This window comes from Mixophyes fleayi, chromosome 6, assembly GCF_038048845.1.
Source record: "Mixophyes fleayi isolate aMixFle1 chromosome 6, aMixFle1.hap1, whole genome shotgun sequence".
NCBI classification, from domain to species: domain Eukaryota; kingdom Metazoa; phylum Chordata; class Amphibia; order Anura; family Limnodynastidae; genus Mixophyes; species Mixophyes fleayi.
Window position 1 is genome coordinate 128,861,064 of NC_134407.1, and position 144,179 is coordinate 129,005,242.

General features: G+C 41.9%; 1 protein-coding gene across 1 annotated transcript; it reads left to right on the forward strand.

Moving 5' to 3' along the window:
- The first annotated feature begins 12,193 nt into the window (after nt 1-12,193).
- On the forward strand, nt 12,194-88,497 carry PTGIS (prostaglandin I2 synthase). Its single transcript, XM_075176416.1, has 10 exons — nt 12,194-12,317; nt 16,720-16,843; nt 40,639-40,817; nt 42,805-42,945; nt 43,774-43,910; nt 56,780-56,961; nt 65,302-65,464; nt 74,688-74,869; nt 85,668-85,819; nt 86,477-88,497. The coding sequence occupies exons 1-10, from the start codon at nt 12,247-12,249 to the stop codon at nt 86,631-86,633; spliced, it is 1,488 nt and encodes a 495-aa protein (XP_075032517.1). The 5' UTR covers nt 12,194-12,246; the 3' UTR covers nt 86,634-88,497.
- Nucleotides 88,498-144,179: the final 55,682 nt, after the last annotated feature.

The following is a 144,179-nucleotide window of genomic DNA, read 5'->3' on the forward strand; positions in this document are numbered from 1 at the left end:
TATGATGTAAGCCCCTACAAACTATTAAAACTCTGGTTTGTGGGAATACCAGACCTCAGCCCTCTGCACACATAAAGTTACACACTGGAACAGTGGACACAAATTGCAGACCAACACTGCTTTCTGCTAAGGGGTGTACAAGCCCATTAGACATACTTGGCTACTCTCCTGGAATTTCTGGGAGGCTCCCGGAAGTGTAGTGGAGACGGTGCTTAATTATGTAATTTTGTGTCATTAAGCCCCACCCTCTGCTATAAATTGCTGTGAATTTTGGCATTTCCCAGAATGGAGCGGGGCCAGGGTGATGCATCACCATGTCCCCTCCTACCCCTATCACATGACCTTCCCTTTGTGATATCCTGGAGGGAAGTTCGGAAAAGTTGGCAAGTATGCCATTAGATCGCAGGGTTATATAGCTTGCTCAAGCACTTCTGCTTGCTGCTCTCATTTTATTTTATGCATAAAATTCCACTTTCTGTATAAGTGTTTGTGAGGCAATGGGAATTTTCAAAACAAACTTTGGTTTGATAATGAACTCAGAGTTCTTATTAAAAGGTGCAACCACCGGTAAAATTAAATGTCTGTTTCTTTAACATAAATTACTCTGATTACTTTAAGAAAACACATGGCAGTTGCTCATTTTTGCTAAAACCTGCTATTAATTATTTACAGTTTAAGTGTTATGTGTTTATCATGGCATATATTGTAGTAAATAGAGAGGTGTTGAAACATTCATAGCTTAAAACCCTGCCCCCTTCTTCCTCTGCCACCATGTGACGACTGAGGAGCTTGGTATTTGTATGGCTCATACTATGAGAACAGGTGACACTCTACTGGGTAAAAGCAAAAAACAAATTGTGACAGGAAGGACCTCCTATGCCACCCTATCCGTGTGTTGCTGGGGACCGGCTGGGTTTGCCTTGCCACCATCCCCTTTCTTTCTCCCAAATGCGCCCTCTAACTGCAGTCGGAGGGGCTTTTGCTCCTGCCACCACTAGGCTTCTTAGCGGCACCTAGAACCGCGTCCTTCTAGGTAACTCGCTGCTAGTGCACCCTCTTTCTGGTACACCAGGGCTGGTACCCCTGACCTCTTGCCTTCAGATCAGGGTTGCTGTGGATGGTTCCCCCTGGCCTATCACACTGGCCAGAGCTGCATGGTAGCGGGCAAAGTGTTGGTAATGGAATGCTGGGTCCCAGCCTCAGAACAGATGGATAATGGATTAGATTGGGTCTAATCTGTAGGTCACAGGATTACAGCAGGTAAGTAGGCATCAAAGTGGGTTCCTTAAGCAGTGATGTTTATTAGCTCAGAAAGTCCTAAAAAAGGACAGTTACACACTCACTAGTTTGAGCTACTAGTGATATCCAGAAAGTACAGATATTATAATACTTATACATGGTCAAACAGTGCACTTTTTATACAGATTTACACAGATACCTTAGCAGGAGTTAATCCAGCCTGCTGCCCCTCTAACCAATCCAGCCACTTCATGCAGCCGGCTTATAAATCACCCTGGAGGGGTTTAACACATTTTTACATCGCTGCTAGCCGCACCACTACTTCTGAGGTTTTCTATTGAATGTTTAAAATTAGGATATAATGTAGGTGGAGGAGCGTGGGTGGTGGGGAGCGAGGAATGTGCTCAAAAGCATTGGTGGTCAGTGGACAGCAACAGGCAGGGGTGGCTGCCTATAATAAACTATATATAGGTGGCTTTATTAAACCATAGGGGGGGGTGACTATACTAAATGATAGGGAGGTCTGCCTATACTAAACTATAGGGAGGAAGGGGGCTATACTAAACTATAGGGAGGGCTGCCTATACTAAACTAGATGGAGGGAGGGGGGCTACATTAAACCATAGGGGGGCTGCCTATATTAAACTACAGGGAAGGGGGAATGACTATAATAAACTATAGGGAGGGAGGTGACTATAATTAACTATAGGGAGTGGGGGCTGTCTATGCTAAACTATAGAGAGGGGGCTGCACAGAGAAAACTATTGGAAGGGTAGGTGCTACACAGAGAAAGCTATAGGGAGGGGGGCCTGCACAGAGAAAGCTATAGGGCGGGCTACACCGAAAAAACTATAGGGAGGAGGAGCTGTCTTAATAGTACATGAGTGGAAGGTATGCTATTTATTAATGGTGCAGTTTAGGTGGAGGCTAATTATTTAATGAATGCTATTTTTATGTTATTTGTGGGGTGATAATGGGGCAATTTAATTTATTGGTGGGGCCTAGTAAAAGTTAAGATGGGGTGACAAGACCTTTAATTTAATGCTGGGGTGGTTTGGGTCTATAATTGAATGTGGGGCTGAGTTTGCGGAGGAGGGCAATTTATTAAATGTTAATATCAATTATTTAATGCCGGGAATGGTTGTGGGAAATACTTGTATTAAACATAAATGCTATTAGTTTATTGCTGGGGATGTTTGGGGGAGGGTAATTGGTTTATTTATTAAATGGGAATACTATTAATTTAATTAATTTAATGCTGGTTTTGGTTGGAGGGAAATAAATTTATTTTATCAAATGTGAGTACTATTACTTTAATGTTGGGGCTGGAGGGAGGCCTAATTATTAAATGTGGGTGTTGTTGATTTAATGCCGGGGATGGTTGGAGTTTTCTAAATTTCATTTTACCATTTTTTTTTCCAATAAGGCCTCCAAGGACCCAGACAAGCAGCAACTGATCTAAAGACACCTGCAACCACAGGTGGTGAAAGTGACAAGACAGGTAGGAGAGAGCAGGACAATCTGCCAACTGTCCTGAATGTGTTGGGGCAAACCCAAATTTGGCTGACTGTCTCGCTTAGTCAGGACTTGGTCCAACTGCAAGAACAGTTGGGAGGTATGTCCCGCTTCACACTGTACTGCTCGCGAAGGCAGAACTGCGTGCACCTAACAGTAGTGCACACAGTCTTGCCTGTGTATTTGTCTAAAATTTGTCTAAAAGGATAAGCCCCTGACTTAAGAGCACCAGGCTCCCCAACACCCCCTTTGCAGCGCTGCATGCTATTAAGTGGGCTCAGTCATCGGTTTCCACGGTGCGCCCTTCATGCTCCAGTCCGACAATGAATGTATCTTAAATTGATTTTAATGCTTAACTTTATTAAAAAGTGCAAATAAATACTTTATACATATAGTGATGTACTGGATTACTGAAGATTTTATATAACATGCAGCAATCAATTTGAAAAATCCAACTTTCGTGCTACGTCACAGTTAATATTGAGCATGACCAGCCCATTCGCTATTGCCCCATAGTTAAGCGATGATAGTTTTTTAAGTTCTACAGCACACTGAATGTTCTTTCCCCAGAAGCAACAGATGCTAGCAAGAAAAATGCACTGTTGCTCACGTAAAAAAGTGATAACATGTATTAATAAAAATGAAACCTGTTGGATCTATACAAGTATGAGCATTGCAATAATAAAAAAAATGATAAAATTAACTTACCTAACACAACAATTCTGCAATTTCTCGAGTAAACGTTGACCATCAAACTGTCCAGTCCAGTTTGCTAATTATAAACAAACTATTCCCTTGCGAAGGTGCGAGTTACTCACCCAGGCAAATGTCAAGGACAAGTGGGGTGCTCAAGTGTCAAGTGAGGTGCAATAAGTGCATGTACCGCTGCGTGTTATGCCAATTTAACCAATTAACATGTTTACACTAGGTTTGAACTTTTATTTCTTGGAAATTGCCAAATTAGGAAATGGATAAAGATAAAAAAAATAAAACTCGGAACACAAAAACAGTAAGTCGAAAAATTTAGAGGCCCCCTGCTAGTCGGAGGCCCTGGGAAATTTCCATCCTAACCCCCCTATCTGGAAGGCTCTTATTGGCAGCCATATAAATGTACCCCACATGGTGCTTTTCTAAATGGAAACACTAAATATAGGAGAAGGTTCTGGAAAAAATATTCCCCAGCTTCATGTTAGAAAGATACAAGATTTGCTGTTAAAAAAAGTCCATATGGGATTGTACCTTTAAGAAATGTTCAATGAACAGGAACTCTTTTGGTATTTTTGGCTCTGTCCATAAATCGGAGAACAGATCATACAGCTTTGGTTTGCTCTTCACGGCACTAACTTCCTAAGCAACTTCCTTATCTGAGCCATACACAGGCACTCAGCTTCTTATATTATTATCATTCTTTACTTATACAGTGTCAACATATTACACAGTGCTTTACATATAATGTTTATTTATTCACATCAGTTCCAGGGGAGTTTACAGATTAAATTCTCTAACACACAGACATATTAAGGTCAATTTTGTATAAACCCAGTTAACCTACCAGTATGTTTTTAAATTGGGAGAGGAAACTGGAATATCCGAAGGAAACCAGATAGTGCCATAATAAGAATAGAGCCCATGGCCCCAGTGCTGCAAGGCAACAATGCTAATTACTGTACAGAAGTTCACACAGTGTCTCACTGCCCCCAGGATAAAATTTGCCAGACAGCCCCTGTCCCTAATAACTCCCACAATACAATCCGGGTTTCAGTAAATTCTGCTGACATGAGTGTTATGAGAATTATACATTTTAAACCAGTACTGTCTAACTTCTTAGTTACAGATGGTCGCATTTATTGAGACCTATGTGGTAGAGGACTGTATGACATGTTGGAGCAGACCAGTGTTCTACATATAAAACCTTATGTCCAGTATAACAGTTTAATGTCCACATATACAGCCATGTGCCTTACTTAGTCAACCCTCATGCCAACCACAGTACTATGCACATCATAGGAAAGAAAATCAGCTTCATGTCCGCCACTTACATACCTCTGCGCAGATTTCCAGCTCATAACCCCCAAAGCCCCCTACCCACCATAATAACTCTGTAATGAATAAAAGCCTTTTGCCAAACACAGCATGATGCTTATCATTGCAGATCTGTGAGCAGCAAAACAGTCTTATGTCATCTACTTACCTCTGTGTGCAAAAATTACCAGCTTAATAACCCATAGATACCACTATATCCCAATGAAAGAGCATCCTGCCTACTAGCCACATGTCCTCCACATACCAGCCTCTGGGCCCCTATACTATTTGCTACAATCTTAGTTCCTTAAATACAAAATACAGCCCCCCGCCCTCTTCCCCTACTTTTTCCTTACCCATTGTCCAACCTTGGGTGTTCTCTCCATACTAGCCAGGATGATAATGCCCTGCCAGTGTAGAGCCAATGGAGAGTAAGTCCCGCTATTTCATTCAGTGATGTTTCAGGGCTTCTCTCCAATGAAATGGCAGGTGGTTTAGCTGTGAAGGGAGAGAAAACCCAAAGCGGTCTGTGAGACGCTCATGGTCAGAGTGGGTGTAGTGTCAATACTTTCTGTTATTCCAAAGGTTGTCTGTGGGGCTCCAGCTGGAATATCCTGTTTTAACCCAAATAATATATTTTAAGCTAATGACTTCCATAGTTTAATACATTAATTACAAAGTAAGCCATTTCTCCACAATATCACTGTGCTCTGTAATAACTGAGGACTGATGCGCAAATAAAAAATGGATGTTCAGAGGTTTGGCAGGTCTTGTAATAATTTCCCCCAAATTGCTGAATGTAGGGGTAAATGGACAAAAATGTATTGTACACATATTTCACATATTGAGCTGTCAATGTCTCACATTACATTGTGGGAGAACGGCTGCAGCATTACCCTATACCTCATCATCATCAATTTTTATAGCACCACTAATTCCGAAGCACTGTACAGAGAACTCATTCACATCAGTCCCTGCACCTGTTGGAGCTTACAGTCTAAATTCTCTACTATAGACACACACTCACACACAGAGAGGGAGAGACTAGGGTCAATTATTTGATTGCAGCCAATTAACCTATCAGTATGTTTTTGGAGTGTGGTAGAACACCGTAGCACCCGGAGGAAACCCACGCAAACACAGGGAGAACATACAAACTCCACACGGATAAGGCCATGGTCAGGAATCAAACTCATGACCTTATTGCTGTGAGGCAGACATGCTAACCACTAGGCCACTCAGCAGGATGTAAAGAGGAACTCACTAGTACTGTGTAAATAACTGCACAAGCAGCGTTACATGAGTCAAGAATATTCCAAGACACAGTTTCCTCCAGATTACAAAATCAATCGTGAATGTGGAATGCATGGGAGGATAGGGTCCTCTGATTTCTAAATATGTACGTATTCATTCTATTTTAATTGCTAAACTGAGACACTCAGAGCTTTCAGCTAGATAAATCATCATATTTATAATTCAACTCAAAATCCTGCTGCATAGTCAACTAAACAAAGCTTACATACCTTGTAACAACCAAACCACACTCCTGAATCTCAAAATTGTGGAGTATAACCATTGAATCTAGCTGCAGTACCTAGAAATTGTGCTGTATAACCACTAAGCCAAGTCCCTTGTGACAGGATAGACTTACTTTGCCAAACAGTGGAGTAGAGATATGATTACAGATTGACTGTGGTTTTGATAATCAGAAGTAACTTGTTATTACTGACAATCCAGCCACTCACCCACTGTGTCAAGTGTGCATCAATGTGCCCCCAGTTGTAGGATTATAGTCACTTTAACGACCAAGATCCTTCACCAACACCAGGAACCACTTGGTTTGGATGTTGTGTGTAACTGCTGCAGCGCTTGTTTGCTGGGTGTCCTGGCTGGATACCTCTGACTGCTTACTTTGTATCAGGACTGCTGAACAGAGGGCAGAGAAAGCCATGGAATCGATATAATTCTTAGCTATTATCTGTAGGTTCCAGGCATACAGTAGCTACAGGCATCTTGCTGGAATAGACTAGGATCTTTAGGACTAGTGATGTGTATTGCTCATCAATAGCTCTTAAAAGAGCTGTTAAACACTACATCCACTTAAAAGTAGTGAAGATATTATACCTTACTTTTTTACAGTTATCATGCCCCATGTCCTTTTAAACCAATTAATAATCTATATCATAAAGAGGATCAGTTGAGCTCATGTTCTCAATTTACTGAGCAACAGGTGGGTGTATTATCACGCTTTGTTTATAAAGAGCCAACATATTACGTTGCTTATATTGAGGGGATCATAATAAAAATAAATATACTATATTCATACTATATGAAACAAAAGTAAAGATAGCCTTGCTTAAAATCTAAGAGGTGGGGGAACAATTAAAACATAAGATAGTGGACTAACAATTTTAGATAGTGGTAGAGAAAGTGCGCACGTGGCTTCCTGTGAGAGGCTTTAAAAGACACCAATGTTGAGTGACATTTCTGTGCAGCTACCGGTAGTGTGGCATAGTGGAATGAAAAGAAACAATGAAAAAATGTCAAGACAATCAGCTGGCAAACATGGCTGTCCTTTATTATTTTTCTCATCTGAACCTAGCTCCTCTTCTGGTTCTGGAAAGGCATTCACTCTTGACCTGCAGGGGCACTCTATGGTCATCCGCCAGCTTGGAATAACTGTGTGCCTGATATTTTGCTTTGGCATCATGGGGCAGAGACTGATGTGAGTGAGTTCTCTGTACAGCGCTGCGGAATCAGTGGCACTATATAAATAAATGGTGATGATGATGCTTACTATTGGACACAGAGCCAGGACTCGTGTTCACAGAAGTTGTTGTAGTAGCTGCTGTAACCAAAGAGCTCATAGAGGTCACCAAAAGAGGATGTGGCTGGATCACTTATAAATAACTTATGGTATAAATTTATTTAAAGGAAATAGCGCAGGGTGCTTATTTATATCATTGCAATGTACTGATTTTACTATATCCTGTGGCACTTGGTATAGGAAATGAATTTATGTCTGAGGTTTTGATTTCTGATGCAATAAGCATTTGTTGAGAAAGTCTGTTATGTAGCTTCGAGTGGAAGTCCTCATTAAGGCTAATTAAGTCTATTCATGTGAGTAACCAACATGTCCTTTTTAGTCTAAATGCACCACAGGAGGTCATTACTGGTGTTCCGGAGTGGCATGTTGTCCAGTGTGTTAGAACCTGTCTGAACTTTGTAAACAGCACGTGATGTAGGATATCATAGGTAAGTGTAAATTTTGTTAATTATAAATTGCATTTAAATCCATGTTTGGGGAAACATATTGCATCCTGATACTAAAAATAACTCAGACTAACCAGCAAAGAGTTCAGGGGGCTAATCCATTTCTGGCTGTTCTGGTGTTAGGACCCAGCCCCTAGTACCACCACTCTGCCTGCTACAAAGCTGGCCAGTGTAATAGGCCATGGGAGAATCCAACCACAGCAACCCTGATCTATAGGAAAATGTCAGGGATACCAGCCGAGGTGCACCAGCAAGGGTGTACACTAGCAGCGTCAGTCACCCGGAAGGAACTCGGTTCTGGATGCCGTTAAGGAGTCCAATGGTGGCAGGATTGTAAGCCACTACTGCTACGGTGAGGGCACAATTGGGATACCGAAAGGGAACGGTGGCAAAGTAAGCCCAGCTGGTTCCCAGCAAGAACAGACAGGGTGGCGTAGGCGGTCCATCCTGTCACAAAGGAACAGACAGTAAATTTGTTGAACACTGTCAATGACAGATTAACTGAGATATATTCCAATATATGTTAGTTGTGCCACCTTGTAATTACAACTGCCTTCACAAATTTTGAAAAGTTTTATATTTGTGAGAAGATGTTTATGTGAGAGATAGGGCATAGAGCTGATCTAAAGTATTGTCATATATGACTGCTGTCGGCATGCCATCCAAACATGGGTGTGTTTTTCCCCCTATGCAAGCACTGCCAGAGTAAGGCAGTTTAGCCCGGTCTCTGCCATGGCTCCACTAAGTATTGGCTGATCTCAGCAATGCTGTGTCACCTGACCAATGCCCCACTATGCTCTTAAAGGATTAGAATATTATTACTATTTTGAACACAATTTACAACGTGCATGCTGAGAATTGCAGAGCAGAGGCCTCATCTCTTCTTCTGAGAGCAGAGTGGGGTCCCAGGAGGCTGGAGCGACAAAGGAGTTTGGCACTGCTACTATTCGACGTGGGGAACCCTTCTATATAACGACTAAATCACACTCTGAAATTTTAAAACCCTACACTGCGACCAGAAAGCCACACTTCCAAACCTTAATATCATTCCCTTACTGTTAGATATGCAGTAAATACAAAGAAGTATAAAAATGCTGATTCCAAATGGCGACTCAGTTTACTGTGAGGTTGAGTACCAGAATGTCTAAAGAATGAGTCCTGATTACAGAATTACCCATGAATAAGCCAATGCTTATTCATCGGCGATGATGGATGCACTTTGTTAGAAAGTATAACCCAAGATCCTCTGCCTAAACTATAGAGTTTTCAGCGCGGGCAATAGATTCAGGTGGCCCCCTCTCCCTCTCCAGAATTTGGGCCCTACTTGGGAAAAAAAAGGTTAGGATATCTGGGCCCTAGGTGGAGCTTAGGTCACGTAACAGGTAATCTGGCCCTGCCTCAATTAACTGATGTGTGGCCTTACTACTATGGTAGTATGCCAATAATGATAAAATAGGTAATATGGGTAGAGCCACCTAAACAAAGCTATAAATGGACTGTCAGAGCACTGCTGTACATACATGGAGAAGTCCAGTCTCTCACAATTCGAATAGAATAAAAAGTGGATGCTATTTCATTCCTCGATCCGTCAAAAAAAATCACAATGACATTTCTAGTATGTATGAGCCCACAATTGCAGTCTAGATGTGCGATTTCACCTACGTTTGACATCACATAATTGCTAGATGCGTGCAGGGCCACCATCAGGAGGGTATGACCGGACAGACTAGTGAGCCCAGACAGACCCCTCTGCCTGTTCGAGCCCCTGGTCTGTCTGGGTCACTTAGTCCGTCCTCCTGTCTTCTGTCCACCTCTGCAATGCGGCAGCTCCCATTAATAGGCTGACAGCACGCGGCGAGGTGTGGTAATGTCATCGCTGTTTGGCATGCTCTCAGACTATCAGTGACTGAGAACCGCCGCATCGTGGAGGGGGACAGAAGACAGGTGGCCAGGCAACAACATAAGTGATTTAGAGCATTTATATGGGAAGGTGGCCGGACCATGGACTGTAATGAGAGAGGGGGAGGTAATTACTCTGATAAGGGAGGGAGGGAGTGGAGGCATGTACTGTGATGAGGGAAGAAGGGGGAGGCATGTACTGTGATGAGGGTGGCATGTACTGTAATGAGGGGCAGAGGGTAGCGGAGCATGTACTGTGATGAAGGAGAGGTGAAGGCATGTACTGTGAGGAGAAAAGGGGGCATATATGGCAAAGAGGGAGGGGGGCATGTACAGCAAATTGGGAGGGGGGGCTGTCAGATTAATTAATACTGGGCCCCACAGTTTTTGATGGCAGCCCTGGATGTGCGCTTTCTCCATGTTTTGGTGCTACCAAAGCATGAGCACAAAGTCCCTGAGACTCCAGCAGATAAAGATGTCATATAAGTAATAAGTAGATTAGAGAGGCAAATTTACAAGGCCACAAGAGGACCAAGAATCACTATCCAAATACATAGTCAGCAAATCAGCCAAAGGTCAGACCATACTACATTAAAAATGGATAATTTAATATACAAATTTAAAATATATATGTATACTTTGCTTTATTATGTATTGATCATTACATTCTTTATTTTATATTTGGGGATATTATAGTCATTTGGCAGTTGTAATGTTTAACATTTCATGGGGTGGGGACAGGGCCAGCGTAACGCGATAAGTGGGGTAAGCAAGGCCAGGGGAGGGGGGGCGCCAAAAATGAGGAGCGCTCCCCACTGCCTGCCATCTCCGCTTGTCAGCCAGCATCCTCCTCCCTTCCGCTCCCTTCTCACTGACAGTGTCAGGCATGATGTCATCACGTTCCGACACTTTCAGTGAGGAGCAGCGCAAAGGGGAGCCGCACACCGAGACAGAAAGAAGAGAAGAAGAAAAGAATGAAGACAGGAAGACAGAAGAAGAAAAGAGAAGGAAAGAAGGTCTTGAATTCATAAGTAAATAACGGAGGGGACGGCAATGTGGTGAAAAAGGAGAGGGGGCAGCAATGTGGATGATCAGATGGGGCAATGTGTGGTGTAGGAAAGGTGGGCAGTGTGTGGTGGAGGAGAGGGGGGCAGTGTGTGATGGAGTAGAGGGGGCAGTGTGTGGTGGAGGAGAGGGGGGGCAGCATGTGGTGGAGGAGAGGGGTGCAGCGTGTGACGGAGGAGAGGGGGCAGCTTGCGATGGAGGGGGGGGCAGTGTGTGGTGGAGGAGAGGGGTGCAGTGTGTGGTACAGGAGAGGGGGCAGCAGTGTGTGTTGGAGGAGAATGGGGCAGCATGTGGTGTAGGATAGGAGGGCAGTGTGTGTTGGAGAAGAGGGAGGCAGCATGTGATGGAGGAGAGGGAGGCAGTGTGTGGTGGAGGCGGGAGGGCAGCGTGTGTTGGAGGAGAGGGGGCAGTGTGTGATGGAGGAGAGGGGGCAATGTGTGGTGGAGGAGAGGGGGCTGGGTGTGGTGGAGAGGGGGGCAGCATGTGATGAAAGAAAGGAGGCAGCGTGTGGTGAAGGAGAAGGGGGCAGCGTGTGAAGGAGGAAGGGGTAGCAGTGTGTGGTGGAGAAGAGGGGGGCAGCATGTGGTGAAGGAGAGGGGGCAGTGTGCGATGGAGGAGAAGAGGGTAGCATGTGATGGAGGAGAGGGAGGCAGCGTGTGGTGGAGGAGAGGGGTACAGTGTGTGGTGGAGGAGAGGGGGGCAGCATGTGATAAGGGGGCAGCGTGTGATAAGGGGGCAGTGTGTGATGAAGAGGGTGCACCGTGTGATGAAGGATGGGGCACAGTGTTATGAATGAGGGGGCACAGTGTGATAAAGGAGGGGGCACAAACAAACTAATTTGCCAAAAATGTTAAATCTTATTGCAAAGAATACATATTGTTAATTTATATTGTTCATATAGCAATTCAGTTTTGCTGTTTAATGTATTTATTTGTATTACTCTCTTTATTAAAGTGTATTATATGATTTGTATTAAAAGAAAGAGCATTACTGAATGAACAAATAATTTCTAAAAGAGGAGGGTGCAAATTTGTTTTTTGCAGGGGGCACCTGACATGCTGGCACCGAGCAATGTGAAAATACCTTTTGGAAGCAAGTGTGACTTAGACAATGTTGAAATGTGTACAGATATAGAGATATGTGTACAGATATGTCCCACCCCTCTCCCAATCCAGTATATACAGAGGATGTAACTCTTCCCACTCACACATCCATCCTCACTCTTCCAGCACAATGATAGCGCCTCTACTACTCTGCATTACCATAACAATCCTCGTCTGGGCAGCCTTTCTCAGGAGGTGCAGGTGAGTCCACAGGTTTTATCCCTGTATCCCAGTCAGGAGATACAATATTTAGAGATGCATCGCTCACACACAGAGAGAAAGGGAAGTTCCTGCGTTGCACTTTCCTGCTTCTCCTCTCTAAATGCAGTTTCACATAGGAGAGGTAAAGCATCTCATTCCTAGAGCTATAGTAACTGCAGGAATACCACTACTTCAAACAACTGAAAAGATAATTTTGTAGTTGTGTATTGTTAATGAATACAATTATATTATTCTTTGCACAGAAATATGTACAGTAATGGTCTGCATATTGTTTATATATTGTGGCATAGCATTTCTGTATTATTGTTTCTGTGTATGCAATAAGATTGTGTGCATAGAGCTATATATAGACAGGCTTCCCACATATGTTTATAAATTGTCGGATAACATTTCTGTATTATTGTTACTGTGTATGCAATATAATTGTGTGCATAGAGATATATATATATATATATATATATATATAGACAGCTTTCCCACATATGTTTATATATTGTCTGATAACATTTCTGTATTATTGTTACTTTATATTAAATGATATAATTCAATGCATCTATCTATCTATCTATCTATCTATCTATCTATCTATCTATCTATCTATCTATCTATCTATCTATCTATATATACACAGACAGGTCTATATAGTATGTATATTGTGGGACAAAATTTCTGTTTTGGTATATGTTAATTGAATTGGACGATTCTTATATTTGACCAAATTTCAGTGGTTTGCAATTCACAAATCAATACGCGCACCAGATTCATCCAAAATGTGTGGAATAATTTTTGTCCCCAGGAAAATCCGTTCAATTGCAGTGCATGAAATGTAAACAAAACAATCAGCGAGCATCAATAAATGTCACATGCTGTATTGGGAAGTCCCAGTGTATTGTATTGACTATCAGATACTTTATAGAAAATGATGACTTATGTGAAGAAAAAAAAGAACCTCTCAAAAAGTGACAATCTTCCTTTAAGCTAAGGCTGTGGTTTTATAGATGAGTCAAATACATGAAATGATGACCTTGCTGCCCATGTTGTGAGTTTTCGCTGGCAATGGTGCTTAGTTCATTTTGCCCTATACACCAAAGGCTAACTTACTGCCCCAGGCCAATATCACCAAGGCAACTCTATTTTTTTTTTTGTTAAATTGCAATGATAAGTGATTTACCATGGCTACAAGGCATTTTTTTCTGCAGAAATAAACCACTTATTGATAAATAGACCCCTGACTGAGAAAATGAATAACAATTTGAGGTTCTGCTGTCTGTTAGGGCCTCTCTCTATACTGTCCTGTCTTGATTAATCCTGCATTTAGTACATTTATGTTGGTTTTAAGTATAAGTGGAGAGATGCAGACTGATTGACTCCACGTCTACCATTGCATAACACCCTACAGGCATCCAGTAAGTGGAACACACAGAGATGTTATAAAGTTCCATGTAGAAATAAAGTTTGTGACTATGACCACCTCTCTATTGCTGGGTTATTAAGATTTTATTAATAGAAAGGGAGAAGTACACAGAAAATCAGATATACCTGGGGGCGGTACTTTTGCCACTTGCTGCTCTACCGAGAGCTTTTATTAAACTGATTCTTCCTAGACATTATTCTGTTTGCTTTGGTAAACATTACAAAATATATATTTGTGTACACAATGTTATTGTCCCACTAAATATCCAAAATAATGGTATACATAAAACTCCCAGTCACCTGTTTTGAGATCTTCTCCCATTTAGTAAATGGAATTTTTCTGCTCACCATGCGCCCTTAGATCCCAGTGTATGTGAACCACACAGCAAATAACAGTGATTGACTCTGTTGCCCCGGCTGTCACCATCGAGCTTCTTTGGTCCCCGCCTCAACTGTGGCACTTAAAACTTACCTGTTATCTTCAAAAATTCTCCCACTGTGTAGAACGGCTCTGGAGAAAGTCACGCACTCATGCTGACTTCCTCCACTTCAAGTTCTTACATGCCTCTTACAGTTCAGCCCTATAACTCTCTAAACAATCCTTCTTTAAGGTTCTCATTTCCTCCCAATTCTCCAAGCCCTGTCGTCTTTTTGCCACCTTCAACTCCCTTATCTCCCCTCCCCCACTCTCTCCTTGCTCTCTGCTATCGACTTTGCTACCCACTTTACCACCAAAATTGAATCAATACGTTATGACATCTCCTACCAGCAGTCCCTTCTTGACCCACCCACTGTGTCCTCCCTCCTCTGTGGATGCTATCTTCTTCCCCTCCTCTCCACCTCTTCTTCACTCCGGTATCTGCAGATGAAGTTCACATCCTTGTCTCCTCCTCACCCCCCCTCCACATACCCACTTTACCTCATTCCCTCCCACCTTCTTCACTCCCTCTCTCTTGAGGCTTGCTCCCACCATGCCCACCTCCTCAACATATCCCTCTACTCTGGAATCTTCTTCTCCTTTAAACATGCTTTTGTTTCCCTCATACTCTAGAAACCATCCCTTAACCCTACCTCTCTCTCTAATTAGCGCCCGATTGCCCGTCTTCCTTTTGCCTCCAAGCTTCTCGAACGTGTCATCTACAACCGTCTCACCTCCTTTATTTCTTTTCACTTACGCCTTGACCCACTCCAATCCGGTTTTCATCAACCTCTCCTTCTCAGTCTCTAAACATGACTCCACATTCCCCTGTCTTACCTTACCTGTCGGAGTTCCCCAAGGTTCCACTCTTTTTCCCCTGCTCTTCTCTCTTTACACCTCCTCCCTAGGTGCCCTCATTCGCTCCTTTGGACTCCAGTACCACCTCTATGCTGATGATACCCAAATCTATCTTTCATCCCATGACCTCTCCTCTTCCCTTATGTCTCATGTCTCTTGTTGTCTCTCGGACATCTTATTTTGGATGTCCCAGCACTTTCTTAAACTCAATATTTCCAAGACTGATCTAATCGTCTTCCAGCCTGCCATTGCCCTCTCACCTCCCCACCTCTCTATTTCTGTTAATAACACTACCCTTCTTTCTATCTCTCAAGTTCATTGCCTTTGGGGTCATTCTCAACTCCTCCCTCTCCTTCAAACCTCACATTCTGTTCCTCTCAAAATTCTGATATATATATCCAAGATTCTTCCCTTTCCGACCATGGAGGCCACCAAAATTCTTATTCTTGTAATCTCTCGCCTTGACTACTGTAACCTCCTTCTTTTTCCCCTTCCTGGCTCTCAGTTTGCCCCTTTTAAGTCTATCCTCAATGCTGATGTCTGCCTCGTTTTTCTCTACTTCCACTCTGTCTTTGCCTACAGAATAAAATTTAAAGTCCTTGCCCTCCCCTTCAAAGCTCTCAATCAACCCTCACCCATCCTAGAAAGATGGAAATAGCTCATGTGTTTTTCTGCTGTATACAGTCACATTTCACAGAGTACACAACTTTACAAAAAGGGACAAAATGTTCCTTAGTGCAGTCATCAGTTCGTACTCCCTTACTAAAAATATCAAATTGAATGTAGAATGATCAGTCCCTGATGTGTGAAAACAATTTGGCAGAGGATCCTAATAACAAGCATATGTGCAATATGCATTTCTATTCTCTAAGTCAGGGGTGCATAAGCTGTGGGTTAGTACTCTATGTTGGGTCCTAGAAAAAGCTTTTGGGGTTTCTTGATTGTTAGATAAGCAATGAATTTATTGGGATCCACCTGTATTGGAATCCTGGAACACTGGCACACAAACACTTTAGGTCCAAGCTAAGAAGAAACCTACTACTGCCTGGTGCTCAGTTACTAGGATATGGCATAATAAGGGGTGGAGAAATTTACAGTGATGGCTGGGCTGGGGGCTGACAGCACAGCACAGTAATAAAAAACATGTAATGCCAAGGGGTGTTTCATTGACACTAATTTAATTTATGCTGTTCAATATTAGGGCATTTCAATATTAGAGTTTTCCTCGTTTGTATTTCTTAACTGACAGTCTGGTAAAATAAGTAACAGTGAATTTTCATCCCCTAAACACAACATCTGAATAGTTTACATCCCTGTGTCTGACAGATCCAGATGTAACGCTCATTATTTGTGTAATTATTTATTTTCATAATTGTTCCATATTGTATTTAGCAGCATGTCACATGTTTGTATGTTAGATGGTAGAACCTCTTCTGTACCCTTGAACATGAGCTAGAAGGCTTGATTTAGAAGTGAGTTGAAGTGCAACATAGAACACTGGGTTCCAAGATAAATTTCTGATATATTGCTCTTAAAATACTCCGTATCATATCTCACACAATGATCCCAGATGAGATAAACAGTGATGTCACAGTAAGAAATTAAAACAAAAAAATTCTGAAACGTTATCACATTTTAGTAAGATATACATTTTGAATGTAGTTACTAAACAGTGTTTTTGTATCACTGTAGACAACAGGATGAGCCCCCCCTGGACTGTGGAATTATTCCGTGGCTAGGCCATGCACTGGAGTTTGGTAAAGACGCAGCCACGTTCCTATCACGTATGAAAGCAAAATACGGCAACATATTCACAGTATGTAACACTTGGATGACCAGCATTATATGTTTTGTATTGGAAGGGGATGTATGAGCTCAATGTTTTCACATGGAAGACAATACAATCTGAATGTACTTTGCAACTTCTTAATTTCATTAATTTAGAGTTAGCAGAGCATATGGCACTACCTACAGGATGTTCATGAAATTGAAGCTGTGACATTTGATGCAACAATGAATAATATTATTTTAATAACACTATTTGTGACTGGATCACGTATAAATAACTTATGGTATAAATTTATTTAAAGGAAATAGCGCAGGGTGCTTAGTTATATAATTGCACATGCACTTATTTTTGATATAAAATGGTATATTTTGGTATGGGAAATCTTTATTTCTGAGACATGGGGAAGAAATTTATTTCTTGTTTAACCTTGCTGGAGGGGATGCATTATTTCTTAAGGTATATATCTAATACAACAAGCCTTTGTGGATGGAAGTCTTTTGTGTGTTGTGATGTGGGGAAGTGGCTTGTTTGGGGTTTGTACCTTTCTTTGGGAATGTGTATTCTGGACTATCTGAAGGGAGGCCCCATGCTAATTAGATCTTTAGATGTGTGAAGGTCCAACATTGAAGGCAGGAAATTTTAATTAAGACTGGCTCCTAGATTCTCTGCATCTGAAAACCAGATACAGGACATCACAGCATCTCTAGAATTTCATAGATAAGTGTAAATATTGTTGACTTTGCAATGCATGTAAATCTATGTTTGTGTAAACACGTTGCATCCTGATTCTAAAAAGAGCCTGTGTCCAAATAAGTATAAAAAGCACTGTCTTGTACACTGGAATGTTCGTCTTGTTTCATCTGACCTGATCACTGGTACCTTCAACCAGTGTGAGAGCAAATAAACATCACTTGCTTCAAAGACCTGCTTGAAAATATCTTCAATATTGCTGTATTCCTGTGACCTGCAGATTAGACCCGAAATCTAATCCGTCTGTTTCTGAGGTTGGACCCAGCTTTTCCGGTACCACCGCTCTGCCTGCTACCCTGCAGCTCTGGTCAGTGTGATAGGCCAGGGGGGATCCATCCACAGCACCTCTGATCCATAGTAAGAGGTCAAGAGTACCAGCCCAGGTACGCCATTAAAGGGGTACACTTGCAGCGTCAGTTACCCAGAAGAAATCCGGTACCGGATGCCGGTAAGGAGTCCAGTGGTGGCAGCATTTGTAAGCCCCTCCTACTGCGGCAAGAGGGTTCCCAGCAGTAACAAGCAGGGTGACATAGGAGGTCCATCCTGTGACACTATTAAATAATTACTTCTCTATAATTTGTGGAGAAAATACAGAGGCAGCTCTACAGTTACACAATTCAGTTCTCTGGTAAGAAGTGAGCGATGACGGAATGTGAATAATCATGTGAATAATCTCTCCCGAAACATACCTCTAAGGGGATGATTCAGTTCCCTGTTTTAGTATCACATTATTGTGGGAACATTTTTTAACTTCAGCAGTTTCAATTCCTCCTTTTTTGTTTCACAAACTATAGGGAAGATGATGATGATGTGGCTCAATGAACTGCTCTCACCTGAATCTGCATTCCTGTTCAGTGGAACTCATGAGCATGGGGTCCACCTGTTATATTGGAAACCAGTCCAACCTTGGTCAGCCCAGGGCTTGAGTGTCTATGAGAAGGGGAGGGGGTGAAAACAGCATGGGGGGGCAAAATAGCATGGCTTCTCCTCCACTAAAGGTTACCTGCCTCAGTTCTTCCCAACCCATCTGGGTTGTGAGGGCTGAGGTAATAATAAAAGATTGTATATAGCAAGATGTGGTGGATGCAAATCAGGCAGTGCAATAGTGGTGTTGTACGAGCAGCTGTGTGAGTAGGAGTTAACCACACTCCTAGATAGTTTATGATAAATCAGATAGATCACTAAGCACTCAAAGTACAATTAATATTCACAAAAGAAGTGTAGTATGGTGGTAACTGGTGGTATATGGATGAAATGCAAATTGTGCTGGATACTGCTTTATTCAGCACAATTTGCACTTCATCCATATACCACCAGTTACCACCATACTACACTTCCTCTGCTAATATTAATTGTACTTTGAGTGCTAAGTGAACTAACTGATTTACTAATAATAAAAGATTGGAACCCACTCACTGGCAAGGAAGACCACTGTCCATTATGATAATATAGTATAATGATGTAAAAAAACAAACACACATTTTTAAAATAAGTTTTATTTGAAATAAAAACTCTTCCTTGTTCTCCGCTTTATTGAAGGAAAAAATGTATATTTTCTTTTTGTAATAGTCCAATCATAAATTCTTCTTCACTGAGAGTATTAGCCGGATTATAAAAAAAGAATTCCTCATTGGCCTACTAGTGTTTTATTCATTTAAACTTATTTTAGAATATGTTTGTGTGTTTTTTACTGTGTTGTATAAGTGGTTAGGGACCTGTGTCCATTATACTCGAACGAAAGTGATTGTGAAACTACATTTTCCACCACATACTGACAGCCACTGACTGGAAGGGCAGTTAGTTCCGATGAGTAGCCTCTTTCATTGAATTAAAGGATTTTCTGGGTACAACAGTTGGAACTTTAGATCTCGCATCCAGAAAAATCTCTAATTATTGTTTTAAATTAAATAGTCCTCTAATTCTACTCACCAGTCTGACAAATGCCCAAAAACATGTCACAAACCAGTATCTTCATCCTTGCCACTAGTAATCATGCAACCCGTTTAAATTATATACCATCAGCAAATACTCCAGACGCAAAAGCAACTGTCTCAATTTAATCTATTCAACAAGGAGGAGCTCTCAAAAAAAAAATCTGAGAAGAAATATATTTTATCCAAGGTTTAAAACGCATTCAAAAAAAGAGAAATTCGCTACCCAGGTACAAAAATGCAAAACATGACTTCCTACCATTCAGTACAGAGCTCTGAAACCCTTCAGTCAAATCCATCATACAGAAATACTGGCACATCCTCCTTAAAGTTGAAACATTCTCCCCACCATTCTCCCTACTTAACAGAAAGTTATATACAGAAAAACACATACATAGATCTTCATCTTCAGCTTTTCTTAGACTTAGGCAGTGTCATAGATTTTGGAAGTAGTCCCAGGCTCATAAGTGATTAAGAGATAGTGAGAAAGTTGCAAAAGTATGATGTATGTCTATATTTTAATGATACTGAAATAACAATAACAATGTACAATACAGAGTCATTTCTGGCCAGAAAAAATACATAAAATTTGTAAGCAATAAAAGAAAACAACTTAGTAAAAAAAATTCATCATGGATGGTAAACCAAAATAGAGTTCAATAACTTTGTAGAATGTAAAGGCCACACACTAAGATGTATGGGCTCTGGTAAACCAGTCTTGTTGTAATACTGTTAAATGTGGAGATATGGACTGTAATATCGATGTTGATACGACAAGGTTGAACTTAGAAAATTGGTCAAAATGATAAATAAAAAAAGAAAAATGAAAAGATTGTCACAAATAAAAAGTAGAAAAAATAAGCAGTGTCACGTCTAACTTTCAAGGATATGGGCCAAATGTTGGTATGGGCCCACCACCACCAGGATTAATTTGGAAAGGTAAATTGACCCTGGAAAATATTTTGAAAGTTGCCTCTTGTTATAGGCAGGGTAAAAGTTTGTGTGGCGTGCATGCAAGAGGCATGGTTATCTCTTTAGGCAGTGGCAGGCCACCTCCCAATCTCTTTCCTTACCATTCAAACACTTCAGTGATGCTGAGAGCACCACTGTTTGGTGTATACGGCTCCTCCTTCTTGAGCAGAGTAGCTTGAAGTAGAACATACCCCCAATTTGTCAGAACAATTTTAGTGTGAACACTCTAGGCTTCCCTTGACCCAACTAACCCAAACATTAGCTCAGAAGCACTCATGTTTAATAATTTATCCTTTTTACCTGAAAACAGTATTAAATAACACCCACATCTAATAAATAGGCCAACCTTCCTGCCAACTAGCTCAGACATTAAATCAATAACATCCACGTTTAACAAATAGGCCTACTTGCCCCAATGAGCATCAACATTGTGCAATTCCATCTAAACCTACCATCCTCCATTAGTAGGTTTAAGGAAACTTCACCAAATGGTTAGCCCATTGGTAGAATAGCCTTCAAACAGATGTGGTAGAGACTATTAATATAAGGGAATATAAACATGCTTGAGATAGACATAAGGTTATCCTAAAACTTAAAAAAAAGCTAAGAATAAATAGCATACCACCCAACCATTGGATTATTCAAATGGGGACTTTGTGCTTGTGCAATTGAATTGGGCACTGGGACCCCCAACAGCCTTCTCCGCCCCTCAATGCCATATGCAACTACAGCAGGTGCACATGGTACCTGTTAGCGGTACACATTTCCCAAGTGCCCTAGAATTGGAAGAAAAGTCGTGATTTGCAGGACAGTCACATCAAACCAGTACTGTCCCACCTAAATCTGTACTTTTGGGAGGTATGATATGGGGGTCTGATATTATCATTGATAAAAATTGTACTGACAATATGGACCAAATTGTTCTTATTTGTCGTCAAATTCTATGTTTCTATGTAATTTAAGTGTATTACTACAACATAAAACAGGAGCAGTTTTCTTCCTTCTACTGCCACTGCACCCATAAACTTATTATCATCATAGAGCACTTGTTTTTACCACTGTAACAACAGCACAGGCTATAGGATATTTTCCCATATATAAAATCCATTCAACAATTCTTGTAAGATACATGCAATTCAATATACTGCGTAAGTATGCGGCCGTATCAAGATGTGCCAGATTTAAGTGTATCTTGATGTGGCCACATTCAATTGATATGATGAAGTATGTCATTTGATTTAAATGAATAAATAATTGCTAAAATCTGTAATCAGCACCAGTGCTCACAGCCTTGGATGGTTTCTGCTAAAACATAGGGAACAAAGAGCATGAGGTACCCCTGTAAAAGCAACAACCATGACCAGGCTATGCCAGGATGGGTTGGTCAACCTATAACAGGGAGACCCATAGCATGGCGTCTCCCTGTAATAGTTTGAACCAGACCCAGCATGAAATGCAATTCTGAATACCACTGGAGTTCTTCCTAATCCCCCTAATTCCGGTCTGAGGGAGTTGGGGTAATGTGTAAAATATAGATAAACACTGATTAAGGTTGCAAAACTACAAGACACAAAAAACCATGGCAGCTATTAACTTTTTGGGCATGCTGGGGCTTACAGAATGTATTCTGACCACAGACCACATCACTGCAAATTTTATTTACTTTAATATCTGCCACCATCCCACCCCAAAGAAATGTAAGGTACAAAATAGGCCTAGATATGAAGGGGTTAAAGCCATCGGTGCTCTATTATTGGGTGTTGATAATCATCTATTATTTTCTGTTCTCATTTAAGTGAATTTAGGTGATTTTCACTGTGCCAAGCTGTCAATTTCAAAACACACCAGAATTTAACAACATGTAAATTGGACACGTCATCCCAAAGAGATTTCAGTTAGGCCATCCGAATATGTTTCTAGTTAATTGTTCTTTGACTTAATCTGTTTCACATACAGGAAAAACCCATGACGTCTTAAATTCAAAAAGGCAACAAAGGCGTAAAAAGAAATACAACTCATTTCCAAAATATGTGTAGCTTAAAGAGAAGATTTAATAATGATTATAAAGCTTTTAGCTGTGAAAACAAACAACGCCTACAAAGTGAGGGTAGGGGCAATATAGTTTATTTTCTGGCACTGCACAGATTTTCTTGTTGCAAGCAGTGATGTCACGCAGGGTACACACTGGAGTACACACTGTACAGGTATTCTATGAACCATAGAAAGCGGGATTGTGGATCTGGGTGGAAATGGCTTAAAATAGCTTAAACAGTGAACACACCACTGCAACTTTCAGCCTGCTACCAAAAGTAGTACTGCTTCGAGTAGCCTTATTTATGGGTCTGACTTAGATTAATCATGAGAGTGCAGTACATCGGCTCTGTCTTTACTATATACAGTATGTCACTCACACTTGCCTACTTATCATACCTCTTTTCTGGAGGTATGAAAAAAATGTGGGTGTGACTTAGTGACGCCATCCATATCATGTATGGGTGGGGAACGGAATTTGAAGATGGAATTTGTGTCATCACACCTGGTTCTACAACTACCTTCCAGGCAGATGAACACCCTTCCAAAAGAGTTGGCTAGTCTCTCTGGAAGGTCTCGGAGGCTAATCCCGGAGACTGAACAACTATGGATTCACTATTGTACATTTTGATGTTTTTATTTAAATTATCTTGCAGATATAAAGTGTGCCTTGAAGGTGGAAGAGGCATTCCATTTAATGTATAGACTAGAGATGCTCACTGACCCCCGTGTTTTGGTTTTGGTTTTGGTTTTGGATCTGGATTACCTTCGTGTTTTGGTTTTGGCTTTGGTTTTGCAAAACCACCCTTGCGTGTTTTGGTTTTGGTTTTGTTTGGTTTTGTTTTGCTATTTTGATTTAAAATCAATGTTTTTGGGCCTAAAATAACCAAATTTAGTGCTCCACCTGTTTCTATGATAAGTAATGTAATTGTAAAGCTAATAAATTATCCAAAAAACAGTTTGATTCCTGGTAGGCAATCATTAATTCTACACACAAACCAGATTGTCTTCCTCTCCATCTATGAATATTGGCAATGCAGCCATCGTCTTTGGATGTATATTACACCCTACACTTATACTTAAATATGTAAAGAAATGGCAAAGGCAGTTTGGTTTCTGTCTCTCTAGGCCCCCCTCCAGTTGTTGTAAATACAAAAAAATTCAGCCATTTAGACTGTACAATATTAATAGAAATGGACAAAAGCAGATTGGTTTCGGTCTCTCTAGGTCCCCCTCCACTTGTATAAAATACCAAAAAATTCAGCCGTTATAGACTGTACAATATTAATTGAAATGGAGAAAGCCAGTTTGGTTTCTGTCTCTCTAGGCCCCCCTCCACTTGTACAAAATACAAAAAAATTCAGCCGTTATAGACTGTACAATATTAAGAGAAATGGACAAAGCCAGTTTGGGGTCACTCTGTGTATGACACCCAACCCTTAAGGAGAAATTGTCCAAACAGCAGCCTTTCAAGACGGTACGTGATATGGAAATGCCCCAAGTCCCTTTCCACTCTGGGGGTAGATTGCACCCTACACTTACATAAAAAGTTTTAAAAAGATGTCATTGTCATCATCTTCAGCTTCATCCTCACCCTCATCAGTTTGTACGTCATCATCATAGACTATCAATTCATTGTCGCTTGAATCCGCCATTAGAGAACAGTCAGTGCTTGGATGTCTTGGATGGTGAAGGCCTTCCTCGTGGAAGATGTAGTTCATTTTTATAAACATAATTTTCTCCACATTTTTGGGAAATAACCATCTACGGCGATCACTGACTAAGTTTCCTGCTGTGCTGAACACTCGTTCAGTGTACACACTGGAGGGTGGACAGCAAGTTTGTACATGGGTTTCCAAATGGCCTGCTTTTCTTCCCAGTAAGGAAAGGGACTGTCTGACATTTCCATATCAATTACCTCTTGAAAGTAATCCTCCACCATCCTTTGCATGTTAATAGTCATATTGGATGGAGTTATGGGCGAGGTCACACATTTTTTTGAAAAATCGTTTAAACCAGCCCAGATGTTAAACTGTTCTGGTCTGCCCTCTGCGTCCTCCCTGCTTGTTTTGGGAAAATTCAATTTTTTACGAGCAGCAGCTGCTTGAGAAACTGAAGGAGGACATGTCGTCAAACCAAGGCCCAGATCAGCAGACAACTTGCTGAGCAATAGCTCCTTGCAAAAGTTCACATCTCGTTCATTTTGAAGCAAAGACTCAATGTAGGTCTTAAACCTTGGATCAAGCACAGTGGCCAAAACGTATTGATCCGAGCTCAAGATCTTAATAACTCGAGGATCATTGTGAAGCAAATTAGGTACTTTATCGACAAGGCCAACATACTTTGCGGAATTGCTTGCTTTCATCTCCTCCCACAGTTTCTCAAGCTGCTTTTCCAATAGTTTAATTAAAGGAATGACTTGGCTCAAACTAGCAGAATCTGCACTCACTTCACACGTCACAACTTCAAATGGTTTCAGCACCTTGCACAGCACTGAAAGGATTCCCCACTGTGCAAGACTGAAATACATGCCCCCTCCTTTCCCAATATCATGGCTTGTGCAATACGCTTGGATGGCTTTGCGCTGTTCCTCCATCCTCTGCAGCATGTACAGGGTGGAATTACCACCTCCTGCTTTGGTGGCAGGGCAAGTTAAACTGCTCTTGGAGCTGCTGCAATCTCCTACATGCTGTGGCCGAATGCCTGAAATGGCCTGAAATCTTACGGGCCACCGAAGCATCTCCTGCACCTCACGGTTATTTCGTAGGAAGCTCTGCAACACCAAGTTGATGGTGTAAGCAAAACAGGGAATGTGATATAAATCACCCAGCTGTAATGCTCGCACTATATTGTTGGCGTTATCAGAAATGACATATCCTGGGGAGAGTCCAAGTGGTATAAGCCATGTATCAATCACATCTCTTAGTTTGCGTAACAAATTGTCAGCTGTATGCCTGTTAGTGAAGCCGGTGATACAAAGAGTGGCCTGCCTGTGACAAATGTTACGTAGTGGTGTACATGCTGCTGCTGTTCCTGCTGGTGAAGGTGAATGACCAACCCAGTGGGCTGTCACAGTCATATAGTCTTTGGTTTGACCACTTCCACTTGTCCACATATCTGTGGTTAAGTGGACAGTGGGCAGAATGGCATTTTTCAGCGCAATCTCTACATTTGTACACACTTTTTGGTATAGTTGTGGAATAGCTTTACGGGAAAAATGGTGTCGCGATGGAATTCTGTAACGCGGACACAAAATCTCAATTAACTGTGAAAAACCAGCTGCGTTTATTGTGGATATTGGACGCAGATCTAACACTAACATGGCAGCCATGGCGTCTGTGATTTGCTTGGCAACTGGTGACTGCAGTCATATTTGCTTCCCCTAGCAAATGATTGTTTCACAGTTAATTGTTGAAATGTAGGACTGCTCTTTTTCTTGGCCTTTCTCTGGGCTGATGATTCACCCCCAGCAGCAGCAACAGCAGCAGCAGTGGGACTAACGCTTTCTTCAGAGGAATCAATAAGAGTGCAGGAGTCATCCAGCCTTAATAATTGGGATGCAGGGCTAACTCCGAACGCTACTGAGGATATTGATGAGGACGGTGTGGTGGGTGTATTTTGTAGCTGTCGGGATGTCGGTGAGTGGAGGGTCCTAGCTGATGATGGAGTGCTTGTAATTTTTTTGGAAGAACTTTCAGCTTTTCCCAACACTTTGCCATGAACTCTCGTCAAATATCGTAACATAGACGAGGTTCCAAGATGGTTAAGGTCCCTCCCTCGACTGACTGTGGCTTGACATGCACTACAAATGGCTATACAGTTGTTGTCTGGATTGGGGTAGAAATAATTCCACACATAAGAAGGGGATTTTTTGGTTTTATGGCCTTTTTCTTGTAACGTGCCAGAACTGCTGCCACCGGTGCAGGACTGACACAAACAACCTCATCCTCATCAACATCCTCATTAGCGCTCTCGTCACCTCCACAAATCTCCCCCTCATCCTCTTCTATTTCCAAAGTGGCATCCTCAATTTGTGTATCACCGGCTACACTTGGGCTGTTCAGGCACACATCAGCAGAACTGCTGAAAGGGTCCCTCTTTATGGGTACAGTAACAGAATGCTCACGATTAGACATCCCACTGTTGGATGGACTCTCCACAGGGATTGGTGTCATTTGGGATTCAGACCAAACATTATCCTCTAATGCCTTACTGTTATCTTGCAGCTCAGCTTTGACACGTAACAGTAGTTGTGCACCACTTGTAGGCTTGGTAACATTTTTTGATCTGCCACTAATAAACAAAGGTGAAGGCCTCATTCTCTCTTTGCCACTGCGTGTGTAGAATGGCATGTTGGCAATTTTTTTTTTATCGGCACTTAACTTTTCCTCAGTTACACTTCCTTTGCTCTTCAACACGGTAAAAAAATTTTGGGTGTGTGTTTTTTTGACTGATTTCAAAAGACTGTGTAGTTTGACATCGCCTTTCCCAGATGACGTACTGGGAACACTACCATCAGGACTGGTGACAGAACCTGGTTGCTGATTCTGCTCATATGTGGACTGCTTAGAATCCATTATGAACCCAACGCACTTGTAGTGCTACAAATTGTTTTAGATACTGCTGACAAATATGACTTTTGACTAGAGATGAGCGGGCTCGGATGCCGCTAATCCGAGCCCAACCGAACAGAGCGGATCCGAATGGGATCCGAGCACTGTTCGGATATTTCCGGCGGGCAAAAAAATTAAAACGAGGCTCTGTCGTCCAAGTCTCGTGTCGAATCTCGCGAGGGGTGGGAGGGAGGGCCCAGAACAATTCCATTTTGTACCTCTTTTTTTGGCATTATGTGCTCAAGCTACCTCGGTGCAACCTTTTGGCCTAAAAACAATATTGTGAGGTGTTCAGAATAGACTGACAATTAGTGGAAATGATTGTTATTGAATGTTATTGAGGTTAATAATAGCGTAGGAGTGAAAAGAAAAACACAAAACTGGTTTTTAGCACTTTTTATGTTTTTTTCAAAATAAATCCGAACCAAAACCTTTCGTCAGGTGTTTTGCGAAACAAATCCGAACCCAAAACCTCAAGCAAATCCAAATCCAAAACACAAAACACGAGACATCAAAAGTGGCCGGTGCACATCCCTACTTTTGACAGCCAGAAATATTAATGCAAAAGAATGGGGGACACCCCAAAAGCACTTGGGAGTGCTAAATATTACATTTTAAGTCTGCTGACAGATAGGACTTTTGACAGCCAGAAATATTAATGCAAAAGAATGGGGGACACCCCAAAAGCACTTGGGAATGCTAAATATTATATTTTAAGTCTGCTGACAGATAGTACTTTTGACAGCCAGACATATTAATGCAAAAGAATGGTGGACACCCAAAAAGCACTTGGGAGTGCTAAAAACTATTTTTCAGATTGCTGACAAACAGGACTGTTGACAGCCAGAAATATTAATGAATCCATTATGAGCCCAACACACTTGTAGTGCTACAAATTGTTTTAGATACTGCTGACAAATATGACTTTTGACAGCCAGAAATATTAATGCAAAAGAATGGGGGACACCCCAAAAGCACTTGGGAGTGCTAAATATTATATTTTAAGTCTGCTGACAGATAGGAGTTTTGACAGCCAGAAAAATTAATGCAAAAGAATGGGGGACACCCCAAAAGCACTTGAGAGTGCTAAAAAATTATTTTTAAGATTGCTGACAAACAGGACTTTTGACAGCCAGAAATATTAATGCAAAAGAATGGGGGACACCCCAAAAGCACTTGGGAGTGCTAAATATTATATTTTTAGTCTGCTGACATATAGGACTTTTGACAGCCAGAAATATTAATGCAAAAGAATGGGGGACACCCCAAAAGCACTTGGGAGTGCTAAATATTATATTTTAAGTCTGCTGACAGATAGGACTTTTGACAGCCAGAAATATTAATGCAAAATAATGGTGGACACCCCAAAAGCACTTGGGACTGCTAAATATTATATTTTAAGTCTGCTGAAAGATAGTACTTTTGACAGCCAGACATATTAATGCAAAAGAATGGTGGACACCCAAAAAGCACTTGGGAGTGCTAAAAACTATTTTTCAGATTGCTGACAAACAGGACTGTTGACAGCCAGAAATATTAATGAATCCATTATGAGCCCAACACACTTGTAGTGCTACAAATTGTTTTAGATACTGCTGACAAATATGACTTTTGACAGCCAGAAATAATAATGCAAAAGAATGGGGGACACCCCAAAAGCACTTGGGAGTGCTAAATATTATATTTTAAGTCTGCTGACATATAGGACTTTTGACAGCCAGAATTATTAATGCAAAAGAATGGGGGACACCCCAAAAGTACTTGGGAGTGCTAAATATTATATTTTAAGTCTGCTGACAGATAGGAGTTTTGACAGCCAGAAATATTAATGCAAAAGAATGGGGGACACCCCAAAAGCACTTGAGAGTGCTAAAAAAATATTTTTAAGATTGCTGACAAACAGGACTTTTTACAGCCAGAAATATTAATGCAAAAGAATGGGGGACACCCCAAAAGCACTTGGGAGTGCTATATATTATATTTTAAGTCTGCTGACATATAGGAATTTTGACAGCCAGAAATATTAATGCAAAAGAATGGGGGACACCCCAAAAGCACTTGGGAATGCTAAAAACTATTTTTCAGATTGCTGTCAAACAGGACTGTTGACAGCCAGAAATATTAATGAATCCATTATGAGCCCAACACACTTGTAGTGCTACAAATTGTTTTAGATACTGCTGACAAATATGACTTTTGACAGCCAGAAATGTTAATGCAAAAGAATGGGGGACACCCCAAAAGCACTTGGGAATGCTAAATATTATATTTTAAGTCTGCTGACAGATAGTACTTTTGACAGCCAGACATATTAATGCAAAAGAATGGTGGACACCCAAAAAGCACTTGGGAGTGCTAAAAACTATTTTTCAGATTGCTGACAAACAGGACTGTTGACAGCCAGAAATATTAATGAATCCATTATGAGCCCAACACACTTGTAGTGCTACAAATTGTTTTAGATACTGCTGACAAATATGACTTTTGACAGCCAGAAATATTAATGCAAAAGAATGGGGGACACCCCAAAAGCACTTGAGAGTGCTAAAAAATTATTTTTAAGATTGCTGACAAACAGGACTGTTGACAGCCAGAAATATTAATACAAAAGAATGGGGGACACCCCAAAGCACTTGTGCCATATATTGAAAAAAAAGACTCCTCTATCCTCCTCTCTTCTCTATCAATTGTTATCAGAATTGTAATCAGAATTGTATTCTCTGTCCCTGCTCTAATCAGCCTGTGACTACACCCTGCTCTCTCCCTCTGTCAAATGGCGATGGATTGCTATGGAGGCGGGTATTTATCATTTTCAATTATCGTGAGAACCAAGCCCCTAGATCCGACGACGTCACGATGTCGTTCGGCCTCGATTTGGATTCCGAGCGGGCGGGAGAGTACCGAGCCTGCTCGGCTCGGTTCTCAGATAGGCAAAGTTCGGGTGGGTTCGGTTCTCGGGGAACCGAGCCCGCCCATCTCTAGTATAGACCAAGGTCTGATCTCTACCACCTGTAATGATCTGTTATAATGCTTACGTGGGGATTAACATACTCTGAGGCTCCCTGCTAAAGAGATATATAGACACATTCTCTAACCCTTGTGCAAATAATCTCTTCTTGCAAAACAAAATATTATTTACACAGCCTATATTCAGCAAGAAACACTCAGCTCCTCCCATCAGCAGATGCAAACCTGTATACCCTTTGCAATTTCTGCTATCATATAGCTGTCATCATTTCAGCTTTTAGAGTTAGCAGAGGATCCTCTTATGGGTTCTATGGGTTCCAAGCTTGACTGGGACCATGTAGAATATTTGATAGAAGGAATCATGAGAAATGTAACTTTATATTACAAAATCATTAACCAAACATGTCCAGGGGGTAAATGTATCAAGCTGAGAGTTTTCCGGTGGGTTTGCAAAGTGAACATGTTGCCTATAGCATCCAATCAGATTCTAGGTGTCATTTTGTAAAATGTACTAAATAAATGATAGCTAGAATCTGATTAGTTTTTCAAACCTGCCATAAAACTCTCAGCTTGATACATTTACCTCCAGGTAACCTTATGTATATATAGTACAAAATACCTCACATCCTAACCTGTACACCTTTGTAATTTCAATCAATACAAGGAATATCATCAACAGGGCTGGACAAACATGGTAAGCCTGGCTTGGTAAGCCCACATGATCATGTGCCTCCTTACCATCTGAATCCCCTCTCTGAACAGAGCAATAAATGTCAGTATATGTGGGAGCTGCGCAAACTCCTCTCCTTGTAAAATCAATCCGCACCCACTTTTCCAGGTTTGCTGGTCCTTCTGGAAATGCACATAGTGGAAACTGTAAAAACACCACTTTATATGCATTCTGACACCACTTTATATATCACCAATCTCCATTAATTTTTTTCATTTCCTCCTGAGATATAGCTAGAAGAAGCCTTATTTTATATTTTATCTAAGTTTTTGCAATAAATAAAAGTGATACTCAGCTGCCACGGCGATACTGGCCCAGAATGGTAAAGATTACAGTTTTGCAGGGCCGGACTGGGACTAAAAATCAGCCCTGGCATTTAAAGTACACAGGCCCACCCCAAAGTGGGCATGACCAACATGGGGCATTGATACATACATTATAATAAAATATTACATTTATGAGACAGTCACTCAAATTCAGGACTGCCCCACCAGATTCAGGACAGTTGGCAGACTGTCCTGCTCTCCTACCGGTCTTGGTCACTATCACCACTTGTAGCATCTGGTTTCTTTAGCTCAGTTCTTTCTTGTCTTGATCCTGGAATATTGGATGCCCTATTTTGAAAAAAAAATGGGTACATGAGATTTAGAAAACTCCAACCAGCCCCGGTGTTAAAACAATAGCACTCACGTTTTATAATTAGGCCTCCCTCCAGTCCCCACAATAATAATATTCACATTTAATAAGTAGACCTATTCCCCTCCAACCAGCTCCAACATTAAATTAACAGTATACCCATTTACTCAAAACCCATTTCCCTCCCTCCAAACAGTCCCAGCAATAAACTAAATAGCATTAAAGTTTAATAAATATAGCTATTTTCCACAACCATCCCTGGCAATAACTCATATTCACATTTAATAAATAGCCCTCCTCCCCAAAATCAGCCCCATATTCAATTGATAGCCCTAAACCACCCCAGCATTAAATTAAAGGTTCCTTCACATCACCGTAAATAAATAGCCCCACCTACACTCCACCATTAAATAGCCTACCTCCCACACTATATTAAGATCCTCCCTTTCCTCACATATTATATTAAAAAACTGCGTGCACACACACATGCACACTATATGAACATGGGGCCACACACGCGCACTATAGCCACATGGGGCCACACATGCACACTATAGCCACACAGACACACACTGTAGCCACACACACACACTAAGTAAAATGGTTCCGCGCTACCTTACCTAGTGTACATTGCTGCCTTTGGGAATGGTGATGAAGTGCGTCCCAATCCCCAAGAATAATAAATGGTAGATAAAACATTATTTCCCAGGCGCAGAAGTAAATTGCCGAAATGTTGCATAATATAAATTTATTTTGAACCAGTGCACTGGATTTGTTGAAACTAATCCGCATAAGCATATAAACACAATCCAATTGGAAGTGTGTGTTCAGCCACAATGTAGTATAAACCAAGAGAGTTGCTCCATTAAATAATAAAATACAGCAAACAATCTCTAAGCTGATTAGTGGAATGGATTAAACTCAGACTAGTACACTTTGAAAAAGTCATCCAATGCTGTGAATGTCCGATATCCACGCACACAAAAAATAGTCAATAAACTGGTGCATAAGCAATACCGGTTGTGAGTGCCCGGGACTGTTCAAATTTGGAAAATCCTGAAAAAATGCAAGTTACTGGTGTGCACATTACCATAAAGCTTGCAATGATGAATGGTGTATAGAGTTTTTATTGGCAAGTTCATACTAGAGGGTAATTTCCAAAAATTAGTCTTAAGGTAGAGGATACCATTCATCATTGCAAGCTTTATAATAATGTGCACACATTACACATCAGGTACAATCAATCTTTTATAAGTACTATAGATTGTCTCCCGCACAAGAAGTTATCTTCAAAATTTTCTATCATATTACATGTTGTGGAATACACAAAGGTAATATCGAGGTGGTTAAGATACAGAAAGTGGTTATGGTAGGTGCTACTTCCAGTAGTAATGACTTACAGTAAAGAAAAAGGAAAAGTACTACTAATGCGGAAGGCACAGTAGATTAATAGTTATTGGGTCTAATAATGAAGGAACATTCTACGTAAATTCAAGAATTTGTAAAGGTGGAAACAAATAATAAATGGACACCACAAATAAAATAAATATTTTATTGGTATGTATTAAAAAAAGATTAATTAAAAAGCGAAATATTAAAATTTCGTAGTCTGGGACAGGCTGATATATTCAAAATAAGTGAATGGATTGATATGATGAGGGAGTTTTTGATGTTCAGATAGAATAAAGGTATATCTTTCCATCCAAAGTTAATGCTATGTTATCTTCAGATGTCAAATTCAGTAGAAGCTCGATAATTTATGTTTATAATTAGAACTCCGTTATAATTTTTCGAATATTGTTTACAGGACATAATTTGTCCATTTGTCAGTCATAGATGTACAATGAAGCCCCAGGATATTTTTTACAAGTACTCAAATTTTTGCCATTCATATGAGTACAGATAGTAGGTATCAAGTGGATTCCTAGCGCTAAAGAAATAAATATATGGATTTTCGTGATAAACACATATTAAGAAATTCCAAAAGCCAATAGTCTTAAAATATGTTGACAAAATAAATTCCTAATAGCGGGTTATTAGTGTCAATAGTAGTCCTGATATTATCACTAAAGTGGGGACCGTAAAATGCATGCACTTGTTAAGCTGGAATAATGTGAGGTGAATGTATTTTCTCTTGGTAGAGATAACTGGTCAAAGAAATAGCATTTGTATATTTCAGAGACTTTACTCAGTAAATGCCAATGACAGGTGTATATATTGGTAAAGAATAGATAATTATTTATTGTATAAATTATGCTAAATGTTTCTTCGGCTATCTGCCGGCTTAGTGTTTCTTGGCTGTTATTCAATTATCATGTGTGAATCATTCCATGTTCAGACATCGTTCTAATATATAAAGCCCCTTCTAAATATTAGTTGACTATTGTCAGATAAATAGTATAAGTAGAAATTTCAGGTCACTGTTTATCCTTGATGAGCTTGCAATGATGAATGGTGTATACACACACTGTAGCCACACACACTGTAGCCACACACACTGTAGCCACACACACACACTCACTGTAGGCACACAGACATACACTACAACACTTACCTTGTTACATCCTTCCTGCGCGCTGCTCGGCGGATGGAGTCAATGACAGCCGCCTATGCAAGTAATCACATGGGACGGCACCTGTCACGTGATGCCGCCCATGTGACTACTTGCGTCTGTCACTGACTGCTGCTCGGCGGGCATGTTGAGGACCGGCCCATCTGACCATCGACCCTTCTGGCATTTGCCAGAAGTGCCAGATGGCCAGTCCGGCCCTGCAGTTTTGCCTGTAGTCTCAGGGGATCTGCACATATTTAAAAACCTTTCAACATTGAAAAAATTCTTTATTCAAACATTTTATCATTGATTTTTCCTTTGTTGTATTTGATATGTCACCCGCAAAGGAATGCAAATCTTACTTCTCCTTATATCTACTTGGATCCTTTAACGGACTCCCAGCCTGCCACCAAGACTAGCTAATTACCTTAAATGCCAATACAAGTGATTCTTCCTCAGTGAGGTGCACACCATCAGGCCTGAACAGGTGCTTTTATTCTATGGCAATCCTTGGGTGGGTGATCACTATACTTCCATAAGAAACTATGATTCGCCCTGTGGCTCTGTTGAAGTTCCGTAAGAGTGTCCGCAAGATGAGAGGAGATATGTGGACCCTCCAGGATAATCTGGGAATCATGCTCAAGAAAATAGTTTTTTCCACACACACTAACACACGCCGCTACACATGTGTGTTCATGAGGTAAAATTACCTCACGAAAATGAGTTTGAGCCTCAACTCGTAAATTTAGCCTTTACTACCCCTCCCACGGGGGGAAGGGGGGATGATGGAAGTTAACTGACTTCACTATTCTAATTTTTTTGTCAAATAATGTCAGTATACCAAATTTCAGGTCAATTGGATGAGCCCTTTCTGAGAAAATAGTTTTTTCCACACACACACACACTAACACATGCCGCTAGGCTTTTACTTTTATATATTAGATAATGCTAAGAATTTAGTAGGTCAGTGTAGTATATAACTCCACCCAGCAGGTGGCGCTGCAGCTTGAGCACTCTGTCACCCGGTAGTTTTTTCCACACACAGACTAACACACACCGCTAGGTTTTTATATTATATTACATAAATCATCCCTGATAACGACAATCAAATCCAAGGACTTACCCCTGCCTACATCATTACCCCTGAGATGCAGAACTAGCATGTCGGGAAGGGGGAGGGTAACTTAGCTATTTTGGCTTCCAATAAAGGAATAAGGGTGGGCCTACAGGGCCACTCTTTCCCACCCACCTGATGTCCAGTGGGCTTAGGAAAGATGACCAGTCGAGGGCTAGATGGTGATTGGAGGCCCAGAATACATATGAGTGGCCCATAACCCATATGTTAATCCTCTGTCTGGATATAGCTGCTAGTTACTTTTCTCGGGGAGTGAGCCTTTGTTAAAACAGAAGTCCACACAGTGGGAACCGACTCCTGCACACAACAGAGGGTTGTAATATTAGGTATGCCCTTGCCAGAACAGTCGACAGCAAACCAATCAGACCCCTGCCATCACAAAGGGTCGCCTTAATTTAAACGGCCCCTGCCATAGCAGCAAGTCGTACACGTTTAAAGCATACCCCTGCTTGAACAGAGGGCAGCGCACCAAGCATACCCTTGCCATAACAAAGGGTTGCCTTAACTTATCATACATGTGCAAGCAGGGCACACCTCGGGAGAAGTAGCCACCACCATACAAACGGGGTGAATGAGTGAGGGGGGGGAGGGGTAGGAGAGTGGGAAACGCTAACCCATATGAAGGCCAAAAACCTAAAAAACCCCAGAAACCAATAGCAAATCAGGCCTTTTTTCCAAGGAAATACAGGAAGAATCCTGTCATGCCTTCACTAAAAGCAACAAGCAGCTGAGCCCTGAGTTACCGAAAGGGTTATGCCGTGGGTAAGTTAATAATTGCAAGGAAAGGGACTAAAATGTACTACACATCCAATCCAATGGAATCTAAGATAGTTCTATTTCCGCTTTTTAAAGACAAAGGGGTATATTTACTAAACTGCGGGTTTGGAAAAGTGGGGGTGTTGCCTATAGCAACCAATCAGATTCTAGCTTCATTTTGTAGAATGCACTAAATAAATGAAAGCTAAAATCTGATTGGTTGCTATAGGCAACATCTGCACTTTTTCAAACCAACAGTTTAGTAAATATACTCCAAAGTGTATAGAAAATGTCCCAAAATGGCCATAATGAAACAGTGTGCCAGGGGAAAACACCCGACCGTCCGCAAGTGTCAAGAGACACTGGGAGAAAATACACGACACCACAGGTGCATCAGGTAGCCGACAATGAGTTAGACTCTGCTGATAGTAATAGGAAAGAAAACGATTTAAGCTGCCTAAAGGTGTAGACCATTACAGCAAAAGAGTGCCAAGTGATCTGGGTCAGTATAGAATTATATTGCAAATAAAGTTAGATACAGGCTCTGCTTTGTCAGTGATAAATGTAAGTGATTACAAACACCTGTTTGCAAAGATTGAATTAAAGAAACATTGGTAAAGCTCAGGCCCGGTGCTCCCATTAGGCAAGGTTAGGCACTTGCCTAGGGCGCCGGGCTCTGGAGGGCGCCTGGAAGGCGCCACAGAACTGGAAATTAATTTTAAAACTGTGCGGCGACCGCTGACCATACCTGTCACGGCCGCCGCACAGCATTCAGATGCATGGGGAGGGGGGGAAGAGGCTATTGCTCACCACCGCCGCCTCTCTGCTCCGTCTCCTCCCCTCCACTCTCTAGTGTCAGTGAGTGGAGGGGAGGAGACGGAGCAGAGAGGCGGCGGTGGTGAGACAAGGTAAGAAAAGACGGGGTGAGGAGGGAGGACGGAGGAGGGCGCGAATTTTGCGGGGGGGGGGGGGAGAGGGCGCCGATTTTGCCTAGGGCGCCATAGACCCTAGCACCGGCCCTGGTAAAGCTCTGCACATTAACTGGCGTAACGATGTCCCCATTGGGAAAAAATAAACGTGCTGGTGAAATACAAAGACAATACACATAAACTGTATTTATACGTACTCCCACAGGGTGGACCTGCACTATCGGGCCGCGAATGGATATGGAAAATTCAACTTGATTAGCTGTCCATTCACATTAAGCCGACCACATCTAATGTGTTCAATAATGACTCAGCTACTAAAGGACTTTCGAAATTGCTAGCTGCCACACATACCATTTTTAAAAAAGGGACAGGCGCATTAAAGGGCACTAAGGCTAGTATAGAGTTGGATCCAAATGCTGTTTCAAAGTTTCATAAAGCGTTATGGAAACTGGAAGACTCTGACATACTCTCCCCTGTAGAATGGAGTGAATGGGCTATGCTTATAGTCCCAGTGGTCAGGGCTGCCAAGAGGAATTCAGGGCCCCGGTACAACAAATTCATGGGCCCCCCCCTCCCTTATAGTTGAGTAAGCAAAACAATTGTGGTGTGGTCACACAATTGGTCACACAATTGGGGGCGTGGCAATGCGCCATTGGGGCGTGACTAGCACAACAAAATCACTAGGTCCTGAATTCCCCGGAACGTGACATTTGTCCAAGCACTCCTGACTTTCAGGACATCTAGCACCCTTGTGTAGTATACGAAGAATGTAGTGTGTACAGAAAGAGTTCAGTCTTGGCCTGCGCCCACTGGGCTCACCAAACACTCACCAAACATTGGCATTGTCCCTACTAGAATCACAACATTTCACACACTATGCTGCTCTGTCCTACCTGTTCTTCTCACTTTTACCATGTTTGGCTGCTGGTTTCTTTCCTGTGCCATGCTGCTTGTCCCTCTTTTCTTTAACCCCCTGTGCTATGCTGCTTGTCCCTTTCTTTAACCGCCTGTGCCATGCTGCTTGTCCCTCTTTTCTTTAACCCCCCTGTGCCATGCTGCTTGTCCCTCTTTTCTTTAACCCCCTGTGCTATGCTGCTTGTCCCTTTCTTTAACCCCCTGTGCCATGCTGCTTGTCCCTCTTTTCTTTAACCCCCTGTGCTATGCTGCTTGTCCCTTTTTTTAAACCCCGTGCCATGCTGCTTGTCTCTCTTTTCTTTAACCCCCTGTGCCATGCTGCTTGTCCCTCTTTTCTTTAACCCCCTGTGCCTCTTTGCATTTCTCCTCTGTCACTTACCTCTGTACTGCTTTCTTTCATCTTTATTTTCTCTTCTTCTCTCTTCTGTCTTCTCTCTTCTTCTGTGCGCGGGTCTTCACTGGATGTCGGGCGTGACGTGATGACGTCACGCCAATTCATTGCAAGCAGAGAGGGAAAGAGGGACGCCGGCGCCGCGATCATGTGAGTATTTCTATACACCCATGATCGCGGTGCCACCGCCGCAGCACCCCCCTTCCCCCTCCTCCCTGGAAAAAAATATACATTTGAAAAAAAAAAGTTTAAAGAAAAAAGTAAAAAAAAAATAAAAAAAAAATTCTGTGTGAGGGCCCGGGTCGGGCCCCCTGGCGGGCCCGAGTAATTAGTACCCCCTCTCCCCCCTCTCGGCGGCCCTGCCCGTGGTAAAGAAGGACAAAGCGGGAAGTAACCGTATCTGCGGAGATTTCAAAATAAGTCCAATGTTGCACACTGAACAGTATCCTTTGCCTATAATAGAGGACATATTTGCTGCTCTCTCAGAAGTTTTTCCAAAACTGACCTAACTCAAGCGTACTTACAGATGGAAATAGAGGAAATGTCCAAGAAATACCTAACTATCAATAGACACAAAGGCTTACTCCAATATAACCGCCTTCTGTTTTGAATAGCTTCTGCCCCAGTGCTATGGCAGAGAGCAATGGATCTAGTCCTACAAGGAATACAAGGTACACAATGCTACCTGGATGACATAATAGTGACAGGCAAAGATAATAAAGACCCTCTAAAAAATTTGGAAAGAGTGTTAGCCCGACTAAAGGAATAGACAAATGTGAATGTTTCCAAAAAAGAATTAATGAAGGAAAATGGCATTAAAAATTTCACGTTTTCACCTCAGCTCCACACCATCCAGCCACCAACAGTCTGGCTGAGAGATTTGCACAAATTTTCAAAGGCTATCAAGTCCATACATCTTGCACATGTGCCACTACAACACGAAATTGACAACTTCCTGTTTATATTCTGTAGAACTGAGCACTCCACTACCAGTCAACTACCCGATGAGCCCTTTATGCAAAGGAATTTGGGGTCTAAATTGGACTTGATAAAACCGGATGTGAGATGAAAGGTACTTAAGAAACCGTTTCAAACTGTTTATCAAAAACCTACTGGGAACTTCAACACCTGGACATAGCCAAGCAAGTGATGTGGGGTTTCTGAACAGCCTCTTTAGGACGTTATGGAGACTGTATACCTATTTGAGTTTGCTGCAGAGACTGTTCCTGAACCTCCTAGTGTGATTCCGGTTGAGCATCCTGTTGCTGTGGAATTTTACCCAGAGTTCATAAGGCACCCCACAGCCTTCTGTGGTAACATATACATTGCATTGTGATAGCATTTTCCTATGTCTGCATTTATTTATGTTGGGAGGAGTGTGGTGTATGTACTTCCTGTTACTGTTTGTGTATTCGGTGGAAGGGTACATCGGATCTATATTTGTGCTTTATATAGTTGGTGTATGAATCTATCTTCTATGTGTTTCTTGCAGTTCTATAGTAAAGAGGCATGCAATAACCACTGTGTCTTGGTCACTAAAAACTCTTATTGAATTAGAAATCACAGACTTAACAGCTACAGTCGCCAATAGCAGTACTATCGTCAACGGTAATCCCTTAATGTAATGTTTTATGAGGTGACCTGGATTTCCCAGCCATAGGGCTTTCCTTTATATAAATGCCCCTCAATGAGCTAGTACCTGTGGCAGAGGTTCTCCATGCTTTTAAGTCAAAACTTCAACAGAAGACCAACCAAAGGGGCTGTGAGCAACACCTGGTATCTCATTATCAGTACTCAACTATTACAATCTTCCAAAGTTACCTTATTTTATCTATGCTCCCTTTGAATCCGAGGAACTGAGAACGTGTTTGTGGCGACATAGCATGACTGGCTGCATTCACAGGTGATGTGCAAACTGCGTGCTTTACTAATAGCAGGACATTCGAAACCTAATTATGTTTGCTTTGACATTGATTTTACCACGATATACGAGAATGTGATATTGATTATAACACTAATAAAATCGAATGTGGAATTAATTATACAACTAATATAGTAGAATGTGGTATTGATTATACAACTAATATAATAGAATGGGGTGTTGATTAAAACACTAATATACTAGAATGTGGTATTAATTGTACAACTAATATAATAGAATGTGGTATGGATTATAAAACTAATATAATAGAATGTGGTATTAATTATACAACTAATAGAATGAGGTATTGATTACAACACTAATATAATAAAACAAGTCTACATGTATTGCATTGACGATTTGATTTCAAGTGATTTGTTATTCTTTATGCTGAGTACCTTTAAAAATGTAAATATATTTTGAGATAACAGCTGCTGTAGCACATTATCATGTCATAGGATATGTCCAATACTCGAGGGTGTTTTGCTTCAAGCACTTGTTTAGAGTACAATAAGTTACAGCTGATAGGCAGGTCTACCTCCCCCTCCATTCTCATATGTCAATATAGCAATCTTTTCTGTTTGTTCCTGCCAGGTCCAGGTGGCTGGGAGATTTATTACCGTGCTGTTGGACCCCCATTCCTATGACAATGTTGTCCTGGAATCGAAAGACAAACTGGATTTTGGGAAATATGCAAAGATTTTAATGGAAAGAATGTTTGACGTCAGACTTCCTGACTATGATATGTCTACAGAAAAGGCAATGTTCAGATTGTAAGTATTATGTAACCAAGAAAGAGGAAAAAAACAACGTTTAAAATGTGGATTATTCAGAAGCTGTGACAGATCCAGTATTTACAGAGCATTGATCGTGAAATGGGCACATATGTCTTCCCCATTGTTTGTGTTCTGGCCCAGTGATGCCCATAGAATCTTCCAGCTGTGTATTATATGAATACTTTCTTATCAGGGTTACTTTCTGTCTCTGAGGACCAGTTCCATGAGCGTCAGGGGACCCTGACAGGAGGTCATAGCTGAAGACCCTTCTCCCTAGTCACAAATATGACATATCTAAATATCTAAAAATTGACCAAACATGAAATTCACAAAGACTGGACATAACTCAGAGTATAAGCAGCCATTTTACCATAGACATTACTGACCATAAATAATAATTTAAGCAGCTATTTTCTCTTAAGCATTATGTCTAACATTCAAAATGCCTCATTTATAATCATGAGGCACTAATTTCTAGCAAACTGTTAGACTGCCCGCTTGTGAATACTACCAATTTGGCTACCTCCACTGTGCATAGGTGACAGCTGCACTATAATGTCATAAATACAATTCATGTGCTAAATCTGATAAGTTTGGCCATGCTCACGTCTAACATCACTTGTATCTGTTTGTGAATATAATTGAAGGTTTTGCCATTAGAAGCAACGCTAGTATCCCCATTTATGTTCATCACTGATTTGTAACTAATGGGTCTATTTAACAAAACCTAGTGATATGGAACATTTTCTATCGCTGCTAATCGCAGTGATAGAATATCTTCTCTCAGTGCTATTTACCATTTGAATTTCACCAGAGCAATTGAGCGATGCTTAGATTCCCGACGATACTTACTGGCAGCGGTAATAGGACAGGCTGGCCATTCAATCTTGGTCCATTTGCGCATACATTAGCCACCTTACCCATGCTTTTAATGGGGAAGTATTGCCGGAGACCTCCGGGGCAATAGTTTACACTGTACCAGGGGCTTTGTTCAATAAGGAGGATTTCCTCTACTGTTAAATAAACCACTAGTCTTAAAGTGTCCACTACAGAGACAAATCACTGAAAAGCACAAAACTTTCTACATTTTTTTCAGCTTCTTTATCACACTTTTTATTTAATTATTTTTAGTAAAACTTACTAGGATTACCAAATAAGGATTATGGATAATGGAGTCATCTCTTTATAATATTTTGCACTTGTTTTATACAGAGTATATGTATAATAGCTGGAAGCTATGATGTCACTTCTTGCTACAAAACCTCACATTCAAACACAGAATTATTGTGCCAGCTGTTAAAATGTCATACTTAATGTGGATATGTTTTTTGTTTACACGGTAGAGATGAAAGACATTGTTGTGGGTATTGTGGCAGAATAAGTTGTTTCGCTGAGGTGCAGCACTCTAGTGATACGATTTTTTAGTTCTACTTTTGCTTTGCCATCTCGCACTGTATATATAAATGCGCATTTTGCAGAAATTTAACTCTATGAATAGAACTGGGGATTAATTTCTGTCTGCGGTGGGTGAAGTTGGGGTAGGACTGAGAACACTTAAGGCCAACTTTTGCCAGCATAAGTTGCAAAATTATGCAGCCAAATGAATAATATATATAAAAATTCAACATCTTCAAAACACTTCAAAATCCACCAATCTTTCATTTGCTCTACCTAAAATCTCATTTATTTTACATGAATGTAGAGTCGAAATAAAGTCTATTGCACTAGTAAACATTGCACAAAATGAATCTTAATGCTTATCTGCATCCCAATGGTAAGACATATCATACAACCTGGATGTGTCATTGCTGAGATTTAGGCCATGATAGACAGCATTAAATACCTATAGTTAATGTGTTATATATCATCAAGAAAGTCTTCATTGGTTGTGCCCTCCTATTAGTTAACAAGGACTGCAAATAAATAATTCATGTGTGTTATTTTTAGTTTTTCATTCCTCTTCATGTGCCTTATTTATATTTAGACACCTGCAAAACAAAAGTCTGCCGCACCTGACAAGCTCTATGCTGTACAATCTTTCTACAATACTGAATGACAGCACCGTGTCAGGGACAACATGGAGGGAAGATGGATTATTCAACTTCACCTATGGTGTTATGTTAAGGTACATTTTATTTGTTAGACTGCCGGTCTCGTAATAAACTTACAGAACTAGCCGTAGAGGTCTTCGCCTATAGCAGCCACCTAGAGCTTGATGTGCTCACAGGTACTCGGATGCCCCAGGACTTAACTATTATTGTAGCGCAAGTTTATTAACAACACCGCAGCGGCAGGGCCAGAGGAGGCAGTTCAGATGGTAACGGATGGTCAGACTTAAGCCGAGGTCAGGGGTCCAAAGCAAGCAGAGTAGTCAAATAACAGACCAAAAGGTCAGGGTCACAAGCATGAAAGCAGAATCCAGAAACAGAGCAAAGGGTCAACAACAGGAGGTCCAATAACAGAGGAACAGAGTATCCAGAGGAACACTGGAACAAGACAGGAACAGGACAGGAGCAGGTCAGACAGAATTCACGCTATAACCGGCAGGGAGGCTAAGCCCTCCCTGCCTTAAATACTAAATGCAGCCAATCAGAAGCAGGAGTAGGGTCATATGACAGCCGCCCCTCAGGCATAATTAATCTCATTAGGGTAAATTAGCCCATAGGTTATTTTGACAGGTGCGCACGTGCCCGGCTGCTTTGAATTGCCGGGACGCGGCAAACTAATGCACCAGCGTATGACCGTTGCCCTAGTAACGGTCGGGCCGGAAGTGACATCCCGGTCATCAAGGAGACGGCGGGGACGCAGGAAACAGAAGGAAGCGAGTAGCGGCGGCACCGCCGCGGCTCGTAACATTATTAAGTATATTTTATGCAGTTTGTTTATTCAAAGTTTACAAATAAAATTTTCCATTAACTGATCTCTCTGGGAAATTATGTTTACTGTGTTTCAGAGCTGGCTATTTAACCCTCTTTGGCTCAGAGTCATCGTCTCACGTAAAGGATGTCAGTCACTCTCTGGAAGTATACAATGAATTCAGAAAACTTGATCTGCTGCTAATGAAGAGCGCACGAGGCATATTATCTGCAGGTAGCACCATTTAGTCATTAATTACATTATCCTGGGGAGAGGGGAGGATACAAGTTACATGTATGAATAACCATGTATCCATTATCATCAAATTACTGAGTGAAAAGAAAAAAAAATCCCACTTCAAACTCCACCTAAAACTTATATTATTATTGTGTCCAGCATGTGTCAGATAAATGCAGTATGCGATCAGTGTCTGTCAAATAACATACTTTCCATTTTAAATGTGTTCAGAGGGGCATATCTCTGTGACATTTCATAATGCATTTATCAAAGAAAATATTTCTAATGGCATAAAATACACTATCTTGATTTATAAAAGCAGTGAACTGTTTTTCATCATCTAGAGCAGAACAAAGGTCACTTTTTTGCTGGTATATTGGTCACTATAATGCTTTCTTTATTGTATATTGCTCACTAGAATGCTCTCTACATTGTGAAGCATTCACTAGAATGCCATGTGAATCGTACAATGAGCAGTTATTGGCATCCCATAATAGATTAGAGTTCCACAATAGTTAGACATTCACCCTTTGCTTAAGCTTACTCTAGCACCAGGAAATTGTGTCCACACAGGACCAACATCCTGTGCTGGGAATTGTTTTTATTATAAGTGCACAATAGTAGTAGAGTGTGGAAGACTGCCCATCCATGACTACAGATTAGTAAACTTCTAGTACCAAAGGTGGAACTAGAGAGCTGTGGGCCCCAGTGCAGGGAGGCAAGGAGAAAGGAACCAAGGCCCCCGACCCTCTGCATCTGCCATGCAGCAGGCCCAATTTTCTCCCTGGGCCCCGGTACACTGCACCTGCTGCACCAATGGTAGTTCCACCACTGTCTACTACTTCCATCCCCTAATTTAGGTCTCCTTATCTTCCCTAGAGATAGACAAGTGAGTCCTGCGCTGAGCTCACTCTCTCCAACTTGATTGGCAAATCACAGCTGCAAACAAAGCGATACTGTTGAATCCCACAAAAAAAACAAATAACTACAGTGGAAAATATACAGCGCTGAATTGCAACTTGGAGAGAGTGTAATAGAAAGTATAATCAAAATAAAACAGACTAACTATGGCAGAATCCAAACAATAATACTCATCCGGAACAGTTTGTTGCAAAAATCATTCGCATTTATTAAAAACCTAACTAAACATAAGTAACTGAATATACAACAGAAATAGTATTAAACAAATTAGTAAGTAACCGGTAATTATGGCATAGCATACAGATATATGACCCATTAAAGCAATATAAAGTGGTAAAGTCCACTTTAGTAAATGACAATGAGGGTATTATAGTCCTCCTTAAGCATATATTGCAATGTTAGCTGGTTCCAGTCAATTAGCCGCATTGCTCTTTAGAACTGTTAGGAACTCCCAAGTCAGTACAGTGAAACTCGGGAACTACTCTGAAGGCCAGGTGTTCGCTGGAGCCCCTAGTGGTGGGGACAGACTGGGCTGCGGGTCGACCGAGGGTCGAGTAATGTATACTGACTTAAAGGAGTTCCCAGAAGTGGAGTGATTGGTGGACTGTAGTATAAGAAGAATCCTAGGTCAAAAGGTCACAGGCACAGATGCAATATCCAAGGGCAAGCGAAGGGTCAAACTCACAGGGAGAGAAGCAAAATCCGAATTCCAGGCAAAAGGTCAAGGTCAGAAGAGAAGGGTCACAGGTCCAATAACAAGCAGGGGTCAAAACACAGGTAGTCAAATCCAAGGTAGCAGGAACCAAAACGGATAGCACAAGCAGGCAGCAGGACTGAGGACAGAACGCTATAACCGGCAGTGAGGCTGCAGACCTCACTGCCTTAAGTACCAGTAGTGGCCAATCAGAGCCTAGCTCTGAAATCACATGGGCAGGCTCAATCCTGCCATATTAATCAGCCCACAGGCCTGTGGGCGCTTCTCGCATGCGCCCGGCTGTTCCCAGCTGCCGGGACGCAGCGCCCCTGTAATTAGCGTCCGACCGTTGCCCTGGCTGCCGCGACTGCTAACAAGAACATCGCAAGCAAAAATCAACAGAGACAATAGTAACGGTAATAATGCGTATCCTTTACTGTATAACAGTAATAATGCGCAGTCATTACCGTAGTAATAGTAATAATGCGCAACCATTACCGTAGAAATGGAAATAATGCACAACCATTACCGTAGTAACAGTAATAATGCGCAGAAAGTGACTCACAATACAACACATTGTTTCACCGCAAATAACTGTCCCTTCAATTTAAAACACGCTGAGGATTGATTGAAATAATTAGTTTACTGCACGGTGGCCACCATAGGACTGGAAAGTAGACAGCAATCTTGTTAATCATTCGGGTATCCACAACAGTCAAAAGTAGAATCTGGTATACACAGCTCCCTCTGGCGTGTTTCGTTTGTGATTGAATTTATCAGCTGACACTGATCTAAACCGTCTAACTTACTACTAGATTGGAATTAGGCAGGAGATCATTTTGTAGTTGCACACATGATTGTCTCAGACCTATAATGTCATTAGAGGGCTACTACACAGTAGTATATCAGAACCTGATTCAATCCTGCTGATAGATTACTATGAGCCAAAACTTATCCATTTACTATATTAGAGAAATTAATTTTGATATATTCCTTGGAAGTTATATTGGCTACAAATTAGGAGGTTCCATTTTTCAGCATGTATATAATTGTGGAATTAATTCTAACATTTATCCTAATTTATTGACTGAATGTTGCAACATTGGGTTTATCATCACATCATGTTATCTATATGAGATTACATCCCTACTACTATTCTATATCCCAATAAAGTTTGATTATAGGGATGGTTATCATAAAATTCAGACATACTTTTGACCACACAGCTATTGCAGTTGATCTTCAATTTTTAAAATCACAATTGTTCATGGTATCCCCTTGTTTTAATTATTTCACTAGCTTTTCCTAATTAGTATGACTTAATATTTTAACTAGTTCCAATAACGTATATACATTTTAATTTTATTTCTGTATATATCCTCCAGTGCCCCTTTGAGACACCTCTTTTTCTCCTTTTGTTTTGACTAATACTAGGTGGTTGGGTGAACCCTGAGAGATAGGTGTCACATTTATGAACCTATTTTGTATATATAGATATTAACATACCTAGTGCAGTTGTGATTTTTCTCCTTTTAAAACAATACTTAACAACCTTACATTATAAAGGCGCCTGCATAATACGGACTTATAGAGATACTGCAAAAAGTGGTACAACATGCTCCTGTACACAACACACATAAACAAATGGAAAATTGTTGTTCCTATTTAAGTAAGAGTGCCAGTAATTTCAATGATTTTATAGAATCTTATTCAGAATCCTCATCGTTATCTGATTGTTTTATTTTGGTTGTATTTTCTATAGGGATGAGCGCACTCGGATTTCTGAAATCCGAGCCCACCCGAACGTTGCGGATCCGAGTCGGATCCGAGACAGATCCGGGTATTGGCGCCAAATTCAAAAGTGAAACTGAGGCTCTGACTCATAATCCCGTTGTCGGATCTCGCGATACTCGGATCCTATAAATTCCCCGCTAGTCGCCGCCATCTTCACTCGGGCATTGATCAGGGTAGAGGGAGGGTGTGTTAGGTGGTCCTCTGTGCTGTTTAGTTCTGTGCTGTTTAGTTCTGTGCTGTTTAGTTCTGTGCTGTTTAGTTCTGTGCTGTTTAGTTCTGTGCTGTTTAGTTCTGTGCTGTGCTGTGCTGTGCTGTGCTGTGCTGTGCTGTGCTGTGTTCTGCAGTATCAGTCCAGTGGTGCTGTGTGCTGTGCTCTGTCCTTCTGAGGTCAGTGGTGCTGCTGGGTCCTGTGCTGTGTCCTGTTCAGTCCAGTGGTGCTGTGTCCTGTGCTCTGTGCTTCTAAGGGCATAGTTATTTCCCCAATATTCCCCTGTGTTTAAAAAAATAAAAAAAAGTTTTTTTAAAAAATACCAAAAACTACTTTAATATTTTTTAATTACCACAAAATTTTCACAACCAATCCTGCAGTATAAGCCCATTGGTACTGCAATATTACCAAGTTCACACATTCAGCAGTAAAAGTCCAGTGGTACTGCAATATTACAAAGTTTACACATTCTGCAGTATCAGTCCAGTGGTGCTGTGTCCTGTGCTCTGTCCTGCTGAGTTCCGTAGTGCTGCTGGGTCCTGTGCCGTGTCCTGTTCAGTCCAGTGGTGCTGTGTCCTGTGCTCTGTGCTTCTAAGGGCATAGTTATTTCCCCAATATTCCCCTGTGTTTAAAAAAATAAAAAAAAGTTTTTTTAAAAAATACCAAAAACTACTTTAATATTTTTTAATTACCACAAAATTTTCACAACCAATCCTGCAGTATAAGCCCATTGGTACTGCAATATTACCAAGTTCACACATTCAGCAGTAAAAGTCCAGTGGTACTGCAATATTACAAAGTTTACACATTCTGCAGTATCAGTCCAGTGGTGCTGTGTCCTGTGCTCTGTCCTGCTGAGTTCCGTAGTGCTGCTGGGTCCTGTGCCGTGTCCTGTTCAGTCCAGTGGTGCTGTGTCCTGTGCTCTGTGCTTCTAAGGGCATAGTTATTTCCCCATTATTCCCAAGTTTTTAAAAAATAAAAAAAAAGTAAAAAATAATAAAAAATTTAAAAAAAAAAAAATATATAATAATTATAACCAAATTTGCAAAACCAATCCAGCATTATAAGTCCATTGGTACTGCAATATTACCAAGTTCACACATTCTGCAGTATCAGTCCAGTGGTGCTGTGTCCTGTGCTCTGTCCTGCTGAGTTCCGTAGTGCTGCTGGGTCCTGTGCCGTGTCCTGTTCAGTCCAGTGGTGCTGTGTCCTGTGCTCTGTGCTTCTAAGGGCATAGTTATTTCCCCACTATTCCCAAGTTTTTTAAAAATAAAAAAAAAGTAAAAAAAAATAAAAAATTAAAAAAAAAAAAAATATATAATAATTATAACCAAATTTGCAAAACCAATCCAGCATTATAAGTCCATTGGTACTGCAATATTACCAAGTTCACACATTCTGCAGTATCAGTCCAGTGGTGCTGTGTCCTGTGCTCTGTCCTGCTGAGTTCCGTAGTGCTGCTGGGTCCTGTGCCGTGTCCTGTTCAGTCCAGTGGTGCTGTGTCCTGTGCTCTGTGCTTCTAAGGGCATAGTTATTTCCCCACTATTCCCAAGTTTTTTAAAAATAAAAAAAAAGTAAAAAAAAATAAAAAATTAAAAAAAAAAAAAATATATAATAATTATAACCAAATTTGCAAAACCAATCCAGCAGTATAAGTCCATTGGTACTGCAATATTACCAAGTTCACACATTCTGCAGTATCTTGTGCTACATATAATGGAGACCAAAAATTTGGAGGATAAAGTAGGGAAAGATCAAGACCCACTTCCTCCTAATGCTGAAGCTGCTGCCACTAGTCATGACATAGACGATGAAATGCCATCAACGTCGTCTTCCAAGCCCGATGCCCAATCTCGTAGTACCGGGCATGTAAAATCCAAAAAGCCCAAGTTAAGAAAAAGTAGCAAAAAGAGAAACTTAAAATCATCTGAGGAGAAACGTAAAGTTGCCAATATGCCATTTACGACACGGAGTGGCAAGGAACGGCTTAGGCCCTGGCCCGTGTTCATGACTAGTGGTTCAGCTTCACCCACGGATCTTAGCCCTCCTCCTCCTCCCCCCCCCTACAAAAAATTGAAGAGAGTTATGCTGTCAGCAACAAAACAGCAAACAACTCTGCCTTCTAAAGAGAAATTATCACAAATCCCCAAGGCGAGTCCAAGGGTGTTGGTGGTTGTCAAGCCTGACCTTCCCATCACTGTACGGGAAGAGGTGGCTCGGGAGGAGGCTATTGATGATGTAGCTGGCGCTGTGGAGGAACTTGATGATGAGGATGGTGATGTGGTTATTGTAAATGAGGCACCAGGGGGGGAAACAGCTGATGTCCATGGGATGAAAAAGCCCATCGTCATGCCTGGTCAGAAGACCAAAAAATGCACCTCTTCGGTCTGGAGTTATTTTTATCCAAATCCAGACAACCAATGTATGGCAATATGTAGCTTATGTAAAGCTCAAATAAGCAGGGGTAAGGATCTTGCCCACCTAGGAACATCCTCCCTTATACGTCAGCTGAATAACCTTCATAGTTCAGTGGTTAGTTCAGGAACTGGGGCTAGGACCCTCATCGGTACAGGGACACCTAAATCCCGTGGTCCAGTTGGATACACACCAGCAACACCCTCCTCGTCAACTTCCTCCACAATCTCCATCAGATTCAGTCCTGCAGCCCAAGTCAGCAGCCAGACTGAGTCCTCCTCAATACGGGATTCATCCGAGGAATCCTGCAGCGGTACGCCTACTACTGCCACTGCTGCTGTTGCTGCTGTTAGTCGGTCATCTTCCCAGAGGGGAAGTCGTAAGACCGCTAAGTCTTTCACCAAACAATTGACCGTCCAACAGTCGTTTGCCATGACCACCAAATACGATAGTAGTCACCCTATTGCAAAGCGTATAACTGCGGCTGTAACTGCAATGTTGGTGTTAGACGTGCGCCCGGTGTCCGCCATCAGTGGAGTGGGATTTAGAGGGTTGATGGAGGTATTGTGTCCCCGGTACCAAATCCCCTCGAGATTCCACTTCACTAGGCAGGCGATACCAAAAATGTACAGAGAAGTACGATCAAGTGTCCTCAGTGCTCTTAAAAATGCGGTTGTACCCACTGTCCACTTAACCACGGACATGTGGACAAGTGGTTCTGGGCAAACGAAGGACTATATGACTGTGACAGCCCACTGGGTAGATGCATCCCCTTCCGCAGCAACAGCAACAGCTGCATCAGTAGCAGCATCTACAAAATGGCTGCTCATGCAAAGGCAGGCAACATTGTGCATTACAGGCTTTAATAAGAGGCACAACGCTGACAACATATTAGAGAAAATGAGGGAAATTATCTCCCAGTGGCTTACCCCACTTAGACTCTCATGGGGATTTGTGGTGTCAGACAATGCCAGTAACATTGTGCGGGCATTAAATATGGGCAATTTCCAGCACGTCCCATGTTTTGCCCACACCATTAATTTGGTGGTGCAGCATTACCTCAAGAGTGACAGGGGTGTGCAGGAGATGCTTGCGGTGGCCCGCAAAATTGCTGGACACTTTCGGCATTCAGCCAGTGCCTACCGCAGACTAGAGGCACATCAAAAAAGCTTGAACCTGCCCTGCCATCACCTCAAACAAGAGGTTGTGACGCGCTGGAACTCCACCCTCTATATGCTGCAGAGGATGGAGGAGCAGCAAAAGGCCATTCAGGCCTACACAGCCACCTACGACATAGGCAAAGGAGTGGGGATGCGCCTGAGTCAAGCGCAGTGGAGACTGATTTCCGTGTTGTGCAAGGTTCTGCAGCCATTTGAACTTGCCACACGAGAAGTCAGTTCCGACACTGCCAGCTTGAGTCAGGTCATTCCCCTGATCAGGCTGTTGCAGAAGCAGCTGGAGAAAGTGAGGGAGGAGCTGGTAAGCCATTGCGATTACAGCAAGCATGTAGCTCTTGTGGATGTAGCCCTTCGTACGCTTTGCCAGGATCCGAGGGTGGTCACTCTTTTAAAGTCAGAGGAATACATTCTGGCCACCGTGCTCGATCCTCGGTTTAAAGCGTATGTTGTGTCTCTGTTTCCGGCGGACACAAATCTACAGCGGTGCAAAGACCTGCTGGTCAGGAGATTGTCCTCTGAAGAGGACCGTGACATGCCAACAGCTCCACCCTCATTTTCTTCCACATCTATGGCTGCGAGGAAAAAGCTCAGTTTTCCCAAAAGAGGCACTGGCGGGGATGCTGATAACATCTGGTCCGGACTGAAGGACCTGCCAACCATTGCAGACATGTCTACTCTCGCTGCATTGGATGCTGTGACAATAGAAAAAATTGTGGATGATTACTTTGCTGACACCATCCAAGTAGACATGTCAGACAGTCCATATTGTTACTGGCAGGAAAAAAAGGCAGTTTGGAAGCCCCTGTACAAACTGGCTCTATTTTACCTGAGTTGTCCCCCCTCCAGTGTGTACTCGGAAAGAGTTTTTAGTGCAGCGGGGAACCTGGTCAGTGAGCGGCGAAGGAGGTTGCTTCCTCACAACGTTGAAAAAATGATGTTTATAAAAATGAATAATCAATTCCTCAATGAAGTACAGCACTGCCCTCCAGATACTACAGAGGGACCTGTGGTTGTGGAGTCCAGCGGGGACGAATTGATAATGTGTGATGAGGAGGAAGTACACACTGTAGGGGGAGAGGAATCAGAGGTTGAGGATGAGGACGACATCTTGCCTCAGTAGAGCCTGTTTAGTCTGTACAGGGAGAGATGAATAGCTTTTTTGGTGTGGGGGCCCAAACAAACCAATCATTTCAGCCAAAGTTGTTTGGTAGGCCCTGTCGCTGAAATGATTGGTTTGTTAAAGTGTGCATGTCCTATTTCAACAACAGACCTCTCAACTGCAGCTCATCCCTCCTCTGCGGGGATAATGTCTCCTGTGCTCTGACACGTCACTCTGTGTACTCTCAGCCTCAGGATCTGACACTACAGCTACCATGCCTCTTGTAGCAGCCCTCACTCCAGGGCCTCTTCCATGTGCAGTGTCCCCCTCTCTCTTGGGTTCACTATAGTGGCATGGAGTTCTCCCCCTCATCCAGGGCACACATTCCTTGCCCTGGCTCAGTCACCACGCTCAGACTTCCAGGCAATGCTGGGGGAGCCTGGGAGCTTCCACCCCAGGTCCCCAGCTACAACTCTCCTCTCCTGTGTCTTCTCTCTCTTTCTGACACTTTAAAGATCGTGCCTTTAAATGAAAAAGTCAGTCTTCATTGCACGACTATGTGCAAGTGCAACAGGGACATTTTTTTGGGTTTACAAAGTCAAACAATAACACTACGACCCTGTCTGTCTGGGGTCTGTCAATGACGAATTGTCTGGAGCATGTTTGGAGGAGGTATTGTGGCCCCGGTATCAAATTGGGTACCGGGGCCACCCCACTATGCAGTCCAGATACTTGTTTGGTGGAATTCCGACACGTGGAGGGTTTTTAAATTATATTGTGGCCTCGGTACCAAATTGTGTACCGGGGCCACCACACTACGCAGTCAAGATACTTGTTTGGTGGAATTCAGACCAGTTGAGGGTTTTATTATTATATTGTGTGGACCACTCTATCTATACCACACTACAACTCTATACCACTCTATTTCCTACTTTAATTCTATTTAATTCTATTTCCTACTTTAATTCTATTACTAATTAATTACCATAAAGAGGAACAAAAAAAAACAATTTTACCAAAAGTATAATATGACTTAGACTTACAAACACTACACTTTAAAGATCGTGCCTTTAAATGAAAAAGTCAGTCTTCATTGCACGACTATGTGCAACAGGGACATTTTTTTGGGTTTACAAAGTCAAACAATAACACTACGACCCTGTCTGTCTGGGGTCTGTCAATGACGAATTGTCTGGAGCATGTTTGGAGGAGGTATTGTGGCCCCGGTATCAAATTGGGTACCGGGGCCACCCCACTATGCAGTCCAGATACTTGTTTGGTGGAATTCCGACACGTGGAGGGTTTTTAAATTATATTGTGGCCTCGGTACCAAATTGTGTACCGGGGCCACCACACTACGCAGTCAAGATAGATAGATGCGTATTGCGTATCATAGATAAAGTACATTCAGTGGTGTGGGGCAAATTGAAAAATATTCCAAATGCACTGACATTATCAAAAACAAGAGGTTGTCACACGCTAAAACTCCAACATGTATATGATGGAGAGGATGGAGGAGCAGCCGTATATGTAGTGTAATGCAGATCTGTTGAAGGTTTTTTATATATTTTATTGTGGTGCCCAGTGCCCACTCCTCTACGCAGTCCAGATACATTTATTGGTGCGAATCATAAAAGTTCAGGGTTTTTAATATATATTGTGGTGACCCACTCCTCTACGCAGTCCAGGTACATTTATTGGTGCGAATCATAAAAGTTCAGGGTTTTTAATAGATATTGTGGTGACCCACTCCTCTACGCAGTCCAGGTACATTTATTGGTGCGAATCATAAAAGTTCAGGGTTTTTAATAGATATTGTGGTGACCCACTCCTCTACGCAGTCCAGGTACAATTATTGGTGCGAATCATAAAAGTTCAGGGTTTTTAAGATATTGTGGTGACCCACTCCTCTACGCAGTCCAGGTACAATTATTGGTGCGAATCATAAAAGTTCAGGGTTTTTAAGATATTGTGGTGACCCACTCCTCTACGCAGTCCAGGTACAATTATTGGTGCGAATCATAAAAGTTCAGGGTTTTTAATATATATTGTGGTGACCCACTCCTCTACGCAGTCCAGGTACATTTATTGGTGCGATTCATAAAAGTTCAGGGTTTTTAATATATATTGTGGTGACCCACTCCTCTACGCAGTCCAGGTACATTTATTGGTGCGAATCATAAAAGTTCAGGGTTTTTAATAGATATTGTGGTGACCCACTCCTCTACGCAGTCCAGGTACAATTATTGGTGCGAATCATAAAAGTTCAGGGTTTTTAAGATATTGTGGTGACCCACTCCTCTACGCAGTCCAGGTACAATTATTGGTGCGAATCATAAAAGTTCAGGGTTTTTAAGATATTGTGGTGACCCACTCCTCTACGCAGTCCAGGTACAATTATTGGTGCGAATCATAAAAGTTCAGGGTTTTTAAGATATTGTGGTGACCCACTCCTCTACGCAGTCCAGGTACAATTATTGGTGCGAATCATAAAAGTTTAGGGTTTTTAAGATATTGTGGTGACCCACTCCTCTACGCAGTCCAGGTACAATTATTGGTGCGAATCATAAAAGTTCAGGGTTTTTAATATATATTGTGGTGACCCACTCCTCTACGCAGTCCAGAAAGATACCTTGTTGCAACGTTTTGGACTAATAACTATATTGTGAGGTGTTCACAATACACTGTAAATTAGTGGAAATGCTTGTTATTGAATGTTATTGAGGTTAATAATAGCCTAGGAGTGAAAATAAGCCCAAAAACTTGATTTTTAAACTTTTTATGTTTTTTTCAAAAAAAATCCGAATCCAATACCTTAAATCCGAACCGAGACCTTTCGTCAAGTGTTTTGCGAGACAAATCCGAACCTCAAAAATAACGAAAATCCGGATCCAAAACACAAAACACGAGACCTCAAAAGTCGCCGGTGCACATCCCTAATTTTCTATTACACTCTCTAAGTTGCAATTCAGCGGTTTCTATATTCCTCCTGATCTTCCCTGAAATATTCAACTGGAATGTCGCATTCTTTACACAGTTTTTTGTCCAACTTAGACAGGAGCTCCTCTAAATTTTTGACAAATGTTACCATCACTTTCCAAATAACTGACAACTGTAAAAATCAGTAGGATGCCATATTATTTCTATGAAATACTTTCCAGCTTATTGTCCCGCAAGTTCGTTATATAACCTTTAATCACCCAAACCCTGTGTTGTGTAACAATTAAAATGACAAAGTAAAATATTTTTCACATATTCATCTTTTATATTATTGATTCCATTAAACCCCTTTTTATACAACACTTATGCAAAACTATATTTACAATGGATTTGTATATACTACTCAGTATAGTGAAATGTATGAGCAATCCACTAGGGGGCAGCATTGTATTAGATCTTACATTTTTCATACTCCTGATAAAGTGCAGACAGGATTCAGCTTCCTGATTACTTGTGATCTCTGTAAAGTCCCATTTCCTTACAGTACATTTTGTATGCTTCTTGTGAAAAAAAACAGCTTTTTGTAGTTATAAATGATAAATTAATTGTACTCAGAATCCAATTGTTTACGCTTATTTTCTGCCGCAAGTTTTTATTGCTGTACCTCACTTTCTGTAAGTATACCAGAACTCTCCTGTCCAAAACACAAATACATTCAGGAAAAGGATTCGGTTGAATAACATAAACCTGCTATTCTACTATTTTTCTGCCAACTGGTAAGCAAACTAATTAGCAAACAATATATTTAAGTATACTGTGCTCTGCTACCCATAGTTTGACTTAGGGGGATATTTAATAAAAGTGGAAGAAACTGAAAATGTTCTTAAAATGTTGATGGACCCTATATAATTTTACACCATATCCTATTAAAAAAGTGTTTATTTAGGATGTAAACATTTTCTTTATTTTCCTTTAGTTCTTAACAGTAGCTTTTAACTGTACATATGTACAAAACAAAAATATATTTTTATAGTCCTCTATTTCCTACTTTTGCAATATTGCACTAATGTAATCATTAAAAAAATCGATAATGTGGATGTTTCAGTGTGGCATTAACTAAAACACACTCATATTTTTTTATAGTGAGAAGTGGTGGGAAAAATGTAGTATATCATTATAGATATGGTGGTCCTAAATACAAGTTAAGGAAAAATTCGCCCATGGGGCATATTCAATTGTCCACGTTTCCCGTGGCGTTAAAAGTATTACCGGTATTACGGTAATTCTAAGCCGGATTTAAGCTCGCAGCTCCATGAGCTGCGAGCAGAAAGCCGGTGTTAAAGGTACCGTAATAACGGTAATTACGCGCACTATTACCATAATAACGGTAATAGTGCGCAAGTCGTGTCACTTTTGCGAGTAACGATGACAATTGAATATGCCCCTAAATGTTTAACCTGCCACCAGAGCAGAGGATGTTAGTGCATAAAGATCACTCACTAAGATGCATCATCATGAGGACATCTTATTGCTTTCACGTGTAAAACAGCATCTCTTACATAAGCGTTGATGTTTTATTACCACATTAAACACATTTAGAATAATGTCTACTTACAGAGGAAAAGAAGGCGTTGAGCTTAGTTAGAGAGACCCTTTGGCATATCATGAACACTGAGAAACTGAAGAGGAAAGAAATGAAAAGTCATTGGCTGGAAAACTATCAGCGCCACCTAGAGGAAATGCAAGTGCCTGAAGAAGAACAGTCCAAGATTATGGTGCTCCAGCTATGGGCTACTCAAGTAAGAGACAAATAATTGTGCAAGTATTATACAATGTATCACATATAGAACACACGGAGATAAATGGGCACAGAATAATTGATACAATGTATCATATATAGAGCACACAGAGATCAGGCTATGTGATGGGCATGGGTATAATACATACCATGGGGCTTATTTAGAGTTGGAGGCATGTCTTTTTTTTACATACGATACACATTTCCATACTGCACCTGAGCACCAAAAGTGTGTATACATACATCCGCATGTAGATGTTTGCTTGCGTCTCCTTAAGTCCAAGAAACAGAAGAGGGACAGCAGCATCAAGCAAGCATATGTTGAGTAAAGTAAGGGCATGTTCACATAATTGCGACACAATTAGAGGTGGACGCATCCGCAGATACGTCTTTTAGGATGCATACCTCTTGTGGTGCTGGAGGGCTGGTGTAACAAAGCGCATTACTTTATTTACATTTACATTTGGACTACTGCAGGAAAGAAGGTTCCCATTGATTCAGGAGATGTAATGGACACATAATAACAGACACAATGTATCACATATAGAACACACAGAATACCATGATAACGTGCCAGCCAAACTATCATCAGTGACATGGACCACAGGTTCCAGACGGGTTAATTTAAGCTGATCCGTTCATAGAACATGTTGGTATAAATCTATTGCAGAAAAGGAATAACATGCAGAATAATTCACCAGGGAATTGTACGGATATCTCTAAAATGTTTGTGAGCTTTCACTGAGATTATTTAAATACTTATTCATCTTTGAATTTGTGCAATTTATGCTCATATAATATTAAAGCCAGATGAGTAAATCCACTTAACTGCAGTGAATTAGGCTAGTTTGCAATTTAGATTGTGGTGTGAAGCCACATTTCTTTCTGAAACACTATTTCTATAATATTATTCAACAAATGGGACAACACGCATTTCAAAGTGAAACAAGATGTCTAATTAAATGCAATATATATCTGTACACATACGCTGGTAAAAAGTTTTGATTTTGACCACATGGTGGCGATGTGTCACCTGTCATACAGAGACATGTGCCCTTGGTCAAGGTGGCAGTTTCCCAGGAGGAGTAACGCTTACTCTCTGGCTGGGATTGTATGTGACAGTCTGTCTCCGGATATTCTTATGTCCACATTTTATTACTTGTGACTTTGTGTGACTTCAACAAGGAAAAGATCTTATCTGGGTAGTTGCATAATCCACTTCTGTAAAAGATTGATGATCTGTAATACAAATGACCAGACACTAACGCTGCAAATTGTATCCAGTGTATATTATCCAATAATATACCCAAATTACTCGCCTCTGAGATAATCCTAGACTCCACACATTGTAATCAATGTGTATGACCCAGTAATATACCCACATTTACTCTAAGACAATAAGTAATATACCCAAATTTCCCCCACACAACATACAATATATATAGAATTTGTTGCCAGTGCACAGATTTGCATGACAATAGGACATCATTTGGAAAGGAAAACTCTTTACTTTTGATTTTTGTACTTCAGCCATAACTAACTGCTACAATTATGCATTTTATTTCTATACCTACATTAAGCACAGCTGAAATTAACATGAGTTTCAATTGAAAGAGACAGGACCAGATTTTCTTCTCTGGAGGCTGCATACAGACACCATCTGGAGCCCTGAGTCTCACTCATAAATTGACCCACTTTTTAAATATACAACACTTGGTTGTGCAGAATAAAGGTCTGTACCATCTGGGACTGTCTGTAGTGCTCATGGGATGTTCTACTGAACATGTTGGATGCAGGCAGTTAAGTTACCTGTAACAAGTTCAGTCCAGGCAGAATGATAGGTCGCTCACTCACTCAACTCAGGGGATGGACTGACAGTCAGCAACCCATTGTCATAATGTGGATTAATGCAGTTCTGCACTGTGCTTCCATACCCCACAAACATGTACATTGTATCCTAAACTCTGTCCTTCTATGTACCAAATTATTGAAAAATCTTAAAACATAGCAAATGTCCTGGAGGTGCCACCTTAAATTCAGAGACATTTGGCTGCACAGGCTTCATCCCTTATATCCAACATATTAAACAACAAAAATGGCCTGATTTTGAGTTAGGAGCAAAGTAAAGATAAGGAGTAACTTTGCACCTTGGCAAAACCATGTTGCATTAGAGGGTGAGGTAAATATAAAATGTAGGGACAGATTTATAGTTGGGATACAGCATGTCATAGATCAACTTTAATTTCAGTGTAAAAATAATATCTATCAAGTATTTGTGTGCTGCATGAAAAAACAGCCAGTATTTTCCTTGCATTGAAAAAAATAAGTTAGTTTGTGTCCCTTGCAGTGTAACATGGTTTGTCCAGGTGCAAAGTTGCTCCTTTTCTTTGCCCTTAATGGTTCAATACATTTTTTGGGTTTTATATTTGGTGTGGTGTCATCGATGTTGTTAAATTAGTTGTAACTCTTAAACAAAAGCTGGTGTTAAATATATATAAATTAAATTATTAAGAAAAGAACAAAGTGATTTAAAATTGTACTCCCTTTTATTTTGGAATATTACACTTTGTTATTTTTGCAGTAAATAGTGTTCCTAATCTCTCAACAATTTGCTTTTTCAGTGTTATACTGGAGATAGAAAATGTTACTGAAAGCAGATTAAGCGTGTGCTTTATTTAGTAATATTTTATTCCTATTTATTTCTATAGCATCAGCATACCCCACAGCTCTATACCTTTTCCGGTGTACGGTTGGAATGCGTTTTGTGAAGGGGTAATTCTATAAAATATTGCTACAGAAATAAAACATTACAAATGGTTTCTGTTTAAAACCTAGTATTTGTATACATTTTTTGCCTGTTCATTTTTTTTTTTTTTATAAATTTAACTAAACTCCAATCCTATCAAAGCACTACTTTTAATGGTAATCTAAAATATTGCAGCACGGTGGCTAAGTGGTTAGCACTTCTGCCTCACAGCACTGGGGTCATGCGTTCAATTCCTGACTATGGCCTTATCTGTCTGGAGTTTGTATGTTCTCCCCGTGTTTGTGTGGGTTTCCTCCGGGTGCTCCGGTTTCCTCCCACACTCCAAAAACGTACTGATAGGTTAATTGGCTGCTATCAAAATTGACCCTAGTCTCTCTGTCTGTCTGTCTGTGTGTGTGTGTTAGGGAATTTAGACTGTAAGCTCCAATGGGGCAGGGACTGATGTGAGTGAGTTCTCTGTACAGCGCTGCGGAATCATGGGCGCTATATAAATAAATGGTGATGATGATGAAGATTTCCTATAAATTACATATGCTATAAAAATGAGTTTTCCTATAAAATGTGATGCCCAATACACATTACTTTACTCCATTATGGTATTTTCTATTTTGATAGACAGATAGATAGATAGATAGATAGATAGACAGACAGACAGACAGACAGACAGACAGACAGACAGACAGATAGATAGACAGATAGATAGATAGATAGATAGATAGATAGATAGATAGATAGATAGATAGATAGATAATTTGTGTAAATGCTTATTACTTTATGGAAGTCTCTTTATACAACAAGTTGTAGGTCCCACCTTTTATAAATATTAACCATGCAGCTGCTGCAAACTATAACTTATCAATGTTGTGGGGTGCTTTCTGCAATTGGGGTGAGCATAATACATATTTAGTTAGGAACAAATCATCTCATGAAAGCAACAAGAAGCTTTTCTCTGCTGTCATTTAATTAGCGGGAGTGGAGTTCTGGAAATAATGGCTAGTTTTTACTGGAAAGCAGATTCACACTATGCAGAATATGTTGGAAATACATAGAGAGATGAAAGCTGCATTATGAGAGATAATTAAGACACAGAGAGACACAGAAAGCAAGGTGAGATTGTAGCGTCTTGCTTTTCTTATTCTTCACAATTCAGTTCCTATCTGGAGAAGCATGCTGTCAGTGAACAGTACACAACATCGCTCCAGCTCTCTGTGTGAGACTGTACAGCCCACTGGTGCAGAAAAAGCAACAATGCAGGGTTTACTCCTAAGTGGAAGATGTAGAGGGATAAATTAGACAGTGGGATTTATATAAGGTTAAGTATAATAAAGAAAATGCTTTGGGCAGGTACAGGATCTCTAAAATATTGAAAGTTATAGCAGTGTTCTACAGTACAAAAAAACTTCACTTTCTATCTAACATACAATTGCTTGCTATGTATTTTACTTAAAACCCATCGGTGTCCGTGAAATGGACCATTTCTGTTATTTATTTCATCTAGAATCACTGGGTACTGGTCACACGCATCATTCCGGTTACCTATTTCACCTAGATTTATAGGGTGTTCATTACATGCAGGGGCAGGCTGAGCTGGGGGCAGGGGGGCATCTGCCCCCCAGACCAGTCCCATAGTGCACTACCTTGGGCTGAGTCACTGGGCCAGCTGCATTTTTTTCCCTTTAAAATGTTCCTAATAGGCTGCCAAATAGAGTCTTGCCCCCCCGGGCTAAAATTTGCCAGTCCTCCCCTGATCACATGGGGCATTCCGGCTATGTATTTTACCTAAAATCACAGAGTGTTCGTCACATGGACCATTTCTGTTATGTATTTCGCCTAGAGTCACTGGTTGTCCATCACATGGAACATTCCAGCTACATATTTTACCTAGGATTACTGGATCACCTAAAACAGTGTTCTTCAGAAAATTTTGCCAGTTGGGTGGCATTAAAAATTAGCGGGGTGGTCCCTTTACTTAAAGATGGTACAACATCCTTCCTGTGGTATCTCTTTCCCTACTCTTTCTGTTTTCCCTATTGTGGTTATAGCCACACCGCTCCTCACTCTCCCTCTTTCTCTCTCCCAACTTACCCCCCACCATCTATTTGTCCTTCTATTTTTTCTTTCACTTTCAGCTATGTTAAAAATTTGGTCATTTAAAGAAGGCTGCTCTGCCTGACAACTATTCCTCTTTTGATTCTTTTATAAATAAATATATTAAGAAGAAAAAAAAGTAGCCAGTTGGGGTCAGTTTAATATTTTGCAATAATAATAATAATAATAATAATAATAATAATAATAAAAAAGAACAAAAATGTTGGAAGTTATTGCCAACACTTATATTGTTTGTAAAGAGTCAGAAGGCTATTACCCACACTTATATTATTCACATTATTCATAAAATCTCTGGAGGTTATTGCCCACACTTTTATTATTTATAAAGACTCGGGAGGTTATTGTCCATTTGCCGGCTGGAGTGAACACACTTATTTATTTATTTTTTATACTTAATTAATTAATTAATTAATTTTTTGTTTTTTTTTATGCCTGGTAGCTGAACCACTCTGCCAGCCTGGAATGACTGCCTGGACTGGTGAGACTGGTGGTCAGTGGTCTATCACACACTGCTGGCTGCAGTGCTCACCAAGTGCTTATTATAATAGGATAAAAAATGTTTTGTTCTATTATAATAGAACTCCTTCAGACTCCAAGTGCCGGATGGCAAATAAAAACAGCTGGGTGGAGCACCCGGGAAATAGGTGCTGTGTTCGGGGCCCAAGCAGATAATTGGGCCTGCTGCATGGCAGATGCAGAGGGTAGGGGGCCCTGGTTCTCTCCTCCCCACCTCCCTGCACTGGGGCCCACAGCTCGCTAGTTCCGCCTCTGTAACCACCATTGCCCATTTAACCAGTAAGTAAAGCCATCAGAGGCCCTGGTGATTGGTCTGCAGTCTCCAGTAGAAATGCTTTTTTTTAAGGCAAGGTGGCTTTACTCATGGAAATAGCCAATGATATCACTGCCAGTTTGATGAAGATCATCCAGTGTACAGTATTATTATACTTTGTTACTTGACCTTTATGGTCCATCTCAACGGTCTAAAACACTCGTTAACTATACACTGGGGAATGTGTCTTTTTTATGTAATGAAATGACAACATTTCTAATGTTGTAGAAAGTTATAACATTCATTATGCAAGAAACATCATTACTAATTTCTAACGTTCAAAGCAGATTGCTCACCATCTACAATATAAAAAAATGTGCTATCCACGGATGCCGAAAAGGCGTTTGACCGAATTGACTGGTCATTTCTCGGCTGCATGTTATCCCATATGGGCCTAGGACCAATTGCCCTTCATCGGATTTTAGCTCTCTACCGTACCCCTACGGCTCGTATAAAAATTAACGGGTCTCTCTCGGATCCAGTCTTGATTGGAAATGGCACTAGACAGGGGTGTCCACTCTCACCATTGATTTTTGTACTTTGTATGGAAGCCCTGGCTAGGGCCATTAGAGCCAACCCTGATATTTCAGGAGTGGTAGTGGGTAAAGTGGAATATAAATTAGCGCTTTTTGCAGATGATCTTCTAGCTGTGGTTACCAACCCAATCATTTCAATTCCCAATCTGGTTAAAGAATTCCAACGATTTGGTTCTCTATCCAATTTCAAAATCAATTATTCAAAATCGGTGGCTTTGAACTTATCTTTAGCTCCTCGTGTGGTTGAAGGGCTCCAGCAGGCTTTTGCATTCCAGTGGCACCCATCACATATTAAATATCTGGGTATACTTATTTCTAAAGATCTGACGCAACTGTTCGACCTTAACTTTAGTCCTCTCATGGCTAAACTTCTTAAGGATCTGGGAGAGTGGCATAACAAGGCCTTTTCCTGGATAGGTCGTATCAATATTATTAAAATGAACATTCTCCTACGTATCCTTTACCTCCTCCAGACTCTTCCAATTCACATACCAAATAAATGGTTTAATGACCTACAGAAATTGCTGAGAGACTTTGTTTGGAGGGGAAAGAGGTCCCGTTTCAAACATGACATTTTATATCGACGTAAACACATAGGGGGACTCCAACTTCCACACTTCCCCTCATACCATAATGCGGTGATGCTGGGAAGGATCCTGGAGTGGTCAAATGCTAATAGTGAGAAGCAGTGGATCGTTATTGAAGGATCATACCTTCCTTCCTCACCTCTATTTACTCCATGGTTAAGCAAACTACCTATCATCAGACACCCCATAATTGGTCCTACCATTTTAGTATGGTCCAGACTCCGGATCCTTCCACGCCTCTCCTCTATTATTTCACCACTGACCCCCTTATTTGATAATCCTCTTTTCCCCCCAGGCGTACAAACTGGCCCCTTTAAGACATGGGTGCGTGCTGGGATTACACGTGTCGGCCAGCTGATAAATTCCACCGGTGTGTCCTCCTTTCTTGAGATCCAGTCCAAGTGGGAGCTTCCGGGATTGGAGATTTGGAGATACCTCCAGATCAAGCACTTCCTGACCTCGGGATTACCTCGTAATGATATAACTAGAGCCCTCACAGCGTTTGAAACATGGTGTCTAGCAGATGGCTGTCTTACCCACCTGCTCTCCAAAATCTACAAACTACTTATAGAAAACCTTTTTAGCTCCTTACCCAAATTCACCACTGCTTGGCAGCAAGATCTGGGAGAGCAGGTCCGTGAAGCAGACTGGTTAGCCATTTTTGAGACCACACATGCTTGTTCTGCTAGTGTCTCTATAATAGAAACTAATTACAAGGTTCTAACAAGATGGTATAGGAGCCCAGCCCAACTAGCAAACTTTTGCCAGGGTGTTTCTGACTCCTGTTGGAGATGCCAGAATGCCCGGGGCACTACTATGCATATCTGGTGGGATTGTGAGATACTCAGACCTTTCTGGTCCAAGGTCTCTGCTGAAATATTAGGAGATGATGTTCCTGATAGTCCCGCCTTCTGGCTTCTCAACAAGATCGACGTTCCAATTTCCAGGTTTAAAAAAAACATTTTACGTTATCTGATTTCGGCTGCGAAAGCAGTGATTCCAACCCATTGGAGATCTCCTAACCCCCCAACCATCCGGGAGTGGTTCCAGAGATTGGAGTTTTATAGAGTTATGGATGAGCTTTTACTTTCATCTGCTGATAAAGTTACTGAATATTACTCCATTTGGAGCCCATGGATCGAATTCCAGGACTCCGATAAATTTAATCATTTAAACAAACCATTTCTCTCACCTACTCTCCTTGCTAGGACTTGAATTGTTTATTTACATAATCTGTACTAGGAAACATTGCCCCCCCCCCTTACCTATCCCCGTCTCTGTCTTTTCCTTTTTCTCTCTTTCTTCTTCTTCTATTATAACATTTATTTGAATGTGTTATTATGACATTTTGTATTAATGAGGTGGTTTTGTTACCCACTTATCTGTTCTTGTGAATCTCTGTTGAAACTGCCTTAAAACTTCAATAAAGATAAATATTATAAAAAAATGTGCAGTACCCGGCAGAGTGCTGGTGATGAACAATCTCTGATTGTGTCCTATTATTTATTTTTAGGGCAATGCAGGTCCTGCTGCATTTTGGCTTCTCCTCTTTCTACTAAAGCATCCGGAGGCCATGGCAGCTGTTCAAGGTGAATTAGAGAAGGTCTTCAGAGCACGAAATATAAAACAAATGGAGGAAATCAGTCAGGAGCTTCTGGACAGTACAGTTATCTTCAGTGAGTACACAGAACACTTATTACTAAATTAAATGAAAAAATAAATGTTCGATGTGTATCATTTTCCTTCTCTTAGCTCTTCATACTTTAATGATTTAAGAAAAATGTAATACAATGTAATGGAACTTCACAATGTATTTACCCAGAGAAACAATGGAAAATGGTCCTAATGATCACCTTTGAATAGTGTGCCACAGCTGTTTAGAAATATATTTAGATTAAAGGATTTTTATACAACAGAATACCACAAATTTAAAGACACTGCAAAACATGACCCGTAGATTCAAGTAGGACAATTCTCTGTGACTTAGACATAAGTAAGTACAGTAGCGCAAACAGGATACAAGATGACGAGTGTCAAGATTACATGACATATCTAGAGTGTGGTGCATAGTACATCAGAATTCCCTTTTCTCTACAGCTTATTCTTATAACCTATAGCTTAGTGTTTTATAAGCTATAAGTGCACTACACACATATCCTACTATCATTACTCATCTTGCCTTCTTGTGTACATGTCCCTACCTTGCATTACGCTATCTGCCTTCCTATCAGTAGACGTGCCCTGCACCATTACGCTATCTGCCTTCCTATCAGTAGACATGCCCTGCACCAGTACACTACCTGCCTTCCTATCAGTAGACGTGCCCTGCACCAGTACACTACCTGCCTTCCTATCAGTAGACGTGCCCTGCACCAGTACACTACCTGCCTTCCTATCAGTAGAGGCGCCCTGCACCATTACGCTATCTGCCTTCCTATCAGTAGACATGCCCTGCACCATTACACTACCTGCCTTCCTATCAGTATAGGTGCCCTGCACCATTACGCTATCTGCCTTCCTATCAGTAGACGTGCCCTGCACCATTCCACCTACTGCCTTCCTATCAGTAGACGCGTCCTGCGCCATTACAATACCAGCTTTCCCATTGGTACATGCACCCTGCTGTCACTATACTTTCTAACTTCCCAACAGTACACAAACCCTGCTCCCATTACACTATCTGCTTTATTGTCTGTTCATGCACCCTGCCTCCAATATACTATACATCCTCCCATCAGTACACCCACCCTGCCACCATTACACAACCTGCCTTCCTGTCTGTACATGCACCCAGCTTCCATTATGCCAACTGCGTTCAGCTCAGAACACCTCACTCCCGCTACCATTACACTACCTGCCAACCCATTACAGAATAGAGCATTTGCACTATTGATTTAAACATCCATAAATTAACCTTAATAATAAATAAATTAACCTTAATGCTGACCCCCCCGAGGTGCTGGCTGGCAGATAGTACTGGCCCATATGTAGCGGCCCATCCTTAAAGGGTGGTTTTCGGTACAATATATATTTATCAATATAAAAAGAGCCTATTTTAGTGTTGTTTAACCCAGCGATACTTTATTATTATAACTGATAAATCTTAAATAATAGAAACAAATAATGTAACAAATAACAAACCTCACTTTATAATGCATTTTTATTATATGTTCCTTCTCCCTCTTGTTTTTCTTTTTTTACACATACCTGTCTGATTATAATGGGGAATAAATCATATTATAGCAATTGATCATATAATAATGTTTTATTACAGTATTGAACACAGGGGCTGATTTATCAAATTGCAAAAAGTCCTTTTGCTTTAAAAACCTGATATGTTTTCCACCAAAAGGGATTGTTTTTGCATCGCTCTATATACGAATAGGGTTATTATTTGTTTTAGGTTTAACCTAAAACCACCCCAGCATTAAATTAAAGGTCCATTCACCCCATCTTAACTTCATAGACCCCACTATTAAATTAAATTGTCCCACCATCACCCCACAAATAAAATAGCACACATAATTAGCCCCCACCTACACTCCACCATTAAATTAAGATCCCCTTCCCTCACACATTATATTAATATACTGGCCCCTCACTCACACAGAATATACTGTCTCTTCACTCACACATAATATACTGCCCGCTCATACACTATACTGCCCCCTCACTCACACACAATATACTGTCCCCTCACTCACACACAATATACTGCCCTCTCACTCACACACAATATACTGCCCCCTCACTCACACATAATATACTGGCCCCTCACTCACACACAATATACTGCCCCCTAACTCACACACAATATACTGGCCCCTCACTCACACACAATATACTGACCCCTCACTCACACACAATATACTGGCACCGTACTCACACAATATACTGACACACACATACACTCATACATACATACATACATACATACATACATACATACATACATACATACATACACTTATACACTCATACAGACAGACAAGAATAATAAGACTAAAGACATAGAGTGAGAGTCTAGTTGAGGGAGACAAGGTAATAGCAGATCATCTTAATATTTATTTTTGCTCAGTGTTCACTACAGAAAGAGCGGGGAAGGGACCACAGTTAAGTTGCAAGTATACTCATAAAAATGAGGTAGATACAAGTACATTTACAGAGGAGAAGGTCCTAACAGAGCTCTAAAAACTGAAAGTGGATAAATCAATGGGGCCAGATGAAATACATCCAAGGATGCTAAAAGAGCTTAAACAGGTGCTGGTAACACTATTAACAGAATTATTCAATCAGTCACTAGCTACAGGAGGAATTCCTGAGGACTGGAAAAGAGCGAATGTAGTCCCACTACACAAAAGTGGAAGCAAGGAAGAGGCAAGCAACTACAGATAAGTGAGCCTTACAGCAGTAGTAGGAAAATTGATGGAAACACTCTTAAAATAAAGAGTTGTAGAATATCTCAAATCCAGTAACTTACAGGATCCCAAACAGCATGGATTTACTGGGGGGAAATCATGTCAAACAAATCTTATTGACTTTTTTGACTGAGTAACTAAAGTAATAGATCGAGGAGGGGCTGTAGATATAGTTTATCCAGATTTTAGTAAGGCTTTTGACACTGTCCCACATCGCAGACTGTTAAATAAACTTGAAAGCTTGGAATTGGATTCAAAGATGGTGGAATGGATAAGATCTTGGTTGCAGGATAGAAAAGAGAGTTATAGTAAATGGAGTACGTTCACATGAGGGAAAGGTTACCAGTGGAGTACCCCAAGGATCTGTACTTGGACAAGTGCCTTTTAATATCTTTATTGGAGACATTGCAAATAGTATTGAAGTGAAAGTATGCCTTTTTGCAGATGAAGGTATGCAACAGGGTAGACACACCAGGAGGGGTAAAACAAATGATTGATGATCTAGATAGACTAAAGGAATGGTCAAGAAAATGGCAACTACAGTTTAATGCCAAAAAATGCAAAATCATGCAATTGGGTCTCAAAAATCCAAAGGCTAAATTTAGTATTAATGGCACTATAATGGAAACTACTGAGGACTAAAGGGATCTATGAGCCACTATTTCAGGTGGCTTAAAGGCAGGTAAGCAATGAATAAAGCAATGAGGAAGGCAAAGTCAGATGCTTGGTTGCATATGGAGAGGAATCAGTAGCAGAAAGAAAGAAGTAATAATGCAACTGTATAGGTCATTGGTACGGCCTCATCTAGAATACTGTGTTCAATTCTGGAGGCCATATCTTCAGAAGGATATAAATACATTAGAAACTGTACAAAGAAGGGCAACTAAAATGGTGCATGGCCTATAGCACAAAACTTACCCGGAAATACTAAAATAACTTAATATGTATAGTTTGGAGCAGAGAAGGGAAAGGGGGGAAATGATAGAAACTTTCAAATATATCAAGAGTTTGAATCGGTGGTAATCGTATTAACGATTACCACTATTCCGACATTCTTCAGTCCTACAAAACAAAACGATTGCAGAAAAAAGCGAAGACTCTAAAAACAGACTTACCTGAAATGCAAAGATCCAGATGTCCGATGGCACCTGCAGTCTGACAGACAGTGATTCTGAATGGACAGCGCATCGGCACTTTAGTCTAATGTCTGCGCGACTTAGATGAATGTTCATTTAAAGCGGCAATGTCTGGACCCCGCAGGCTAAGTGTTTAAATCTGCCCATTGTTTAATAAAACAATGGGCAGACTAGATGGGCCAAGCGGCTCTTATCTGCCGTCAAATTCTATGTCTCTATGTTACCACCCCCCCTCCCCCCCATAGTTACCTTGTTCAATCCACGTCGCGCGCTCTGCAGACTTCTGACATGGGATGGCACCTATCACACGGTGGGCGTCCCGTGTGACAGTAATAGCTGTCCACAATTAGTGGAAGCTAAGGAGAAAGGGCGGTCAGATCCCGAGGATCTGGGGCCAATGGGAGAAGGTGGCTGGTCCTGGAGAAGGGTCTAGCCACCAATTAATAGAGATTAGGGATCGCATCGGCCCAAAATATTTTTTTTGGGTCCTGCCCAGCCTGTCGCTGGAATACACCCATTCAAGCATATGACAGACTTCAAATGGCTTGCAGGTCCTATAGAAATCTACAATTTGTGGGCCACTCTAACACTCACTCGCTTAGTTATAATTTTACATTCTAATTTCATGCAATTGTTTCCTGATATCAGCAACTTTTACACATTCAGGAGTTAGAATACACCAACCAGATCTAAAGAGATCAGAGATCAGATTAAAAGAGATCCAAAGTGTACGTTTGGATTACAAAACTCATTGCATAAACCAGAATATAAATTGGCAGCAATATTTCCTCTATTAATAAAATCTCTAGAAAAACAGGATGAAAATCCAGTCTCCATCACAGCAGTAATTGAACAAAGTGATGTTGGATAATTAATGTTACTTATCTAGGTTTTTCGAAATGTATAGGATGCCTGGCCTGTTCCCAGACACCAATCACACTAATGAGTAACTGGCTCACTTTTGATGACTGAAACATTATAAACAAATTCTTGACCAGAAGGTGAAAATACTGAAGATTTCAGCAGTTTACAATAAAACATCTGCCCTATTAGAGAGGTTTTTTACATTTTATTAATGCCTAATAACAAATGTGTTTGTTACCTATAAAATAAATGAATAAAACATTGGTGCAAGTAGGATGTAAGTGCTTGTGATATGTGCCTGGCATAAACCTGGTGCATATGCTACTGGTGCAGACTGTATGGATCTTAAGATGCGTAAAACTCAGCCTATGGGCATAAATATTATTACATGCAGGGGTTCTGAATATAAATTACATTCAATGTGCAACCAACTCTGCATCAGGGAAATTGTCTAGGGGGAATAGTGGTGTCTAATGCACAGAACAGCTGAAATCGCCAGCTCACAAGTAAATAGATTATAAACAACTTTAGTACGATTTATGTGGCAATGTCGACTACTTACAGCTTGTTTGGTCTTCTGTAGTTTCTTACCAATATTTCAGGTCAGTATTAGGTAGTGAGTTTCTTTTCGTTGGTGCACAGGTCGTACAGTTTTCCAACATGTGTGCCAATAGATTCACATTCATATTTCCATGGGGAAGGTTTTGCCAGCAAAAGCCGGTGATTATTACTCCTTTATGTATAGAGCAAAACTCTATCTCTGGCTCGTGTAGGGAGTAGCGCAAATTTTTTACAGTTGCAGTGGTTTGCAAGATAATATGCATGTTTTTTTTTGGTGCATATCATTATTTGTAGCTTTTTTATTTAACTATTAGAGCTGGAATATATGTACGGAACAGTATACTGTAGCAAATCATGCATAACAAAGACTGCATTCATCTAGGTGTCTACCATTCATTCTGTTGGCCGGTTGATGAATTGAAGTCCGAGCCATAGTTATTTTGTGGCGGTATTCATAAGTGTCTGGACTGGTAATTTTGTATGGGGATTTTTCAGAGGAGGCAGGTTCCCTGGACTATGTCAAATGAAGAATTTATTTTAAATATATAAATTGGGAAAAAGGGTTTCAATTAGCCTTTTGTGATTAAAGCTTCTCTTAAAACTGTGTATGTTGGTTTTCTTTTTACTCTTTTGCAATATGGATCCTTGTCCATTACACTGCGATAACTAGGGTGGCAAAGCTGCCGCTCTAGCAGTAAAGTAAAATTGATGTTGAAACTGCGCACAGATGCTATAATGCTCCCAACTTGTTCTATTCTCACTGAAAGAACAGTTACACTGACTCTCTCTCTCTCCTTGTGTTTACCTGGTGATATATCACCAGATCCAGCCCCCCACATCTCCCATACACATTGTTCTGAATCAGAATATTACAGAAATCCAGCAAACCTCAAACACATAACCTGTCTCCCATCACTTTTAAATGAGTCCTATTGAATGCACAATCTGCTAATAGCAAACTAGCCTCCATCCATGACATCTTCCTCTCAAAAAACCTCAATCTTCTCAGAACCTGACACCACCTTACCTACAGAATATGGTCTCCACTTCACCACCTCCAGGAATACAGAGGTGGGTTTGGACTACTCCTTTTCCCAAAGTGCACATTCTAATTTCTACGAAATGTCACTTCATTCATGTTATATTCTTTTCAAGTACATGCTATCTGGATTTTCAACCAATTCTCTCTGCTTGTTGCTGTGATCTATTGTCCCCCTGGGTCACCCCAACAATTTCTTGAACATGTCACTGCCTGGCTCCCTAGTTCTTTATCTTTTGACATCTCCACTATCCTCTCAGTAAATTTTTACATCCCCATTGATTATCCACATTCTCCATATGTCTCCAAACTACTCTCTCTATCCTCCTCTTTCTGCCCTTCCCAGTAGACTGACACTTCTTCTCATCAGGATGGCTACTGCCATCATGTTTTCTCAAAACTATGCTCAGTTTCTGGTTTAACACGCTTTTTTCAAATGAGATCATCACTGTATGACCTGCAAGCTACCTCCATTACAGTGGTGCTACAAAGTTTGTGAACTCCTTAGAATTTTTTGCAACCCAATAAATCAACGTTCTTTTAGTTATTAAAATGATCCAATATTAAATTTCTTTGTTGGAGGAGGACTATTGGGAGATAATCAGGGAAAATATGTCAATATTCACCTCAATCTTCACCCTAATTAAAGTAACTGCTTATAAAGTATATTATAGAAGGTTTTTTTACTCCCAATAAACTTTCTAGAATGTACAACTCCTTTACCTCTGATTGCTGGAACAACTACATATCTGGTGGACTTGATCGTCTTTTTTTGGGACACGGTCTCCTCACTTCTGTCATGCCCTGTCCCCTAGGACCCCTGGTCCTTCCTCCAGCATTAATCCCTCCAGGACACTGATTAGTACACAGTAATATCAGTATACCACATTCTACCTGCTGCCTGATGTCTCACTGCCAAATCAAGCAAAAGGGACCCACCCTGCATTTCTTCTTTGAAATCTATATCTGGTTCATAGATGGAAAAAATCACCTGCACGCCAAAGACAAGTTTCCATCAAGTCTGGGCTCCATGATTCTTTCAACAAAGCCAACCCCTACAAACTGTTCTCCCCTTCCACCTAATGACTTTAGTTCCTTCCTCGCTAAGTTAGCTCTTCTCACTTCAACTGCAAATGCCCTGCAGGTAAACAATCCCCCCAAATATTCTATATAACATCACCACATATCAGGACACCAAGGTTGTGACCTAATCCCAGAGCCGTAACAAGGAATGTTAGCGCCTGGGGCAAGAAGGAGATGTGATGCCCCCAAAACCGTCAATTGTACTAAAATATATGTAAAGTATTCATTCCCTGTGCCCTTTCATATTTGCTCCCTGGGCAGCTGCCCCTCTTACACAGACCTATTAACGACTGTGCCTAATCCCCGCCAGTCTCCCAGCCCTGCTCCAGCCACTATTGTCTAATGTTTTATTATATTTATGTTTTCTGATGACTGTTCTTGTATTATATTATAAAGCCTTGGCTCCTGAATGAATGTTTTTTTACATATCCTGTTTCCACTCTGTTAATGTTTGTATCTGAAATTTAATAAATAAACATTAGAAAAAACCCTAGCCCTCAAGCTCACTGCCTAGGTGTTATCCTTTTCCCCACAACCAATCTATATCCAAATCATCTTACATACATCTAAGAAACATTTCTAGAGTACATCATATATCTCACACATGATACTGCAAAACTTTTATCTCATGCACTCCTAATCTCTTGCATTGACTATTGCAATTCTGTACTGGTCTTCTCCAAACCAGACTTTCACCAATACAATCTGTTTGAAAGCAGAGACTAGACTAATTAGACTAATTTTCTTTGCAATACATTCTGCTTCTGCTGCTTCGCTCTGTCAGTCCCTACACTGGTTGCCTGCATTTTACCAAATCCAATATAAACTACTATTACTAACATACAAGGTCATAAACAACACTGCACTAACAGTCATCTCTTCACTTGTTACAAAATATCTCCCTACTTTTCCCTTCTGCTTTGCACAATATTTATGTTCCTAATACACAATAATCACCTGTTCCTACTCTCAGTTACAGGACTTTTTTCATGCTGCACCCAATCAGTGGAATACCCTCCCTCGCACAACAAGACTTCTCTCTAGCCTCCAACCCTCAAACATGCCTTGGAAAGTCACCTCTTGCTTCTTTGTCTGTCGGCTAATTCTTAGTGTCATTTTATTGCTACGTTTGTTCCCAATTGTAAAGGAATATGCTGGCGCTATGTAAATAAATGTTAATAATAACAAGTATAAATTATTGTAGAACTATGCAGTGGAGCCAGTGAGGCTACAGAAAGAGAATAGATTCAAAAAGTGGCCCCAATAACCGTTTGTGTAATTATTAGGTGCTCAGTAAATGAAACTAGTTTATCGGTAGATGAAACGAAGCAGTGTTTGATAGAAGTAAATGCAAAAATGAAAAAGAACATTCTTAAAAGGGTATTGCATTCAACATTTGTAAGACAATATATAATTAAAACATTTATACAACAAAACGTTATGCCATTTTAACCATGCTTTAGAAAACATTGGCGACTATTATTATTATTATTATTATTATCATTTATTTGTTAGGCGCCACAAGATTTCCGCAGCGCCGTTCACAGTACAAACAGTAGACTATACAGGGTGAAACAGTACAGAACAATAAGCAAAAATACCAATACTTCAGAACTCCAGGCAAGCTGCTGCAATAAGCACGGAGCAGAAGAACAGGTTAGGAGACAGGAGGGAAGAGGGCCCTGCTCATGTGAGCTTACATCCTAAAGGAGGGGACTATTACAACATGTGTTACAGATGCCACAATACCTTTATCCACCAAGCACAGCTTTCATGCCCATGTGCTTGATCCTTACAGACAGTGCATTAACGGAGAGTCTGCGCCTGACAGCCGCCCCTTTCATCACACGAGAAGTCCTGAAGGACCAGCCTCTGAAGCTAGCAGATGGCAGAGAGTACGTCTTGAGGAACGGAGACAGACTCTGTCTCTTCCCATATGTAAGTCCACAGATGGATCCGGAAATTCACCAAGAGCCCCAGGTAATTCTTACTTTATCCTTGCTCTTCTGACAGCATTATACATACAGCTTATGCATGCATAAAATGTTGCATACAGTATAATACTCTACAATGGTGTACAAGAGGGTATATGTACAATCCAACAGTGCATCCTCCATATTCATATGGGATAACATTCCCCCCAGCAAAATATAAAGTATAGGACAAGTCACAGAGGAGTGTCACACCCACATAAAATACAGTCATGAAAATCCAATGTGACTTTAATATCCTTATATTTATTTATATTAAATATGGGGTGCATTCTTCTTTATAATTCTCAAGTATTGTTAGTTATATTAATATTTTAATAAATAGTTTTGCTTGGTATACATATATTTTTGTACAGTGTATTTTCTTCTGATGAGAGAAAAGAAAGCTGTTAACCTGTCACATTGTTATGCTTTGCGAGAGAAATATCCCCATCTGCGTGGACTAGGGCTGGAACAGAAATGAGTGCAGGGGCAGGGGCTGGCTGCAAATTTTAGCCCAAGGCGCGAGACTTGGCTCAGTAGCCTATTAGGAACATTTTATAGGGAAAATAATGCAGGTAGCCCAGTGACCCAGACCAAGGTAGCCCACGATGGGACTGGTCTTTGGGGAAGATGCCACCTTCCACCCAGTCCAGCCAACTCCTATGCAGGGGAATGATTACAGCCACTCATAAGTGTATTATGGGCAGTGCAGTCTTTGGCTGAGGAAACTAAGATGGAAAATAAGAAGAATGCTGTAGAAGGTTTAATTCATACTTGATGATTTTTTTACTCCTATCCTGTTGGAGATGAGAGCCCAGGTCAATAAATTCAGGGTAAGTGGAGCATGATGGCGCAAATCTCGATAACGCAGGCCTCCACTGCTTAAATCATCAAGTAGAGGTAGCCAAGATGCAATGATGCAGATCACGTCATTGTGTCCTTATCCCCATCAACTTTTTGGATGAGTTACAGACTCTCTCAGGAGCCAAGAACACTCCCAGAAAATCGTGAACCTCCCAGGCATTTCACGATAGTCGGCATGTATGGTTCAAATTTACCTTAAATTTAATATATAGTTTAAATACAATAAATACCATTTACATTTATACCACTGCAAAATTGTAGGCCCGCAAGGCAAATTATGGCTTCCTTTAAAGAAGGCAGGATCAGTGAGGTTTATGTCTTCTAATGGCGAGAGTTGTGCACCTCAATTGCACCCACTGACAGACAATAGACTTCTTGACGGCACAAGATATTTAAATGAGTATTTTGATTAGTGTGGGAAAGCGATGCCTTTTTCCTGCTGCAAAATAACATTAATTTTAGATGCCATTGGGAGTGGGTTAGATCAGGCACAGCCTGTTCCTTCAATAGGACACCTCGCCTTTCGCCCCTTTAATATGCACGTTATATCTGGAATTACAATTTTTCACCCAATTTGCCTAGTGTCATGAAAACCTTAAAGTGTATAATAGTACCACATGTAATACAGGCACACCTATGTCCCTGCACTCTTATGATTAATTAGAGATATGAAAGATGCTAAACAGAGCAGTATTCTAGGAGGAGAAAGGAATACCTGAAGTTAATGAAGTGCTATGTTCAATTGTTCCACTGTATCAGGCGCTGCCTCTGCACCCCTCATAGGTGCCGGAGACGGATGTCTCTCTCTTCACACTCTCATCCCGTTGCCTAGCAATGGGTCATACTTTCGGTTCTCGGCAGCGCAGTGCTAGGCAATGGGACGCGGTCATTCTCAGCTTGTCAACAGTAAGATGTGGTCAGGCTCCAATCAGGGAACACCTTCCTCTATTTAAACCTTACTCTGGCACCATTAGGGTGCCAGAGTATTGGTTCACCCAGCTCCAGAGTTCCTGTTTGTATTGCTTGCTGCTTGGTTCCTAATTCGGCTTGTCTTTGACTCTCCCTGTGGATTCCATTTGGGACTGCTCTGCTTATTCTGGTTTTGACCCCAGCCTGTTCCTGACTACTCTCCTGATTATCTACGTTTACTGTGCTACCGTTGGTTCTGATCCGGACTGTCGCACTACTCTTCTCTCATCACTGCACTGGTGACTATCTGGGAGAAGCGCGTCCTGCTTACCTCACGCAGCCAAGTCCATACCTCCTTGCGGGGATCACTGGTGAACACCGGCGGTGTGTTAGACTCTGCACCTCCCTGTGTCAGTCAGTGATAATTCCTGTGCTAGTTCCATGATAGTATACTCTGGCCATGAGCAGACCGGAGGAACCCTTGGCCCGTGAACTGCTATTAGGTCTAGCCCAGAGAGTGGAATGGCAAGAATACAACCAGGCCCAGCACCTGCAAGTATCCAAGGGATTGTGTCTTGCTGTATTCTCTGCAAAGTTCTCTACCTGCACATACGGCAGCCCAAGCGTTAACAGTCACTACCTCCGCTCCTACTGCTACCTCCAGCAGAGTCTCCGTCAGAGGTCTAGGTTTTCCTCCACCAGAGAAATACGACGGATATCCCCAGAAGTGTCGTGGCTTTCTCAACCAGTGCGCCATCTAATTTGAATTGGCACTAGAAAATTTCACCTCAGAAAGAGCCAAAATGTCCTACTGATCTCCCTTCTCTACGGGCAAGCCCTAAGCCTGGGCATCTCCTTTATGGGAGAAGGACGATCCCATGCTTCAGAATTCTGTGGTCCTTATTGAGACCTTTCGCAAGGTTTTTGACGAACCCGGACGGGTGTCTTCTGCTGGTTCTGGACTTCTAGGGCTTCGTCAAGGATAGCTCACGGCTGGGCAATACATGGTACAATTCCAGACTTTAGCGCTGAACTTCAGTGGAACAATGAGGCCTTGATAGCAACCTTCTGGCAAGGTGTTAACAAGCGTATTAAGGATGATCTTGCCTCACATGATCTTCTTTCTAGTCTCTCTCTGTATCAAGGCGGATATCCACCATAGAAACCGTGCACTTAAACAAGACCATCCCTGCTGACCTTTCCCTCGGCTGGCAAGTCCTTTCTGCTGCCTACTCCAACCACGATGAGCTGATGCAGATCGGTCGTTCTCGCCTGTCTCCTGAGGAACGAGAAAGACGAATAAGGAACTGCCTGCCTCTATATTGTGGTGATCCGGACATCTTCTCTCTGCTTGTCCTAAGAAACCAGGAAACGCCTCCTCCTAGGTGATAGAGGGAAGGTCAACCTAGGATCCCAGTCCGTTGCTCCCTATTCTCAGAAAGAATCTAAGTTTCTGATGTCTGTTACCCTGCTTTCTCCTGAATGCCCACATTCTATCTTGGATTTCGTGGATTTGGGATCCACAGGGAACTTCATACAGGCCAGACTGGTGTCAGAACTCCGTCTTCCTATGCTTCCTTTATCACAGTCTCTGGCCTTGACCGCAGTAGATGGCAACAGAGTCGCCAATGGTTCCATTTCTCTTGTGACCTGTCCCGTCCAAATGGAGGTAGGAGTCCTTCACTCCGAACATATAAGTTTCTTGGTTCTAGCACAGTCTGTAAAACCTATCATTTTGGGGCTACCATGGTTAAGGACTCATTCTCCACAATTTGACTACGAGCAACAAGCACAGGTTATCTGCTGGAATTCTTCCTGTACCAAGAAATTAATGAGACCGATATTACTAGAGATGGGCGGGCTCGGTTCACCGATAACCGAACCCACCCGAACTTAGGCTATCCGAGTACCGAGCAGAGCAGGCTCGGTACTCTCCCGCCAGCTCGGAATCCAAATCAAGGCCGAACGTCATTGGGACGTCATTGGATCTCGGGGCTCGGTTCTCGCGATACTTGAAAATTATAAATACCCGCCTCCACAGCAATCCATCGCCATTTGACAGAGGGAGAGTCACAGGCTGATTAGAGCAAGGACAGACAATATAATTCTGATTCCAATTCTGCTAACAATCGATAGAGAAGAGAGGAGGATAGAGGATTTGCATTAATATTTCTGGCTGTCAAAAGTAGTATCTGTCAGCAGATTGAAAAAATAATTTGTAGCACTCCAAAGTGCTTTTGGGGTGTCCCCCATTCTTTTGCATTAATATTTCTGGCTGTCAAAAATAGTATCTGTCAGCAGATTTAAAAAATAATTTGTAGCACTCCAAAGTGCTTTTGGGGTGTCCCCCATTCTTTTGCATTAATATTTCTGGCTGTCAAAAGTAGTATCTGTCAGCAGATTTAAAAAACAATTTGTAGCACTACAAGTGCGTTGGGCTCAGAATGGATTCAAAGCAGTCCACCTATGAGCAGAATGAGCAACCAGCTTCTGTCACCAGTCCTGATGGTAGTGTTCCCACATCTGGGAAAGGCGATGTCAAACTACACAGTCTTTTGAAATCAGTCAAAAAAACACACACCAAAAAAAAAATTACAGTGTTGAAGCACAAAAGAAGTGTAACTGAGGAAAAGTTAAGTGCCGATAAAAAAAAATTGCCAACATGCCATTCTATACATGCAGTGGCAAAGAGAGAATGAGGTCTTCACCTTTGTCTATTAGTGGCAGATCAAAAAATGTTGCCGAGCCTACAAGTGGTGCAAAACTACTGTTACGGGTCAAAGCCGAGCTGCAAGATAACAGTAAGGCATTAGAGGATAATGTTTGCTCTGAATCAGAAATGACACCAATCCCTGTGGAGAGTCCATCCAACAGTGGGATGTCTAATCGTGAGCATTCTGTTAGTGTACCCATAAAGAGGGACCCTTTCAGCAGTTCTGCTGATGTGTGCCTGAACAGCCCGAGTGTAGCCAGTGATACACAAATTGAGGATGCCACTTTGGAAATAGAAGAGGATGAGGGGGAGATTTGTGTAGGCGATGAGGGCGCTAATGAGGATGTTGATGATTATGATGCAGACAGATACCAAATTGCCTTTCTCAATTTCTATTTATATTCTAGATTATATAACGGCTGAATAGTTTTCTATTTTACTCCTAGTGGAGACGGGATCTGATACAGACAGATACCAAACTGCCTTTGTCCATTTCTTTGTATATTCAAATTTCTAGTTCTACAGTCTATGCAGGCTGTTTTTGTTCTATTTCACTACAAGTTGATGGGGGGAGGCTGATGCAGACAGAAACAAAACTGCCTTTCTCCATTTCTTTGTATATTTGAATTTCTAGTTCTACAGTCTATGCAGGCTGCTTTTTTTCTCTTTTACTACAAGTGGATGGGGAGGGGCTGATGCAGACAGAAACCAAACAGCCTTTGTTCATTTCTTTAGATCTTTAACTAGAAGTGTAGGGTGTAATATACACCCAAAGACGATGGCTGCATTGCCTATAGGCTAAGATGGAGAGGAAGACAATCTGGTTCGTGTGCAGAAATAAGGACGGCCTACCAGGGATTAAACTGTTTTCTTCCTAATTTATTAGCTTTAGAATTACCTTACTTATCCAAGAAACAGGTGGAGCACTAAATTTGGTTACTTTATGCCAAAAAAAAGTGATTTTCCAACAAAATAGCAAAACAAAACCAACCAAAACCAAAACACGCAATGGCGGTTTTGCAAAACCAAAACACGAAAGTAATCCAGATCCAAAAACAAAACCAAAACACGGGGGTCAGTGAGCATCTCTAGATATTACATTCCAAGCCCAATATCTCTTGCCTCAACATATCCTCCCTGATGTTTTCAGCAAGTCTGCATCGGAGGTCCTCCCTCCCCACCGACCCTGGGATTGCCCTATTGATCGCATCCCGGACAAGAACATTCCCAGAAGCAAGGTGTATCCACTGTCATTACCTGAGACACAAGCAATGTCTGAATACGTTACAGAGAATTTCAAAAGAGGGGTTATCCGTAAGTCTTCCTCACCTTCTGGAGCAGGATTCTTTATCATTAAAAAGAAGGACAGCTCTCTAAGACCTCGCATAGACTATCGGATATTAAACACTTTGACAGTAAAAAAAAGGTTACCCTCTCCCTCTCATCACGGAACTGTTCGACCATATTCTTGGGGCACAAATTTTCACAAAATTAGACCTCAGAGGTTCCTATAACCTGATCAGAATACGAAAAGGAGACGAATGAAAAACCCCATTTAATACCAGAGAAGGGCACTACGAATATCTGGTCATGCTCTTTGGGCTCTGTAATGCCTCAGCGTTTTTTCAGGACTTTGTTAATGACATTTTTAGAGATCTGCTTTATCGGTCGGTGGTTAACTATCTGGATGACATCTTGATCTTTTCTCAAGACCCCTCTTCCCATTGGAGGCATGTTAAGAAGGTTCTCTCCCAGCTACGAAGGAGTCACTTATATTGTAAACTGAACAAGTGTCTCTTTGACTGCTCCCAGGTACCCTTTTTGGGATACATAGTCTCAAGTACAGGCTTACAAATGGACCCAAGCAAAGTAGAAGCCATCCACAACTGGCCCCAACCCGTTGGTCTAAAGGCTACCCAACGCTTCATTGGCTTTACCAACTATTACCGCCAATTCATTAAGGGAATTTCTTCCCTTATCTATTCCATTACACTTCTCACCCATAAGGGTGGACAGAACAAATCTTGGCTTCAAGAGGCTGTACATGCTTTCCAGGCCCTTAAGGAGGCCTTTATAGCTGCACCTGTTTTGAGTCAACCAGACCAGAACAAACCCCTCATTCTGGAAGTGGATGCCTCCTCCATGGGAGTAGGGGCTGTTGTTTCTCAAAAATACCCAGCAGGCATATCTAAACCCTGTGGCTTCCTTTCCAAAAGATTCTGCACCAGTGTGGCCAACTACGGTATTGGCGACAAAGAACTCTTGGCCATCAAAGTCGCTTTAGAAGAATGGTGCTACTTGTTGGAGGGTGCCCACTTTCCAGTTACAGTGCTTACGGACCATAAAAACCTCACCTATTTACAGTCTGCACAGTGTTTGAATCCATGCCAGGCCCGCTGGTCATTATTCTTCAACAGATTCCAATTGATACTGACATTCCAGCCTGGTACTAAAAATATCCATGCTGACGCTCTATCCAGATCTTTTGATTCCTCCGATTCTAGTTCTTCCTCCTCGGCTAAACCTATTATAAACCCCTTCAGAATTCTGGCTCTGACTAGGTCCTCCATCAGGACTCCTCCTACTGCCCGTTCTTTCGTGGACAACCACTTGCGAACAAGGGGCCTGATTCATTAAGGATCTTAAATGAAGAAGCTTCTTATTTAAGTCTCCTGGACAAAACCATGTTACAATGCAAGGGGTGCAAATTAGTTTTCTGCTTTGCACATAAGTTAAATACTGACTGTTTTTTCATGTAGCACACAAATACTTGATAGCTTATTTGTACACTGAAATTTAAAGATGATATTTGTGTGCTACATGAGAAAACAGTCAGTATTTAACTTATGTGCAAAACAGAAAACTAATTTGCACCCCTTGCATTGTAACATGGTTTTGTCCAGGAGACTTAAATAAGAAACTTCTTAATTTAAGATCCTTAATGAATCAGGCCCCAGGTCTTGAGATGGGCTCATAATTCCAGATTCTTCGGACATGCCGTTATCAAGAAGACTGTTGCACTACTCTCCCGCTTATATTGGTGTCCATCTTTGGTCTCCGACGTCCAGAAATACTTTCGAGTATGTGAGCTTTGCACCCGGCATAAAACCCCCAGGAGATCACTGGCAGGCCTTCTCCATCCTCTCCCTGTACCAGAATCCCCATGGGTCAGTATTGGCATGGACTTTAGCACTGACCTTCCCTCTAACCATGGATACAATTCTATCTAGGTGGTGGTTGACCGCTTCTTGAAATTGGCTCACTTCCTTCCTCTCAAAGGACTACCATCTTCTTCCAAACTAGCACTTCTTTTCATCCAAGAGATTTTCCGCCTACATGGCTGCCCGAGCGAAATCGTCTCCGACTGCTGAGTTCACTTTGTCTCCAGATTTTGAAGGTCATTCTGTAATCATCTCGGTATTAGCCTAAAATTCTCCTCTGGGTACCACCCGCTAACAAATGGTCAAACTGAGCAGACTAATAAGGATTTGGAGTCTTACATCAGGTGCTACTGATAGGAACAGTAATCTTCTTGGAGTGAACTCTTGCCTTGGGCGGAGTTTACGCATAATAACCACCAACACAAATCCACTGGCAATTTCCCCTTTTTACCATCTTTGGGAAACATCCCATACTGCCCATCTTTTCCGACTTTTCTCACTCTTCGGTACCAGCCGTGAACAATATGGCTCGCAATTTTTCCCAAATTTGGTCCCAGGTGCAATCTAAGTTACGGAAGGCCACGGATCGTTACAAATGATTTGTAGATCTCCATCGGAGGAATCTTCCAGTACTTCGGGCAGGCGATAAAGTGTGGCTCACCACCCGCAACCTTAGATTATCCATGTTATCAATCCCGTAACCTATAAACTCTAGTTACCAGTCTCTCTTCGGATGCACAACACGTTCCATATTTCTCTGTTAAAACTAGAGATGTTCACTGACCACCGTGGTTTGTTTTTGTTTTTGGATCTGGATTAGCTTCGTATTTTGATTTTGGTTTTGGCAAAACTGCCCTTGCGTGTTTTGGTTTTGGTTTTGGATCTGTATTATTTAGAAAATAGCTAAAATATACTGAAATTACATAATTATGCTCTTTTTTTCGTTCCTACATTATTATTAACCTGAATAACACTAATTTCCAGTAATTTCTAGTCAATTTTGACCACATCACAGGTCACAATATTATTTTCACAAACTTTCGGACAAAGACCCAGCGACTTGGCTGGATGCTAAGTGATAGAGCAACAACACAAACAAATGGCAGTTCATAGCATATCTAGGAAACATTGCCACACATCAGTGACAGAAAAGAAAAGTGGTGCAAGATGGACTTGTCCTTGTCCCACCCACCCACCCTTATGTAAGATATTAAAAAAGGACATGTACAGTTTAACAGAGCAAGCAATCCAGCAACAAGCAGTGCCACTTTTGTGGCTAATGTGCCTGGTTTGTTTGGCCCCCACAAAACAAGCTAACAATGGGCTTAAGGCACCTAAGGCAACAAGGTTGTTGGTGGTCAGCAGCATTCTGACTGCCAAAACCTCAGGCTCCAATTAGGGAGCACCTTACTTTATTTAAACCTCACTCTGGTGCCATTAGCGTGCCAGAGTATTGGTTCACCCTGCTCCAGCGTTCCTGTTTGTAATATTGCTTCTTGGTTCCTGATTGTCTTTGACTCTCCCTGTGGATCCAGTTTGGTACTGCTCTGCTTATTCCCGTTTTGACAGCAGCCCGTGCTTGACTACTCTCCAGATTATCTCTGTTGTACTGTGCTACCGTTGGTTCTGATCTGGACTGTCCGACTATTTTTCTCTCATCACTGCACTGGTGACTATCTGGGAGAACCATGATCTGCACACCTCACGCAGCTAAGTCCATGTCTCCATGCCAGGGTCCCTGGTTAACACCGGTGATGTGTTAACCAGGGACTAATTCTGTGCTAATTCTGTGACATACTGTGCATTTCCAGCTGGACCTACAGAGGTAGCTAGGGCATGTCTTATAGCCAGAATGTGTTTGTGCACCTAATTATGTGCAAGACAAATGAATAGGCGCTGGTGAGTGAGTGAAAGTGTGAAATATATACTAATCTGTCACTGTCTGTCATGGATGAGATATAACCTAATACTGACACCATAATGGGAGATGTTACTCTAATTTTTTATGTCAGAGACAAGTCATCTTTCCAATCTGTTTATATAAATATTTAAACCACTTGTGGACTATACTTTCTCACATTTTCTGATAAATACTAGATTTTATTTTTAGAAACAATTTACTTTAGATAACCAAATGTAAATCGTTTTCCTTCCCAGTTTTACATAGAGATCACTGGCCCAATGGCAGCGACTTAGCCCGCCTTACACTTATGTGTTATCTAAAGCCCCCAATGCTACAATTATCTATAGAAATTCTTGCATTTTTAGAAACTGTTTTCTGAACTAGTTCATCAAATCATATCTGAAATTCGAAAATTTTACGGAAATTATCAGACTAAAAGATTTGAGCTAAATTCGAACAGTGTGAACAGGATTGACAATTTGAATACGTCTTGTAATGTCAACTTTGAATGTAAACAATGAACTTTAACACAGTTGTGTTCTCTGTTCAGAGTAACTCATTGTTAAAAATACAGTACTATTTAATGTAATCTTTTAAGCTTGAACGACAATATTTTATAGTTATAATAACATTTTTAAACCTAAACCGAGAATGCAAACACGAGCCAAAAATTTCAAATTGAATTGGAGTATATCAAACATTGTATAGCAAACATGTTTGAGGCCCTCAAACTGGTTCGACATTTTCGAACAAGTATAATGGAAGATTAGGCTGTAGGGTTTATTTTGAGGGTTTTGAAATTTTTCCTTAAAATGGTTATAAATGATGTTGGTAAATTGATGGACTAAACATTTATTCAAAGCTAAAACACATTTTTTGAATGCAGACACTGAAGCAGGCATTTGCAAACTAAAAAAATAAACACACCATATACAGTTTGGCCACAATAAAACTGCGCAAATGTCTGTATCCCCGTAGACACCTCCTTCTTGGTTTGCCAATCCATGTGCTTAACTATAAAATTAGGGGTATCTGTGCAATGATATGACAAATGAACATTTACAATGCGGGTTTGCCCTTTCCTAAAGGATCCTTAAGGATAAAGAGAGATTTGGAGGAGACAGCGATACTGCCTTAACAAGGGGCGAGAGAGTTGTTTCCTCCACGATGCAATTCCAATTTCTGTAAGTTGTGTTGAAGTATGGAAACACTTTGCATGTGTTAATGGGAGTAACATTATGTTTCCTTTTCATAGGTCTTCCAGTTTAACAGGTTCCTCAATGCTGATGGAACAGAGAAGAATGAATTCTACAAGGAAGGCAGGAGACTGAAGCACTTTACCATGCCATGGGGGGCTGGCAACAACATTTGTGTGGGGAGATTTCATGCAATTAACAGCATCAAGCTGTAAGACAATTTATTTATTCTCAAATATTATACATATCTGTGAATACAATGGAGACAACCACAAGTGGTTTTAACTAATAGTCATTAAAATGCAGCCTGTCGGTGACATACCTCCCAACAGTCCAATTTTTGGAATGGGGACCTGTGAGAAGGGGCTGTGGCCATGCAATAATGGGAGCTTTGTCACCTGGTTTTCTTAAAATGACTGCCATGTTTAATGCATTTCATGTTACATGTTTGCGTCTCCACTGTAGTGTGTTTTCTAACACTGAGACGCATTAGGACGGTTCCATGGATCAAATGTGGGAACCATTTTTTTAGAAATATTGTGTCACTTTTATGTGTCTGAAAAATAAATCCAGTCTGGTCATTACAATTTTTATTTGTTTTCTTATATTGAAACTTGTTTAAAAAAATGCTGTTTTGTGACTGTAAAAAAACATTTTTTGTGTTGAATTTATAACGTAAGACCCATGGCAACACAGGTCAGAAAGAGACAAAAACTGTAGAAATATAAAGCATCTGGTATGTGCTAATTTTTGTGCTTATTAACTTGCAACTGTTTCTGGTGGCGGATCTTACTGCAGCCCTTTGCACAATTAGGTCCTGGAAATAGTAGGAGCTATGTCGTTTTAATACATTGATTTCTTTCTTTAGGTTTGTCTGGTTCCTGCTCCTCAATTTTGAATTTGAACTGAAAGTCCCCCAAGAAAAGTTGCCTGACTTTGACCGAAGCCGATATGGATTTGGGGTGGTACAACCTGTGCACGATATTGTCTTTCGCTACAGGAGGCGGCTACATGTCAGCATATGAACAATCTTTATTATATACTTATTAACAAGACTTGAGAAGTCAGTCATACCAATGCACCAACCTTTACTTCCAGTGAAAGGACCTACACCCAAAATTCACTGTGGCAAAACAATATTACTGACTCCATAGCAGTGAGATTTTGTAACTGATCCAAATGTAGACAATTAATAAAGGGGCAAAGGATTCTTGGAGAATGCCAGCAAAACATAACATGCGTTGAGGATGATCATTTTTAAACTTTATGGATATTTAAACAAGGTCGTTCCAAATGCTGAATAGTTATGAATTAATGTGTAATCGTTTTCACTAACACAGCTGAATACTCTTCTAGTCTCTCAATAGGGTCCCTGCTTCCTTTAAATATTATGAAGATATTTTTAGATGTGTTTGCTGTAAACATTGCCTGCACTCATTTCAGTTATCGATTAATCTGCCCACACCCTATGATTGCTATATTGTGTTATAAGGTATAAAACATGGGTATAAAACATGGAAGTGGTACTTCTCCAATACCCATAATACAGGTGGTCTTGTACAAACTGTGTTTCTTTATAATCCTCATTCTTTATCAACAGCAAATTACTTCCTGTATTTTGTAGTCAATAGGATGCAGATATAGGTCCAAAGGCTCAAATAGCAATCATAGTATATAATTCATGATTGTTGTGACACCATTGGATATATCTCTTTGCATATCTGTGCATTTGGTTACAGAGGCGAATGCAAGTTTATTATTTACACTCTGATTTCTGCACTGCCTCAATACAATACATGGTTGAGAAGCTCTGTACTATATATTTATATACTGTTCACTTATTTCAGGTATATTATTTAACTAAAAATGCACATGTATTCATATATATTAATATCAAACAACCTCTGCCCTTAAAACACCCTTTCAATGCTGCTGCTGGTATACGAGGCATTGAAGGAGCATCACTCAGTGAGACATATCCCAGCTGTCCCCAAATTACAGCAAACTCCTGGTAACCGCGACAAGTCTTGATAATTGGGACAGCAGGACAGCTCTCTGATATTGTGAGGGTCCCGCCTAAATCGGGACATTTGAAAGGTATTAGTGCGTATTACCGACTCACGCGAGTGCAGATGCAGGCACCATCTTTGAAAACGGAAGATGGTGCCTGCATCTGTTGTTCCTGCTCAATGTGCATGCCTAGCTTGGAGTCATTGGCTCTTCTTTCTAATTGTCACAAATTATGTTATGAGAAACTGATGCCAAGTGTGAGAGGTGAAAAGCAGAAGGTGGTCAGGCTGAGGAGGAGAGGGTCATGTGACTGGGCCAGGGTTGCTATGAGAGGGAGGGAGAATGCATGCAAATATAATGTTAGAAAACTGCAGGTTGATATGTGGCCAACTAAAGTCTAAGATTTGTTCTGTCAAAAACTTTGCCTCTTACCCCAATTAGTGTTCAGAAGAATATGTTGTATCAACATTTGCAGTGGAGATTCATTCATTAAAGAATTCAACATTGCATGGGGCAAACATATTATTGCTGTTAAGAATTAAAAATATTAGGAATAAACAAACAGAAAAAAGGACAGACAGTTAATTTCTGCTGTCAAATTCTATTTTACTATGTTTGTAATTAGAAAAAATGCACTTTCATAACAGAATGAATTTTTACTATGTGCTTAATGTAGCCAAATGTAGCCACTAATTTTATTGTGGTGTGAGTAATTGTAGAATAATATGTACACAAAGGATTTTAGGAAACACAGCGGACAATAACCACCAATTTTCAGTTTATAAATAATTACACTTTACCAGTCCAGTATGTCTCTCTTGTATTGTATTCTGTTCTGTGCCTTCTAATAAAACATTTGTATTTTCTGTAATGATTAAATTATATTTTTATATTACTTGGCTGTAAATAGAATACATATATTTTAAACATTAAAGTAAAAATGTGGGCCTGCAGTGCAAATACAATGTTGTGATGTCATTGTGTACCTTTGTGCTATTGCCCCCCTTCCTTCCTGTCTCTATACCTGAACTTCTGCTCCGTCTCTACTGTATTTGCCTGCCTGGAGTTTCTGGAGTACTGGTACTTTGTGTTTATTGTTCTGTACTGTTTTACCCTGTATAGTCTACTGTTCGTACCGTGTATGGCGCTACGGAAACCTTGTGGCGCCTTACAAATAAACGATAATAATAATAATAATAATAATATTGCACCTGTTTTCATGGGAAAACAAATGGCTTAGTACCAAGATGGCCAAGACTGTGGGTGCAGGGCTACATTTTGCTTCGTCTTCTAGGAGGAGAAGGAGGGTAGATCCTTACTCAATGTGTGGTAGCCGCAATTGGGCTCCTGTTAGCCTGTAGAATCTTTTTACTCTTGCAAATTCCTTGATTTTCACATGTCCTCAACAATGGTTGAACTGGCAGATGGGTTATGTTTTTAATGGAATACTTTTCGGTCTTGTTAACGGTAAGTTATCAGGCAAAGCTCCTTTTTAAGTGCAGAACAAAACCCACCGGAGCATGTGTGACATGTGGGTATGAAATGAGTAATTAAAACAAAACTACTTGGTCTGTCTAAAAAAACTAAAATCCTCCTAAAATGTATATCACTATCTACACTCACTATTAAACACAAAATACTGCTGCCACTAAGATTTAGTAGAAGAGCTGACACTCTAAAGAAACCTGCAGTCATTCCCTGGTTTATCCCAAAACTGCAATAACTATCTAATTTAATCAGTGATACTGTAAACCAAATAATTCCCTTCATAGATGTAGCATTTTAAAAACCAAGCCTATTTGACGAATGAATTCTTCAAATGTTCTTAAATGGAGTTTAATAAAAATGTCAGTGCTTATTGAATAAAAATTGTGATAACAACTGGAAAGAAATGTAAATGCAAAATTATTTCTTTAAAAGAAATGAAACATAAAAACTACACTCACATTTCTTTCAATATTTGTAATCAGCTGCCCGGGGGAAGGTTAGAAGAGGGACAGTCCTCAATAGCTGGCTGACCCCCCAAAAAAATATAATTACTTTTACACATTCATCCTTGCCCAGCGCCTATTCTCTATGACATCACAGCAAGAGGTGTGCTGGTAATCTGTTTTACAACAATATTATTGCCGTTTTGTCCAAGAACATTTCTAGTAACAGGTTTTATGAATATATTATAATGCGCTTCTGGAATAAAGCAGAGATATGGCATTAATTCCACTAATCATGGTATAATTTTGTGCACCTATGCATATGAAATATGATTACGTTTTATTGATTCGTTGGGATATATTATCCCTCTAGGTTCCTTATGATTACTGTGTATGTCATGGACACATTTTTCAGATTTATTTATTGCATTACATTTCCCATAAGTATTATACACTGACCCAAATATAGTCCTTTCTAGCCAATGGAATTTAGCTGATCTGCGGAGCTCTTAACTGGGCAATAAACAAAAGGGTTGCCTACCCTTCTGTGACAGGAAACATCTTTGAATATATAATCAAAGCCAGGCAGCATAAAGCAGGCCTCAGAAGCATGTCGGTCTGCTTCGCCAAAATACATTAACTGTGTGTTTGCTTAGACTCAGATGTTAAGATAGATCATGGCCATATTAATATGTTATTTACCTAATCATTTTGATGATGCTATAATGTTGACAAGGCATTTCCTCAAAATTAAATATGCAGCACTTCTGCTATTTGTAAATATCCTTTTTGTGGCCCAAGACAATAGGTGGCTGTATGTATGTTATGGCTGGCTGCAGGCACGCTACTGTTGGAAGAAGGTAATAAACTCTATTAATGATATAAATGTCAGCTACATTTCTAGGAAGCATGTTTACATAGTAATGCAGATTATGTACAGTTGATGAAAACAAGACAACAGCCATGACAGGCAACGCACTGTCTAATGGTGTCATTCTGTACACTACTTGCATGGAAACCTCTGCAGATCTGGTTCTTCTGCTGGATCTATTGTTGTGACTCTACTTGTATCTGACCTGTTTTATTGCCATCCTCCTGACAATTTATACATGAATACAATAAGGGGTGTATCTCACAGTTTACAATTGTAACATCATACATAGATACAGTACACACAGAACTGGCAATTTATAATTGTAACATCATACATATGTGAATGGTGCCCCTGGTGGCCATAGCTGCAGTTACAGGCGGTACTTTCTGCCCCGGCTAGCTGGTAGGTATGGGCAACCAATACCAGGGCCCCCCTAATTGAATACATAGGGGTTTAACACAATCACATGTAGGCAGACTCTAGTGTAGTCGTGTGGTACAATGCAAATGAAATTGGGCACCAGACCATCTCAGTTCATACAGAAGCATCTTTATTTATCTCCTCCAGCACAAAGAGAATAACAGTTGCTGCTAAAGGTTGTATGACCACTTCAACTCCTCCAGTTCGCAGCAATAAAAACTTCTGGTAATTGACACACCCGTTGTTGTAGAGACAGGTACTTCACAGCCTCAGTCAGAGCCAATCAGATGGTAGGCATGGTCCAAATGTTCTTGCACTATGCTCGTGCACACCATCCCCTACATTAGGGACCCTCTATTCCAACTTTAAGCCACATTGCCATCACACAGTGACATCCCCCTCTCAAGGTATGGGGATACTTTTCAAGAGGACTCCTACTGCTGCTGTACAGGGTAATTCCCTACAATCCAGGGACCTCCCTTCATATCTCTGTTGAAGCTGGGAATATACTTAGGAAATACTTTCTTATATTTTACAGTTGTTACTCATCCCATTGTAACGCTTCGGTCCCACAGATAGTATCTGTCTCAATACCTGCAGTCCATTCATCTGGAAACTGCCATGTCCCAGCATCAGACATTCTCCAGTTCATTCATTCAGCTATATTCAGATCTGTGCAGGTGCAAGCCTATTGCACTTCAGGACCTCCTCCCTCTTTTTCATTGGCTTAGCACTTATGGAGCACTATTTAAACCTCCTGGATTCACCTATCTGATGCCTGTTCTTCAAGCTCACTTCCTGCAGCCTGTGGTTCTGGTTCATGTTCCCCTTGTGGTTTGCCTGTGTTCCAGTCTGCTCTCAGTTCATGGTCTGTGCTAAACCATCGCTGTTCCAGTACCTCTCTTACCATCTCCAGTGTACTTCATTCTGACAGCTCTGGTTCTCTCATCGCTACCACTCAGAGCCGCTATTACACCTGTGACTCCTCAGCTGCTATCACGAGTTACCTCCGCTACTCCAGCCAGCTCTCAGTCTCTGGCCGTGTTGAACCTTCGCTGCTCCAGTACCTCTATTACCATCTCCAGTGTACAACATCGTGACAGCTTCAGTTCTCTCATCATTACCACTCAGAGCCGCTACTACATCTGTGACTCATCAGCTGTTACCACGGTTTACCTCCGCTACTCCAGCCTGCTCTCAGTCTCTGGCCGTGCTGAACTATCGCTGCTCCAGTACCTCTATTATCATCTCCAGTGTACATCATTGTGACAGCTTCAGTTCTCTCATCATTACCACTCAGAGCCGCTACTACATCTGTGGCTCATCAGCTGTTACTACGAGTTACCTCCACCACTCCAGTCAGCCTTCAGCCTCTGGCTGTGTTGAACTATTGCTGCTCCAGTACTTCCATTACCATCTCCAGAGTACTTCATAGTGACAGCCTCTGTCCTCTCGTTGTATACCACAGAGCACCTATTCTCCTAGTGACTCATTGGCTGCTGACCATCAGCCTATATTATTGTTGTGCCTGTATTTATACCACTCATCTGTGGACTACATCATCTCCATCCGCTTTACCTGGCTCCCCCACATCGTTTTGCTGTACACTCACTCACGGGACTAGGTGCAGCTAAGACCATACCTCCTTGCGGGGGTTCCTGGTGAAAACCACCTGTCTGTTAGACTCCGCACCCGTGGGTGGGCTTAGCCATGTTCAGCAGAGCCTAGGAATCAATTTCCTGTAAGGCAACCGTGACACCCATTTGTCTGGCATTTCTGTATAACATACTTGTAATCACACACTGATTCACTGACTCACAGTACTTCTCTGACTGCATATGTTGATAAGCTATTGGTAAAGGATCTATGTGTTGTTGAATATTTTCGTGTCAAAAGAAACAAAAGTATTATAGGAGTGATACCTTTATTGGCTAACCAAAATACATTTTTATATTTGCTAGCAGATACACAATCAGGAAGACTCTGGACACCCCTTTTGGTAAACACTTCTCTGTACCAGGACACAGTATGGCAGATTTAAAAGTCTTAATACTGAAAGTTTTTTTAAAAAAATGTCAGGGAGAGGAAAGTCTGGGAATTCAAGTTGATAAGAACATTGCAGTCATTAACTCAAGGACTCAATCTAACACCTGGATTTATAACCCACTGCATGGACACACTTCACACCCCGCAGCAAAGTGACTTCAGGGGGTAGATGTATCAAGCTGAGAGTTTTCCGGCGGGTTTGAAAAACCAATCCGATTCTAGCTATCATTTATTTAGTACATTCTACAAAATGATAGCTAGAATCTGATTGGTTGCTATAGGCAACATCTCCACTTTTCAAACCCGCCGGAAAACACTCAGCTTGATACATTTACCCCCAGATCTCTGAACTCTCAGGACTTTCACTCTTCCATCCATAACGAAAACCTCTGTTTTATTGCTTATCTTTATGATGTTACATCAAGCAATTTGTACAGGGGAAAAATACATCTCTTAAATATTGTGCCCTTTTCTCAGTCATTCATTTGTAAACTTGCCTGATGAAGGGGCCTCTGTGCTCTGAAAGCTAGTAAACATAAACATTTTGTTTGGTTAGCCAATAAAGGTATCACTCCTATAATACTTTTCTGACACGAAAGTATTCAACATCACATAGATTTTTCTGGCTGACACGGTACTGGAAAAAGTTTTTTTTTTTATTTTGCTACACATTCTGGTGATGGATCTAGTAAGATAATAATCCCACAAAGTGCAGTGAATGCTCAGTGGGATGGATCTTGTATTTCTCCTCTAGGTTACAGTTTGTGATTCTTATTTTCTAAACTTTGTTGTTTTGCATTAATAGGTAAATTAAATATCATCTAATCAATGCAAATAAATGTACATTTACACTACAAACAGCAACAGTGGACAAATGTCAGACAAAGTGGTAATGAGGTCTATGATTAAAAAATAATAGAACGGATTATGAAAACATTAAAGACATATACATATAATAGACAAGTACTAGTGAGGATTACAGATGTAATTCCTGCAATAAGGTTTCACACATAATGAGGGCTGCATGGTGTAGTGAATCTGGAGTTACTGATGTGGCACTAGTGTCAGGTGCTGTCTCCGCGCTCTCCACAGGCGCCGGAGATGGGCACCTTCTCTCCGCAATCCATGTCCTGTTGCCTAGCAGCAGAACTCTCTCTCTACTCACCTGTCTGCAGACAGCATGTCTAAACTGCTTAAATCTCCCTAACCCAATCAGGAGGCACCTTAGAGTACATAAAGCAGCCTCTGACACATGTCTAGTGCCAGAGTATTGGTTATACCCTGCTCCAGCATTTAGTTTGCATTCCTGTTCCTGAACTCCTGTGTAAAGACTCCTTGGCTTGTTTGACCTCTCTTCCGAATTTCCCTTGTACTTCGCTGCCCGCACTGGTATTGACCTTTGGACCGTCCCTGACTACTCTTGCCTACTCTCCATGGTACCTCGCTTCCTTGGTTTCGACTCAGCCTGTCTGACTACCCTATTCGCTGCACTGGTGACTTCCTGGGAGAACCGCGACCTGCACATCGCACGCAGCCAAGCCCAAACCTCCTTGCGGGGGTCCCTGGTGAACACCGGTGGTGTGTTAGACTCCGCGCCTCTCAGGTTAGTAGCGCTAATACCAGAATGATATTCTCTGTGTAAAAGTGTGACAGAATACTCTGGCCATGAGCGGACCGGACGAACCTTCGGCCCGCGACTTATTACTTCACCTGGGTCAGAGAGTGGAATGACAAGAATCCAACCAGGCACAATTATTGCAATGCATTCATTCATTCTGGAGTCATTTCCCGTCTGGACTCCTTACAAGCATCGCCACCTACCACTTCCTCGGCCGCCACATCCTCTGCTGCATCAGATCCTACCGTCCCTGCTAGGGGTGCTACCGTCAGAGGCCTCCGTCGTCCTCCTCCCGAGAAATACGATGGCGTTCCGCTGAAATGCCGTGGCTTCCTCAACCAGTGCTCTATTCAATTCGAATTGGCTCCGGAGAATTTCTCGTCAGAAAGAGCTAAAGTGGCCTATTTGATTTCGCTCCTCTCAGGGCAAGCATTGTCCTGGGCTTCCCCTCTCTGGGAACAGAATGACCCTATACTGCAAAATTCTGTGGTCTTCATTGAAAGATTCCGCAAGGTATTTGATGAACCCAGAAGAATCTCCTCGGCCGCCTCCGGTCTCCTAGGATTACGCCAAGGCTCTCTTACAGCTGGACAATATGCGGTGCAATTTCGGACCCTTTCAGCCGAAACTCCGATGGAACGATGAAGCTCTCATCGCTACCTTCTGGCAAGGTCTTAATGAGCGTATTAAGGATGATTTAACTTCTCGTGATCTTCCTTCTAATCTGGATGACCTCATATCCCTGTATATTAAGGTTGACATCCGCCACAGGGAACATGCTCTCGAACGGGACCGCACTCGTCTAGCACCCAACTTTATTCCTCCTATTCCACCTGCAGAAGAACCTATGCAGATCGGCCCTTCTCGTCTGTCCCCAGAGGAACGTGAGAGACGTATGAAAAACCGCCTCTGTTTGTATTGCGGTGAACCAGGACATCTTCTCTCCGTTTATCCCAAGAGGCTGGGAAACGCCACCTCCTAGGTGATAATAGGGAGGTCAACCTAGGACCCCAGTCCCTTTCTCCCTACCTTCGGAAGGAGTCAGAGTTTTTGATGCCAGTCACCTTGGTTTTCCCTAATGGCCCATTTACTACCTGGGCCTATGTGGACTCGGGGTCCGCAGGGAATTTCATCTCTTCCAAACCTGTGACCGAACTCTGTCTGAATACTATCCCTTTGGCTCAACATTTGATGCTCACTGCTGTGGACGGAAATAGAGTCTCCAATGGCTCAATCTCTCTCTCTACTTCCCCACTCTGGATGGAGAAAGGAGCACTTCACTCTGAGAGTATAAGTTTCCTTGTGCTACCCCAATCACTTAACCCTATCATCCTGGGGCTACAATGGCTGAAGCTCCATTCTCCACAATTCGACTGGCAGTGAGCTCAAGTTATCCGCTGGGGTTCATCCTGCAATAAAAGATGTCTGAGATTCGTTTTCCCATCAAAACCCAAGCTGGCCTGTCTCTGTACTTCTTCCCTGGTGGGCCTTCCTGAAGTCTACTCTGAGTTCGCTGATGTGTTCTCTAAAACCGCTTCCAAAATCCTTCCTCCTCATCGGCCTTGGGATTGCCCCATCGACCTCATCCCTGGAAAGAACACTCCTAGAGGCAGGGTATATCCGCTGTCTTTGCCCGAGACACAGGCTATGTCGGCGTTTGTTCTCCAGCAGGGGCAGGCTTCTTTTTTGTAAAGAAGAAGGACGGCTCTCTCAGACCGTGCATTGATTACAGGAGAATAAATGCCATCACGATTAAAAATCGTTACCCCTTTCCTTTAATATCTAAACTCTTTGACCGTATTCGAGGGGCACAAATCTTTACTAAGTTAGACCTCAGGGGAGCCTACAACCTAATCAGAATTCGCAGAGGAGACGAGTGGAAAACCACATTTAATACCAGAGACGGCCACTTTGAGTACCTGGTGATGCCGTTTGGGCTCAGTAACACCGCAGCGGTCTTTCAGGACTTTGTGAATGAAATATTTAGGGATTTGCTCTACCAATCAGTGGTTATTTATTTGGATGATATCCTAATCTTTTCCCAAGACCTGTCTACTCATCTAATGCATGTCAAAGAGGTGTTTTCTCGTTTACGTGCTAATCTCCTATTCTACAAGCTCGAGAAATGTCTCTTCAATTGCTCTCAAGTACCCTTCCTAGGATATATTGTATCAGGCTCTGGCCTTCAGATGGATCCAAGCAAATTGGAGGCTATTCATAATTGGCCTCAACCTTCCGGTCTCAAGGCTACCCAGCGTTTTATTGGCTTTACTAATTATTATCGCCAATTCATTAAAGGGTTTTCTACGTTAATCTCTCCTATTACCCTCCTCACTCGGAGGGATGGCCAATCCAAGTCTTGGCCCCCAGAGGCTGTACGAGCATTTCTAGCCATTAAGGAGGCCTTCTTGTCTGCACCCGTCTTATCTCAACCCGATCAAAATAAACCGTTTTTCCTAGAGGTGGACGCATCCTCTGTTGGGATTGGAGCAGTACTGTCCCAAAAGAATTCTGTAGGCCTTCCTGTTCCTTGTGGTTTTCTCTCAGAAAGATTTTGGGCCAGTGAAGCCAACTATGGGATTGGGGACAAGGAACTTCTCGCCATCAAGACCGCCCTGGAGGAATGGTGGTATCTGTTGGAGGGGGCGCGCTTTCCCATCACAGTGTATACAGATCATAAAAATCTCACCTACTTGCAGTCTGCACAATGTCTGAGTCCTCGACAGGCCCGCTGGTTGCTATTTTTTAACAGATTCCAGCTAATACTAACTTTCCGGCCCGGTACCAAGAATTTGCGTGCTGACGCATTATCTCGATCTTTTGATTTCTCCGATGTCTCGTCATCTATGGTTGCCAAACCTATCCTCAATCCTTCCACAATTGTAGCCTGGACCATTTCCTCTTTCAAGACTCCTCCTCCTGGTCGTTCTTTTGTACAGGAAAAACCTACGCATTAAACTCCTAAGATGGGCTCATAACGCCAAATTCGCTGGTCATGCTGGGGTTAAGAAGACAGTTGCTCTTCTATCTCGCCTTTATTGGTGGCCCTCATTGCCCTCGGATGTCCTGAAATTCATCCGCGCTTGTGAGGTCTGCGGCCAACACAAGATCCCGAGGAGACCCCCTGCCGTTCTTCTCCATCCTCTGCCCATTCCGGACCTTCCATGGCTAAGTATCAGCATGGATTTCATTACAGACCTTCCTGCCAGTCATGGCTTTAACACCATCTGGGTGGTGGTGGACCGCTTTTCGAAATTAGCCCACTTCATTCCCCTCAAGGGATTACCTTCTGCCTCCCAGCTTGCTCTCCTGTTCATCCGAGAGATTTTTTGCCTTCACGGCTGCCTGAGGGACATCATTTCTGATCGTGGAGTCCAATTTGTCTCCCAATTCTGGAGATCCTTTTGCAAACAGCTAGGGATCAGCCTAAAATTCTCCTCCGAGTACCACCCGCAAACTAATGGGCAGACTGAACGAACCAATCAGGACCAGGAGGCATTTCTGAGGTGTTACTGTTCGGATCAACAGTCGTCATGGAGTGAACTTTTACCCTGGGCAGAGTTTACCCATAATAACCACAAACACAAGTCCATGGGTAACTCTCCCTACTTTACCATCTACGGGAGACATCCCATTCTCCCCACCTTCTCTGATCTTTCGGATTCCTCGGTACCTGCTGCACAGAATATGATACACAATTTTTCTCAAATTTGGTCCCAAGTACGTTCCAGATTACTACAAGCTTCTGACCGTTACAAACACTTTTCAGATCGGCATAGAAGGAATCTCACTGTACTTCGGGTAGGAGACAAAGTCTGGTTAGCTACCCGCAACCTTAGACTCAAGGTTTCCACTATGAAATTAGCTCCATGCTATATTGGACCCTTTTCCATCTCTCATGTGATCAACCCTGTCACCTACAGACTTCATCTACCAGCTTCCTTGCGGATTCATAATACCTTCCATATATCTCTGCTTAAACCACTCATTCTCAACGAATTCTCCAGCAAAACCTCTCGACCTCCTCCTGTCAAGACTATTCGTGGTGAAGAATTTTTGGTAGAACGCATTCTGGAATCTCGTATCTCTAGAGGAAAACGTCAATTTCTCATCCATTGGAAGGGCTACGGCCCAGAGGAGAGATCTTGGGTCTATGAAGAGGATGTTCATGCTCCACGACTGTTGGCAAGATTTCTGCGGGTTTCCTGCACCGCCCGTAAGAAAGAAGGGGAGGATACTGTCAGGTGCCGTCTCCGCGCTCTCCACAGGTGCCGGAGATTGGCACCTTCTCTCCGCAATCCATGTCCTGTTGCCTAGCAGCAGAACTCTCTCTCTACTCACCTGTCTACAGCCAGCATGTCTAAACCGCCTAAATCTCCCTAACCCAATCAGGAGGCACCTTAGAGTACATAAAGCAACCTCTGACACATGTCTAGTGCCAGAGTATTGGTTCTACCCTGCTCCAGCATTTAGTTTGCATTCCTGTTCCTGAACTCCTGTGTAAAGACTCCTTGGCTTGTTTGACCTCTCTTCCGGATTTCCCTTGTACTTCGCTGCCCGCACTGGTATTGACCTTTGGACCATCCCTGACTACTCTTGCCTACTCTCCGTGGTACCTCGTTTCCTTGGTTTTGACTTAGCCTGTCTGACTACCTTATTCGCTGCATTGGTGACTTCCTGGGAGAACCGCGACCTGCACATCGCACGCAGCCAAGCCCAAACCTCCTTGCGGGGGTCCCTGGTGAACACCGGTGGTGTGTTAGACTCCACGCCTCTCAGGTAAGTAGCGCTAATAAAAGTCGGTGATATTCTCTGTGTAAAAGTGTGACAATTAGATTGTACATTGAGGTCGGTCACCAGTTCAGAATTCACCGTGTGCTACATTATAAAGCAAATTGTGGTTTTCACAAATTAGCTGTCACGGGCATTAGGAGTCTTTGCCCAGGATATCACCAGATGATGTTCTTACCAGAGTAATATAGCTGGTACTATGGTCCTCTGGTAGCAGGGTGACAACGGAACAGGAGAATCAGCAGATGGTGAGAGAATGCTCAAGGAAAGTCTATGACTAGCAGCAACTGGTAATGACTTAGATGTATGAACACGAGGAACCAGATGGACAAGTAAACGTGAGGAGAGTCAGTGGTCTGCGTACAGCAAGTTGTACCACTGCTATAGTGAGGAGGAATGTCCAGGAGATAGAGAGGAGGTAGTGAAAGTCAGTGGCCTGCGTATAGCAAGTTTTACCACTGTCTATAGTGAAGGAATGGATTCTAGGTGCAAGTAGGTAACGGGGCAGTCAGTGGTCTGCGTACAGCAAGTTGTAACACTGCTTATGTGAGAGGATACTTGAAACTGGTGCCAATGGGAAACAGGAGTCAGTGGTCTGCGTTCAGCAAGTTGTACCACTGCTATATATATGTGAGGAGGGGCACGAGGAGATGAATGGAATACTGAGGATACACGGGGCACACGGAACGTGATCCCACGATAATATCCACAATACAATAATAACTGACAAGCGCTGCTTGAAGTGTACAAAGTCACTATAGAGATCCAGGCAATAGGAAACAAAGTCAATAGTAACAAAAGCCTCAGTAGATGGAAGACTCCGGAGATGAACACAACACAGTCCAGACGGATATGCAATACAATAGCAAAGTCAATGGAAAGTATGCATACCGCGGTTCAGGAGAGCAGGCTGTCAAGGAGACGTGCAGGGATACCTGAACGGCTGAACGCCGGCAGGAGGAGAGACCACTGGAGGTTGGAAGCAGTAATCAGGTTGGTGCAGCGCACGGAAGGTAACCGGTAATCAACGGAGCAATACTCAGGAAGCAGTAGTAAGTAAAACTGGAAACATGATGAACACGGGAGAGTTGAGGCTGTCTGGTATCCGGCAGTAGAAGCGAAGGCAGCGGAGGGGAGACACGCTGAACACAGGAGAGTAGACACGGTCTGGAATCCGGCAGCAGTAGCAGATAGGAATCAGTGGAGAGCTGACACGATGAACACAGGAGAGTTGAGACGGTCTGAAACCCGGCAGTAGTAACGGAGGCAGCGGAGAGCAGACACGCTGAACACAGGAGAGTTGAGGCAGACTGGAATCCGGCAGCAGTAGCAGATAGGAATCAGCTGAGTGCAGACACAATGAACACAGGAGAGTTGAAGTGGTCTGGAAACCACAATCGAAGTAGACAGAAATCAGCTGGAGCTAAATACACGAGGAAACACAGGAACACCTTCAGAGGCTCATAGGGAATGAGACTCCAAGATCAGGCAACTAGGTAGTGGTCACAGGTGGTTTAAATAGGGAGGGTTGCCTGATCATCCAATCAATTAAAAGCAACAGGTACTGAAGGTTTCATAAGGGCTGCACATGCGCAGACCCTCAGGATGGCGGACGGCCACTGTTCCTGAACACAGGAGAAATGGCACTCACAGTCCGGTGAGTGACAGTACCCCCCCTTTTAAAGGTGGGCACAGAACACATGGAACCGGGTTTGTCCGGAAACTTGGAATAAAACTTCTTAAGAAGAGCTGGAGCATTGATATCTTCTGCTTTAATCCATGAACGCTCTTCAGGACCAAAGCCCTTCCAATGAACGAGGAAACAAAGCACTCCTCGCGAATTTTTTGCATCCAATATGTGAGTAATCTCAAAATCCTCCTCCTGATGAGCTTGAACTGGCCAAGGTGCTGAAGGAGGGACCGAGAAACGGTTGATGATAAGAGGTTTGAGCAAAGACACATGGAAGGCATTGGAAATACGAAGGTTCTTAGGTAGTAGAAGTTTGAAACAAACTGGATTTATCACTTGAATGATCCTATATGGACCAATAAAACGAGGAGCGAACTTCATAGATGGGACCTTCAAACGAATATTTTTGGTTGATAACCATACACGATCTCCAATTTTAAGTGGTGGAATAGCCCGTCTCTTTTTATCTGCAAAAGACTTATATCTGGCAGATGTCTTCTTTAAACAGGTTTTGACCTGAGACCAAATATTTTTGAAGGTCTGACAAACAGTCTCTACAGCAGGAACTTGGGTGGGAGGGAGGGCAGGAAATTCCGGAAAAGACGGATGGTGACCGTAAACCACAAAGAATGGAGTTTTAGAAGATGATTCATGATACATGTTGTTATGAGCGAATTCAGCCCATGGAATCAAATCTACCCAGTTGTCTTGGTTGGCTGAAGAGAACATCCTTATAAAAGTCTCAAGATCTTGATTGACCCTTTCGGTTTGTCCGTTTGATTGAGGATGGTAGGAGGATGAGAGTGATAATCGGATACCCAAGGTCTTACAAAGGGCCCGCCAGAATCTGGAAACGAATTGCACTCCTCTATCTGAAACAATCTCGGAAGGACATCCATGAATACGGAAGATTTCTTTGATGAAATGATCAGCCAAAGTAGATCAAGAAGGTAAACCGGTCAAAGGAACGAAATGTGCCATCTTCGAAAATCTATCTACCACTACCCAAATAGTATTGCACTTTTTACTAGGAAGAAGATCAGTAACAAAGTCCATACTAATATGGGTCCACGGCTTGGAAGGAATGGGTAGTGGTTGAAGCAAACCCGCTGGAGTTCTGCGGGGAGTCTTAAACTGGGAACACAATTCACAAGCAGCCACAAAATCTTTGACATCTCTCCTCATAGAAGACCACCAGTAACTTCGAGAAAGAATTTCAAAAGTCTTGTGTTCACCAGAATGTCCAGAAAAACGAGAAGAGTGAAACCACGAAAGGATTTTCCTCCTAAGAGCAGGAGGCATGAGGGTTCTCCCATATGGTAGCACCTTAGTGGAAGAAGCAGCCAGAGAAACACATTTGGGGTCTAATATAGAGTGGTTAGGACCATCTTCAACGTCTGAGGACGTCACAAAGGCTCGAGATAGGGCGTCTGCTTTTTTATTTTTTGCAGCTGGTTTGAAGGTTATGATTAGTTCAAAAAGAGAAAAGAAAAGAGACCATCTTGCTTGACGAGGATTCAAACATTGAGCAGACTGTAAATATGACAAATATTTATGATCAGTAAAAATTGTCACAGGATGGCGAGCTCCTTCCAACAAATATCTCCACTCCTCTAATGCTACTTTTATAGCCAGCAACTCCTTGTCCCCGATGGTATAATTCTTCTCCACAGGCAGAAGACCCCGAGAGTAAAAGGCACAAGGATGGAATTTTTGTTGCTCCGATCTTTGGGAGAGAATGGCTCCTAAGCCAACATTAGAGGCATCTACCTCTAGGAAGAAGGGAAGCGTCACATCAGGTTGTCGAAGAACAGGAGTGGAGGAGAAGGACTCTTTGAGAAACTGGAAGGCTTGAAGGGCCTCAGAGGACCATTGTTTAGTATTGGCCCCTTTACGAGTTAGGGCCACAATAGGAGATGCAATCGAGGAAAAATCTTGAATGAAGCATCTATAGTAATTGGCAAAACCTAAAAAACGCTGAATTGCACGAAGAGTAGTTGGCTGAGGCCAATGTAATACAGCATTCACCTTTTCTGGATCCATCTGAAGACCAATCCGGAGACAATATATCCCAGAAATGGAATCTGGGGCAACTCGAATGAACATTTTTCTAACTTGCAGAATAATTAATTTTTCCGGAGTCTGGAAAGGACCTCTGCCACATGTTGATGATGAGAAGGCAGGTCCTGAGAAAAGATTAATATGTCGTCCAGATAGACGACGACACAAACATATAACAAGTCCCGGAAGATCTTATTAATGAAGCCCTGGAAAACAGCGGGGGCGTTACATAACCCGAAGGGCATTACTAAATATTCATAATGCCCGTCTCTGGTGTTGAAAGCTGTCTTCCATTCGTCACCGGACCTGATTCGAATTAAATTATAGGCACCACGAAGATCCAACTTGGTAAAGATCCGGGCTCCCTTGATACGATCAAATAACTCAGTAATTAATGGAATGGGATACTGATTTTTGATAGTTATGGCGTTAAGTCCACGGAAATTTATGCAAGGACGTAATGACCCATCCTTCTTTTTTACGAAGAAAAACCCTGCTCCAGCAGGAGAGGTAGAAGGTCGAATAAATCCTCCCTGGAGATTCTCTTTGATGTACTCAGATGTGGCTTGAGTTTCAGGTAACGAAAGTGGATACACACGACCCCTGGGAGGAGTCTTGCCAGGTTGAAGATCAATCGGACAGTCCCACAAACGATGAGGAGGAAGACGTTCAGACTGAATCTTATCAAATACATCGGCAAAAGAAGCATACTGAGGAGGAAGTCCCGGTGAACAAGGTGAAATGGAGGATTGCTGTATCTTGAGAGGAACGACTTGAGAGAGGCAACGATGATGACACTCAGACCCCCAAGACGTAACTTGAGGAGTGTGCCAGTAAATCTGGGGAGAATGACGTTGAAGCCATGGAAGGCCTAATACAATCGGACTGGTAGTAACAGGAAGAATTAAAAATGAAATTTCTTCCTGGTGTAATACACCAATTTGAAGGGTTACTGGAGACGTACTCTGGGTGATGAGACCATTAATAATGCGTGATCCATCAATAGCAGTCACAGTAATAGGTATTTTCAAAGTAATCACTGGTAGGGACCATTGATTCACGAGGGATTTAGAAATAAAATTTCCTGCAGCTCCAGAGTCAATAAGTGCTTGGGACATGAAAGATTTGGTAGCAAAGGAAACTGTAACATCAAAAGCACAAACTTTTAATTTCGTAGAACATGGAGAGGACTCCAGGGACCCTAACTTCACCTCTCCAGAACTGGTTAGGGCCTGGCATTTCCCGATTTTTTAGGGCATGAATTGAGCATGTGAGTAGAATCAGCACAATAGATACAAAGTCTATTTTTTACTCTTCGGTCCCTCTCCTCTGAAGTTAATTTGGAGCGACCTATCTCCATAGGTATCACCGGAGATGAAACTTGGCGAACTTGAGGACTTGAGCGAAGAGGTGCTTTAAATGAAGTTGTTTTTTCAAACTCTCTTTCACGAAATCTCATGTCTACACGATGGCAAAGAGAAATCAAATCTTCTAGAGAAGTAGGTAATTCTTGAGTAGTCAGTGCATCTTTAATTTTATCAGAAAGCCCCTGCCAGAAGGCGGCAATTAAAGCTTCAGTGTTCCACTGAAGTTCAGAGGCTAATATCCGAAATTGAATGACGTACTGGGCTACAGTACGAGAACCCTGACGTAGACGGAGGATGCTGGATGCAGCGGAAATAACACGACCAGGTTCATCGAATACACTTCGAAACGTGGAAATAAATTTGGCACTATCTTGTAATAATGGATCATTTATTTCCCACAAAGTGGAAGCCCATGCGAGAGCTTGTCCGGAAAACAAGGAAATGAGATAGGCCACTCTGGAACGATGAGTAGAGAAATTGTGAGGTTGAAGCTCAAAATGAACTGAGCATTGATTTAGAAAACCCCTGCATGTTTTGGGGTCTCCATCATATTTTGAAGAAGTAGGCAGGTGTAGCGTGGAAGCAGTAGACACCTGGGATGGCACTGGGGAAATGGAGGAAGGCACAGGAGCATCAACAGTAGCTGCGATATTTTGCGCAGACGTTCCTTGGGAGGCTAACGCCTGGCAATATTGCAGCAGTTGTTGTTGGCGAACATCCTGTTGTTCAATACGGGTAACCAGATACTGCAGCATCTCTTTAGCTGTAGGTTCCGCTCCTGGGTCTGTCATGGCCTGATCTTACTGTCACGGGCACTAGGAGTCTTTGCCCAGGATATCACCAGATGATGTTCTTACCAGAGTAATATAGCTGGTACTATGGTCCTCTGGTAGCAGGGTGACAACGGAACAGGAGAATCAGCAGATGGTGAGAGAATGCTCAAGGAAAGTCTATGACTAGCAGCAACTGGTAATGACATGAACACGAGGAAGATGTATGAACACGAGGAACCAGATGGACAAGTAAACATGAGGAGAGTCATTGGTCTGCGTATAGCAAGTTGTACCACTGCTATAGTGAGGAGGAATGTCCAGGAGTAGAGAGGAGGTAGTGAAAGTCAGTGGTCTGCGTATAGCAAGTTGTACCACTGTCTATAGTGAAGGAATGGATTCCAGGTGCAAGTAGGTAACGGGGAAGTCAGTGGTCTGCGTACAGCAAGTTGTACCACTGCTTATGTGAGAGTATACTTGAAACTGGTGCCAATGGGAAACAGGAGTCAGTGGTCTGCGTTCAGCAAGTTGTACCACTGCTATATATATGTGAGGAGGGGCACGAGGAGATGAATGGAATACTGAGGATACACGGGGCACACGGAACTTGATCCCACGATGATATCCACAATACAATAATAACTGACAAGCGCTGCTTGAAGTATACAAAGTCACTATAGAGATCCAGGCAATAGGAAACAAAGTCAATAGTAACAATAGCCTCAGTAGATGGAAGACTCCGGAGATGAACACAACACAGTCCAGACGGATATGCAATACAATAGCAAAGTCAATGTAAAGTATGCATACCGCGGTTCAGGAGAGCAGGCTGTCAAGGAGACATGCAGGGATACCTGAACGGCTGAACGCCGGCAGGAGGAGAGACCACTGGAGGCTGGAAGCAGTAATCAGGTTGGCGCAGCACACGGAAGGTAACCGGTAATCAACGGAGCAATACTCAGGAAGCAGTAGTAAGTAAAACTGGAAACATGATGAACACGGGAGAGTTGAGGCTGTCTGGTATCCGGCAGTAGAAGCGAAGGCAGCGGAGGGGAGACACGCTGAACACAGGAAAGTAGACACGATCTGGAATCCGGGCGCAGTAGCAGATAGGAATCAGTGGAGAGCTGACACGATGAACACAGGAGAGTTGAGACGGTCTGGAACCCGGCAGTAGTAACGGAGGCAGCGGAGAGCAGACACACTGAACACAGGAGAGTTGAGGCGGACTGGAATCCGGCAGCAGTAGCAGATAGGAATCAGCTGAGTGCAGACACGATGAACACAGGAGAGTTGAAGTGGTCTGGAAACCACAATCGAAGTAGACAGGAATCAGCTGGAGCTGAATACACGAGGAAACACAGGAACACCTTCAGAGGCTCATAGGGAATGAGACTCCAAGATCAGGCAACTAGGTAGTGATCACAGGTGGTTTAAATAGGGAGGGTTGCCTGATCATCCAATCAATTAAAAGCAACAGGTACGGAAGGTTTCATAAGGGCTGCACATGTGCAGACCCTCAGGATGGCGGACGGCCACGGTTCCTGAACACAGGAGAAATGGCACTCACAGTCCGGTGAGTGACATCAGCTTTATGTGGGTTGTCGTTTTTAGGACACAATGAGATTGATCTGTTTTATGTTTCAATCACATGTCCAGTAATAATAATAAATGGACAGGTAGAGTGATTTTAGCAGGGTAAATATAATATCAAATAAAAGAAAATATTCAGAAAGTAATGCAAATATGAAAAGATCCAGAAAGCAAAAAACACATTTTAAGAATAAGAAACAGTCAAACATCTTCAACCGTAATTATGCTCCGATAGATGGGCTTCAGTGGGCCTTTATCATGTTGAATTTTGGTTTATCTACAGACATGAACATTCAAAGCTGAGTATGAGTAAGTGTCTATTTATTAAAAAGTGGTGATAGGCTGGTCTTCTATCATCGCTTATTGCAGCGATAGAAAGCCTCTTTCCCCATGATTTACTCAGCTGCCTGATGATCTGACTGGCAGTGGTAAGAGTAATCCAGTCTTAGTTTTCTAGTTCATGCAGGCGCAGTGGAACTGGATACCTTGACTTATGCTTACAGTTTTTTTATGTGTGTTTTCTTTTCTGCTATTATTCCAATTTGAAGATATGCTTTATTTAAAGAAATAAAGCATTTTTCATTGAATGTCTCCTGCTATCACCATGCTGAGATGGTGACAACAGTAGAAGAATTGTACCGTTGCAATCCTTGCTTAATAGGCTTTCCCATGCTTTTTGTTAGAGAAACCAGGGGTAGCTTTGATAGACAGTGAGAAGCCCTATCTCTGGCAAAAACACCTGAAAATAAGGGTTCAACATGGGTACAACAGAAAGAACTGTTCTCCCTCACCTTAGATTGTACGCTCCTCCGAGCAGGGCCTCCTCTCCTTCTGTTCTCCACCACCTTAACTCTGCTCTCCAGCTCCTTGTCTCCTCCGTGAGGTCCTCCGGCCCCTGTCTCTACCCCGCTGGGGGCTTTCACCTCTAATCTAGCTGTTGAGCTTCTGAGTTACTGTGCTTTCTGTTAACTGTACTGTGCTGTCTCACCCTCTATCGTGTTTCTGTCTGTCCCTGTACGGCGCTACGGATACCTAGTGGCGCCCTATAAATAAAAATTAATAATAATAATAATAACTGATACAAATATCACTGCAATACTTAAATAGGCTTCCCCATGGAAACACAAAGCCTTTCCTGTTGGTAGCCCATTTGATATATAGGGTAATGAGATTACAAGCCCTATCACTGGCAAAGATGCCTGTTTTTTTTGCTGGTGATAGGGCTCTTCACCCTTTGATAAATAAACCCTAAAGCCTTGAGGAAATGTTTCCATTTATTATTCTTTTAACAATTCTCACAATACTTCTAAACAGAAATCCTTAGTAATGTATATATTCTCATGTAATACAGTACGATAAAACGAGTAATGGAAAAAATTCTATCACTTTCTTAAGCTTTACATCGACTGGGGAGGTGTAATAGACATTTTTGCAAATTTCTAATGAGACCCATAATTACATGTTAATTACAAAAGCATAAAATAAGCTTAAAACTAGTTGAGTGTAGACCTCTACACAATAATGACCATTATTAGTAGAGATACTCACTGACCCCAGTGTTTTGGTTTTGGTTTTGGATCTTTATTACCTTCGTGTTTTGGTTTTGCAAAACCGCCCTTGCGTGTTTTGGTTTTGTTTTGCTATTTTGATTAAAAATCAATGTTTTTGGGCCTAAAATAACCAAATTTAGTGCTCTACCTGTCTCTAGGATAAGTAATGTAATTGTAAAGTTAATAAATTATCCAAAAAACAGTTTCATTCCTGATAGGCCTTCATTAATTCTACACACAAACCAGATTGTCTTCCTCTCCATCTATGAATATTCGCAATGCAGCCATCGTCTTTGGATATATATTACACCCTACACTTATACTTAAATATGTAAAGAAATGGACAAAGGCAGTTTGGTTTCTGTCTCTCTAGGCCCCCCTCCAGTTGTTGTAAATACAAAAAAATTCAGCCGTTATAGACTGTACAATATTAATAGAAATGGACAAAGCCAGTTTGGTTTCTGTCTCTCTAGGCCCCCCTCCACTTGTTTTAAATACCAAAAAATTCAGCCGTTATAGACTGTACAATATTAAGAGAAATGGACAAAGACAGTTTGGGGTCACTCTGTGTATGACACCCTACCCTAAAGGAGAAATTGCCCAAACATCAGCTTTTCAAGACGGTACGTGATATGGAAATGCCCCAAGTCCCTTTCCTCTTTGGGGGAGATTGCATCCTACACTTACATAGAAAGTTTTAAAAAGATGTTATCGTCATCATCTTCAGCTTCATCCTTACCCTCATCAGTGTGTACGTCATCATCACAGGCTATCAATTCATCGCCGCTTGAATCCGCCATTAGAGAACAGTCAGTGCTTGGATGTCTTGGATGGTGAAGGCCTTCCTCATGGAAGATGTAGTTCATTTTTATAAACATCATTTTCTCCACATTTTTGGGAAGTAACCTTTTACGGCGATCACTGACTAAGTTCCCTGCTGTGCTGAACACTCATTCAGAGTACACACTGGAGGGTGGGCAGCTTAAGAATTGCAAAGCAAGTTTGTACATGGGTTTCCAAATGGCCTGCTTTTCTTCCCAGTAAGGAAAGGGACTGTCTGACATTTCCATATCAATTACCTCTTGAAAGTAATCCTCCACCATCCTTTGCATGTTAACACTCATATTGGATGGAGTTATGGGCAAGGTCACACATTTTTTTGAAAAATCCTTCAAACCAGCCGAGGGGGTAAATGTATCAATCTGCGGGTTCTTCAACACCTGTGTGTTCAGCCTCTTCCGCGATTAAATTTCAAGCGGCGCTGCATTGTAAAGGGAAGTTAACCCTTTACAATGCAGCGCCGTTTGAAATTTAATCGCGGAAGAGGCTGAACACGCGGGTGTTGAAGAACCCGCAGATTGATACATTTACCCCCAGATGTTAAACTGTTCTTGTCTGCCCTCTGCGTCCTTCCTGCTTTTTTTGGGAAAATTTAATTTTTTACGAGCAGCATCTGCTTGAGAAACTGAAGGAGGACATGTCGTCAATTCAAGGTCCAGTTCAGCAGACAATTTGCTGAGCAATAGCTCCTTGCAAAAGTTCACATCTCGTTCATTTTGAAGCAAAGACTCAATGTTGGTCTTAAATCTTGGATCAAGCACAGTGGCCAAAACGTACTGATCTGAGCTCAAGATCTTAATAACTCGAGGATCATTGTGAAGCGAATTAAGTACTTGATCGACAAGGCCAACATACTTTGCGGAATTGCTTGCTTTCATCTCCTCCCACAGTTTCTCAAGCTGCTTTCCCAATAGTATAATTAAAGGAATGACTTGGCTCAAACTAGCAGAATCTGCACTCACTTCCCACGTCACAGCTTCAAATGGTTTCAGCACCTTGCACAGCACTAGAAGGATTCCCCACTGTGCAAGACTGAAATACATGCCCCCTCCTTTCCCAATGTCATGGCTTGTGCAATACGCTTGAATGGCTTTGCGCTGTACCTCCATCCTCTGCAGCATGTACAGGACTAGTTACCACCCCCTGCTTAAGTTGGTGACAAGGCAAGTTAAACTGCTCTTGGAGCTGTTGCAATCTCCTACATGCTGTGGCCGAATGCCTGAAATGGCCTGAAATCTTACGGGCCACCGAAAGCACCTCACGGTTATTTCTTAGGAAGCTCTGCACCACCAAGTTGATGGTGTAAGCAAAACAGGTAATGTGCTGGAAATCACCCAGCTGTAACGCTCGCACTATATTGTTGGCGTTATCAGAAATGACATATCCTGGGGAGAGTCCAAGTGGTATAAGCTATGTATCAATCACATCTCTTAGTTTGTGTAACAAATTGTCAGCTGTATGTCTGTTAGTGAAGCCGGTGATACAAAGAGTGGCCTGCCTGTGACAAATGTTACGTAGTGGTGTACATGCTGCTGCTGTTCCTGTTGGTTAAGGTGAATGACCAACCCAGTGGGCTGTCACAGTCATATAGTCTTTGGTTTGGCTACTTCCACTTGTCCACATATCTGTGGTTAAGTGGACAGTGGGCAGAATGGCATTTTTCAGCGCAATCTCTACATTCGTACACACTTTTTGGTATAGTTGTGGAATAGCTTTACGAGAAAAATGGTGTCACGATGGAATTCTGTAACGCAGACACAAAACCTCAATTAACTGTGAAGAACCAGCTGCGTTTACTGTGGAGGTTGGACGCAGATCTAACACTAACATGGCAGCCATGGCGACTGTGATTCGCTTGGCGACTGGTTGACTGCTGTCATATTTGCTTCCCCTAGCAAATGATTGTTTCACAGTTATTGCTGAAATGTAGGACTGCTCATTTTCTTGACTTGCCTCTGGGCTGACAATTCACCCCCAGCAGCAGCAGCAGCAGCAGCAGTGGGACTAACGCTTTCTTCAGAGGAATCAATTAGAGTGCAGGAGTCATCCAGCCTTAATAAGTGGGATGCAGGGCTAACTCCGAGCGCTACTGAGGTTATTGATGAGGATGGTGTGGTGGGTGTATTTTGTAGCCGTCGGGATGTCGGTGACCGGATGGTCTTAGCTGATGATGGAGTGTTGGTATTTTTTTTGGAAGAACTTTCAGCTTTTCCCAACACTTTGTCATGAACTCTAGTTAAATGGCGTAACATAGACGAGGTTCCAAGATGGTTAAGGTCCCTCCCTCGACTGACTGTGGCTTGACATACACTACAAATGGCTATACAATTGTTGTCTGGATTTGGGTAGAAATAATTCCACACATAAGAAGTGGATTTTTTTGTTTTATGGCCTGGCAGGACAATAGCCTTTTTCTTGTCACGTGCCAGAACTGCTGCCACTGGTGCAGGACTTATAACCTCATCCTCATCAACATCCTCATTAGCGCCCTCGTCGCCTACACAAATCTCCCCCTCATCCTCTTCTATTTCCAAAGTGGCATCCTCAATTTGTGTATCACCGGCTACACTCGGGCTGTTCAGGCACACATCAGCAGAACTGCTGAAAGGGCCCCTCTTTATGGGTACACTAACAGAATGCTCACGATTAGACATCCCACTGTTGGATGGACTCTCCACAGGGATTGGTGTCATTTCTGATTCAGAGCAAACATTATCCTCTAATGCCTTACTGTTATCTTGCAGCTCGTCTTTGACACGTAACAGTAGTTGTGCACCACTTGTAGGCTCGGTAACATTTTTGGATCTGCCACTAATAGAGAAAGGTGAAGGCCTTATCCTCTCTTTGCCACTGCGTGTGTAGAATGGCATGTTGGCAATTTTTTTTTTAGCAGCACTTAACTTTTCCTCAGTTACACTTCTTTTTCGCTTCAACACGGTAATTTTTTTTTGGGTGTGTGTTTTCTTGCCTGATTTCAAAAGACGGTGTAGTTTGACATCGCCTTTCCCAGATGACGTACTGGGAACACTACCATCAGGACTGGTGACAGAACCTGGTTGCTTATTTTGCTCATATGTGGACTGCTTTGAATCCATTCTGAACCCAAAGCACTTGTAGTGCTACAAATTGCTTTTGACACTGCTGCAAAATAGGACTTTTTTCACAGCCAGATAAATTTCTGCAAAAGAATGGGGGACACCCCAACAGCAAATGGAAGTGCTAAATATATTGTTTTTACAGTGCTGCAAAATAGGACTTTTTTCACAGCCAGATAAATTTCTGCAAAAGAATGGGGGACACCCCAAAAGCAAATGGAAGTGCTAAATATATTGTTTTTACAGTGCTGCAAAATAGGACTTTTTTCACAGCCAGATAAATTTCTGCAAAAGAATGGGGGACACCCCAAAAGCAAATGGAAGTACTAAATATATTGTTTTTACAGTGCTGCAAAATAGTACTTTTTCACAGCCAGATAAATTTCTGCAAAACAATGAGGGACACCCCAAAAGCAAATGGGAGTGCTAAATATATTATTTTGACACTGCTGCAAAATAGGACTTTTTCACAGCCAGATAAATTTCTGCAAAACAATGGGGGACACCCCAAAAGCAAATGGGAGTGCTAAATATATTATTTTGACACTGCTGCAAAATAGGACTTTTTTCACAGCCAGATAAATTTCTGCCAAAGAATGGGGGACACCCCAAAAGCAAATGGAAGTGCTAAATATATTGTTTTTACAGTGCTGCAAAATAGGACTTTTTTCACAGCCAGAAAAATGTCTGCAAAAGAATGGGGGACACCCCAACAGCAAATGGGAGTGCTAAAGATATTATTTTGACACTGCTGCAAAATAGGTTTTTTTTTACAGCCAGATAAAATTCTGCAAAAGAATGGGGGACACCCCAACAGCAAATGGGAGTGCTAAATACATTGCTTTTATAGTGCTGCAAAATAGTACTTTTTTTCACAGCCAGATACATTTCTGCTAAACAATGGGGAACACCCCAACAGCACTTGGAGTGCCAGAAACTGAACAAAAACCCTCCTCTCTTCTCCTCTTACTGCTGTAACAACTGGTATTATGCTTTCAATGGTATTGAATACAATCAATCACTGTCCCTGCGCTGATATAGCCAGTGTGACCTAACCCTGCTTTCTCCCTCTGTCAAATGGCGATGGATTGCTGTGGAGGCTGGTATTTATGCTTTTCAAATCTCGCGAGATCCGAGCTCAGAAAAACGAATACGTCACAATGACGTTTAGCCTTGATTTCGAAACCGAACGGGCGGGAGAGAAACCTGCTCGGCTCGGTACTCAGATACCCCAAATTCGGTAGGATTCGGATCTCGGGGAACCAAGCCCGCCCATCTCTAATTATTAGTAATATCATTAAATACAGGGGACACAGGGGAGCAGTAGTTAGGGTGTCCATCTTTAGACTATAGGACAAAATGTTTTCGGCAAACAAATGAGAGGTCCTCCTGCCATAGAATATAGGATAAAAATGCTTCAACAGAAGACTACGGATAACAAAGATCTCCTGTCATACAAAATAAGACAAAGGTGTAAGCAGAATACAGACAGATGAGATAATCCCCTATCATAGAATACAGAACAAAAAAAGACTCCATAGAGAACATATAGGTGCAATGGTCTCCTGCTATTAAATACAGAACAAAGGTCTCAACAAACATACAGATGCAAGGGTCTCCTGTTATAGAAAACAGGTTAAAAAGGTTTCAGCATTGGATATTCAAGTGCAAAGGTCTTTTGTAATAGTATATGGGACTGTAATGATTCCTAGTATGAACTCCAGGGAGAATCAATAGTCTTTGAAAAACAAGGTATTTATTATAGCAGAAGATACATGGGAAACCAATAGGTGCAGACAATTGTAAACAGCAACGTGGTTCATATGAATAGCAGGTTTCAGCAGCAGAAATAGCAGATATATACAGATTACACATTAAGGCACAGATGCAGGGGATGGCAAAACTTAGTCCATAGATGCAGCAGGTTCCAAGATACAAGGTGAACTGCAGCACAGGTTTACAGGTTTACCAGGAATAATTCTGATGACATTATAAAGTACAGGTGGTATGACAAGGAGACAGAGTTACCCAGTAGCCAGGAGACATGCAACAATAAGATGATCCACAGGTATCTGGATTTCAGGTAGCCAGGAGGCATCGGATGATCCACAGGAGAAGCAAGCAAAAGAAGAGTATGGCAAGCCAGAGGATCAAAGCCGGAAGTACCAGGGAATAAGAAAGAGGAAGGTCCAATCAATGCCAGGGGTCAGGGTCACAAGAAGTATGGCAAAAACATAGGGACAAGCAAGAGTCAATACCGAGGAGCAGGTCAGAATTAATTCAATGTTTCACAGACAAACAGCAACAGCAAAAACAATTTATGAACTGCACAGGTAGCAGGGAAACACAATCTTTTAAAGGCCAGCTACAGGTGATTAGCATCCAGGAGTAAATGAGATTAACTCCAGCAAGTTACAAGCATGGTCCGAGTACAATAGCAGCACCTCTGATAGTACAGAGGTACTGCAGGCCAGATTAAATATATTGTCAGAGTCCTAGGACAAAGGATTCAGCAAAGAAAGTAATAAAGGTTAAAGGTCTCTGGTTATAGAAAAATTGTATTTCTCGGAATATACAAGTGAGGCAAAAAAGGTTTCAGTAGAGAACATACAGGTATAAAGGTCCCCTGACATTTAATACAGTCACAAAGCAGTTCTCACCTGAGCCTGGGTGACATGTGCGTGACAAGGGTTAATCACTGTAATGGTTCAACAACCGCACCAGGTGATCAAATCCCCGATGGTTTAAAAAGCTGTTTGGAAATCAGCAATGATATTGGGTATCGGGTGGTGCACCCAGACCATGTATAATACAAATTAACAAAAGCCAGAGAAAGAAAAAAAACATGACTCACTGGGACACTCTATGATCCAAATTAATATTTATTAAAACAAAATCCTTTATTTTGTATATTTTTAAATGAAACGGAGGAAAAGAATTCCCTTTTTGTCCCTGAGCCTAACTAGTAGCAAAATATAAAAACAAGTGATTGTGATTTATAGTGAAAAAATATATAGGTGATTTAAAATGCTGGAGATTTAAATGACTTTATAACATCACTCCTGGAGTTTATACCAACAAAGAATTAGTTTCTATTTGATGAGAAGCATTACATGCAAACTAGAGGAACTGCAATGGGCTCAGCATGTGCACCAACATATGCTTACCTGTTCCTTGGGTGGCGGGAGAAGGAAATAGTCTTCAGCAAGGATCATGAGATATATACTGACCATATTATTCTATGGCTAAGATACATTGATGATGTATTAATTTACAGAACAACTAAATAAGAACAACCGGAATTTATGACTGACATCCGAAATCAATAAGATGAGGATTACCTTTCTTGATCTTTGAATCTTAATAAGTACAGACGGGAAATTGGTTACAGATATTTTTAGAAAACCAACTGCTACAAATAGTCTGTTACACTATACAAGAGCACATTTGCCACCCGTTATTAAAGGGGTCCCAAAAGGAGAACTCCTTAGGACCAAAAGAAACTGCTCAGAAGTCACCACCTACAACAAAAGATCAGAAAAACTGCAAAACAGAATGAAGCAAAGAGGATGTATTAGAAGTAAATGTATTTGGAAAGCAGTCAATGAGGTGGATACCGCGTCGGACTGGCCTGCCGGGGAGCACAACACTCATCTGGGAAGAAGAACCGCCCACGTTGGAGACGTCCTGCCACCCAGAGGAGCTACACAAAGAATGAAAGACCAGCAGGAGCCATTGCTGATAAGGTTCATAAAGTGCGCAGCGCCGTAGCAGCCTGTCATTTTGGGGGAGAGGGGGGAGTAACAAATGTGGCATGAGAGATGAAGGGCAATAAGGGAATATGAGATGAGGGGCAATAAGAGCATATGAGATGAGGGACAATAAGGGCATGAGAGATGAGGGGCAATGAGGGCATGAGAGATGAGAGGCGATAAGGGCATGTGAGATGAGGCAATAAGGGCATGTAAGATGAGTCAATAAGGGCATGTAAACTGCCATGGCAGCATGGTAGAGTGTGAAGAGGGGCCAAAGCAGCATGACACAGTGTGCAGAGGGGCAAAAGCAGCATGGCAGAGTGTGAAGAGGGGCAAAAGCAGCATAGCAGAGTGTGAATGGGGGGCCAAAGCAGCATGGCACAGTGTGAAGGAAGGCCAAAGCAGCATGGCAGAACGTGAAGAAGGGCCAAAGAAGTATGGCACAGTGTGAAGAGGGGCAAAAGAAGCATGGCAGAGTGTGAAGAGGGATCAAAGCAGCTTAGCAGAGTTTGAATGGGGGGCCAAAGCAGCATGACAGAGTGTGAAGAGGGGCAAAAGCAGCATGGCAGTGTGTGAATTGGGGGCCAAAGCAGCTTGGCAGAGTGTGAAGGGGGGCCAAAGCAGCATGGCAGAGTGTGATTGGGGGGCCAAAGCAGCATGGCAGAGTGCGAAGGAGGGCCAAAGCAGCATGGCAGAGTGTAAAGGGGGGCCAAAGCAGCATGGTAGAGTGTGAAGGGGGCCAAAGCAGCATGGCAGAATGTTAAGGGGGCCAAAGCAGCATGGCAGAATGTGAAGGGGGCCAAAGCAGCCTAGCACAGTGTGGAGAGGGTCAAAAGCAGCATGGCAGAGTGTGAAGAGCGGCCAAAGCAGCATGGCAGAGTGTGATGAAGGGGGGCCAGGTGAAAGGGGAGCAAAAACAGCATGGCACAGTGTGATAAAGGGGGGCCAGGAGAAGGGGGGAGAAAAAGCAGCATGAAAGGCGCAATGTGATCATAAGGGGACACAGCATGGTGATGAAGGGGCACAGTAATGTGTGTGTGATGGCACAGCAGGCTTGTGGCACTGTAATGTGTGTGTTTGTGTGTGGTAGCTTGTGGCTAACTAATAGGTGCTGTTTTGTTTGTGGGGTGATGGTGGGGCAGTTTAATTTTTGTAGCGGGGACTATTAATTTAAGATGGGGTGGTTTGGGGGCTATTAATTGAATGTGGGGCTGAGTTTGAGGAGCATGAGGTCTATTTATTAAATGTGAATATGAATTATTTAATGGCAGTGATGGTTGCAGTAAATAGGTATATTTATTATACGTAAATGCTATCAATTTATTCCTGGGGCTGTTTGGAGAGAGGTAAATAGGTTTATTTATTAAATGCAAATACTATTACTTTAATGTTGGGGCTGGAGGAAGGCCTAAGTATTCATTGTGGGTTCTATTGATTTACCGCCGGGGCTGATAGGAATTTTCTTTACCGGGTCAGTTTGGTGTGTCATGGTTGGGGTTTGGATACTCTGACCTGATGGTGATTTTAAAAGATCAACTTCCCCCCTCAACCCACCTTGCTCCCGAATTGGATCAGAAGAGCTGTGCATTTGCTATAAGGAAAGAATTTCACACCTGGGTGTGAATCATAGACTGTTCAAGAATAGTCAGAAATTCCTATACCAATCATAAGTTTCTTCTTAAACATCACAGAATCATAATATGTGCAATCAACAGGGTATAAATTTAATATGTGGAGACATGAATCATCACTATAACATATTGAACATTTCGGACAATGCTCCATTCTAATATTTCCCAGCCAGAATTTGAATATGTACAGGGACTTGCTCATATAGAAATTATAAAACACATTGATTTGAAGTGGACATTTATTTGAAATGATAGATCTGACCATGTGCTCCTAAATTTCAATCTAACAAGTGATCTGATAACTGTGCTGTGGAGACACTCAGTCCACTAGCTAGGGTCCCCATGCTATGAAACAGGACATAGTCAACAGTAGGTGGCTGGCTATCAAGGTTAGAAAAGAACTGATTGGATACTCTGTTGCCAGCCGATTCTGGTGCTGGCAGGAACAAAGGTGAGGAGTCTAACAAACCCCCAGTTTTCACCAGGGACCCCACAATGAGATTTGGGCTTCGCTGCTGGTAAGTTCACAGCTCACAGCTCTCTGCCCTGCACTCCAATGTGACAGCTGGTGCCAAGAGTAGAATAAGACGACTTGCAAACGTTTTGGTCCCGGGTGGTGAAGTTGCTAGGTCAAAACATACCCAACACTCCGGTGTTCTAGCTGTTAAATAAAGTTGATTTGCCTCTATCATGCTTTGAAAAAACCTCTCTTAAAATTTATTATCTCGGCAGCGATGGCAGTAATTCCAGTAAAATGGAGATCAACTACGCCTCCGAGTATTCGGGACTGGTCTAATAGATTGGAACACTATAGGGTCATGGATGAGATGCATCTGTCAACCACAGACTCTTTTGAAATGTATTATGCTATTTGGGGCCCATGGCTAGATCTTTTAGACTCTCCAGAGTCCCCGATCTCAAATTTGACTGATTGAGTGGTTTTGTTCCCATTTTTGCACCCGAGGGTTGGCTTGGTTGGGTGGACCATCTGGGTTCGTCTTGTGCCCGGCAGATACACAACCTACTAGGTTAACGGAGCTCTGAACTAAACTGAGGTTTTGAGTGAGGATTTTTGCTAGACTCCCCCCCCCCAAGTGGATTCCACTTACCTCCTTTCCCTTATGGTTATTAGCAGGTCTGTGTATGGTTTGGCATATATCTTTTACAGGTTTTTGAGTACATTTTGGACTGTTGCCAGGATGTCATTCTCTCAGTGTCAATAGCCTACCATGCCAATTTGTTGGTTGTGCATTTATAACCTGTCTGTGTTATTAAAATCCAATAAAAACTTAATTAAAAAAAAAAAAAAAGAATAAGAAGACTTGCTAACTAGCCAGAACTAATATGTGTTCAGACTGCACAGTGCCAAAACTTCCAGGTCAGCAACACAATCAGGACCAGGAGGAGTACCAAAACACCATACAGGAGAAAGGTCAAGTAATGGTCTGTTTCAGTAACACTAGGACAGCTGTAACATGACAACATGCACAGATCTTACCTGATCATGAAGCAACCACTGGGGGATCCACAAAAAGGGCAACACTTTTGGTGTATCAATTATCCTTGCAGGGATTCCTCAACATCCCGCTGTACTCAAATTATCTAGACGTAGCCACCGGTCAGCAATGTCCTGGAACAAGGACAAACAAAAAAACAGACTACTCACCTGAAACATCTGGTTTTCTTCATTACAAAATGCTTCACACAGTACAATAACACAAAGGATTAGGAACCAGGCCTACCTTTAATGGGGACCTGAACACAGTGAGCAGAAACACAGGACACAGAGAGAATTAACGGGTGTCTTAGTAACCACCACAAAATAATTTCCAGTGATTTGGGCAGGAAAATGCAGACCAAAATGCTGATGACAGACCAGGCACATTCTCTCTAAACTTGGGCTGAACTCCTAATAAATGGCATGTCCAGCACCTGATTGTACCCTGGTGCCTGAAATAATATGGCGAGAGGCTATGCCTGAACTAGTGTTCCCTTTACCTAGGCTCTGAGCCTAGTTAAATTGATGCACAGGTTCTAAGCTTGAATTAAATGTTACAAAATAATGACAACTTATGAGACCTGAAAATACACCTAAGAGCCCCCAAGTCTGTGACCGCTTAACTGTGCCACGTGCCCATAATATCCACACTGGCCCTGTGCCCGACAGAGGTGACAGTGTCCAGGAAAAAAGTATGGATAACATAATTGCCTGCTCCACGCAAGAAACAGATCTTCTCCCAGCCGCTTCCTTCCCCTTCAGTTCTTCTAGCCGGCAGCGTCTCTTCTAACTTGATTGAAGAGACTCTGTCCTCTTTAGTCTTTGCAGACAGGTGGTCCTCTGGCTGATATTGAATCTGTTCAGATTTGCTGTCACCAATTCCGCAGACTGTCGAGAAGGAAGCTGACTCATCCACATTGACTCTTCTTTTCTTTGCCTTCTTCGCGTGTACCACTACAGAGGTACACTCTGTTACACAGCCACAGGAATGCTGGAGTACAGGTATGGAGCTCAATAATCTGACACAGCACTGTGCACAGAACAGGTTTAAACAGGGTGGGGAGTTTTGATATGGGCTGGCTGTGATGTCAATGGGTTGCTCACACTCCGCTATTTCACAGAATGGGGCAGCTGCAGCGGAGAAATGGGCGCCGGAGCCATCTCCAGGAGCAGGGTGATGAGCAAGGGAAGGGGCGACAGATGCAGGAAGTGACATCCGGCCTCTGGGTCCAGCATGTGTCACACAAGTTATAGCAAATGGTCAGTTGTTAGGTCAACTCCTTTAACCCCTTTGTTACCTTCCCACAGTGAGTATAACATATATTTTAATCCCTCATTGTGTTATAACCATGACACATGACTAAAAAGTTTCTGCAGACCGTCCCGAGGAAGCAGCGGGACGGCACCTGTCAACCTACAGGTGAAATCCTCTCCTATCCTAGAATACAGGACAGTAGAGGACAGACAGATACAAGGTTTCCCCCGACATATCATCATCATCATTGTAAAGAAACAAACATGGTGTTTGGAACCAGTGTTACAACCCTCTATTCTAATCCATGCCCAGACTGCACTTTTTAGCCATGCTGTTATCAGGAAGTATCAGTGTTGGAACTGTAACATGTCCTTGGAAAAGTATTTCAGGGGTTAAATTCCACCTCCACAAGGAACACTCAGGAGTTGAGTGAATTAAATTTCCATTGTTATTTCTGTTTGCACCCTATTGTCCACTAGTGAGCTCTACAGCCAGCCAGAAGCCGGATACAGCATAGGTCACCTGAGGGGAACACCTGGGGAGGTAGGGGAGGGGGCTGGATAGTGTGAGAAGCCCACCAATTGAGACCTTTTGCAACTCCCCTGGGCAGGCAGTTCCCAAGGTGATGAGTTGATAAAAGAGGCTACCCTGGGAGATGGAGAAGTGTGTGACTGACTTTGGCCAAGAGGTGATGCTCTGCCAGAGATGTACTGTGGAACCTATCTCATTGGATTTGTTTGAACTGATTTCCTCACTTTTTGGAGGGCCGTGCTGTACATATCTCACTGGATTTATTTAGACTAAGTTCCTCACTTGTTAGGGGTCCCATGCTGTACATATCTCACTGGATTTATTTTAACTGATTTCCTCACTTGTTGGACCTGCTATCGATAAGGGGGACCGTGCTGTATTTAATCCTGTTCTGTGTGATAAAATATCCTTCTATTTTTTCTCTAATACCATGTCTGAGTGATTTGGAAACCACGTATCTTCACAATCATCAGCAGCAGCTATTTGTATAGTACCACTAATTCCGCAACGCTGTACAGAAAACTCACTCACATAAGTCCCTGGAATCAGGACAAATTTTTAACATAGGAAACACTCCTTTCATAGAATGGACAAAAAGGTATTTTCTGACTTAAGTTTCAGTAAAGAAAATAATACAGGTTTAAGGTCTCTGACTATAGAATACAGGACATAATGTTTTAAGCACAGGATAAACAAGTGAGAAGGTCCCTTAACATAGAATACAGGACAAAGGTGTCAGGAGAATACAGACTGATGCAAGAGTCAACTGTCATAGAATACAGGAGAGTAGAGGACACACGGATGCAAGGGTCCCCTGACACAGAAATCAGGACAAAGATTTCAACAGAGGAAACACTTTCATAGAATGGACAAAAAGGTTTCAGTACAGGACATACATGTTTGAAGGTTTCATGCCATAGAATGCAAGACATAAGATTTCATCTGTGGACATATAGGTGCGAGAGTCCCTTCATAGTAACAGGACTAAAAGAGTTCAGCACAGAACATACAAGTACAAAGGGTTCATGTCATAGAATACAAGACACAATTATTACAACAGAGGACAGACAGGAACAAGAGTCTTCCATTATAGAATACAGGACACAAAGGTTTCAGAATGAGAAACCGTGTTTACCAAATTACCCTCCGCTCACTGCTACCCCTGTGTTTAATGGAGTTACAAACTGGCCATTAACTTCCACATCTTCACTTTATAACTTTCATCTCTCTAAGGTTTTCATTCATTATGATCCATTATAGACTTAATACCTTCAGAATGCAGAAAACACTTCTAAATGCTAATTGCTTTCTCTAAGTTGCTGAGAACTGGGAGATCTGGAAATAGGAAGCCTTTGTACTGGATTTACACAAATAAATTATGTATAAAATACATTTAATGCATTTCCTTCACTTCACTAATGCCATTCCCTGCAATGAGAACATTGCATCAAGTATCCGCCTGCAGAAAATTTAAGGTGATATTATCTAATGCGTGCACAATAATTCAAATTTGAAAGTACCATCCTGCTCAGGTATATATACGTTATTATTACATATATCATATATTGTCGGATCCAGTGGGTTTATCCTGGTTTGGGGGGACCACCCAGACTTCCTAGATCTCTATAAAACATCATAGGCAGCTTCAGTCTGGCTTCTTGTCTTTTCTATATAGCTGTCCAGTGTCATGGTGTAGTTACGTTGGTTCGGTATATGCCGTAAGTCCACCTTGCTATGTTTAGTAAAGGAGGGTGATTGGAAAATGGATTTAAATGGAGCAGGTGGCACAGTTTGAACACTTTGTAATGGCCAAAATTGAATACACAGTTTAATTTCCAATACAACTCTTAAGCATGGCTATAATGCAACTTGTTAATCACCTCACTACTATGAAACACGTCTCACTATACACATATTTTCCTGCCACTCTGACAGGCAAGATGCTACATCCAAATTAAACCTGATTGCTTGTCAGAAATCACCACTCTTTTAGGTAGCACACGATTCAATAAAAGAATGGATCAATAGGATAGAAATGGCGATATAAGAAAATATTGAATTAGATTGATTTACCTTTACCTTTAAGGGTAAATATTACAATTCATATGAACAACACAAGGGGCTGAGTGGACATCACAGCTCAGTCATTAAATGTTGAATAAATACTTCTCATACACATTAAATAAAGCAGAATAAGGGATCTCAACCACACCCAAGTTATACCATACTTGCCAACTCTCCCGGAATGTCCGGGAGACTCCCGCATTTTGCGAGAGTCTCCCGGACTCCAGGGTGAGTGTGGCAATCTCCCGAATTCTGCCCACTTCACTAGGAAGTGCCCCACTTCCTAGTGAAGTGGGCAGAATTAGCTCCCAAACGCCGCGATTCCCGGGGAATCGCTGCGTTTGGCCCCGCTCCCCGCTGTCAAATGACGCTTTTTGCGTCATGACGTCACGGGGGCGGGTCCAAAATTACGCACATTTTGGTGCCCCGTCCCCGGCACGCCCACCTCCCATTACAGGCTCCCGGAAAACAAATCTTCAAAGTTAGTAAGTATGAGTTATACCTACACCAATCCTCTCACTCTGACTACTGAATGTAAATAATACATTCACAGCTACTGGTACACTTGGTGACTAACCCAGGTTATTTGAATGTTTATAATGTACTGTATATTTCATCAGTGGTTAACTTTAATTGCCCTCCAGAAAAGGAACATCGACAGAATAGAATTGTTTGGGTGTTTAGTAGAGATGAGCGCACTCGGATTTCTGAAATCCGAGCCCACCCGAACGTTGCCGATCCGAGTCGGATCCGAGACAGATCCGGGTATTGGCGCCAAATTCAAATCTGAAACTGAGGCTCTGACTCATTATCCCGTTGTCGGATCTCGCGATACTCGGATCCTATAAATTCCCCGCTAGTCGCCGCCATCTTCACTCGGGCATTGATCAGGGTAGAGGGAGGGTGTGTTAGGTGGTCCTCTGTCCTGGTAGATCTCGTGCTGTGCTGTTTAGTTCTGTGCTGTGCTGTTTAGTTCTGTGCTGTGCTGTGCTGTGCTGTGTTCTGCAGTATCAGTCCAGTGGTGCTGTGTGCTGTGCTCTGTGCTTCTAAGGGCATAGTTATTTCCCCAATATTCCCCTGTGTTTAAAAAAATAAAAAAAAGTTATTTAAAAAAATACCAAAAACTAATTTATTTTTTTTAATTACCACAAAATTTGCACAACCAATCCTGCAGTATAAGCCCATTGGTACTGCAATATTACCAAGTTCACACATTCAGCAGTAAAAGTCCAGTGGTACTGCAATATTACAAAGTTCACACATTCTGCAGTATCAGTCCAGTGGTGCTGTGTCCTGTGCTCTGTCCTGCTGAGTTCCGTAGTGCTGCTGGGTCCTGTGCCGTGTCCTGTTCAGTCCAGTGGTGCTGTGTCCTGTGCTCTGTGCTTCTAAGGGCATAGTTATTTCCCCATTATTCCCAAGTTTTTAAAAAATAAAAAAAAATGAAAAAAAAATAAAAAATTAAAAATTAAAAAAAAAATATATAATTATAACCAAATTTGCAAAACCAATCCAGCAGTATAAGTCCATTGGTACTGCAATATTACAAAGTTCACACATTCTGCAGTATCAGTCCAGTGGTGCTGTGTCCTGTGCTCTGTCTTGCTGAGTTCCGTAGTGCTGCTGGGTCCTGTGCCGTGTCCTGTTCAGTCCAGTGGTGCTGTGTCCTGTGCTCTGTGCTTCTAAGGGCATAGTTATTTCCCCATTATTCCCAAGTTTTTAAAAAATTAAAAAAAAGTAATAAAAAATTAAAAATTAAAAAAAAAATATATAATTATAACCAAATTTGCAAAACCAATCCAGCAGTATAAGTCCATTGGTACTGCAATATTACAAAGTTCACACATTCTGCAGTATCAGTCCAGTGGTGCTGTGTCCTGTGCTCTGTCTTGCTGAGTTCCGTAGTGCTGCTGGGTCCTGTGCCGTGTCCTGTTCAGTCCAGTGGTGCTGTGTCCTGTGCTCTGTGCTTCTAAGGGCATAGTTATTTCCCCATTATTCCCAAGTTTTTAAAAAATTAAAAAAAAGTAAAAAAAAATAAAAAATTAAAAATTAAAAAAGAAATATATAATTATAACCAAATTTGCAAAACCAATCCAGCAGTATAAGTCCATTGGTACTGCAATATTACCAAGTTCACACATTCTGCAGTATCTTGTGCTACATATAATGGAGACCAAAAATTTGGAGGATAAAGTAGGGAAAGATCAAGACCCACTTCCTCCTAATGCTGAAGCTGCTGCCACTAGTCATGACATAGACGATGAAATGCCATCAACGTCGTCTTCCAAGCCCGATGCCCAATCTCGTAGTACCGGGCATGTAAAATCCAAAAAGCCCAAGTTAAGAAAAAGTAGCAAAAAGAGAAACTTAAAATCATCTGAGGAGAAACGTAAAGTTACCAATATGCCATTTACGACACGGAGTGGCAAGGAACGGCTTAGGCCCTGGCCCGTGTTCATGACTAGTGGTTCAGCTTCACCCACGGATCTTAGCCCTCCTCCTCCTCCCCCCCCTACAAAAAATTGAAGAGAGTTATGCTGTCAGCAACAAAACAGCAAACAACTTTGCCTTCTAAAGAGAAATTATCACAAATCCACAAGGCGAGTCCAAGGATGTTGGTGGTTGTCAAGCCTGACCTTCCCATCACTGTACGGGAAGAGGTGGCTCGGGAGGAGGCTATTGATGATGTAGCTGGCACTGTGGAGGAACTTGATGATGAGGATGGTGATGTGGTTATTGTAAATGAGGCACCAGGGGGGGAAACAGCTGATGTCCATGGGATGAAAAAGCCCATCGTCATGCCTGGTCAGAAGACCAAAAAATGCACCTCTTCGGTCTGGAGTTATTTTTATCCAAATCCAGACAACCAATGTATGGCCATATGTAGCTTATGTAAAGCTCAAATAAGCAGGGGTAAGGATCTTGCCCACCTAGGAACATCCTCCCTTATACGTCACCTGAATAACCTTCATAGTTCAGTGGTTAGTTCAGGAACTGGGGCTAGGACCCTCATCGGTACAGGGACACCTAAATCCCGTGGTCCAGTTGGATACACACCAGCAACACCCTCCTCGTCAATTTCCTCCACAATCTCCATCAGATTCAGTCCTGCAGCCCAAGTCAGCAGCCAGACTGAGTCCTCCTCAATACGGGATTCATCCGAGGAATCCTGCAGCGGTACGCCTACTACTGCCACTGCTGCTGTTGCTGCTGTTAGTCGGTCATCTTCCCAGAGGGGAAGTCGTAAGACCGCTAAGTCTTTCACAAAACAATTGACCGTCCAACAGTCGTTTGCCATGACCACAAAATACGATAGTAGTCACCCTATTGCAAAGCGTATAACTGCGGCTGTAACTGCAATGTTGGTGTTAGACGTGCGCCCGGTGTCCGCCATCAGTGGAGTGGGATTTAGAGGGTTGATGGAGGTATTGTGTCCCCGGTACCAAATCCCGTCGAGATTCCACTTCACTAGGCAGGCGATACCAAAAATGTACAGAGAAGTACGATCAAGTGTTCTCAGTGCTCTAAAAAATGCGGTTGTACCCACTGTCCACTTAACCACGGACATGTGGACAAGTGGTTCTGGGCAAACTAAGGACTATATGACTGTGACAGCCCACTGGGTAGATGCATCCCCTTCCGCAGCAACAGCAACAGCTGCATCAGTAGCAGCAACTACAAAATGGCTGCTCGTGCAAAGGCAGGCAACATTGTGTATTACAGGCTTTAATAAGAGGCACAACGCTGACAACATATTAGAGAAAATGAGGGAAATTATCTCCCAGTGGCTTACCCCACTTAGACTCTCATGGGGATTTGTGGTGTCAGACAATGCCAGTAACATTGTGCGGGCATTAAATATGGGCAATTTCCAGCACGTCCCATGTTTTGCCCACACCATTAATTTGGTGGTGCAGCATTACCTCAAGAGTGACAGGGGTGTGCAGGAGATGCTTGCGGTGGCGCGCAAAATTGCTGGACACTTTCGGCATTCAGCCAGTGCCTACAGCAGACTAGAGGCACATCAAAAAAGCATGAACCTGCCCTGCCATCACCTCAAACAAGAGGTTGTGACGCGCTGGAACTCCACCCTCTATATGCTGCAGAGGATGGAGGAGCAGCAAAAGGCCATTCAGGCCTACACAGCCACCTACGACATAGGCAAAGGAGTGGGGATGCGCCTCAGTCAAGCGCAGTGGAGACTGATTTCCGTGTTGTGCAAGGTTCTGCAGCCATTTGAACTTGCCACACGAGAAGTCAGTTCCGACACTGCCAGCTTGAGTCAGGTCATTCCCCTGATCAGGCTGTTGCAGAAGCAGCTGGAGAAAGTGAGGGAGGAGCTGGTAAGCCATTGCGATTACACCAAGCATGTAGCTCTTGTGGATGTAGCTCTTCGTACGCTTTGCCAGGATCCGAGGGTGGTCACTCTTTTAAAGTCAGAGGAATACATTCTGGCCACCGTGCTCGATCCTCGGTTTAAAGCGTATGTTGTGTCTCTGTTTCCGGCGGACACAAGTCTACAGCGGTGCAAAGACCTGCTAGTCAGGTGATTGTCCTCTGAAGAGGACCGTGACATGCCAACAGCTCCACCCTCATTTTCTTCCACATCTATGGCTGCGAGGAAAAAGCTCAGTTTTCCCAAAAGAGGCACTGGCGGGGATGCTGATAACATCTGGTCCGGACTGAAGGACCTGCCAACCATTGCAGACATTTCTACTCTCGCTGCATTGGATGCTGTCACAATAGAAAAAATTGTGGATGATTACTTTGCTGACACCATCCAAGTAGACATGTCAGACAGTCCATATTGTTACTGGCAGGAAAAAAAGGCAGTTTGGAAGCCCCTGTACAAACTGGCTCTATTTTACCTGAGTTGTCCCCCCTCCAGTGTGTACTCGGAAAGAGTTTTTAGTGCAGCGGGGAACCTGGTCAGTGAGCGGCGAAGGAGGTTGCTTCCTCATAACGTTGAAAAAATTATGTTTATAAAAATGAATAATCAATTCCTCAATGAAGTACAGCACTGCCCTCCAGATACTACAGAGGGACCTGTGGTTGTGGAGTCCAGCGGGGACGAATTGATAATGTGTGATGAGGAGGAAGTACACACTGTAGGGGGAGAGGAATCAGAGGTTGAGGATGAGGACGACATCTTGCCTCAGTAGAGCCTGTTTAGTCTGTACAGGGAGAGATGAATAGCTTTTTTGGTGTGGGGGCCCAAACAAACCAATCATTTCAGCCAAAGTTGTTTGGTAGGCCCTGTCGCTGAAATGATTGGTTTGTTAAAGTGTGCATGTCCTATTTCAACAACATAAGGGTGGGTGTGAGGGCCCAAGGACAATTCCATCTTGGAACTTTTTTTTTTGCATTATATGACCAATCAACAGTCGTTTGCCATGTTCAAAAAGTAAAACCAAATTTAAACAAATTCAAGAAATTAAACCAAAAGTAAAATGCCCTGTCATAATTTAAAACAAGAGGTATTGACGTGCTCTAAAACTACTGTATTGTTGTTTATATTTTATAAACACTACACTTGAAAGCTTGAGTCTTTCAATAAAAAGTAACTGTCCATTGCACGAATATTTGCAACAGGGACAATTTTAGGGTTAAGAAAGTCAACTAATAACACTTCGACGCTGTCTGTATTTATAAACACTACACTTGGAAGTTGGAGGAGGTATTGTGGCCCCGGCACCAAATTTACTACCGGGGCCACTCCACTGTGCAGTCCATATTTAGGTGTATCAGATATTAAACAACGGTGACAGTTGATGCCCAATTTTTTAACTATATTGTGGCCTCGGTACCAAATTGTGTACCGGGGCCACCACACTACGCAGTCCATACCCTTTTTTGGTGGAATTCTGACCCGTGGAGGGTTTTTTAATTATATTGTGGCCTCGGTACCAAATTGTGTACCGGGGCCACCACACTACGCAGTCAAGATAGATAGATAGATGCGTATCATAGATAAAGTACATTCAGTGGTGTGGGGCAAATTGAAAAATATTCAAAATGCACTGACATTATCAAAAACAAGAGGTTGTCACACGCTAAAACTCCAACATGTATATGATGGAGAGGACGGAGGAGCAGCCGTATGTGCAGTGTAATGCAGACCTGTTGAAGGTTTTTTATATATTTTATTGTGGTGCCCAGTGCCCACTCCTCTACGCAGTCCAGGTACATTTATTGGTGCGAATCATACAAGTTCAGGGTTTTTAATATATATTGTGGTGACCCACTCCTCTACGCAGTCCAGGTACATTTATTGGTGCGAATCATACAAGTTCAGGGTTTTTAATATATATTGTGGTGACCCACTCCTCTACGCAGTCCAGAAAGATACCTTGTTGCAACGTTTTGGACTAATAACTATATTGTGAGGTGTTCAGAATACACTGTAAATTAGTGGAAATGCTTGTTATTGAATGTTATTGAGGTTACTAATAGCATAGGAGTGAAAATAAGCCCAAAAACTTGATTTTTAAACTTTTTATGTTTTTTCCAAAAAAAATCCGAATCCAAAACCTTAAATCCGAACCGAGACCTTTCGTCAAGTGTTTTGCGAGACAAATACGAACCCCAAAAATAATGAAAATCCGGATCCGAAACACAAAACACGAGACCTCAAAAGTCGCCGGTGCACATCCCTAGTGTTTAGATAATGCAGGTATGCAATGCTGCAGTTACACAATTCAGGATCAGTATGGATCTATACTTGTATCTCATCTCAATGTAATATATGTATTTGCGTTTCAATTGTGAGCACACTTATCTGTCATCATGTCAGAGTCCAGACCTCCACTTGTTTGAAGTCCTCTCAGCTCACCCTCAATTCACACAGGCCAGGAGACTCACTCTCTAGCATGCCCACAACAGGAAACCTTTACTGTGCTCTCCCGGAGGATCATTGACACAGGTCCTTTGCTAAATATGTCCGTCATACAGGGACACCTTTTAGGCAGGGCACACATGTTCAGATTCCCTGATACTGACCTGCAAAGCAATAAATTAACCCATACCAACTCAATGAGACAACCAAATATCACTTAGCTCTGCCTTGATGAGATTATAATGGTAAATTGTGGCGACAAGTGATTTTTTTCTAAAATCAGCCTAATCGCCACACTTTAATAAATAGAACCCTTAGAGGCAAAAAAAAAATTCTGTCCTCATTGGATTATTTTTTGCATTTCAGTTTGGTTATAACCTTTGTAATCTCTTAATCCAACTCAGCAGAACAATGGAAAGAGATAGAAAGAGATTAGTGATAATCTAAATTCAGAAACACAGGGAGCTTTTCCCTGTTCATGGAGATGACTGCAGCACCTTAGCTGTGTCATTCTGCACAGAATTCACAAAACAAGTATTAAGCTATCTGTTTTTACAGCTTCAACATTCAAAAATCACTGTTCCATCTGTGTGAGAGTCGAAGCTTCTGAGGTCTGACCACTAGACAACATAGCTGGGTAACTGGAGTATACCTCTTAAAAGGGCCGGTGCTGGGGTTCTCAGCACCCTAGGTAAAATTTCAAGATACTGCCCCATCGCCCCACCCCTCTCGAACACACCAAATACCTGCCTCACAGACCCTTGCCTACTCGACTGTGTGCATTTGTGTTTAAAAAATAAAATAAAAAATTAGCCTTACCTTCTCCAGCGGTCCAGATGCCATGATGTTTGATGCAGAACGCTGTCCAGACTAAACTGCAGACACAGGATTTCTAGAGGGGAGGTATCCAGGTGTTAGATTTCGGAACACCTGCATCACACCACTGCACTACCCTCTGAGTCACACCACTGGACCCCCCCAGCACCATTTGCAAACTATGGTGTATAAATTGTACCCCATAGATTGCAAGTCAAATATAGAGCATCAGGTGCCAATCAAATAATCGTTTTCTCCACCACAGTTTGAAAATCAAATACAGAGCATGAGGTGGCAAATAGTCATTTTTTTATGTGGTAGAAAAATGACTATTTGCCACCTCATGCTCTATATTTGACTTGCAAAGTATGGGGGAGAAAATGACTTTTATTGGCACCTTACACTCTATTTTTGACTTGCAGCAAGTCAAATATAGAGCATGAGGTGGCAATAAAATAATTATCTTTCAATGGTATAAAAATGACTATTTGCCACGTCATACTCTATATTTGATTTGCAAACTATGCGGTGGAAAAATGACTATTATTTGGTACTTCATGCTCTATATTTGATTTAAAAACTATGGTGGATACAATGATTATTTTATTGGCACTTCATGCTCTATATTTGACTTGCAGCAAGTCAAATATAGAGTATGAGGTGCCGCTGACTAGTGTTTAAAATCCACACCAGACCACAAGAAAGTCTTGGAGGACTTAGAGCCAAGCCTTGGAGGACTTAGAGCCAAGTTCTAAATGAAGGTAGTGTATTTCCACAGTTGTAAAAATTTTGTATACTCCAAAATTGAGTTATGCATAAAGATTATCTTTCTACTGCAGCTCTGTAAAAACTTAAATATTTTATTATCTGTCCACTCCATTAGACAGTTAAAGCTCCTCCTCCATATGTAGGACAGTGTCCTGATGGGATCTGATATAGATCAATAAGCTGAGACTGAGTTGCTGTGACATCATTGACCCAGCCCTCTGTACGAAAACACCAATCAGAACACAGCATGTCTACAGAGCATTATGCCAAATTGTCTGTCACTGTCTGTATGTTCACTTAGAGAAACACCTTCATCCTAACATGACAACCTGCTGCAGAGGAGTGAGACAAAGCATGGTGGACATCACTACTAAGAGAAATTCCTTCCTTCAAATAGCAAACTCCTCAGCATAATAATAGAAAGCATGGTGACATATTTAGTTCAAGACGCACCTCGCTCCTAACACGATAGAGCAAAAAGTACATATGTAGTTAGAGAAGAACCTGCCTCCTAATGTGACAACTTGCTGCAGAGAAGAGAAAGAGAGCATAGTGGACATATTTAGCTAGAGTAGCACCTCCCTTGTAATATGGCACCTGCGGCAAGGGAGGGAAAGAGAGCATACTGGACATATGTAGCTAAAGAAGCACCTCCCTCCTAGCATGGAGGGAGGTGTCTTCTCCTGCTCCTGACCTTGGCTTGTTAAATGGTTTGCATATAAATCTCTAGAAATCTCTACCTGCCCTGACTTGTTAAAGAAACAGCTGTCCTCTCCTGCTCCTGACCCTGCTTATTCTGCATTAACCCTTGCCAGTCTGATTCTCAAATTACTCTGCTGTTACCATCTAGGTTGCTCACTACCTCCTACTGTGTTCTGTCCAGTCCACTAGAAAATAAGGAGATTAACAACTACTACCACCCAAGCTTAAGTCATGGGGTCAACAGAGTACTGTGAATCATATATAGTTCCTTGGAAAGGGGGCTGCTAAAGGAGAAAGCATCTCATGAAATGGTTCTAGTAGTTGAGGATTACATGCCATATTACCCTTAACAAAGTGTGAATTGTGACACAGGTTGAAGTGGAGGAGACAGTGAGTTGCAGCAAAGGATGGAACAGTCTGCATTTATTAGATGTGCTTCTGCATCCATATTGGGTTGTTCTTATTTGACAGAGAAGAAGTGTTGTTTATAGAATCTTCAGAAGATATCTATTGTTCTTTTAGGAAAAGATAACCAAAAGTTCTACTACCAGAAATAATATCTGGTTTGTCAAGTCAAGTGACTCAGAAGGACTGTGCTATTGGTTTGTTAATCCCTGTTGTATTTGTGTATGTCAGAACTGGAAACAAGTAGATATAATCCACATCTTTGCATTCTCTGACATCAAAGATGTGAACTTCTATATTTGCATTTCCAAATTATATTGCATTATCTATGTTATTATTTTTGAAGCAAGGTTGAGTGTGATAATAGTGCATTATTACAAGTGGTTATGTGAATAGAGGTTTGTGTATGCTCTCAGCCAACTTGTAGACAGGTGTAGGGGTGCCCCGCACAGTCAGGTAATTTGTTTTTATTTTATTTTTTTTATTATTATTATTATTATTATTATATTTTACAAGCGGGTAAGGCACATACTGTCCCAGCAGCCTGGAGAAGAAGTAGTTCCAGCTCTGACCAGCTCAGCTTAGGTAAGTTTGTTGGGCTGGGGGGGGCTTATGTTGTGTGTGTGGGGGGTTTATTATGTTTCTAGGAGGGGGTTATGCTGGGCTGGTGTGCACATTTTTTACGTTTATATACAGTCATGGACAAGTTTTGAAAATGACACAAGTATTGGTTTTCACAAAATTTGCTGCTTCAGTGTTTTTAAACCTTTTTTTCAGATATTGCTATATTATACTGACATACCATTGCAAGCATTTCATAAGTGTTATAGGCTTTTATTGACAATTACATTAAGTTTATGCAAATAGTCAGTATTTGCAGTGTTGATCCTTCTTTATGAGGACCTCTGCAATTCGCCCTGGCATGCTGTCAATCAACTTCTGGGCCACATACTGACTGATGGACGCCCATTCTTGCCTAATCAATTCTTGAAGTTTGTCAGTAGTTGTGGGTTTTTGTTTGTCTACCCGCCTTTTGAGGATTGACCACAAGTTCTCAATGGGATTAAGGTCTGGGCAGTTTACTGGCCATGGACCCAAAATTTCGATGCTTTGATCCCCGAGTCACTTAGTTATCAATTTTGCCTTATGGCAAGGTACTACATCATGTTGGAAAGGCATTGTTTGTCACCAAATTGTTCTTGGATGGTTGGGAGGAGTTGCTCTTGGAGGATGTTTTGGTACCATTCTTTATTCATTGCTGTGTTCTTAGGCGGAATTGTGAGTGAGCCCACTCCCTTGACTGAGAAGCAACCTGTCACGATCTGCCTACAGCTTATGCATTACATGCTGCTTTGCATGGCAGCTCCTGCCTTTTTGCCTTTATCATTGTATTTGTATTGGCAGTACCTCCATTCACCAGAGGTGCTGCTATTGTGCCTTATTGTGTGCATTAGGGGTTAACCTTCATGTTACAATTATCCCATGCACCTGGGTGTGGTCTTCCCTTTATATACCCTGTCACTCCCAGCACACATGGCTGGTTATTGTTGTCCTATTCTGATGTCATATCCTGTGTTACCTGTGGATTCTTCCTCCTGCCTTGCTCCTCTGGTTCATGCTGCCTGGAATCTGTTTATACCCCTGCTTCCCTGCATTAGCTGTATACCTGCTTGTTTCTGGACATTTATATTATTTCCTGCATCAGCCTGCACCTGGTAATTACCACTACTCTGACTACCTGTTATTTATACTTGTCTGCAAATAAACACAGAGTGTTTTCACCATATTCGTGACTCCTAGCTGTACTTCTGTTTGTAACTGTGACACAACCCCACACATGAATGGTTTTAAGATGCTTTACTGTTGGCATGACACAGGACTGATGGTAGCACTCACCTTTCCTTCTCCGGACAAGCATTTCTCCAGATGCCCAAAACAATCTGAAAGGGGATTCATCAGAGAAAATGACTTTACCCCAGTCCTCAGCAGTCCAATCCCTGTACCTTTTGCAGAATATCTGTCTGTCCCTGATGTTTTTCCTGGAGAAAAGTGGCTTCTTTGTTGGCCTTCTTGGCACCAGGCCATCCTCCAAAAGTCTTTGCCTCACTGTGTTGGTGCAGATGCACTCATACCTGCCTGGGCTATTCCTGAGCAAGCCCTGCACTGCTGGTGCCCCGTTCCTGCAACTGAATCAGCTTTAGGAGATGGTCCTGCCATCTGCTGGATATTCTTGGGTGCCCTGAAGACTTCTTCACAACTATTAAACCTCTCTACTTGAAGGTCTTGATGATCGGATAAATGGTTGATTTAGGTGCAATCTTACTAGCAGCAATATCCTTGCCTGTAAAGTCCTTTTTATGCAAAGCAATGATTACTGCATGTGTTTTGTTGCAGAAAACCATGGTTAACAGAGGAAAAACAATGATTTCAAGCACCACCCACCTTTTAAAGCTTCCAGTCTGTTGTTCTAACTCAATCAGCATGACAGAGTGATCTTCAGCCTTGTCTTCGTCAACACTCTCACCTGTGTTATCGAGAGAATCACTGACCTGATGTCAGCTGGTCCTTTTGTGGCAGGGCTGAAATGCAGTGGAAATGTTGTTTTTTGGATAAAGTTTATTGTCATGGCAAAGTGGGACTTTTTGAAATAAATTGCAATTCATCTGATCACTCATCATGACATTCTGGAGTATATGCAAATTGCCATCATAAAAACTGAGACAGGAGACTTTCTGAAAAATAATATTTGTGTCATTCTCAAAACTTTTGGCCATGACTGTACCATATATATATATATATATATATATATATATATATATATATATATGTGTATATATGTGTGTATATATGTGTGTGTACATATTTTGTATTGTGGGACATAGGGGGAGATTCAATTGGATGGAACATCCACAAGACACCTTGTGGTATATTTACTAAATGGCGGGTCTGAAAAAGTGGAGATGTTGCCTATAGCAACCAATCATATTGCAGCAATCCTTTATTTAGTGCATTCTAAAAAATGAAAGCTAGAATCTTATTGGTTGCTATAGGCAACATCTCCACTTCTTCTAACCCGCAGTTTAGTAAATCTAGCCCCTTGTGGTGGAGAATTTGACTGTGATTGCGTGCCACATTGTCTGCAATTTAATCTCCCCCATATTGCTACTTTATGAATAAATTAGTTTGGAGTTATGTCATATTCTCTTATCATTATTTAATTTATGTTTAAGGGTTTTTGAGCGCCTTTTAATTTTTATTGTGTATTTGTCTTTGCAGAGCCCCTAGAGGCAGCCATTTCTCTTTTACAGTTAAAATTGTGTTTCATTATCTCACCATTTACAAACATATAGATATATGTGATTATTTTTATCACACATATTTTGCTTGCTATATCATTATATACTGTGTGATCTGTGCTGTGTACTGTGTTCATTAATTAGTTTCCATATTTCATGTATTTCAAACAGGTCTCAACATACCAGTATCCATACAAGAATCCAATACCAAGTTGGGAAAGCTGCAATAACAGGTAGGAGAGAGCAACACCATTTTAATATATAATGGGGGAATTCAAATGTCGGCAAAGTGGCATACTGACATCGCACCGAACACTTAACCAGCAATTACTTTTGAAATTTCTGTCAAAATCTCCATCGCAAAGTGTCTCATGGACGTTCCGGAGACACTTGAATTCCCCCCATAATGTCATGTGTAAAGAGACGCAGCCACAGCCCAAGTTGACCATGCTCCAATCACTGTGGCCACACCCCCTTTGACTCGCATACTTTCCCCTGCTACCCAGAAAGTTGCTGTACTAGGGCCCCAAATTTCTCTTGGCACCACTGGATAGGTGGGTCAGAGGTAGCTCTTAATGTGAGAGAGGATAGAAAGTGGGAAATGTAAAAATTGTGTATAAGTATTGTGGCAAAATCACACTTCTGCTGAAACACACGCAAACAACTTCTGGCTGTTTACTTAGTTTTAATGTCAGCATGCTAAAGTTATTTGACACCAAACAGATTCCACAGTTTCTTGAGACTCTAAACACTAGCTAGACAAAGACCAGCTTTCTAAAGTCCAACCAGCTTCCCCAGCGTTGGTCTCCCTGAACAGAGAAACAGACATGACACTCCTCCCACAGCCCAAGCTTTATGGGCAGGTGACACACCCACCTTCCCATTAAGAGGAAACGTCCATCAGCTGCTCTGTTTGCTCTGACTTCAGACACACCCTTGTTAGTCTGCTGTGGCAAAAGACATTTCAAACCATGTTAAATACAATTTTAAACTATTATTTGTCACACATATGCCTTCAACCTGTTTAACTTTAATCTAGGTGCATTACTGCACAAATGTTTTACTCTGCTTGCATGCTTTTTCTGCATTTTACCAACTAAATGCCTCCCTTTGTTATATATCCCTCCTCCTAGCGTCACCAAGTAGGGGGGCACGGACTTCACGATGAGCTCAAATTTTCATGAAGACGCATCTGCATCTTTATGCAGACTCCCTGTTCTATGTTCTACTGAGGATTTGAAAGGTTGCAGTGCCAAGAACCAGCGGGTTACCTTGACATTTACCTCCCAGTTGTTCTGCATCCACAGTAATGGTGCATGGTCTGTTATTAAGGGGAATTCTCTGCCTAGGAGATAATAGAGCAGAGCTTCTGTAGCCCATTTTATGGCAAGACATTCTTTCTTCTCTGTGGCATATTTTTGTTCCCTTGGAAGTAACTTCCAACTTAGGTACAGGACAGGGTTTTCTAATCCATCCTTCTCCTGCGACAATACTGCACCCAAGCTAACACCAGAGGCATCAGTTTGACGGAAGATCCTCATGGTGAAGTTTGGTGCTTGTAGAACTGTAAAGGAACAAAGGGCTAAGCGAAGATCTGACCAGGCGGCTTCAGCAGAGTCAGACCAGGTTAATCTATCCAGACAACTTTTTTTAACATGTCCATAAGTGGATCAGCTCTAGTGGCAAAGTAACTTACGTCTGTAGTAACATACTAAGCCTTGGTGCTAGTCAGTTTAACGATACTGATTACCTCGACATGGACTACAATGACATGAGGATTCCGAAGAACAACTACCCCGACTTGAAATTAAAAACATTTTACCATGATCCAGATCACTTCATGTGACGACCCGATGCCTTACCGACGTGAAAATGTGACTCCTCTTAAAGCGGCCACTAATTCTTCTGTACAGAGAACTCATTCACATCAGATAGCCCTGGGCTGTCTTCTGAACAATTACTCAAAGGGACTAAACTCTGTCGAAGCTTGAAGTGCCTCACGGAGGACAAACATCAAATAGGGAATAAGAGTGTCCCAATCATGTGCTTTAACATGCTGTTAAAGCGCTCCACCAATTCATCTGTTTGTGGATGGTACACGGAGGTGTGAAGAGTCATCACCCCTAACAACTGACACATGCCCTTCATCATGTCACGGATTTGCAGAGATGGTCGCTAACCGGTATTAGCACAACTGAACAGTGAGTCTAATATACCCCCAATATTCACCAAGGACCCCCGTAAGGGAGTTTGGGCTTAGCTGCAGAGAGTATGCAGGTCGCGGTTCTACAAGATAGTCACCGGTGTAGCGACACTAGTAAACAGGCATAGTCAGGCAGTCCAGGTCAAAGCCAAACGATTGATGTGGTACATGGTGAGGATCCAGAAAGAAGTCAGGTGAAGCCAAATAGTCAAACCAGCCCAGCAGCGAAGTATAAAAATGTAACACAGGAGAAAGGTAACAGGAAGTCGAGTCAGAACCGTAGAACACAGGATCAGAAATTCAGGAAGTGCTGGAGTAGGAGTGAACAAATTAGAGATGGTCACTGACCCCCGTGTTTTGGTTTTGGATTCGGTTTTGGATCTGGATTACCGTCGTGTTTTGGTTTTGGTTTTGCAAAACCGCCATTGCGTTTTTTGGTTTTGGTTTTTTGTTGGTTTTGTTTTGCTATTTTGTTGGAAAATCAATGTTTTTGGGCCTAAAATAACCCAATTTAGTGCTCCAACTGTTTTAGAGATAAGTAATCTAATTGTAGAGGTAATAAATCATCCAAAAAACAGTTTAATTCTTCGTTGGTAGGCCTTCATTTATTCTACACACAAAACTGATTGTCTTCCTCTCCATCTATACATATTGGCAATGCAGCCATCGTCTTTGGATGTATATTACACCTTACACTTATAATTAAATATGTAAAGAAATGGAAAAAGTCAGTTTGCTTTCTGTCTCTATAGGCCCCCCTCCACTTGTTGAAAAAAAACAAAAAATTCAGCCGTTATAGACTGTACAATATTAATTGAAATGGACAAAGCCAGTTTGGTTTCTGGCTCTATAGGCCCCCCTCCACTTGTTGAAAATACAAAAAAATTCAGCCGTTATAGACTGTACAATATTAATTTAAATGGAGAAAGCCAGTTTGGTTTCTGTCTCTCTAGGCTCCCCTCCACTTGTATAAAATACCAAAAAATTCAGCCGTTCTAGACTGTACAATATTAATTGACATGGAGAAAGCCAGTTTGGGGTCACTCTGTCTATGATACCCTACCCTTAAGGATAAATTGCCCAAACAGCAGCCTTTCAAGACGGTACGTGATATGGAAATGCCACAAGTCCCTTTCCTCTTTGGGGGTAGATTGCACCCTACACCTACATAGAAAGTTTTAAAAATGTTATCGTCATCATCTTCAGCTTCATCCTCACCCTCATCAGTGTGTACGTCATCATCACAGACTATCAATTCATCGCCGCTTGAATCCGCCATTAGAGAACAGTCAGTGCTTGGATGTCTTGGATGGTGAAGGCCTTCCTCGTGGAAGATGTAGTTCATTTTTATAAACATCATTTTCTCCACATTTTTGGGAAGTAACCTTCTATGGCGATCACTGACGAAGTTCCCTGCTGTGCTGAATACTCGTTCAGAGTACACACTGGAGGGTGGGCAGCTTAGGTATTGCAAAGCAAGTTTGTACATGGGTTTCCAAATGGCCTGCTTTTCTTCCCAGTAAGGTAAGGGACTGTCTGACATTTCCATATCAACTACCTCTTGAAAGTAATCCTCCACCATCCTTTGCATGTTTATACTCGTATTGGATTTTTTTAAAAATCCTTCAAACCAGCCCAGATGTTAAATTGTTCTGGTCTGCCCCCTGCGTCTTCCCTGCTTCTTTTTTGGAAATTAAATTTTTTACGAGCAGCAGCAGCTTGAGAAAGTGAAGGAGGACACGTTGTGAAGCCGAGGCCCAGTTCAGCGGAAAACTTGCTGAGCAATAGCTCCTTGCAAAAGTTCACATCTCGCTCATTTACAAGTAAAGACTCAATGTAGGTTTTAAACCTTGGATCAAGCACAGTGGCCAAAACGTACTGATCCGAGTTCAAGATCTTAATAACTCGAGGATTATTGTGAAGCGAATTAAGTACTTGATTGACAAGGCCAACATACTTTGCTGAATTGCTTGCTTTCAGCTCCTCCTTCGTTTTCTCAAGTTGCTTTTCCAATAGTCTAATTAAAGGAATGACTTGGCTTAAACTAGCAGAGTCTGCACTCACCTCACACGTCACAACTTCAAATGGTTTCAGCACCTTGCACAGGACTGAAAGGATTCCCCACTGTGCAGGAGTGAAATACATCCCCCCTCCTTTCCCAATGTCATGGCTTGTGCAATATGCTTGGATGGCTTTGCGCTGTTCCTCCATCCTCTGAAGCATGTACAGGGTGGAATTCCATCTAGTTACCACCTCTTGCTTAAGTTGGTGGCAGGGCAAGTTAAACTGCTCTTGGAGCTGCTGTAACCTACCACATGCTGTGGCTGAATGCCTGAAATGGCCTGAAATTTTACGCACCGCCGAAAGCATCTCCTGCACCTCACGGTTATTTCGTAGGAAGCTCTGCACCACCAAGTTGATGGCGTAAGCAAAACAGGGAATATGTTGGAAATCACCCAGCTGTAATGCTCGCACTATATTTTTGGCATTATCAGAAATGACTTACCCTGGGGAGAGTCCGAGTGGTATAAGCCATGCATCAATCACATCTCTCAGTTTGCGTAACAAATTGTCAGCCGTGTGCCTGTTAGTGAAGCCGGTGATACAAAGAGTGGCCTGCCTGTGACAAATGTTACGTAGTGGTGTACATGCTGCTGCTGTTCCTGCTGGTGAAGGTGAATGACCAACCCAGTGGGCTGTCACAGTCATATAGTCTTTGGTTTGACCACTTCCACTTGTCCACATATCTGTGGTTAAGTGGACAGTGGGCAGAATGGCATTTTTCAGCGCAATCTCTACATTCGTACACACTTTTTGGTATAGTTGTGGAATTGCTTTACGGGAGAAATGGTGTCGCGATGGAATTCTGTAACGCGAACACAAAACCTCAATTAACTGTGAAAAACCAGCTGCGTTTATTGTGGAGATTGGACGCAGATCTAACACTAACATTGCATCCATGGCGTCTGTGATTCGCTTGGCGACTGGGTGACTGCTGTCATGTTTGCTTCCCCTCGCAAATGATTGTTTCACAGTTAATTGCTGAAATGTAGGACTGCTCATTTTCTTGACCTGCCTCTGGGATGACGATTCACCCCCAGCAGCAGCAACAGCAGCAGCAGTGGGACTAACGCTTTCTTCAGAGGAATCAATAATAGAGCAGGAGTCATCCAGCCTTAAGTGGGATGCCGGGCTAACTCCGAGTGCTACTGAGGATATTGATGATGATGGTGTGGTGGGTGTATTTTGTAGCCGTCGGGATGTCGGTGAGCGGAGGGTCTTAGCTGATGATGGAGTGCTTGTATTTTTTTGGGAAGAACTTTCAGCTTTTCCCAACACTTTGTCATGAACTCTCGTTAAATGGCGTAACATAGACGAGGTTCCAAGATGGTTAAGGTCCCTCCCTCGACTGACTGTGGCTTGACATACACTACAAATGGCTATACAATTGTCTGGATTTGGGTAGAAATAATTCCACACATAAGAAGTGGATTTTTTTGTTTTATGCCCAGGCATGACAATGGCCTTTTTCTTGTCACGTGCCAGAACTGCTGCCACTGGTGCAGGACTTACACAAACAACCTTATCCTCATCAACATCCTCATTAGCGCCCTCGTCGCCTACACAAATATCCCCCCTCATCCTCTTCTAATTCCAAAGTGGCATACTCAATTTGGGTATCACCGGCTACACTCGGGCTATTCAGGCACACATCAGCAGAATGCTCACGATTAGACATCCCACTGTTGGATGGACTCTCCACAGGGATTGTTGTCATTTGTGAATCAGAGCAAACATTCTCCTCTAATGCCTTACTGTTATCTTGCAGCTCGGCTTTGACGCGTAACAGTAGTTGTGCACCAATTGTAGGCTGGGTAACTTTTTGGGATCTGCCACTAATAGCCAAAGGTGAAGGCCTCATTCTCTCTTTGCCTCTGCGTGTGTAGAATGGCATGTTTGCAATTTTTTTTTATCGCCACTTAACTTTTGCTCAGTTACACTTCTTTTTCCCTTTAATACAGTAAAAAAAAATTGGGTTTTTGTTTTTTGCACTGATTTGGAAACACTCTGTTATTTGACATCGCCTTGGCCAGATGACGTACTGGGAACACTAACATCAGGACTGGTGACAGAACCTGGTTGCTCATTCTGATCATATGTGGACTGCTGTGAATCCATTCTGAGCGCAAAGCACTGGGGAGTGCAAAAGATTAGTTTGTAGATACTGCTGACAGATATGACTTTTGACAGCCAGAAATATTTATGCACAATTATGGGGGACACCCCAAAAGCACTAAGGAGTTCTAACAATTAGTTGGTAGATATTGCTGACAGATATGACTTTTGACAGACAGAAATATTTATGCACAATTATTGGGGACACCCCAAAAGCACTGGGGAGTGCCAAATATTAACAAAAAATAATAAACCTCTCTCCTCCTCTCTTCTCTAGTGATTTTTGTTAGAGCAATTGCAAGAAGAATATTGGATTCTCTGTCCCTGCTCTAATCAGCCTGTGACTACACCCTGCTCTCTCCCTCTGTCAAATGGCGATGGATTGCTGTGGAGGCGTGTATTTATAATGTTGAAGTATCGCGAGAACCGAGCCCCGAGATCCGACGACGTCACGATGACGTTCGGCCTTGATTTGGATTCGAAACGGGCGGGAGAGTACCGAGCTACTCAGCTCGGTACTCGGATACCCAAAGTTCGGGTGGGTTCGGTTCTCGGGGATTCGGACCCGCCCATCTCTAGAACAAATACTCTGGCACCTTACAGGTGTCAGAAGGCGCTATATAAACCATAAGATGCACCCTGATTGGGTGATGGAGATTCGGCGGTCAGACAGGTGAGTGGAGAAAGCGTCCCATTGCCTAGCAATAGGAGGCAAGTGAAGGGAGCGTGCACACGCACAGTGTGCAGAGGAACAATGAAGCGTCCCGATGCTAGGCAACATTATGTACGCGGAGTGCAGAACTTAGATGGAGCTTATAGGTAACCGCATTAATAATATGAGAAATGCGAAAGGGACCAATATATCTGGGAGCGAATTTCATTGATGGTAGCTTGAGTCTGAAATTGATTGTGGACAGCCAAACCTTGTCCCCAACATGAAGGACTGGAATCTTCCTACGGTGACGATCAGTAAAGAGTTTCTACCATTCCAAAGACTATAAAAGTTTAGATTGTACCTGAGTCCAAATTTTCGAAAAGTCACTGACCATCTCTTGAGCTGCAGATACCGATGCACTGGAGACTTCTGAGAAGGTGAGAAATACGGGATGTCTGCAAAAGATGGTAAAGAAAGGAAATGTTCCAGAGGATTCATGTTGATGAATATTATGTGAAAACTCTGCCCAAGATAGATAACACTCCAGGAGGATAGATGATCAGAGCAGTAACAATGGAGGACCGTCTCCAAGTCCTAGTTGACCCACTCAGTCTGACCATTAGTCTGGGGATGGTATCCCGAGGAGAATTTTAGCTTGATTTCTAGATTGTTGCAAAAAGATCTCCATAGGATTGAAATTAATTCTCCTCTATCGGAGATGATCTCAACAGGGCAACCGTGTATCCGAAAAATATTTTTAATGAAGAGAGTGGCTAGATCAGCAGCAGATAGCAATTTCTTAAGAGGAACAAAATGTGCACAATTAGAGAAACGATCAACCACCACCCAGATAGTATTAAAGCCATTACTATTGGGGAGGTCAGTAATAAAGTCCATGGGAGCGGAAGAAGAAGTCCAGCTGGAGGATGCCTCAGTGTCTTGTGAGGAGCACATACTCTGCAAGCTGCAACATACTTGTGACCTTTAGCATTCAAATACAGCCACCAATAGCTGCGGGACAAAAGGGCAATGGTCTTCTTCACTCCAGCATGACCAGCAAATCTGGAATCGTGAGCCCAAGCCAACAGTCTGGAACGGAGATGGATCTCCACAAAAGAGCGTCCAACAGGAGGTGTCTTAACTTAGAATTTAGTCAAGGCCAGACTATTCAGTGGACTGATGCCAGGTCTGACGTCCGAATGGCAGGAATCCTGAATGATCAAAAGACCTAGACAGAGCAACGGCTTTGTAATTTTTTGACTCGGCACGATAAATCAGCATCAACTGGAATCTAAAAAAAAATTGACCAGCGAGCCTGACAAGGGTTA

Coding starts and splice junctions, on each gene's coding strand:
- PTGIS (XM_075176416.1), top strand. CDS start 12,247: ATGATAGCGCCTCTACTACTCTGCATTACCATAACAATCCTCGTCTGG. Junction 12,318..16,719: donor GCCTTTCTCAGGAGGTGCAG/GTGAGTCCACAG, acceptor GTATCACTGTAG/ACAACAGGATGAGCCCCCCC. Junction 85,820..86,476: donor GCAATTAACAGCATCAAGCT/GTAAGACAATTT, acceptor TTCTTTCTTTAG/GTTTGTCTGGTTCCTGCTCC.